This window comes from Eublepharis macularius, chromosome 15, assembly GCF_028583425.1.
Source record: "Eublepharis macularius isolate TG4126 chromosome 15, MPM_Emac_v1.0, whole genome shotgun sequence".
NCBI lineage: Eukaryota > Metazoa > Chordata > Lepidosauria > Squamata > Eublepharidae > Eublepharis > Eublepharis macularius.
The window spans coordinates 31,760,539-31,880,178 of NC_072804.1; the positions used below are offsets into that span (position 1 = coordinate 31,760,539).

Sequence of the window (119,640 nt, forward strand, 5' to 3'; positions counted from 1 at the left end):
GCAGATAGCTGCAACGGACGGACATGGCCACCCCTCAGCAATCCCTATTCCTACCCTCTGCTGGCTGCTGTACGCAGCTCTCACAGCGAATAAGGTGTGTGTGTGTGGGGGGGGGGGGTGAGCTGTCACAACTAAACTAGCTTCTGGTTCTCCCCCCTGACGACCTGTAGATATGCTACAGCTGCGATCGCCTTCATTGATGTATCTGAAAAGATGTGTAGGTCTCTGCAGGAGGCGGAGGCAGGCAAGACTGGTACACAGGTGTGAGACAGCCAAGCGAGTCTCTCCAGGCCTCCGTTCCTGTCTTTGGTCAGGAGGAAGACGCTCATCCTAGTCCTTGGTACATGAGAGTACGTAAGAGGTATTTCCCCTGGATGGTCACGGGTGCAGCAAACCCCAAGGGATCAAACAGGTCACTGCTGACAGGACTCTTCGTCACACAAACTGTTTCTCTTGGGCTGGTGCTCGGAAGGTGAAAGTTGCCCTCTTCAGGACCCAACTCAGTTCGAGGCTACGTTGGAGGAGGGGGGTGTCGCCACCCAAGTCTTTGGCGTGTTCTTCTGAAGCAAAGGCCTCCAACACCATCACGCTGTTGGATGTGATTTTGTGCCGCTTGAGATTAGCCACAGCCAGCACTGGTTGTATTCTCTTTAGCAGGTCCATGGCTTCTGCTGGAGTGGGCATGGACTTCAGCTCGCCCACACAGAAGTGCCATTCCACAAATCGCCTTGTGTCTAGACCAGGGCTTTTTTTTCTGGGAAAAGAGGTGGTGGATCGCAGTGGTGGAACTCAGGACCGCACAATGACGTCACTTTGGGTCAGCTGGAACAAGGGGGGGAGTTTTTTAAAGTTTAAATCGCCCTTGGCGAAAATGGTCACATGGCTGGTGGCCCTGCCCCCTGATCTCCAGACAGAGGGGAGTTTAGATTGCCCTCTGCGCCGCTGAGCTGAGGGCAATCTAAACTCTCCTCTGTCTGGAGATTGGGGTGGGGCCACCAGCCATGTGACCATTTTCAAGAGGTGCCGGAACTCCATTCCACCGCAATCCCGCTGAAAAAAAAAAGCCCTGGTCTAGACCATACTTCACTTCTCCTATGTGTGCATTTTGGTGCAACCAATAGTTGGCGATTGCTGGGGACAGTTAGTTGCTGAACACGTGGACTCTCATGCGATATTCTGTGATTTTCTGACTATGCTGTTCATTGCTGAACCACAGGAATCGCGGGTAGTTTCAGTGATCCTCTCTGACGAGAAAAGAGTAAAACATCTGCTGGATGTCTGCCGTAACAGCTACACCTTCCTTCCTAAAGCGGATGAATACGCCTAGTAGGCTGTTGGTCAGGACCAGTCCGGTTAGGCGGACCTTGTTCAGCAAGAAGCCACGGAATTGGGCGCTGGAATCAAAGACCACTCTGATCTGGCTGGCCTTTGGGGGATAGTACACCCCAAAGAATGGCAGGTACCAACATTCCTCTCCCTCCCATAGTGGAGGCATAAGTTCTGCATGATTATTCTGCAGCATTTTGTCCATGAATTCCACGAAGCAGGTCTTCATCTTGCGCCTTCTTGCCAGGTCCTGTGCAGGGTGTTGAGTCGAGACAAGGCCTGTTTGTGGTTGTTGGGTAGTCGCTGTCTAGGCATGAGGAAAGGGAGCGGGGCGACCCAACTGCTGGAGTTGTCTTGCCGAAGTTCCTTTCCCATTAATTGCAGGAATTACTTGTCTTCCATAGATGGATCATGTTGTCATCTTTGGTTATTTGGCATACTGTAGCTCCTAAGGCATAGTCCTTTTCGGTCAGCTTGAAGCATTCTGGACATAGCTGTGGTCTGAGTCCGAGTCCTGGAGAAGATCTTCTGGGATCTTAGCCCGAGCGAGCGACTCTGCTGTTTCCGCTTCCCTCCGGAGTGTCTCTATCTGAGCTTCCCGTTCTTCCTTTGCCAGCTGTAACTTAGCAACTTCCCTTATCAGGTCCTCTTCCTTCTTGGTGAATTCTGCCTCTTGGTTGCAGCAGCAGCATTTGCCTTGGCCTTGATTGCCTCCAAAGCTAGCACAGTGGCCGCAGACCGATGAGAAGAACGGCTGCTGCCCTTTGAGGCTGACTTGCTGTGCCTGGATGATGAAGCTATGTAAGGAGAACGGCTAGATATTTGGCAGCATGGGTCCATGCTGCGCGAACAACCAGTCAGTTGGAGTAGATCACTGGATGTGGCAGCACCCTCTTGCTGCTCGTTGCTGGTGGAGCTGAGGAGTTTCGAAGTCTCTTCCTTGATGCGCCCATCCAGGTCGCACATGGCGTCGTCAACGACCTTTTCCCATGCTCCATTCGCCTCCCGAAGTTGCAGCTGTTCATCCAATGCTTCATCCGTGCTCAGCTGATCCAAAATGCTGCAGACACGCTTCATATGAACCTTCTAATGTATGAAGTGGGTTGCCAAATACACCCGAAAATCATACAGATCATCCAGTTCAGTCACATTGTTCAGTCTGTCCAGAGATTTTTGCATCTTGATCCTGTGTTTCTTGGCTTTCTGAAGCCTTTCCGCTTTCTTGGTGGACAAACGTTCACGTATCTTGTGCGTCAATTTTTTGTTTCTTGGTCCAAGCACAGACTGAGCTTCTGAGTTGCCTGGTGCCATCTGATTAGGATCAGCGACATCGTTTGAGGATGCCGGCTTATCAGTGGAGTCTCCCATTATGGCTACAATTAAGAGCTGCAATGTCGATTTAATCCAGCTGGTGGCGCTGTTGTGGTAGCACAATTGCCTGACTTCTGAGAGGTTTGTATCTGCTGCAGTTACTCTAATGGAAATCTGCTGCAATTATTCTAAATGACCACTAGATGTCGTTGAACGCTCTTCCACCTTCTCTAATGGACGACCAATCTGACTCTCCTCCCAGGCTTTCCGCTGTCTTCTGGCTTGCACTAGGGGCTTTTCTCTAAAAGAATCTGTTATGTTGAGCAAACTTCACTTAACACAGGGCTGGTTGAAGAAGATGCTCATTAACGTGTGCCCTTCAGAGGCTTTGTTCCTAGCACGTTTCAAAGCAAAAAGAAAAAACTATGAAATCTTACTAAGCCCAAACCTTAACAATAAAAATACATTCAATCTATACAACATTAATGGCAAATTTAATGCAATGTACCAATTATTTTGTTAGCTAACAACGAAAGTAGAATTAATTATAGTAATTACAACTCATCTGAATTAGTGCTTAGTCTCTGTATTGACCAAGAACCACCTCTTTAAAGAGCTATATGCCAATAAACCATTCATATATATATATTGCACTATGTTTTATCTGTCCTTTGTATTACTCTACTATTTAAAAGGCAAGCCGTACTGGTGACGACTCACTTTTTATCCTTGAGTAGGTGCATTGCCAATGACTCTGGCTTTGAGGCTGCTGCAAAGCACCTGCTTGCCGCTGGGAGGGCGCCTGTCGAATCAACAGCCTACGTACTCCTCCCTGTGCCTCCCTCAAAGCCCTTCCACTCTGGGCTCCAGGCCGCTGCAAAGCGCCCACTTGCCGCTGGGAGGGGGCTCACAGAATCAGTTTTCTAGAGCCTGTTGTATTTTTTCACACAACGGGCATTGTTGCTAGTTTACAATAAAGTGCCAGTGCTCAAGCTTCAGTAAGAATGTCTACAACATATTGCACGAATCCAATGAGATAAAAAAGGTTACAGTGAGGTTGATTAACGTGCTAGCTTATCTATAATTCATTCAGAATAGAAAAGTAATTTCAATAGTCCATATTCACGTTTCAGGCAGCTTGAGGGGAAGGTGAGACAAACGGATGAAGGTTGCGGGCGGGAGGCAAACAGTGGAGCAGAGTCAAAAAGAGTCCAGTAGCACCTTTAAGACTAACCAAGTTTATTGTAGCATAAGCTTTCGAGAATCAAGTTCTGTTCGTCAGATGCCTGATACCGAGACTGGTCAAATACAGAAGAGAAGGAGAGAGAAGACCTCTCTCCTGCTCTTCTGTATTTGACCAGTCTCGGTATCAGGCATCTGACGAACAGAACTTGATTCTCGAAAGCTTATGCTACAATAAAATTGGTTAGTCTTAAAGGTGCTACTGGACTCTTTTTGATTTTGCTACCACAGCCTAACACGGCTAACTCCTCTGCAATAGTGGAGCAGAGTGTTTGTTAGAACAAAGAACCGAAGAGTTTTGAGTAATTTGCTGTACAAAGGGAGCCTAGAGAGGCGGGCATCGTTAGAGGCTTTCCTTCCAGACTTTCATTTGCAAGAGAGTTCTGAACTGTGAAAGGTAAGGGGAAATGGAGCTGAGATCTCCTCTTTCCTGGGGGAAGCTGCTTCTGCATTAGCATTCCATGCAGCCAAGTAAACAGACATGCACACATTTCTTAGCTTAAGAGAGTAAGACATGCTTGATCAGTCCTTAGGAGGGATGCTGTGCTTTATTTTCTTATGAGCCGTCACAGCAAAACTAGCTGATTATGAGAGTTTTAAAATCTTGCATAATCCCATACCCACTAAAGCCATTCGACGCACACAGAGCTATGCTTAATTGCCCTAGCGAGCAGCATAATCCACCCAACCAACTATATAGCTATATCTACCTGCGAGGGAACCAGAACGGAGTCCGGGTGAGTGTGTCGTGGTTGGAATTCTGCAGCAGGAACGAACTGGGAGTCCCGGGTTTGAACCCCACTCGGCCGTGGAAGCTCGCTGAATGACCCTGGGACAGGCACGCTCCCTGGGACTCGCTTCCTTCACAGCCTTGTAGTGAGGCTCAAGCGGAGAAAAGGGGCGGCGAAGGCAGCCCCACAGCAGGCAACGCGCCCCGCCGCCCGCCCTTTGCCTCCGGAGTCCCTGAAGCCCCTCCACAAAGAACTTCACTGGCTCTCCCGCCAAACCCGACCCGGAAGTTGCCGCTCTAGGCAGCACCTGCGCCCGCCGGACGTGACGTCATCACCGGGCGACCAGCCGTAGGGCGTCGTCGCTATGAAGCTCCTGGGGGAAGCCGTCGTCCGGGACCTGCCCCCGGCCCGGCTTCCTGGCGGCTTCTGGGCGGCCGTGGCCGTGTGGCTGGAGAAGCCGCAGGTGGCCAACAAGAGGCTCTGCGGCGCACGCCTGGAAGAGGCACGGAGGCTGCCCCGGCCCGGAGCGGGCCGGCCCCGGGGGACGGGCGCGTCGCCGACCGCTCTGGACGCCGCCTGGGAAGCCGTCTGCTGCTCCAGCTGCCGCCGGGAGCTCGGCCTGCTCCCGGCGTCGGGCCTGGGAGCACCTCCCCAGCAGGAGGTGGAAGTGCTGCTCCGCACCGTGGTGCCCAAAGGCAGCCTTCCCGCGCCCGCCCAGGAGGTGGTCGTCAAAGGTGAGCCGGATTGGAGCCCCTTTCCCGGCCTTTGGGGCGCGAAGCCTCGCTGGTGCCAGGCAGCCTTTCTTTACCGAAAAAAACCCCCTCTCCTTGGCATCGCCTCCGTGGGCGGGGGAGCCAGTGGCTTGAGATCTCTCGGAATTACAACAGATCTTCAGGTGAAAGAGGTCAATTCCCCAGGAGAAAACGGCTACTTTGCAAGGTGGACTCTGTAGCATTTTATCATGCCGAAGTTACTCTCCTTATTAACCCCCCCCCCCCAAGGTTCCAACCCCAAATCTCCAGATATTTTTCAGACGGGACTTGGCAGCCTAGGAACCATGTCTTTGTCATTGGACAACTGCCTTTCTAGTGTTATAAAGGAGGTTTGTGGAAATTGGGGAGGGGAGGTCTCATCGTGCTAGCCTTGCTTCTAAAATAACTTATGATGTTAAAATAGGAGTGAAAATGTTTACTATAAAATGAGTATGCACAAACGCAACCCATCATGGGGTTTTCAAGGCAAGAGATGTTCAGAGGTGGTTGTGTTGGTGTTTTGCTAATGCTTGCCTCTGTGTAGTGACCGAGGACCACCTTGGTGGTCTCCTATCCTAGGAGGATCAAGCGCTTATCTTGACATCCAGGTCAGGACAACGGTAAAACAGCAGAGAACATTAACCAGTATCAGTTTTAGCATTTGTTTAGAATAACTTTTTTTCTGCACAGCATTCTGACTGCAGCCCAGTGAGAAGGGTTAGGCTCAGAGAGTGTTTATCATAGAATCATAGAGTTGGAAGGGGCCATACAGACCATCTAGTCCAACCCCCTGCCCAGTGCAGGATCAGCCTAAAGCATCTCTGAGCATTCACCCAGCCTCTTCTTGAAAACTGTCAGTGAAGGGGAGCTCACCACCTCCCTAGGCAGCTGATTCCACTTTTGAACTACTCTGACCATGAGAAAGTTCTTCCTAATATCCAGCTGGTACCTTTGTGCATGTAATTTAAGCCCATTGTTTCGGGTCCAACCCTCTGCTGCCAACTGGAACAGTTCCCTGCTCTCCTCCAAATGTCAGCCTTTCAGATACTTAAAGAGAGCAATCATGTCCCCCCTCAATCGCCTTTTCTCCAAACTAAACATTCCCAAGGCCCTCAGCCTTTCCTCGTAGGGCTCATGCTCCCTGAACTTTATGACAAAAGGGGCCGGAACCCAAATTTTTCCAGTGCCAGCATAGAGTCACAAGTAGAGGCACATGCTGAATAGCAAGATTTAGATGGAGTTGCTAACAAACCTGAATAAAATTGTTCTGCCTCTTTAACAATGTGTAGAAATGAATAGTGTTTATTAAAAGGATGGGATCTTTTTTCTCCCGGCAGTTGGCAGCCCTGCTGTTACCCTGTGACTTGTTGCCTGAGACCTGCATGTGTCAGCTTGGCAGACCTGGACTAGCTCAGATTTGTTTGTAGGGTTTTTATTTGCTTATTTGCTTTCATTATTTAGATCTTTTTCTTTGTTTGTCATTTAAAGTTCCTCTAGTGAAAAAAGCAGCCTAATTTTTTAAACATGTTTTTTATTTATTTTATTTATTTGCAAGTGAATCAGGAAGTACTGGGTTTGCCTATGCCTTGGAATGATTAGATTGTCTTAGGTCAGCCCTCTCCTTTCTCACTTGCAATGTATCTGCAAGATGAAGATAACAATAAAATTGATCTCTCCCATGAATTACAACAGGATAAAGTAACTGAAGTTCTTAGAACATGGAATGCTGTATGGATGTTGTTATCAAATATGTTGTATTTATACTCTCCTTTTCAAGGTTACCAATTTGAGTAATTAAAGCTATTGTATATTTGTGCAGATGTTTTTAATGGGACTGTAACCTTTTTGCCATTGGAGCAAACCCATGAAGGAAAATACAAGATCAAGAATTGTAACATTTATCAAATTCAACTTCTGCACACAAAAGACAACGAATGGTGAGTTCTGGAAAGGTTCCGCACCCCACCTTCCCCAATTTTTCTCTCTTTTGTAACATGCAGTAAACCAGTTTTGTGAAATTTTGTATATTGTAGTGCTTTGTTACAAGGTCGTCTACTGAAGCAGTACTTTAGCTGTCTGGTTTTGAAGCAGACGATATATTTGGTTTTAAAAGCTTCTTGGGTATTCTATGAGAAGATGTTAGTGAGTCTTTTTAGCAGGATCAAAATGCAGTGCGGGAGCTTAAGTTGCACAAAGTGCCTTATCAGGCTGTATGCTGAAATGTATCTTTTTGCAAAAGGAACAAATAGGTGTTCTGAGAGTGGAAACGGTGCTGAACCTGGCTGTGTCTGGGGTCTGAGTCCCAGCCCCCAGACTTGCCAGGAGGGAGCAGTGGGAGGCAACCGGGAGGCAGTGGCCCTACCACCCCAGCCAGCAACCAGGTCCAGAACCTGCCCACTCCAGGGGGAAGGGGCAAAAGGCCAAAGCCTCAGAGGGCTGGAGGGAGCAGGGAGAGACCAGCCAGTCCCACCCTCTAGGGGGAAGAGAGGGGGCTAAGCAGGACAGAGGAAAAGGGCCAAGGCAGGGGGAATAGGAACCCAGCAGCAGCCCAAACGGAGCCCTTACCAGCCAAGGAGGAGAAGCAGCCACTACAGCCCAGAGCCACACCCTGGCTAGAGGACAGCAGCCTGGCTTGGGAGTTGCTAGGAGCCAAGCCCCTCCAGGTGGAGCTGCCACAGGCATTCTGGGGGAGGAGATGGGTAGCCAGCATCAATGAGCAGGCAGCTCAGAAGCTGGCCAGGGCAATTCCTCCCGAGCAAGGCCAGGCAAGCTCAGCAGCGCAGAAGCCGGCTGGGGCAGCTCCTCGCGAGCAAGGCCAGGCAAGCTCAGCAGTTCAAAGGCCTACTGGGGCAGCTCCTCGTGAGCAAGGACAAGGAGACCTCAGCTGGGGATGGCTCGCATTCAACCCCACCCTCCCAGCAAGGCAAGGAAGCCAAGAAGGGATTAGTGGTAGGAGGGAAGCACCTGAGGGAAGGCACAGCTGGGCCAAGTCAGGAGAGGGAACAAGCCTAGAAAGAGGGCGGGGCGGGGAAAGGAAACGCTATATAAGGTGGCTAGGAAGAGCTCTGAGGTGGTGGGTGTGAGTAAGGGGTGATGGCGTGGCGTGGGAGCAGAGTAGTGCAAGAATGGAGGTTTGGAGGAGAGTTCTGGGAGGAGGAGATGATGGAGGACGCAGGGGGTAAGAAGGCCAGGTTGAGCAGGCCAGCGAGTGGATTGAGAGGGAGTCAGGGTGATGTATACCATCCCTCCTTCCACAGAGCAGGGTCCTGCAGCATCCGTGGTGCCCCTCTGACGTCAGGGCCGGCCCAGCTGGCGCCCTGCCCAGTGGCGGCAGCAACAAGCCCTGACAGGCTTATTTTCTTTGTTGTCTCTCAATGGGAGTAAAACATAATTAAGCTTAAATTCAGTGACACACAAACCTTTTGGCCCTTCCTTCTCCTTGTGTTTTCCTCCCTCCAGAAACAAAAGGAGGTTAGTTAGTTGGCATGCTTAAAATCTTCACAGCCGTGCCTTCAATATGTTCCTTTTTTCTGGTTACTGTCTTTCAGTATAACATATAACTTAAGGTTTTTCTTGTCACATTGGTGACATATGGCACAACTGCATGCAATTGCTTTCGCTTGAGTGACTCTGATTTATATTTTTTTTAATGTTGTTTAAAGGTCTCTCTCAGTTTTATCACCGTCTCCAGAAAACTATATTTCAGATGGAATTCTGTACCCCAAGATAACATGGCTTGGAAATGAACTGCTGACTAAACTGGCTAAATGGTCCGTGGAAACAAAAAAGTGTGAATTTAAGAATACGCTCTCTCTTGTTTCTGTAGATAGATATAATAACACTTACCAAAATTTAAAGGAAAAATACAAAGAAATTGTTAAGGTAAGTAGAATTATTTATTGAAGAACTTTTATTTTGCCTTTCTTCTCGGAAGGAGAAATACTCATTTCATAGTTTTCTTATCAATTATTCGAAGTTTAAAGAAAGTTGCATTTAAACTGAATGCTGTTTTTATAATCTTGAATACATATTGAAGAGGCTTAATTGGAACTTTTCACTCACAGTGTATAACTGTTTGTCCAGTGTGGGAAGCAGGGCTTGTAGTATCTGTTTATACAGCTGAGAGCAAAACCTCTTTTTTGCAGGGGTTCTAAGGTTGCTCGCTTTTACGGTGATGGTGTAGTGGTATACAGGATTTAAACCTCACCAGAGGTACTTAAGGAAAGGCAAAAAGGCAGGAGAGTTCATCTGAAATGCTGTGTTTTGTGTTGTCAGTCTTGCAAATGGTTCTGAAGGGAGCCTGTAAAAATAGAGGGGCTGAGCCCACAGCTATAAAACGACTAGGAGAATATCCAAAAGCCTGTATTTCCATTTTCACTGAAAGGTGTCTATTAGTGATAAAAGCGTGAGATCCACAGGACCAAAAACAAACTTTTTGAATTTTTATTTGAAAAAAAGACAATCAACAATACATAAAGAAACATAACAGCATGTTTAAGTTGCAAAATATTACTCCTCTCCATCTCCTTACTTACTTAAACTCAAGATTTTATACTCAACATCTTATATTTAACATTATGATAAATTTTAGCTGGTAATTAATCCTTTTTATGAGAACAATTGGATGCCAGAGTATGTGAAGCAGTAGGAGAGGACGCAGCTGGGATGCTGGTATCATTACAGTTATAGACAGAGATCCCTTTCTGGGGCTGTTGGTAGTAGCATAATAATAATTTACACTCTGCCTTTTTCACTGAGACCCAAGGCAGATTACACAGTTCTTGTCCATATCTATTAGTTGCTTTTTTAAAAATCTCAGCCTTCTTCCAAAGCTCTCAGCATGGTGCCAGTTATTCTTCCCTCTTCTCATTTTATCTGCTCCACAGCCCTGTGTGGTAGGTTGGGACGAGAGGCAGATATTGGTACCCGTCACCTATTGACCTTCATAGCAGAGTTCAGATTTGAATCTGGCTGTACCCAGTCCTTGTCTCAAGTTACATGAATGTGCCAGAGATCTGAAAACATGTGCCAGGGTTCTTCCACAGATGTTGTCATATGGATTACGTAGTTAAATGCGCAAAACACATCCTCTTTTTCAGATAAGGAGTAGAGAGAGATGTGACTTGAGTTTGACTTGTCCCCATCCAGCATTTCCTGGCCTCAAACGGAAATTCTGCCAGCTTAGTGGACAGTTCTGTTAGCTTGCTACAACTTAACATCTGATTTAAACAAACCCATGAGAAGGTTAAAGGTACTGCGACGAGGCTTGATGGAGGTGTACTATGCGTGGTTTAGTTCCTCTCTGTAGATTAGAAAGAAGGAAGAAATTTAACTCGGGATAAGGCAGCTTCATATGCTCACGGGCAGGCCTTTTTTCCTGCTGGAATGCGCCAGAACGGCTTGTTCAGCTGGTCGGGGGAAGTCCCACTCACCAGCTGAAGAGTGAGGGTTAAAAGTGCTGCTTGTGCCCTTCTGTGCCGGAAAAGGAATTTTGGAAAATGAAGTTGTCACTCCATCCCTATCTAACTACAGTTTTGAGATCCAGTGGCTAAGAATCAAAAAGAGTCCAGTAGCACCTTTAAGACTAACCAATTTTATTGTAGCATAAGCTTTCGAGAATCACAGTTCTCTTCGTCAGATGCCTGATACAGAGACTGGTCAAATACAGAAGAGAAGGAGAGAGAAGACCTCTCTCCTGCTCTTCTGTATTTGACCTTTCTCTGTATCAGGCATCTGACGAACAGAACTTGATTCTCGAAAGCTTATGCTACAATAAAATTGGTTAGTCTTAAAGGTGCTACTGGACTCTTTTTGATTTTGCTACCACAGACTAACACGGCTAACTCCTCTGCATCAGTGGCTAAGAATAAATGTTTTCTTTGGAGGAAGGACTAATTGCATAATATGTATCAAGAAACTTGGTAAGTGAATAGCATGTAATACTGATAATTAATTTCAGGTCTCTGTGCCTTGTTTATCTGAAGGTGTGGCCTGAAGTAACAGACCCTCAGAAATTTGTATATGAAGATGTTGCTATAGCTGCGTATCTGTTGGTAGGTGGTTTTTTAAGCACCAGTTTTTGCACACTATTTCTAATCAAAATACATCACAAATGTAGATGTATTAAGAATGGCTCTTTTGCAAAGTGCTTAAAATGTTTGTATGTACTTGTAGACTAATTCATATACTGGTATGCTACGGCATTTGAAATAAATTACACTGTTAAAAATCCGTCATGTAGCAATGTGAGTGTACATTGCACTTCCTGTATACAGTGAATTGAACAAGAATACAAGAAATGCCATGCAGGATTAAATCAAAGATCAATCTGACCTCAGGAATGCTATGATAATTTTCAGCTAGTTTGGTGCAGTGGTTAAGAGCACAAGACTCTAATCTGGAGAACCAGGTTTGATTCCCCACTCCTCCACTTGAAGCCAGCTGGGTGACCTTGGGTCAGTCACAGCTCTCTCAGAGCTCTCTCAGCCCCACCCACCTCACAGGGTGTTTGTTATGGGGATAATTATAACATACTTTGTAAACACCCACTTTGTTAAGTGGGTGTTAGGTTGTCCTGAAGGGTGGTATATAAATCAAATGTTGTTATTAATACACATTTTTTCAGTTCTATGAGATTTTAATATGCACCTTCTTATTATCAGAAGAGTGAAGTGTGACTGCTTAACCTGATCATGCCAGTTTAATGAGAACTCATTCATTTCTATGTATTGCTAATGTGTGCTCATTTTCTTTACTGTCTTTAAAATTTGGGTTTTGTCTTTTCTTAGATCCTTTGGGAAGATGAGAGAGCTGCCAAAGGCCTGTCCAGAAAACAGTCTTTTGTGGACCTTGGTTGTGGAAATGGTCTTCTGGTCAACATACTAAGCAGCGAAGGGGTAACATTCTTTGAGAAACATTTCTTAACCTGTACTGGTTTCCCTCTGTCTCTGACTTTATGGGATTGCTAGCTGTGCAGGTCCTGTTTCCTCCTCCGTCCTAGCTGCATGCTGGAGAAATTTCCTGGTAGCTCCTGTAGTTCCAGGTTTTGTTCTCACATCTGTGTCAGGTCTTAACCGTGGAACCTCTTTTGGCTATCAGGGCTCAACACTGGAACATGTATTGTATTATATATAAAATGCCCTTTGTAACTTCCATCCCTTTGCCCTATTTTAGTTTGACCAGTGTAAGAAACCTGAACTTGGCTTTATTCTCTTGACTCAAATTGTGTTCTGTAGAACAAATTTCATTCTAGGCATCAGTTGGCAGGAATTTTGAGGGGCGGGGGGAGTTTGCTCTGTCCAAGAAATTGGGAGTTAGCAAGGGCCAAGTTTAGCCCTCATTCCATCAGAGATCCTGGATACACATTCTGCCATATAAGCAAGTGTCTGCCGTTCACTTGATGGGGGGAAATTAAGCAATGTGTTTGGGGTGCAAGACATCCTTATGTGCTCCTCATCCCCTCCAGTTAATGATACTGTCAAGTGTGTTGCCTTACTGTCAGTTAAAGAAAAGTAGCATGCACCCTGGAATGAGAGCTCGGGACTTGAAGGTAAAAATGAAAATGGAGGAGGAGGGTTGTATTTCAAGGTGGAGTTTTGGCCATTGTTTGTATTATTCTGGGGAAGAGGGGTGTGCCTGAATCATAAGGTATGATTAATATCATTTAACAAATAATTCTGAATGAAATCTTTCAGCATCCTGGTAAAGGGATTGATGTTAGAAGAAGAAAAGTATGGAACATGTATGGCCCACAAACGCACTTGGAGGTATTGTTTTAAAAAGTGTGCTCTGTACAGTATTACCCAACTTTGTATTGCTCACATGTGGGTGGGTGGTTTGTTTTCTTTTTTGTGAACACATTCTCTAAAATAATCTTAACTCTTATGACGACAAAACGTTAACTATTATATACAAAATAATTTGAAATACATTGTGGTATGTTATACAGGGCTTTATTTACATACAAGAGGAAGCTGAAAATATTTTCAGTAATGTCAGAAAATGCTAAGTAGAATCCAACCCAGCTCTTGAATGAGTGGAAGGCCCTTTTTGCTTGTGCAAAGGGGAGTGGGTGTCTGCTCCGTTGTAAGCAGCTTTCACTCTCTGAATCAACTTTTTTGTTAATACTGGGTGGGTACATACATTTTATTTATTTCTATGCAACCTCTTCAGTGTCCTGCTTGAGGAAGCTTACAATTAAAAACCTCAATATTAAAACATAAGCCATTGGATATAAGCAGTATAAAAACTATGCATAAAGCAGACCTTTAAAAAGTTGAAGATAAAACCTCTGATTAAAAGCCTGGGTTAAAAAAGATGTGTTTTGGCCTGGTGCCTAAAGGAAAGTAGATGCCAGGTGAGCCTCAAGGGGGAGGGCAGGGGCACAGAGAGCAAGGCTTAACTGGCAGACCTTAACTGGCAGGCTGGGCAGTATGAGAGGAGACATTTGGATCTTGTGTTATGATAGAGAGCCTCCAAAGTGGTTAAAAGAATCAGAATTCTTTTCAATATGTCTGTCTTGGCCACGCCTCATCCTCAGTCATGTCTTGATTCCTTTTAGGAATGTGCAGCTAGTCCGAACAACCTGTATCCAGATGCTGACTGGTTAATTGGAAATCATTCTGATGAGTTGACGCCATGGATACCGGTAATTGCAGCCAGGTAATCTTTGCCAGACCTGAAAACGGGAATTGCTGTGATGTGGATAAAGAGCTACTGCAGGATTGTTCATTTTCTCCTTAACAAATTATAAATTGCTGTTCTATTAGCATGCATAGAACAGTGCACAATGAAAGCAGAACAAATACGGAGGCTATAATGTACATTATTTAAAATCATAAAAGTTATTTAAAGGTACAGTAGAATGAAGTCCTAAGAAAATGTACTGAAAGTTTCATGGTCTGGACAATCACCAAATTTGGTATACTGCTAACTGAAGAGGTTGGAGCAAAATCTAAACACACAGGATTTTTTTCTGTTTGGCACGTCACGTACATTTTGCTTCAGCTATGGAGAGAGCTGCTATAGTATAGTGGTTAAGTGGTTGGGTTGCAAATTAGAACTCTGGTTCAAATCCCACTAGTGCTATGAACTCAGTAGGTGGCCTTGGGTAAGCCGTTCCTCTCAACCTCAGCTGCCCTGCTGTATTGTGGGACTAATAATAACACTGACTTTGTTCACTGCTCAGAATGGGGCACTAATCTGTCTAGAAGAGCACTATGAAAGTACAGTTATCGCTACACATGAAAAGCGCATCCTGTGGGAAGAGTCCCAGCTGCCACCGCTCACCTGGCTAGCAGAGGGAAAGGCCCCGGGAAATAGGAGAGGGAGGCCAGAGGCATGTGTGCAAAGGAAGTATGCTCACTTTGGCACTGGCAAGTGATGTCATTTCCAGTGTAACTTGGAAGTAATGGTTTGCTCTGGGTCTGCATCTGTAAAAAGGGGCCCCAAACACTATATTTTGGGCTGATTTTTAGAGAATTGGTCCCTGGTGTGACCTGTTGCTTCCAGGTTACACCGGAAATGATGCCTTTGCAAGTATGTGCACAGATAAGTTCCACCCCTTCTGCACCTGTCCCCCTTGGTTTGCCCTTTGTGGGGGGCTGGCAACTCTAACTCTTTAGTCACCATGGAAGGCATTGGTTGTGAGCTGGGTACCCCTGTGGTTCCCTGAGACTAAAGATTTGAGAAGAGCTCAATGCACCTCACAGCATCGGGCATCAGGCTCCAGTGGGGACAGCAGATGTGTTTGTGCTGAGGTGGGGAACTGCAGGCTCTCCTCAGTATGGCAGAGCCAAAAAAGATGTTTGGTGGATGGTCAATGTAACTTCAGCAAATTAGGTCTTTTTGTAAAATACGAAGGAAAACCCGGAAAAGTTCTGTAAAAGCGATATAATGTCACTTATTTGTCTTGAATTTGAAAGTAAATTATAATAGAAATGTCATTCTTGTTACTTGCTTATCCAGCTTAGCTCCTCTGAAATTTTGGACAGGAAGATAAGATTGTTGCAGGGTTCATTCTGAGAATCTAGTGAAATCTTTATCATTGGTGCCAAATTTGGCAGATTGAACAATTTTTAGGCGAATGGGAATATTTGTAAACCCCAACAGGGGAAATGTGTCTTTACTAACATTTCCTCTTGTTGCAGGTCTTCCTATTCTTGTTGCTATTTTGTCCTGCCTTGCTGCTTCTTTGACTTCCATGGCAAATTTAATCGGAGGCAAAGTAAGAAGACCCAGTACAGAGAATATCTTGATTTCGTTACAGAAGTGGGACTTGTATGTGGCTTTAATGTTGAAGAAGATTGTCTCCGAATTCCTTCAACCAAAAGGGTAACTTCCTTTAGCATTGTTTTATTTAATGCACTTTAATTAACCTCTGATGCTTTCGATGTTTGATCCTGGGCTGCAGCAGCAATAAATGTCTGAAGCCAGAACTGTGATTGTCACCTCACTTTTGATGAGTGAAGTCCAAGAGAGAGAAAGCACGTGGCAAATCAGGGTCTTGTCTGGGTTGGTAGAAAGTTTTTTTGCTTCTGTTCTTTTCCCATTAAAGGGCTACATTTCTGCTTAGTGTTTGTGGTTTTCCCTTGAACTAATGGGAAGAGAAGGGAAGGCGTAGTTAGGTTAATCGCTCAGTAACTACATCAGATGAGGAGTCTCTCTCTCTTCGCTCGCTCGCTCGCTCTCTCTTTTCTTTTTCTTTGCAGGGGGCTTTCATATGCTGGGACTTGTATGATTCATACTAATAATCAGGCCTGTCATCGGAGTCAGTATCCTTGAGCACCTGCCAAAGCCCATAGGCTAGCAGAGAGTCCCCTCCAAGCCATTGAGATTTGGTTGATCTACCACTTCCCAATTGGAAGCATGTCTGGAGGCAGCTTGACAGAGTAGCCCTCTTACTTGGCCAGGAGAACTTGCAGCATTGCAGTGACTCTCTTTCTCCTTTTAGAGACCTCAGCATCACTTGGGCAAAAGGAATGCGAGGAAGTCACACATGACTCCCTCTAGAGTAGTCACAAGTTGGAGAGAAGGGAGCTACAGTGGAGGATAAAATGGACACTCTGTCGAAGGCTACATTAAAACCTGCAGCTGCCCCATGAATAAAGTGGCGGTGTATCTATAGCAGGCTGGTGTGTATTGGAAATCCATAATCTAGGGCATTAGTGTAAGTGATTGGTCACTACAAACCTGTGAACAGATGACCTCAGAGTGGGAACCTGTTTTTGTTCTGGCCGATTTAATATTTTGTCTAGTGATCATCATTAACATTGGAGGAATTCTGTTGTTGCTTTTTTAGGTATGTTTAATTGGAAGGTCTAGAACATATCTCGCAGCGCAAGGTACTGCACTTGATGATCAGCGAGCACATTACATCAATAGTCGTAGAAGCTGCAGGATGACAATGCCAGATAAGACGGAGGGGTTGCATTCCAGTGAGAATCACCTGGCTGCTCACAATGTCAGAGGACTAGTTGCAGGCAGAGAAGGACCACAAAATACTGCTGGGGAAGGAGCCTTAATATGTAGCTTTCAGCCCAGAGGAAAGGAACCAATCCGAAACTGCACTACTCTCCCCCAAGACTTTGTAGACAGCGTGGTTTTGAAAGTAGCAAACCTGTTGTTAAGTGGAATCCAAGATTTATCTGGAACTTCAGATGCATGGAATCGAGGAGGTAAGGTTTTACTTAATGTACAAAACGAAAATGTGCCATGAGCACTATAGCCATTCTGAAAAGATTTGAGTTTCTTTGAATTTGTATTTAGTTAGTTATACTCTGAGTCTCTGAGATCCTAGTCCAACATTCTAACCATGACACCACATCAGCTCTCCAGTGAAGCATGAGATCTAAAAGCATTTTAATACGCGTGTTGTTCTTACAGTGTAGTGCTGTGAATTGTGCACATCCTGAAAGTTTTCTCAACTTTTAAATTCCGTATAGAAAGCAAGAGAAGTATGATCTAATGTTACCGTATGTAGTGAGGAGGAAAGGGGACAGAGGAGTTAGGGGACACAGAGTAGGCTGTTTTGTCAAGGGATGGGCTCTTGTCTCAGAAAATCCTGGGCTGAACTTTGGCACAATATTGCCCTCTCTGGGTGGGACCAGAGGAGATCTTGTTTCTTGGACGTTTAGAGAGTGGAGGGATGGAAGCATTTTGTGAGCTAAAAAGCAGAGGTGGGGATAGGGGGAACCAGGAATGGATCTCTGTAGAGGAGCACAGAATTATCTGTTCCATAGGTTGCCAGTGGAAAATGAGGAAAGTCTTCATTTACAGAAAGATGAGGAGTGCTGGAATTTAGGCCCATGTAACAACTGAACCAAATCCACAGTAAGCCTGAGTTTTTAATAGCAAATATATGGGAGTGACATGAGGAAATAAGTATAGCTGTTCAGTTTTGATGAAAATGCGTTGTCCACGTGCTCGTAATCTTCCTCACATACTTTATGACCTTGTTATGAAAACAAATCCCAGTATTTATCCCTGGTGAGCCCTATCACAAATAAAGCCCTAGGCAAGGTGCCATTTCCTTTGGGGTTTGGGGTGATGGTGGCTTCTTTTATTGAGAAGAAATACTGCTTCAGTTTGATGTAGTGGTTAAGAGCTCAGGGGAGCTGGGTTTGATTCCCCACTCCTCCACTTGAAGCCAGCTGAGGGACCTTGAGTCAGTCACAGCTTCTCGGAGCTCTCTCAGCCCCACCCACCTCACAGGGTGATTGTTGTGGGAATAATTATAACATACTTTGTAAACCGCTCTGAGTGGGTGTTAAGTTGTCCTGAAGGGCATTATATGAATAGAATGTTGTTGTTGTTCTTATTAATCTGAGAGGAATGTGTGAAGTCCACAGAGACATACACGTATGTTGATTCTGTAGAGACCTTTGTGTCAGTTTGTAATGCTGATTGGCCCAATGCTATCGACAGAGTTGCTGCTTAGCACCTTCTGGCATCTTGGTTTACCAGGGAGCTGGAAGCTCTGAAGAGGTAGGGGAGAAAACATGTAGCAAATAAGACAGAATATTCTCTAGAGTCCATTTAAGGGATGAAAACATGGCAACAGTGGCTGCAAAGATGACTTTTTTTTTGCTACCATTGTGTCTGCTGAATCTCGGTCAGTAAAACTATTTAGGATGGTTCAGAGCTTAATGTTTCCTAAGCAGCACACTTTGAGTGTGAACTCATTTTGGGTAACACACTTTGAGTGGGACATTAGGTGTAATGATTGTACCTGGTTTTTCACCAAGAAAATCTCTCTTATCCAGTGAGATACCAGTTTAAGAACAGATCCTATTCTGGAGGTATCAATAGCAGCCTCTTGTCAGAGTTCCATGAATAGCTTCAAGTTGGTTTCCCTGATTGATAGTGTTTGGGGGTTGTTCAGGCTACTTCCTACATCCTTGTCCATCCCGGTGGGAGAAGTTGCTAAAAACTATGAGGGAGTCCAGTAATAGGTCCCTCTTACAAGAGAGATTGCCTTGGCAGCTGGGAAGGAACTTGGGATTTGCCCACTTCTTAAGAAGTCATCTTTGGATAAGGGGTGGGGTGCAGTTATTGACCTGTGCCGTTCATATGAGTCTTTTATGCACTGTGGCTGCACAGATGAGGGCATGTTCAGCAAGACACAGAGAAGAATAATGGCTCTGCATTCTCAGGAGCCTAAATGTAAAAGTCTCATATTTGTTTTCTGTAGAGAGTCTCACCTTGAGTGAAATTGCAACTCATTTAAATGAGGATACTTTGAAAAGCCTGAAGAATGAATATGGAGGCCTGCAGACCTTGCTTAGAAACCATCATCAAGTGTTTGAAGGTAGGAACATGAAAACTTTTGCTTCCCCATCTGTACAACAGAAATAACTGTGGCGTACCTGTGTAAGTTACTGTGAAAACGAACAAAACATAATTGGTAGGTGTTCATAAATTATTGCAGGAATGTTTCTTATTTTGAAGGCCAGCTAGCAGTTTGAGACACACAGGCTTGGATCCTGACTAGAATTTCTGCAGGCATGGCAGCGAGTGATCTTTGCCAATTCCCCCCTCCTGTACTAGCCAAAAGTGCCTCTGTGTAATGTTGCTTGCAGGGAACAGAAGACCCCAGGAATAATTTGGAGGGAATCAGAGGTCTCTTGCGGAAGGGGAAAACTGGCAAAAATCACCTCCTCTTTTTAATAGAACCATATAAACCATCAAAATTTAGTTTTAATAAGTTCACAATGTATCTGGCTTACATTACACACTCTTAAATATTAGCAGCTCTGCTACTGATTTTTGTTAAGAAAAAAATGTTAAGGTGCTCCAGTGTTAGCCTTATACATAGGCGATTAATGGAAGGCCAGCAATGGAAAATGTACATTCTTTAGGCACAGATGATGCCGGAATGAACAGGTAATCCATTGCCAGTTTTCCAAACCTTGGCAACTCTTTAAATGGTTATAGCAAGATATAAGAGAGATTGTAAGAGAGCCAGTTTGGTGTAGTGGGTAAGAGCAGCAGGACTCTGATCTGGAGAACTGGATTTGATTTCCCACTCCTCCGCTTGAAGCCAGCTGGGTGACCTTGGGTCAGTCACAGCTTCTCGGAGCTCTCTCAGCCCCACCCCCCTCACAGGGTGATTGTTGTTGGGATAATAATAACACACTTCATAAACCGCTGTAAGTGGGTGTTAAGTTGTCCCGAAGGGTGCTCTATAAATCGAACGTTGTTGTTATCAGATGTGTTATAAGAGTAAACAAATCTTTTGTGGTCTTTAAATGTTTTCCATCCCTCCCCAAAAGTGAATCATGAGGCCAGCTGGAGGAACAGGCTGGGGCTAGGAGAAGAGCCCTGGGTGGTGTGATTGCAAAGGCAGGGCTGCTTCTGCAGAACGTGCCAGATGGCCATGAAATGCTGCTGGGACCTCCAAAATGCTGTTGGTTTAGGATCACTGAACATGAAAAATAAAAAATACCAACGTCCTTGGTGTTAACCAGTGTGCTGTTCATGTGTTTTGTGTTTGGGGGCAGGGGGTTACTTTGCAGATGGGTGCAAAGTGCATTCTGCTTCATATAGTTGGAGAGACACACACACTCCATCTCTGTATCTTCCTCTTCACTTCAGTGCTCAATGGAAGAGTTTATATTCGTGACTGGAGAGAAGAGAAGCTGCCAAGCAAAAAGAAGCCAGGCGTGCTAGCTAAGCAAAGAGTTTCCTCGAAAGCCACAAAAACCCGTTTGTGTTGGTTTGACATTCACCATCCTCATGGCTGTCCGTTGACTTCCGAATGCTGTTCTTATGCTCACGGCATTGAGGAACTGAGGCCTCCCCCAGGCTGTGCCAAGGAAAAGTTGTGCCAAGCAGTAAGGACTGGCTCTGGTGGACTCCAGGACCCATTAGGAGCGCTGCACTTCATCTGATGGCATACCCTAACAATGCTGATTTTCATTTCTATAGTAAAATGCCAATTGAATCGCCATTTTTCAAAATAATTTCAAGATGTTTTATTTTTGCTTTGTTTTCCTTTTGTTTTGCTGAACATGCAAAACAGGTTCATGGTGAGGAAAAATCTTTTAGTAAAATGTGGCAGGTAAGGGTCTTGCTGTTGTGTAACGTGTTGCGGTATTAACTGCCTTGCATACACACACTTTCTCTGGGCCATTTTTGTTAGTCTGTAGGACAGTCACGGAATTTCCCATTTCCCCCTTTATGAAAAGTGAGTTTTGTTTTGTCGCTTTAAAATTGTCTCAGTGATGGCATGGAGGAGCTGGTTTTTGCTCGCTTCCTGCTTTCCTGGCTTCACTGGTCTCTGCATTCAGCCAGGTGCTACTCGTTGGCATGTTCAGTTGGTAATGGTGTTTGTTCCATTCCGGCACATCAAGAACCATATTTTAGGGTTCTTTCATAGGTTCTTTAAAACATTAAGATACCTGAAATCAAAATCTCAGGGAAGGCTTCTGTTTCATTCTGTGCTACTCTGACTGGGGCCCTGCTACGTGGCTTGAAAGCCATATTGTGCGCCCGCATCAGAATCTTTCCAGCAATGTGCAATGGATTCTTGCGTGCCTGCAGATTTCGATCAGAGGGGACAGGAGCATGGATGAATCTGGCTGTTGCGCTTCAGTCCCCATTGAATAAGAAACTGCTGTGTGATCACATCTTTGTCTTGGACAGGCTTTATGGCAACAGATTCCAGCACTGAGATGGGGAGTCCTTCTTGCACCCAAATCTGCTACCATGTCCACTTTTAAACAGGACTTTTTTTAAAAAATGAGGGGGAACCTGGTAAGCATAGCCAGAGGCAGGCAGAGGGTGAAGACCATAAACCCATGTGGCTTCTCTGACTGGAAGGAGGAATGGGCGTTCAGCCACGTTGGCTGCCTTCCTAGATAGTTTTAAACATTTGCATTTCCCTCCTAGCCAAAAACCAGGTCTCAATTCATTGCTCTCTAACTTCCAAAAACTAAGAGAGTCCCGTAGCACCTTTAAAGAAGTGTAGTGTAGCATAAGCTTTCTTTGTCAGGCATGAGAGAACCAGAGTATATTGAAGTCATGTAGTTTGGATTTGCTGGTAAGCATCTTTTTTTTAAAAAAAAGCAAGTGAGAGAGTCAGCCAATCACAGGGAGTAGTGTTGGGCAGGTAACTTAGTTCAAGCTGCTCTGAATAAGGCTTCTTGCCCACAGGTGGCTGCATGTGCTCTTGCCTTTCAAGGGCAGGGAAGAGGAACATTTCAACGGCTAACAAATGTGTCAGCTCTGAATGGTTTCTACATTTCCATCTTGATAGGCCATGAGAAGAAAGTTTCCATTTTTGCAAACCTGTAAACAGGTTTCTGACAGGAGAAAGAGACTTTAGGGGCTTAGCTTACAAATTGAGGCTTTGACAGAAGTTGACCACACTGAGTGTGACCATTGTCACACTGAGAATGACAACTAAGAAAGCAAAAGAAATGGCTATAGCAAAAATGCACTTTGACAGGGAACAGTGTGAGTGTGCTGAGGGTGTCTGCATGTATGAGAGGGCACAGAAGTGTGGAGGTTACATGTTGTTAATCTGCTCTGAGCCCATGTGCGGGGAGAGCGGACTACAAATTAAATAAATAAAAAAGCAGAATCTGCTGCTGTGCATGAAGTGAGGGGCTGGCAAGGTGAGTGTGGGTTAAGGTTGTGTAGGAGCAAGCTACTGGTGTATGTTTTGGTTTGTGAATGTGATGTGGGGTTGAAGAGTATCTTAAAGCATCCTATGTTGTGATCTGGCAACAGCCTGCTCACTCATCTGCTTCTAACATACGTGCACCATGTGAGTGTGCACCTTGAACATATCTACAGTTTATTGTCGAAGGCTTTCACGGCTGGAGAACGATGGTTGTTGTGGATTTTCCGGGCTGTATAGCCATGGTCTTGGCATTGTAGTTCCTGACGTTTCGCCAGCAGCTGTGGCTGGCATCTTCAGAGGTGTAGCACCAAAAGACAGAGTTCTCTCAGTGTCACAGTGTGGAAAAGATGTTGGCAGGTCATTTATATCTACTCAGGAGGGGTGGGGTTGAGCTGAGTCATCCTGTAAGAGTTTCCCAGGGTGTGGAATGCTAATGGAGGGAGGCTTCACTGTATCCTGAGGAGGTTCTTTTGCATATGGATTGGTGCTTGATGTACTAATCTTCTCTGCAGGGCTATTGTCGGGCATAGAGTGTTTTGTTAGCCCGGTGTTTTTCAGGGCTGGAAACCATGTTCTATTCATTCTTAAAGTCTCTTCTTTCCTGTTGAAATTGTGCTTATGCTTATGAATTTCAATGGCTTCCCTGTGCAGTCTGACAAAGTAGTTGGAAATGTTGTCAAGTATTTTAGTGTCCTGGTATAAGATACTGTGTCCTGTTTGAGTTAGGCTATGTTCAGCCACTGCTGATTTTTCAGGATGGCCAAGTCTGCAGTGTCTTTCATGTTCTTTTATTCTTGTCCGGATGCTACGCTTTGTGGTCCCAATGTAAACTTGTCCACAGTTGCAGGGTATACGGTATACTCCTGCAGAGTTGAGGGGGTCTCTACTGTCTTTTGCTGAACGTAGCATCTGTTGTATTTTTCTGGTGGGTCTGAATACTGTTTGTAAGCTGTACTTTTTCATAAGCTTTCCCATCTGATCAGTGCTTCAGCTGGCAGGCAGGCAGACACTCTCACCTGCCAGCTGGAGCCTGCCGCAGGGTTTTTTTTTATAATTTTTTTTTATTTTTCATAACTACAAAACACTACACAGCACTACACAAGACTATCACAAGGAAAGGGGAGAGGGAAGGGACAAAGGGGGGTGGAAAAAGAAAAAGGGGGGGAATGAACTACAAACACTAAACACTACACTTCAATGTTTCCCTTCATACTGTCATAATACAAAAATAGCTCCAAAGGATAATGATGGAGTGGTTAATCATACAGAGAATAAACATTTCAAATTCTGATTAAACTTTCCTCCCCCTTCTAGGTCCCGGACGCAATTCTCTCTGTGCAACCGCTGTTGCGGTGCTCTCCTCCTCCTCCCCCCCTCCAGCTCCTCCTTTTCTTCGTTCTCGGTGCAGCAGAGTTCTGGGTTTTTATTCTCAAAATCCTTTAGTTGATCTTCTGATAATATCTTATAGGCCTGATCTTTATATCTAAACCATATTCCTTCCGGGAATAACCATTTGTACTTTATTCCATGGTCCCTCAGAAGAGCTGCAAACTTTTTATATTTAAAACGCCTTTTCCGGACTAGAAATGGAACGTCCTTCAAAATCTTGACTTTCAAACCCATAAAGTCCAAATCCGCATTGTATGAGTTATATAGGATGGTGTCCCGAATCTTTTTAAATGAAAAGTCAATAATGATCTCACGAGGCAACTGTCGCTTTGTTGCATATTTTGAAGAAGCCCGATGGACCTCCAAAATGGCGCTTTTAACCTCTTCTTTAGTCGTCCTCGCGGGTATCGCCAATAGTTCCGAGACCACCTCCCACAGATCCTCTTTTTCCTCCTCTTTCACGTTTTGGAGACGCAAAATTGTCTGCGTTCGTTCCATCTGTAGCCCGATCAGCTGGTTCTCAACCAACTTCAACTCCTTTTTTGTAGCCTTCACAAGTGACGCACTTTCCAGAGCAGACTTCTCTGCCCCCCCCCCGCTGCTGCCTTAATGGTTTTCACCAGCCGAGAGGAGCGTCCGGCATGGCTGAGAAAACGAAACCGAATCGAGCCTGCCGCAGGTTTGAAAGCGCCCTGAAGCTTCCCAAAGCAACCCACATCGCTTCAGGAAACTTTGATTTGGGATTTCTGAATCAGGGCCAGCATGCTGGACCTGATTTGGAAATCCGGATCTTTATGAATCGGGTCACCACCATGGGTGGTGGTGGTGGGGAAATAGAGAGCCTTTTTTACCAAGCAGGCTGAACCAGTCCTTTTAAACCATCCCTCCCTTGACTGCAGCCGTTCTCTTTTTCTGCCTTCAGTATTGACACCATCTTCCATCATCACCTTCTTCTCCAGAGATTCTTTTTGCCTCTGCCTAACAATCCTTAGGATTATCAGTGATGGCAATAAACAGTCTTGCATCTTAAGGATTCTGTTGGCTGTTCCTTACCAGACACTCAGTCTAATAGGACGGCTGAGCTGCTCCCCCTCTCCAGTGATTTGCAAACTAGCTTTGTTATCAGTCTTTATTAGAACCTTTTCCTTCATCATGTCAGGTAGGAAACTCTTCTATCACGACCTTGCAAGGGATTCTTCATTTCCCGAAGGTGTTTATTGTTTATAGTTATGTTATTGTTTATAGTTTAAATACAGAAAATTGGTATAGGCAGAACATTGAGTATCTGAGAAAAAAAGTCTCATGCAATTGCTGGCCTTTGAAGAAAGCATTGTGGAGAAAACAGCTATACACATCTTAAATGAAAAAGGGGGAGGGTGAGACTTGGTGGCAGCATTGTACTTTTGAAGTAGCCCATATTCTTTTTTTATTACAACTATTTCTCATAACATTAATTAAATTTCAAAAGTGCAAATTTTCATTGTCCACAATTGTAATTCTTGTGTATCTAGGGGGCTATATGAGTGCTAATTTGCAAAATTTTTAATGCTGTACTTCACTCCTACGTCTTCATCACAACAGTTTGCATCCCCTGTACCTTCAGCCCAGGTCAGACGCCCGTCCCTCTGGAGTGCTTTTTACATAAAAAACTTTCTCTGACCTCTTCTTTCAATTCATACTCTCCAACAGTTTCTCAGAATCTTTGACTGTGCTCTAGGTACACTATGAAAAATTCCATTGAATCACAATAGGACCTCTCTTTTTCTGCTGTCTTGAGCAAACTTCTCAAAATGAGTTTCTCTAAAGACTGGATGGCCACTATGTGAAGCAGTCTGCTGACGAGATGGACTACTGGTTTGATCCAGCAGGCCTCTCCTTATGCCTTTATGATCTATCATCGTTCCCTTGATAACAAGGGCAGATAAGCTTAGTAAAAACAAAATGGAAGGTATGCGTACACATGCTGAGGATCCATATTTTAGTGGAAGAGTGTGTTTTGTGTGCAGGAGATCCCCGAATCAACGTGAGTACTGATACACGTGTCGCTCTTCGGGTGGTGAGATATACATCTATGAGTACAGGTGGTCCGCCAGCCCCTGAGGAAGTCATGAGGACGAAATCTGCCGCTTAGCCAGTTGCAGTTAGGGCTGCTTTTTGGTTGGACACTACAAATAACATCTGGGAAGACACCTGTATGGAAAGAAAAGAGAAGACATCAAATATATTAAGGATCAGAAGTGACTCATACTTACCATCTCTTCTACCTACGGAGTACTTGCCTTGTTCCTAAGAGGATCAGAGCGGGGCATGGAGTTCCCTGCATGGTTTGGACTGTGAGATAAGGACATTCTTAGAGATAGAGTATATGAATGCACTGTTTGCACATTGGATGAATTTTTCACACAGTGATTGTCCTTTTGTTAAACAATAACAAATGAATATTTTTCTAAATACCCAGGTGATTTTTCATTGTGTAGTCTTTCTTCTGTACCGGGTATTGCCTTGTTATAGTGGCTGAGATGGGGGCTGGAGCTCTGGATAGGAACTTTGGAGTTCCGGTCTAGAAATAACAATGAATTCACTAACAGGACGTAGGGAAACCTCTCTTTACACAGACTCAGTCACTCCTGCTGCTCAGTACGGGGTTCTGTGAGTCTGCTTTTGCCTATGGTGATTTGCAACCTTGTGTCTTTCATACCCCATCCACTGGTTTTTTTTAATCTCTAGATAAGGCCCATAACACATGCCTGCCAAAAGGGTCAACTCATCAGACTCGGAGCATCCCTGTGGTGACTGCTGACTCGACCACAGGAGGAGAACCTCTCAGGCTCTCTAGAACATTTGCACCATGTCTGAGCTCGGCTTGGAGCCAGCCCACAGATGGCAACTTAGTGGTCCTACCAAACTCAGGAAATGCCAACTATTATGACTGTCTGGCACCACAAACCTCTGCCTTTTAAGGAACACTAACAAGGGATGAATGGCTGACATGTCATCCTTCTATCCATGGGTGGGGAATGATTGACAATCAAGTGATTGTATCTCTTCTGTGGGTAATTGTCCCTGAAACCACCAGGAAAATGTGGTCTAGTCTCTTGCACTCCCAAGCCTCTGTGACATCTTTTAGGTATCCAATGCCAGCCTAAGTTGTGAGCTGACCATTTCGTTACCCCCCGCCAGGACAGCCATTAGAACATGCGAATGTTTGATGGATGGTACTTAGCCAAGACTTGGGAGCAAAGAATGTATCCCCTCCTGCCAGTCTAGGAGAGAAAACAAACTGAATGTGGGGGCAACCCCAAAGAAAAAGCTTTCTCCACAGGCCTGCTTCATCTGCTCTTTCGGTTTGGCCTCATATTCATTAAGTATACTCTTATCCATCCCTTCCCTTAGCATAGATGGGCCTAAATAAAACAAGCAATAGAAAGAACTTTAAACACCCAAACACACATTACAACATAACGAGGAGGGCTGTGACAGAACAGCCCCTCAGACATGCTAGCACTGCTCCTTGCCCTCTGAGGTGTCTAGGGCTCACAATGGCAGTCCTGGTACTTGCCACTCATGTGAGGCTCCCCCAACCTTCCAAGAGGCTTTTGCTCTTTTTCATGTTCACAGCCACCACTTGTCCTTTGTGGGAATTGCCTATGGAGCGGGTGAAGGTTCCACATTCCCTTGTGCAGACTTGCCTCTCGGAGCCCTGCCTTGTGCCCAGTCTGCTGCTACCCAGTGCTTGTTTACTGCAAGCATGTACCACAGGGGGATCAGCCAATGGCCAACCCACCCACCCACCCCTTCCCGTGGCACCTGTTTTAGATAGCGTAATTAAGCAGTGGGAATCTGTGTGGTACAGAGAGCAACTACCAGCATTTAAGAATGTCAAAAGCATTTATTAAAAGAAAAAAATATTTGCACTCCTGTAAGCACAGCTTCAAAGCAAGCAAAGGAACTAAAAAAAATTCACCTTTGAAAGTTTCTTGCCATGAAAACCCCACCGGGGTCGCCATAAGTCAACTCTGACTTGAGGGTAACACACACACACCTACCTAACCTTGTGAGGCAGGTTGGGAATATATGATTGGCCCAAGGTCACCCAGCAAGTTGCATGGCAACGGGTTTGAATCTGGGTCTGCTCAGGCTGTGTCTGATACTCTTTAACTGCTATGCCATCCTGGCTGTCATACATATTGCTGTCCATTCAGTTTTGCCACCCTCTAGCCAAAGATCTACTACATTAAATGCTTCCAACCCTTCTCCCTTGCTGCCCCTTATGACTGAATCCAATGCTGCCTCTTTGATCAGATACAGTTCTGCTTTGTTCATAAGAACAGTGGTCAAATGGTTGAACTTAAGTTACTCAGATTCTGCAGTGGGGGAAAAAAAGGAACATTACAGGCTCTTGTAGCAGAGGGTTTAAGTGGTCAGGCTATAAGTCAGCACTCTGTGGGTTTGAATCCCCCTACTGACACAAACTCAGCAGGTAGCTTGAGGAAAGCCACTCCTCTCAGCTCCATCCCCTCCGCTGTATTGTGGGAATAATAATAACATGAGCTTTGGTCGCTGCTCTGAGTGGGGCACTCATCAGTCTAGAAGAATTTCTGGTCTGCATCCTTTTTGTTTCTTAAGGAACCCACTAAATTAAGGATGTAGTTTGAGACTTAAGTTTTGACTGTTGTTATGATTCTTTAGAATGTGAAAGTTTTATCATTTAAAAGGTACAAAAAATAAAGACAAGATCCTGGGCTAAAGTAAGCTTTTGAGTTCTCCAGAACTCTTCTTCATGCTGGGAACTACAACAAAAATTTAAAAAATGGAAAAGAAAGAAGCTATCCTATTTTTCTAAAAGTTTTGTTTCATCCAGCTTGAAGGATTCTGGATAAGTCAAAAACTTGCACACTGTTGTCTGTCTTTTGATTGGTCCTAATAAAAGATATTTTGTGGATTGTGTTCTGTTGCAGGGTGTGTGTGTGTGATGCCTTAATTCTCCTGTGGCACCATCTAGTGGATATTCATTGCCATGTGTCCATAACATACACTGACAAATTTTCATGGGGATAATTTGCATGAGATTCTCTCCCCCACCCACACAGACAATTACATCAGTGTGTGTGTGGGGGGGGGGGTAATTCAGGTATTATTCACATTCTAAATTACTTTCCTTCCAACCCGCTGCAAAATTTCCCATGTTTTATTTGTCCTTTTTGCATAAATTTCAAGATCCCATTTTGTGTCACCTTACTCATATAAAATGCAGCTGCACCCCATTCATCCATACGTGGACTCTCAGAGTTCAGTGAGGAAATTAGTGACAGAATGGTAAGTTGGCTGTTGTGGGTTTTCCAGGCTGTATTGCCGTGGTCTTGGCATTGTAGTTCCTGACGTTTCGCCAGCAGCTGTGGCTGGCATCTTCAGAGGTGTAGCACCAAAAGACAGAGATCTCTCAGTGTCACAAAGTGGAAAAGATGTAGGTCATTTGTATCTACTCAGGAGGGGTGGGGTTGAGCTGAGAATGGTAAGTTCATTGATCATTTCTTGTCTGCACTGACAACGTCTTCTGGAATCTTTCTTTTTATGAGAATTTTACTTTAAAGAAAATAATGTTTCCTTAAGGAGAAAAATGGCGATTGAAGTACCATTCTCCAAAGGGAAAGAACTCCACCTCTTTCTCTTTGGAGGTACCAGAATTCAGGGCAAAGCAGTTGGAAGGGCAGCAGGGCCAGTTTAAGGTATTTTGTTGTGCCAAAGAAGGTATAACCTCCCCTTCTAGGCTAGCACTGTCCCCTGTGTGGTGGGGTGCCACAAGGCCATGAAGGAGATGGCAGTCCCCACTGCATGCTGGTGATGGCTGGGAGATAGGGTTGCCAACTCCAGGTCTGGAGATTAAGGGGTAGAGTTTGGGGAGGGAACGCAGTGGGGTATGATGCCATAGAGTCCACCTTCCAAAGCAGCCATTTTCTCCCAGGACACTGTCGTCTGAAGACCAATTGTAATTCCTGGAGCTCTCCAGGACCCACTGGAGGTTGGCAGTCCTACAGGGAAAGAGCTAAACCCCCACTGTGGTACATTGGTGCCCTCCTCTCTATGGTACCACAGAAATTGCTTTGGTGGTTTGGCCAGAAAGCCAGCCCAGGAGAGGAGTTTGCTGGCAAGTGCTGTGCCCAGTGGAGGGCAATCAGGTGGCCCACTAACGGCAGTCATGGGGGGAGCAGGTTTCCTCTACCATTTGCTGCTGTAAGATGGTTTCTGGGTGACCTTGGAGGTGCTCAGGGTCCTTTCGTAGTTGAGTCCTGGCAGAGACAGCCATGGGGGAGACGTGCAGCAGCTGTGGGGCTCTGGCTGAGGGGGCTGCTCCCAGGAGGTGTGGGTGGTTGAGACGTCCTTCAGAAGGAAGTAGAGCATTATTTCCAGCTCTCACAAACTGTGGGGTGAAGAAGTCTGACCTGAATACATATGAAGTTCAAAAGACGGTCACCCCCCTCCTCCCCCCCGTCGCATTTTCCAAGTCACCGTCGCCAGTTTCCAGGAAATCGCCACTCTCCCAAGGGAGTAAATTGGATTGCCTGGAGGACCCAAAACCATAGAGTGTACACATTCAGACGATTAGAGAGACTCCGCGCTGCTCGGCAAACTCGTTCAAGAATCCAGAAAGAGAGCTGTGGGGAGTGGGGGCGGGGCCACACAGAGGAAAGCGGTTTCTCGGTTGGTCCGGAGAACGAAAGGGTCAAATTTCTATCCGCTATACAACCAATAGGAATGAAGAGAGGGCGGCCCTTTTAAGGCGAAGGCAAGCGGTGATTGGGCAGGGGCTGAACGGTGAGGAAACCTCCGATAGAGCGCGCGAAGACTCGAACTAAGTAGCGCAGGGATGGATTTGGCGCTGGCGCCTCGGAGCCCGTCAGTGTCTGAAGAAATGACGGCGGCGGAGGTGAGCGGAATGTTTAAAACAGTTGCAGATGGCTTTTTCTTAGGCACAAATGTAGCGCGGTAGAGGCTACCGTTGGTGAATTTCGGCGGTAGCGCCCGCCGAAACGCCTCAGGGAAGCGGAACTACTCTTCCCAGAATGCTTTGTGGCCTCGCTCTCGGCTAGGCTGCTCTTTCTACAAATGAGGGATAGGGCTGAACCACTTCAGAGTGCGCCTGCGCGGGGGTGGGGAGGGTATTACACGTTCAAGGCTTCTATGTAAAAATGCCCCACAAATATTTTTTTTAAAAAAATAGGAATTGGAGGAATAATGTTCTATCATAATCCCTTACGGGGGGGGGAACCTTATTTATTTGTTTATCTAGAGGATTTATGTGGTGACTCAACCATACAGTAGTGAACTTCGTGTAGTGGGATTTTACTCTTCCCCTCCCACCATATTGCAGTGCGTTGAAGTCCCTGACACTGGAGCGGGGGGTGGGGGTGGGGGGAGGGTGCAATGGGAGGGAGGATTTCGTCGAAATCACTACCCACTTTTCTTCAGATGAGGATGCTGGTTTGTTGGAGGCATTGTGTGGTTGGATATGCGTCAGATTAAAAAAAAAAAACAGCAACACAAACATTTTCAATATTAAAACAAGCCATTCAAAGACATTCCCTTGCTTGTCACCTGAGCTTAGTACAGTCTGTTTTGCCATTTCTGGATTTTGCTGCGTGGGTAGACAAGGTATTGAAACATGAAGCTTTGGGAGAGGGGAGAGTTTGTTTGCCTAATGTTGACTGCAACTAATTCTTCCTCTAAAGTGGACCATTAGAGCATAATGTTATGCCTAACCAATCACCCAAGTAGATTTGAATCCCAATTCAAATCCCACTGAAAGAGTTCTGTCCAATATTGTTAAATCTTGGATACTAGCGGACTATATGCTGCACCCATTGGTATAGGATGTACCCATTGGGCTCAGGATGGTGGCACTGATGTTCTTGTCAAGGAAGGTGCAGTTTGTTCCCCATATTGGGAAACTACATTAAATGCTGTGAGATGTACACACCAAGGAAACTTGGTTCACAAACAACAAAAAAGCACCTCAAACTGCCTACTGTGGTGTACTGGATAGAGGGTCAGACTGGGGTCTGGGAGACCCAGGTTTGAATCCCCACTCTGCCATCAAAGTTTACAGAGTGTCCTTGGAACAGGCAAACTCACTTAGCATAACCTACCTCACGGGGTTATTCTGAGGATAAAATGGAGGACAGGAAAATGATGCAGGACATTTTGGGGTCCCCATTGGGTAGAAAACGGGGTATAAATTATGTAGATATATAAATAAATTAGATAGCAGCGACTTGGCAACCAGTGCCTCCTCTGTCTTATCAGGATTAAGTTGGTCTGCGTCCTCACCGTCCTAACCATAGTATCCATACATTGGTTTAAAACTCAGGCAGGTGTTCCTTAGTCTGGTCTAAATGAAGTAGAGCCAGGCAAGAGGGGGAGACTCCTGGGAGAGGTGGAATTCCACTTTCCTTATGGCCCCACTCCCCGCCCCCATTTTTGTTTCCTCATCTTCTGCATCCCTGTTGCTGTTTTCTCCATTTTACCATTCCCTTCCCACTGTCAGTTTCCATTCCTCCTGCTTCCCTCCATGTCTGTCTTCTTGACCCAAGTGCTGCTTAGACCCCTTTCCCTATTCTCTATTCTTTACCTGATGTTGCTGCTCTTTTCGTGTTTCTGACCTTTCTGCAGTGCTGTTGTCTGGCACTGCTGCATTAGCATCAGGCACTATTTTGAACTGCTGCTGGCACTTTAAAAATTTTTGAACAATGCTTGCACATGCACACACAGAACTCTTTACCATCTTGGGTTATTTTAAACCCTGTTTTTAAAAAAGTTATACTTTGCTGATAACCTGGATTTCCCCCTGGCTCGTTGAAACCCTTCTTTAGTCCTAGATGACCTCCCACCACTGATATTTTGATCTGTGCAGGTGAGGAGACTCAGAATCTCTGGATGGTATTGTCCTGCAGATTAATGTAGGTGTTAAATATCACACAGTCAATTCCTGCAAAATTTTGGAAGACTTGCAATGCAATCCTAAACAGAGTTATTCCATTATAAGCCCAATGAAATCAAAGGCTTAGACTATCTGCTTAGGATTGCACTGATAAGTAGAATCTAGTAGTAATAAATAAAAGTGGAGATTTTTGCTGAATCCTTCTTTCCACTGCAGAATCGCCCCTCATGCTGTTCTTGGTGGGAGTCTCCTGTCCCCAAAGAAACTATTCATTTCAGAGAGCTCTTTGGGCTGCAGTGAGATGAGGAAGGCAAGAAAGTCCCGTTCTGTTGACGGAAATCCCTTTTGCTGGATCCAGCCCATTATCACCTTGAGGTCCAATATTATTGTCATTTTAACTTGGAAATGAATGGTGTCAGATTTTGCTGTGTTCTTTTCTTATAGCTTCACTTGGATGTCAAAGATCTGAAATCTCAGGAAACCTTTGACTGTGGAACTGACAGCGGACAGGGCAGCTGTGAAATAAACTCTCCAGTACAGATGAGTGAGAAAACTCCCTCTTCTGGTGATGATGGAGGTCTGCAGTTCATTGTTAAATTTTCTTGTCCCTTAAAAATAAAAGGGTATCCTATAGCTATATAATTTTGACAGACAGATATGAAAATATAGCATAAATTCACCAGCCTTTTTTCACAAGACTCTTCTACAGTGGTTTGACCTGCAAGCTGTGATGCAAAGGCAGAGTGTGACTCTCTCACAGGCAGCTTGTGATGCTCAGGATTTGTAGCACTGTAGTCCTGGGTCCCAAAATGGTAGCAATAACTTTTAAAGTGGCCCCTCTTCAAAAAGTTTGAGAACTTCTGCTCTCGTAGAAAGTTATTTTAATCAACTTTAACAATCTGCATGATTAAAAACCCTGTTTTTCCATGGAAGCCTTTCCTTGCATGTCTGAGCCCTTTCGAGAGAAGTTTCAGGTATTGCTTGCAGGCTGCTGCCATGTTGAAGCTGATTTAAAAAGAAAAGAGCTCTGTGCTAAGAATTAGCCTGTGCGGTGTTCTGACTGTAGGGGTTTGTGGACTGGAGCGAAGGAGAGGCGAGAATTGTGCCCACATGAGCTAAATTGCCTAATAAAGTTTAGCTAAATGCTAGTTGGCCAAAGCTAGCCTGATCTCGTCTTAGTTAACAGGATGGGAGACCTTCAAGAAAACCAGGATTGCTATTCAGAGGAAGGCAATGGCAAACCACCTCTCCCGGATACAGGGTCAGACTGGGTTCTGGGAGACCCAAGCAGGGTGGGGGCGGGGGAGGGGGTCAACAGAAGTTGACTGTGACTTGACAGCACTTCACATGCACAGAAATGCTATTGAGTTCAGTGCTTGTCATCTAGTAGATTAGAGGTACTCAGTATGCAGATTTCAAAGTGCCATATTTGTAATTACCATCAACCCAAAGAGCCACGTGACGATTTTATACCCTAGGCACTATCCCAGACACACACAAGCAATAATATATCATATAACCTTTTTAATTATCAGAGTACCTTTGAGCTTATAGTGGGAGTTTGTTTCATGAGCTAGCATTCAACACTCCACCGCCTTACTCAAACACAAAACACCTGCATCTGAACAACCTTAACATTAATCTTCTCGTAGGCAGTTGTGTTGTGTTATAAAGATAAAGCATTTTTATGTTACACTCATAGTAATGATCAGTGGTGAGTAGAGAAGAGAATAGAATTATTTCATTAATCACTATATAGTGTTTGCGTGTTTTAAAAAAATTAATGTATATCACAAGCACGTGCATTATTTTTGACAGATTCAGATGAAGAGATTTGTGTGAATAAGAGAATTCGATGTAAGAAGGTGCTCACTGACAGTGAGAGTGAAGGGGAAGATCTTTTGCACCCAGCATTGGAGGCTGCAGCTGGGGATGTGGAAAGTGCAGAGGAAAGTAATGAAGTTACTGCTAAGGAGAAGAAATTGCATTGCCTCTACCAGGCTCCACTAGACAGTGATGAAAGTGACACTGACAATCTGTTGCACAGTGAGAACCTTGCAACAAATCAAGAGCCTGGCTCACCCAGGCTTGTATTTGCGACATCAGCAACGTCAGGAGGAAAGTGCAAGAGCCACAAAGCTGCCTGCATGGAGCAAATTAATGGAAAAGAAAAGGGCAATCGAAGGAAGAGAAGAACAGAGAAAGAGAAGAAAATGAAGGCCATTAGACAAATGAGAAAGAAGGAAAGGAAACCAGAACAAAAGGTATTTAAAGGAGGAAAGAATACTTCTAAGGGTGTGTGTGTGTGTGCGTGTGTGTGTGCGTGTGCGCACATACGCCAATGTAAAGTCTAAGGTTATGTGTTTATGTTTGATACATCCATAATGTGAGGTATGACCTATGCACAGGTGTTCCACTAACTCTGCTGTTGAAATATCAGCTGTAGCCCTGTGGCAGCCTAGTTAGTTACCAGAGCAGGAGACAATGAGGCTTGGTCTAGAGCAGGGGTCCCCAGCCTTTTTAAGCTTGTGGGTACCTTTGGAATTCTGGCACAAGGTGGTGGGCACAACCACAAAATAGCTGCCATTGGAGGCTGAACCAACCACAGAAAGTCAGGGAATAAAGCTATGCATAATTCTAATAGTAACTCTTCAGCATTTCAGGCAGAAGTTCTGTTTAACAGGATGCCTTTTAAAATGAACATATTTAAAAATATTTTCTAGAATACACATAGCTTACATTCAGTTACTCACTAAAGATCCTCGTGCTGTAGTGGCAGCAGCTGCTGAAGCAATGTTTTTAAAAACCTGCACAGCTAATTAGATCTCCAGTGGCCAGTCAGAAGCCCTGCTGGACGAAATACCCATCCACTTCTGAAGAACCACTTGGTGGGTGCCAGAAAAGGTGTTGCTGTGCACCATGGCACCATGTTGTGGACCCATGTCTAGAGAAACAGCTCATCATATGATAGAGCGGTTCCTGAACTATATTACTACAGAGTAAAAATGGGAAATGTATGATTGAAAGCTACTGCAATCCCTGCACAGAGGGGGCAATTCTAGGACACTTATTCTTCCTATCTGATCTGCTGGCTTTTATGTTTTTTTTCTTGGTTAGGAAACATTCAGATATAGAATCTCCCATTTGTAGTCTGAAATGGTACAGTTTTACCATGCAGTGAGCTATTTATCTGAAGTAAGGCTTAAGTTTGAGCGCTGTGGCACATGTCACAGTGCAGGGCATCAACATTTTTCCTTTGCCTGATGATGCAGGATGTGAATTACTGCATGTGTTTGAAAAAGGTAATCTAGTCAGTTGTCAATGCAACCTTTCCTTCTGTCTTAAGTATCACTTTTCATATATCAGCGGGGAGAGGGAGAACGGCTCTTAACACAGGCTCTTCTATGTTTCTTGGTCCAGGAGGAGGAGGAGGAGCTTCCTTTTGAGGATAGTGGGTGTCTACTGGCTGACAAAGACCTCTTTGAGAATGGCTTGGAGGAGGATGAGGAGGAAGACCAAGAGTCCATAGAGTCAATCAAAGCAGCTATGAAGGAGAAAATGAAAAAACAAAGAGTAAGTTATACTACACCTTCCAAGGAATCTGACTTTGAATGTTAGAAAATGAGCAAGAATCTGGTAGCACCTTGAGCAGTGTCTCATAAGCTGCAGGAAATCGGTTAGTCTTTAAAATACCACAGGACTGTCATAAGGCTGGGTTTTTTTGCAGCAATCTAGCACAGCTACCTCTTAGTCCTTACAAGTCTAAAGCACAATAGTTTGTGCGTGTGGTTACTAGAGAGTGTAGGTGTCCTTTTGACTTTGATATACTTAATATTCTTCTGTTTTCCAAAGGTTTGGGACAAGTAACATCAATTTAAGGTAGTGGTGGGGCCCAAGGTAGACAAAATATCTGCTGAATTGTTTTATGTGATATACTACCGTTTTTGAACAATATGTTGCTTGTTTCATAGCATCAGTTTTCCTCTCAGAAGTACTGGGTGTCTTGCCATATACTAGACTTTTGGTCTAGTATGAATCAGAACTAGGCATCCCTCAGATCCCTCAAAAGGCACTTCATTCTTTTTTGAGTAGTAGAGATCATCAGTGTATTGGTAATGGGTACTGAGAAATCCTGGTGACCTTATAGTGCCTCCTTGATACTGTTGCCTTAGACATCCCTCATAGCAGAGCGCAGGTAATATTTGAGACTTGTTCATTTATGCTTAACTGGCTTTTCAGGTTTGTGTCTATATAAAGAGTCTTTATTAGTACCAGTGTAGCATAGTGGCTAAGAGAATGAGCTATGATCTAGCAGATTTGCTAATTCAAATTTAATTGCTGGTGCAAGCTCAGTAAATGGCTCTGGCCCATGTTTTCCTTTATCTCAGTCCCCCTGCAATGTTGTAGGGCTGTTGTAAGGATTACTTAGTAATATATTACTTTGAGCACTATCAGTTTGGTCCCAACAGGCTTAGAATGGTGAAGCCAATGGGCTTAGAATAATGTGCCATTCTAAGCCCATTTGGCTTCAATGAACTCAGAAGGGTGTAACTCAGTCTAGGATTATATTGTAAGGCAGCAGTCTTATGTACCCTTATTTGGGAGTAAGGTACATTGAATTCAGTAGGATGTACTTTAGGGTCAACATGCGTAGGATTGTGCTACAAATGCAGTGCAATAGGGCACCTTTAAAGCATAGCAGTCCAAGGTACTGGACTGTACTCTACAGTAAATACCACAGAAATCCTGGAAATTAACCTTATGAATAAAGGCCTTTGATCTTGCTTGTGCTGTTCAGTTAGAGGTCTTCTGGGAGATAGATGTAACAGAGCTTCCCTGCACTTCCTTTTTTGGTCTAAACAGCTGTTTTCAGGAAGTGAAGACTGTAAGCATCCGCTGGGTAATTATGAGGGGCCATTGTTAAAGGAGCCTAAGAAGGTGAGTAACTTTTCATACCTATTTTTTTGGGGTGGGGGTTTCATTCTGTGAAAGCTTGATATTAACATAGGCATCTGTGCACTATTTAGCAGAACCTCATATTCTCTGTCCATCATCCCATTCCAAGTGTGTTTTATTTCTTTTTTTCTTTAAACCAAATTATATTGGATTGTACTGTTTTTAATTTTAAAAACTGGCTTACAGTTCTTATGTCTGCCTTTCCTTTTTTTTAAGGAGCGGAAGGCAGCCAAATTAAGTAAAGAAGCCATCAGACAGCTTCACAGTGAGACTCAGCGGCTTGTTAGAGGTATGACAGCTCTTGGCAAAGAGTCCGGGTTCCTATTGGAGCTGGGAACTCCATGAGTTGAAAAACTTCTGGGTGACTGTAGTAGCTAGTGGTGCTGGTCCAGCTATTTGTCAGGAGTGGTACCATGACCTGCCTCTCCCCCATTCTTTTGGTCACTCTTTGCTCTAAGAAACCAAGCAATGTCAGAGGGCAGTGAAGCCAAGCGAGAATTTGCTGGGGCTGCTGTGCTGGGGAGTACAGCAATTTGGTTGTAGCTGCAAGAATCACTTGTGAATTGATTTCTATGTGAATTGGGTGCGATCTCTTTACAATTGTTAACTTTAAATGCTTTTCTTGGCTCTAGCTTAAAACTGCAACTCTCTTTTTTTAAAAAAATTTTTTTTATTGGATTAGAAAACTCTATAATATCTATTACAATCAATTTCCTTTAAATATTCCAGTTCTAACCCCCTCCCTTTCCCCCCCTTTTGTTGACTTCCAACAGTTTTCCAACCCCTTATCCATTTTTTCCCCCTACTCATTTCAAACTTATTTTATTCTATTAAACATATACTTTCACTCTCTTCTAAGCTTCTATTATAACACAGTGCTATCTCTATTCCCTTTCCCACTTAACTTATCAACTAAATGTTACGTTCCTGGCATATATTCTTTAATAATAACAGTCATTTGTCTAATTTTATACTCCATATTCTATCTTATTTCATTCTTGTCTCGTCAATATGGGGCAAACAATTTGTCCCTTATTCTGCATAACTTTAAGTACTTCTATAAGCATTGTATACATTCACTGTAAGTCAATCAATTTAACTTGTACTCTATATGTTACTCTTTACTTCCTTGTATCTTATATTCATTCTATTTTAGTTATATAATTTCTCCATTATACGATTATCTGCCAGAAATAAAATTAGTTAATTTCTATCCTTATAATTCTTATAATAACCCCTCTATTACTTAGTACTATATATAGTAGTCAAATAAAATATTTGCTTAGAATTTCTCATTTAACTCTCCTCCCCTCGGTAAAGTCACTTCCCTCTTCTTTTGTTGTATTTCAGTAATTTTCAAACTGCCACAGTTCAAACTGCAACTCTCCTAGCATGAATGTGGCTTTAAAAAAAAATTCTGTTCCACTGCTGAAAGATTATTGGCTTTGTAGGATTTTGCTGTAATGATCTTCTCTGGGGGAAGCTCTTATTGGCCAGGAGTGCCACGGAATCAAGACGTTAAATGCCATCAGTAGCTGGAGGTGCCAAAGATTCTTCCTTCCACTACCATAATGTCTGGTAACTTGGCAGCACTGGCTGCTGAATGTTGTGCCAGACCCGATCTGATGATTCAGTATTTAGTGAAATGTCTGCGGGTATACCTCTCTCTACAGTCTTTAGATTACTGGTCGTATAATTTAATCTCAGTTCTAAACTTTAAAAAAAAATCACACAAAGGAATAAAGCGGACTATGCAGAGGAGCACAAAATGCAAGAAACAAATGCAACTCTGACGGAAGAACTCTGAACAGGAAGCATTTCCCCCTCCTTACCCTGCCAGGCCCCTCACCCCCCTCCAAATATATCTCGAATGTCTTACATGTTTTTGACAGATTTTAATGTTAAAATCTGCTCTGGGAGCTAATTTTAGCATTACATTGGGGCATAAATAAGTATGCGCTTAAGGGGTTGGATCCAGACTAAATTTGCTGTCAGCGGAATGGAGCTTTTATGCCGCCTCCTTTGCCACTGCAACCCACTGATCTCCACAAAGTGCTGCTCCTAGGAGATAGGAGGTTTGCAGTGGGGTGGAGAATCAGTGGGAATTGCCAGTTTACCAAACTAGATTTGACCAACAGAGTTGCATGCAGTTTCTCAATGTTATAGTGCTGCCCATTTTTTCCCCTAATGGTGCAATGGAAAGAGATTTCTGACACCTATATATGAGTTTTAACTGCAATTGGAATATTGTATGGATTTTGGAGCCTCGGTCTAGCTTATTCTTAAGAGAAAAAAACTGCTTCTATACTTGGTTGTAGGCAAAATGTTGTGTAAGAAATTCTTGGCTGATCCGTAGTGTCTTGTGATTTTATGATTCTTCTGTTTTGTTACTGATGATAACCCTAGGCTGTCACAGTAAAATTATTCCTTCATTTCTTGTTTCTTGACTTGCAGAAGCCAGCCTATCTCTCCCATATCACCTACCAGAAGCCAAAAGCGTCCACGAATTCTTCAAGCGCAAACCTCGGCCTGCTTTCCACGGAAATGCTATCACTTTGCTCAAGTAAGCCAGGCCTGCTTTAACTTAGATCCTTCTAAATTAATGCTGCTTTTCACAGTAGAGATAGTGTGTTGAATCCAGACCAGATTGACAGTTCCTGCCAGTTCCTGCTTACGGTTGCAGATTCTCTCATGTCATCCCTCAGGTTTCCCTGTCCCTCAGCAGCATTTCATGGAGATCAGTGGGATGCAGTGGGGCGGGGGAGGAAAGTTCTGTTTATCTGATGGAAAATTTAGTCTGGATCCAGTCCATTGGTATGTACACCAGTTTTGCAGGAGCATTGAAAAAGTATACAATTTATTGTTAACAGAATTCAGCTTTCTGAAAAACTCAGCAAACTTTGTAGCCTTCTAGCTGTGAAGGCATGTTTGAAAGGGTATGGAAAATGATTGGGAGGCCCTATGGGGACAGAGTGGTTGCAGAGTTGGGTCAGGCTGCCCTGTTTTGTTTCTTTTACCCATAACCTGTCCTGAAAAGATAACATTTGAGTTACTTGCTGGTAGTAGAATTAGATTTCCATGGGTCAAGGAACAGCAGAGTTTCATTGTTTTACATACTACCTGGTTACTCCTAGCAAAATCCTAATAAATTAAGTATGCTTATTTTGCATACATCTCTTAATTTACATAATTCATAAGTATTTCAGGATTCTGCTTTTCTTGCTGCAAAATTCTAATTTTTCTAAACGTAACTGAAATGAGTTGATGTCTTGTAGAAAGAGGATATAGAACATCTGCTCCAGTTTGGATATTTTATGGCAGTCTCTTTCTGTTTGTGTGTGTGTGTAGCACTAGGCTGGAACGGTTAAACCAGCCTGTAGCTGAGAAAGATTTCAGCAGGGACATCCCACAAGCAATTAAAAGAACAATGCTATAAGGAAAAAGTTAGTTTATGGTTTATGGTTGGAACAAGGTAGTTGCAATCATGGTTAAGAATTGTACTGCTATAGGTCTTTACCCATAAAACCTGGAATGGGACCAGTTGCTGTACTTGATGGTGTGGACTGAAGACTTCATGGGCAGTGATAGGTCATGCTGTATTAGAAAAATAGGGAAGGTTCCATACCCAACCTCTATGGGTAATACTTTATTCTCTGTTTTCTTTAGCTTGATCAGGATTTTCTTACATTTTTTCTATGACTGTGTGTTTCTGATATAGTGATCTATTTTATTATAATCACAATATAGTACACAACATATCTAAATATAATACAACATTTCTTCCTTGTGTACACATGTATCAGGTTTAGTTTTGTTCCAACAGCAAGGACGGGAAAAAAGGGGGGTGAGGGGAAAATCCCCACAAACTCAACCCAAACAAGCAGGGGAACAAAATTGAAGGGTTAAGTAACAACCTATATATATATTAGATGTTTTAGTATATATATGTAGCCTGCCATTCAGGCCTTATGTTTTAAACTTGTTTTTAATCTATATTGGTGCACATCTATAATAAATATATATATATATATATTTAGGTTGTTACTTAACCCCTTGATTTTGTTCCCCTTAGTTTTGTTCCAATACACTAAAAATGGTTACCATTTCTTATCTTGTGCAAATTATTTACCATCCCAGGTTGGTCTGTATGCTGTCATTTTTTTCCAAGTCAATAATGTGCCATATATTACGAAGCCAATTCCTCCGCTGTAATTTCTCTTGCTTTCAATATTGCGCTACCAAATTTTTTGCTGCTGCTGTTTGCAGAATCCTTATTAGCCCCTTTCCTTTTATAACATTACCAACATAATAGTTTAGTTGCTATTTTCTTTAGCTTGATCAGGAGTTCCTTACGCTTTCCAGTGATTGTGTGTTTTCTAATCTTTGCATATATGCCCTGCTCTTATATAGATCCTTTCCGAGGGTCTCCCATCCATATTTGCTGATCAGATCCACTGCTCCTCTAGCTTCAGTTATGTTAGAACATCAGATGGTTTCAGACCATTCACTGGGCATTTGCAGTGATCCAGTTCAGAAAGGTGATGTGATGGTCTGACTCTGTTCTTGGCAGATCAGCAAAATATCAGCACGAAGCAGATGAAGAAAGAGCCGTTCCCAAGAGCACAGGTGCTGACTGCAGCAAGAGTGGAGGAGAAGAAACTGAGCATCCAGTGACACAGGAACTAGATGCAGGACTTGGTCTGCAAGTTTCAGCCCCCACAAACTCAAGCGTTGCTGCATCTGTTTCTGAGGAAGGGGGGAGTTTGATGGCAAGTTATCCTGAGCAACACAGACAGGACTGTGGTTCCAAAGTTGACAGCCTTACAGAGGAATCAAGTTCTGAGAAGCAAGGAAAATCTAACCTAATTAGCTTGGAATGCATTGAACTGGTGGAGAATAAAGTGGAGGAAAAACCACTTGGACCAAGAGAGGAGCAGTTGATTGAATCACATGTAGGGCTCAAAGAACCGGCACAACCCTCATCAACAGTATTGGTAGCTCCAAGTGAAAAATCGAAGAAGTCCAAGCTAGATCGTCTTCGGGAAATGGGGGTGGATCTGACGATCAAGCCTCGAATATTGTCTGGGGATGAATCATTTATTAATCTCGATGAACCTGAATCAAACAAAGGTATAATGCTGATTTTTAGGCTCTTGCCAAGCTTACTCCTATCCTTATTAGTTTGTTGCCACTTACAGGGTTTTAGTTGTGTAAATCTGGTTCATTTTGAGGACAAGGAAGTTTTGCTTCCTCATCTTTTTCTGCCAAATGAACTTACCAACGTAATTATTTCTTACAGATGGGAAGCCTGAACTGCTTTCTTTTTCAATAATGTAATGTCTAAGTAAATGTATATTTTTGATTTCGAATCTTGTTGTTTATAAGTCACAAAAATTTGTGGGTGGGAGTTGCCAATACCTTCTGTGAGTGAATGAATGAGAGTAATTTTGTTCTCTTTCTAAAAATACATATGCAGAATTGGAAGCTTTGAAGGAACGTTTTGTGAAGCATGCACGTCACACAACCAAACCGAAAACAGAACGGGTAGTGAACCTGAGTGTTATTCGCAAAGAAATGACCAACGAGGGCAAGGAGGAGCTAAAAGCAGGGGTGGTACCCGTGACTCTTGTTGCAGAGAGTGTAGAGGACACAGCCCATACGAAGCCAGGTATGTGGGTGGGCGGGGTGAGGGGACACCTGTCAGATTTAGTGTATGGGTTCAGTTCCCTCATCACTAGGACATTTGCTGCGCTCAGTGTAAAAGTCAAGGATTATGATGGGATGGGGCTCATTGTGGGGGAATGTGAAGTTATATTTTGTTACAGGCTATCTTTTTGGTTCATAGCTAACTATATCCCAAGATTGTCTATTGTTTTTTAAGGTGGGTAATATGAAGAGCCATCAAGGTATAGTGGTTAAAGGATCAGATTAGGATCTGGGAGAACCAGGTTCGAATCCACATTCTGCCATGAAAACACGCTTGGTGACCTTGGGCCACTCATGCACTCTCAGCCTAACCTAAAACGTAGGAGAGAAGAATTATGTAAGCCAGTTTGGATCCCACTGGAGAGAAAGGCAGGGTATAAATAAAGTAAATAATGCTGGAAAAGGGATATTTCCTGTCCCAAGGTGACTGTCAGATGGAGAACATTTAATTACTATTTAGATACAAAGGCAAAAGTAATAAGCATAGAGCCCTTTTAATGAGGCTTCCTCTGCAAGCTCTTTAGTTCTTTATTTAGAGAATTTTTATACAGCCTCTGCAGGGAGCCCTGCTCAGTAGCTCTTGATAGTCTCTCTCCCACCCCCTGCACATACATTATTATTACTTTTAAAACTTTATTCTCTCACTATATAGATAGCTTCATTGACCCATTTTGCCTGAAGCAATCACCCTTACTTTTTAAAAAAAATGCGTAAGTGCAACTAATGTATTCATGCTGCTACAAATGTCCAGGTGAAAAGCTGCAAGTGCTGAAGGCTAAACTCCAGGAGGCCATGAAGCTCCGTAGGATGGAGGAACGCCTGAAACGGCAAGCGTTGTTTAAATTGGATAATGAGGATATGTTGGAGGAGGAGGAGGAAGAGGAGGAAATGACAGACGAATCAGATGAAGAAGAGGAAGAAGGCAATCAAGAGGTTTGATCTCTCTCTCTCTCTCTCTCTCTCTCTCTCTGTCTGCCCATTTCAGCAAATTTTAATGTTTTGCTGATTCTTCACATATCAGTCAGGAACTAGGAGAATTGCTGGTGGTGGTGGGAGTGTTATACCATATTTAATACTGGCCTCTTGCTAAAGTTTTTTTAAGAAGTCCTAATTATGACACAGTGAAAGGTGTCCATTGCTTAGGGCTGGTTGCTGAAGTGCTGTCTTTATTTTCTCCTTTAGATTAGGAGGACTGAAGTCCAGGAGGCAAGAACCTCTGAATTGCCAAGCATTTCTTCTGTTTTGCCTTATTCCTCATCTTCCAACTACCATGTGGTGAGGAAGGAGGGAAAGCGCTGCCCAAGAGACCATAGGAGATGAAGCTTGGGCCAGTGTGGCTGTACCTTGGAAAATCGCAGCCAAACCAAGCAGCTACATCCTCCAAGGAGCTGGAGCTCCAGAGCAGTTTAGTTGTTAGTTTTGCCGGGCACTGACTGTATGCTACTTTGCCATGGCCTGACTTCCTGTGGCATCTTGGGCATTTTGTGCCACACTGTGTGGCTCTTGTAAGGTGCTGAGGAGGCCCTTGTGAATTCTGTGGCTTAGCACCTGCATCTGCTTATGTGAATAACTGTTGAGTGTCCCTGTATGTCCAAGGGAAGGACTTAGAGATTAGAGAGCAGTATTTCCAGATGTTAGCCTCAACACCTTTCCATAGAAATTGAACACCAGATCTGTTGTCTGAGTGAGGGGAAGGATCTTTTTGGATACTGGCAGTCAGTATCCCAACAGACAGGGGGAAAGTGTTGAAACATCCCTCTGTGGCCTTTGGCAACCCTTCCTGCAACTCCTGTGGTCTGAGCTTTTGACAGATAAGGCATTTAAAATGGCAAAGTAGACTTCATAGTTAAAAGGACTGGAAACATAATTGGTATATCCAGATAATATTAGAGGAGCTCTGCTGGTTAAGGCCAAAGGTCTACTTAGTCTAGTAAGCCTGTTTCCAGTAGTGCCCAACTTCAAGGAGACCCCCAAGGAGGCATTTGGGCTGTTGCCCTCTACTTTTTGTACCCCAGCAAACTGGCATTTAGAGGCATTGGGTGGACCGATGTAATAATCATGGCAGCTATTGATTAGACATATGCACTGTCGTGGTTTTGTCTGTTTCTCTTTTTAAAGCCATGTAAGGACCATTGCTGTATCTTGAGGCAGCAAAATTTTTCCTTGGCTTGTAGCAGAGTGTGTATTTTAAACAAATGGACATTTACATTTAAAAACTCGGTGTGTGTGTGTGTGTGTGTGTGTGTGTGTGTGTGTGTGTGTGTGTGTGTGTGTGACCCTATGAATGAAAGACCTCCAAAATGTCCTGTCCTTAACAGACTTGCTCAGGTCTTGCAAATTGGAGGACGTGTCTTCTTTTATTGAGTCAAGACATCTTGTTTTAAGTTTTTCTCTTTTCCTACTCCCTTCCACTTTCCCTAGCATTATTGACTTTCCCAGAGAATCTTGCCTTATAATGTGACCAAAGTATGATAGTTTTTGTCATTTTAGATTATAGGGATTTGATCTAGAATCCACTTATTTGTCTTTTTGGTCTTCCATGGTATCTGCAAAACTCTCCTCCAGCACTACATTTCAAACAAATACATTTTCTTCCTGTCAGCTTTCTTCACTGTCCAAATTTCTCATCTGTACATAGTAATGGGGAATATCATAGTTTGGATTATCTTGATCTTGGTCCCCAGAGAGCTCAGACAGTAATAACCTTAATTTCTTGCACTCAGTATATGGAATTTGTTGGTTTTGTTCTGTTAGACTGCAGAGTACCTTCTTAGAGAGGCAGAAGAGGACAATGAAGAGCTTGAAGAACAGGGACTTGATGACGACGACAAGGAAACAGACAAAGAATCGATAGATGAAGAGCAAGCAATCAAACCCGGGTTCTTCAGTGCTGTTCCTAAACTTCCCTCTACTGAGTCAACACTGCTCCTTTTCAAGGATAACTCTTCAAAAATGGGGTAAAGTCCTTGTCTATTGGTTTGTTTTTCCTTTCACAGACATAAATGAAATTTTGTTTTTTACATAAAAATATAAATTTGAGCAACTACATTTACTTTAAACTGTCTTGACGCTTCTTAAAATGCTGTTTTGATGCAAGATTTTAAGAGTTTGTTAATTTTTAATGATTTTTATGCTGTATTGGGTTTTTAATCATGTTTTACCTTGTAAGGCCACTTCTCTGGAGAAATGGTGCAGAAATTTTCAAAAATAATAATTACAAAATGACTAGGATCAATTTTGCTAACGTAGTTGGTTCCTCTGGCACAAAGAGCCTTCCTTGGGTTCAATGCACTCAGAAGAGTGTCTTGGGCCGGGAGGAGGGTGCTCCTTCATCCAGAGAAAAGCTCATCCACTAGCAAAACTAATCTGGAATTCGACCCAGAACATGAGATGTTGTCGCCAAGTAGGTAGTGTTTTTACAGTCACAGTGGTGTCTTTACATTGCTTTGTATGCTGTCATTATTCAGCTGTTCTTATCACTTTTTTCACACTGTTGTCTTACATTTGGATTGACTTTGTTTCTTGCAGATATTCTCTTCCAGTTGAGAAAGCTGATGCTGAAGACACCATGGGCAAAAGATCTGACAAGCCAGGTAAACAATAGCCTTTCTGTAGCAGGAGCGAGTATATTTTAAAAGGTTGGGACTACAGGGAAACTGATTCAGTCCTTCCTCTGCCATGAAGTTTCCTTAGTAGACCTCACTGAGTAACTCTTGGCCTTAACCTACTTCGTAGGATTATTGTGAGGCCCGTAGATGGGTCTGAATTTCTTGGGATACAAATGCAGTTTAGTAGTTGTCCTCCTGCGCACTGCAGCAGAATATTATTCTCTCCCAGCAAGTCCACCCGTTCCTTCTGTTTTTGCCTTCCTTTGGAGGCAGACTGAATGCACACCTGTTCCGGAAGTCTGTGGCTGTAGCTGAAATCTGCTGTTTGATGGTGGGTTTTGCATTGTGCATTATTTGAATTTTATTAATGTTGGTTTTTATGTCTGTGGATTGCTGCAGAACCTTTTCTTATAAATTAATGTGTGTCAGAGTGTGCTAATGAGCAAGTGAACCGGACTGAAGTTTATATACAGTTCAGTTATGGCTGGCCACTTTGGGACGTGTTTCTAGCATGTAGACTTTTAATATGCTGTTTCTATAGCAATTGCAAGATTTGAACCAGTTTATTTCCATAGTTTCTTTTGATTGGCTCTCTCCCCCTCCCCCCTTTAGAAGATGAAGATTCATTTTTACTGCCCACCTTGGCTAAGGAAAACAGTCATAACAGCAGCTTTGAGCTGATTGGCTCCATGATCCCCTCTTATCAGCCTTGTAATAAGCAAGTGGCTCGTGGGGGCAGCTTCCTGTCTGCCATCAGCAGTGTCCGTTCACCTTCTCCTGGTTTCTTCAAGACAGGCTTTATCAGTTCTGCATCCAAGGTAAGTGTCTTTTCTTCCCCTGATCACCATTCTTGGTTTTGATTTGCTTTGGGGAAATGCCTGTCTTTCAGTCGAGGGTTTCATTTATCTAAATTTTTTCTGCTTTGGATTTACTTAGAGTTCAGGGAAGGTGTCTGAGCCTTCTCTTCCCATAGAGGACTCTCAAGATCTCTACAATGCTACTCCTGAAGAGAAAAGCCCTGCTCCAGCTGCTGCCAGCTTCCAGTTCCAATTCTCCCTAGAGGATGACACTCAGAGTCAGTTGCTTGATGCAGATGGGTAAGTAGTGGATAAAGATAGCTGCCTTGTGCAAGTTATGGTTTAAGAGATACTTTCAGAGCCTGCTGGATGTATAATAGTTACAAAATACAGCCTGTAAATACTCCCATGACTTGACTGTTTCCTTAATATCAGAACTGGAGGCTGCTTGTTTATTCTTTCAAAGCAACAGAGTGCCTATGCATGGTTTTATCTTGGTTTTTAATTTGGAAATTTTAAGATTATTTTGAATTATATGGAAACATTTTAATAAAGTAAATGGTGTTCTTAGCATTCTGGATCAGCTTCTTTGGGCTGCAGAAACATTCAAGTGCTTGGATTTCTGTTGATGAGCTCTTCCTGGTGGCTATGCAAGGCTAATTCAGTGATACCGATATTTGTTATCACCTTTTGGATTAATCCTCCCCAAATTTAGCAGTTTGCATATGAGACCAAGTTACTGCCTCTGTGAAAGATCTTTCATCCATTAACCACATTTGAGGGTTTCAGGTCTTGTGTGTGTTCCTGCCTCACGCTGACCCTTTAAACCAGAGGCTGCCAATCGTTTTGAGACTGGATGTGGTCCATAAAATAGAAAAAAAAAGTTGTAAACAGCCATATTGACCCATGCAAAATCTAGGAAAAAAAGAAAAATAATTTGTCCTCAATAAAAGGCATTACATCATCTTCTTTCTCTTTGCGTGAACCCTGAGCCATCCATTTTTTATCTGGCTCCAATTTTAACCAAGATGCAGTTTTGAAACTGTGCCTACAGTTTTGAATGTCAATAAAATAAGAAGTTTTCAAATTCAATTTATCGGCTTTAATCCTAAATATCTATGATGAGAAATATCTTTTGTTTCTTGGACTGCTCTTTATAAAACAGAATGGCCTTTGAGAATATTGATGCTGACAGAAGTGAATTCAGGTGTGCATCCTTGCATTAGACAAAACACCTGTGGAAACGGGAATTGCTCAGGCATTTGAGCTGGTAGGAGGAGCTCAGTCATGAGAGAAGCCACCTTAAGCCACGTTGGAGTGCTTGTCTTTTCTGACTATCTACTTCTCAAACCATCTCTGAATCTTCTCTGTTACAGCAGACTTTAAAAAAAGAAATGGTAGTCATTTTTCCCCCTTCCTCTTTCAGTTTCTTGAATGTTGGTCATCACCGGAATAAGTACCAGTCTTCTAAGAGCCACCTTCCTTTGGCTAGCATGGATGAAAATGCAATGGATGCTAACATGGATGAACTGTTAAATCTCTGTTCTGGCCAGTTTGCCTCCCAGAACAAGCACCCTCCTAATGCTGATAGTGGCAAGAAACAGAACATGGAGGAACTGCTCAATCTTTCCTCTGGGAAGTTTGCCTCTCAGGGTGAGTGCTGAGCGTTAGCATTGATCGCAAAAGAGAACTTGGCCTTCGTGTTCAAGTTGGACTCGTGCACCCTGTTTTCAACTGCTTGGCAGAGAATCTTTGCACCCAGAATATGTTGTTCAGACCTACAGCACTTGTATGCAGAGCAAGGGAAGGAGGCACGTGGTCGTGTATTTCTTTCCAATGCATTTAGTTCTGAGGTCTGGAAATGTATGGCCCTTTCTCGTTCATTTCTGTTATACCCAGGTGGCCAGGGCCAGCTCATTTTTGGCATCCTAGGTGTTGGATGAATTTGCTTGCCACTCTTTGCTGTCCCTACCCGACCCCTACGCACTGTGGAAAGGTGGGAAACTGCTGCCTGTGCACTGCAGGGGAGGGAAGGAAGAAGAGGACCTGCCCCTGACAGAGGGAGGAAAGGAAGCAGCAGGCTTCCCATAGGCTGTCTCATGGGGTACCTTGTGGGGCAGACCCTGGTGCTGTGGGTGGGCAGAGTCGTGACAGTACTGGTTGGCACCCCTCAGCCTCTGCAATTGCCTAGGTGTGTCTAAAGTACAGGATAACCTTGGCTAGAACAGATGCAACAATTGAGCTTTCTGGAGGGGCCCGAAGGAAATTGCTGTGTTTCTAATGCCATAGCTGACATTTAAATGTTGATCTAAACTAATGATCACTGGATAAGGGGCCAACCCTGCACCCCAATTGCTCACACATTGTTACATTCTGAGATAGGAGGAGGAGGAATTACTGCTGTGCAGCTGCATTAAATACTAGGGACAGCTGACTGGGTCATGCTGGATTGATATTTTGAGCTGCAGCCTTGCCATCGCTATCCTGGCTGGCTTTTGCCAACTCATACCTGATGTAGTGAGTAGCTGAAAATAGCTGCATCATCCTTGCAAGAATTCAAATTCTATCTCTGTATTTTTGGTGTAATTGTGCACATGTGGAACTGTTGGATTTTTGCCTCTAAATAATTGCCGTGGTGACCCAAGGTCTCTGAATAAGCAAGTGAGAGATTACAAACAATTCTGGAGTTTTCCTAAAGAAGATCAGCCTCAAAACAGATTTAAGCTAGCTGTCATCGCTGCGTCATTGGCTGAATGCTATATTCAATATGTGCTTTATAATCTTGATGAACATTTTTATTTTTGTATAATCAGCTGAAGATATTGTTACATTTTTACTATACATTGTTTTTTTGTCCTGGTCCATTTCTGCAGTATGTGAGTGGTGATATATTTGAACTCAGGTGTTGAATACAATCCTTCTAATACTTTTTAATTGTTTTAGTATTTCTCATCGAGTACCTGCATACATCTCTTTTCTACTCTCATTATCATGTCTGCCTAAACTGCCAGAGGAGAGGAAAAGCAACCTGCCTGGGACCTTTTGGGTGGTCTTTGCAAACCCAAGACTGCCTGTGGGCTGCTGGTTGCTTGTCTGTATTCTGACGACTTTTCCACTCTTGTTTCTTAGATTCCCTGACTCGAACCTCATCAGCATCTTCTCAATTGAAAAAAGAGAGCAGCTCAGATCCCATGGCTGAAGCACTAGCTCTTTGTTCCGGCTCCTTCCCAACAGACAGGTGAAGTGTGGAAGTTTGAGATGTGCAAACATTTCAGTTCTGCAGAGGTTTCCCTGCTTGCTTTAATGGAGCAGGGTCAAATTCATCTGCCCAAAAGACTGTACGTGCGGAGCTTTACCTTTCACTGAGATGGGTGTCCATGCCCATGTGAGTGAGAGAAAGAACACCAATTTGCATAGCAGAGCATATGTGTTGGAGTACAGGCTGGATTATAGATTGCAGTGAATCTCTCTTTATTTAGACAGCCTTCATTGCCTCAGAACATAAAAGCTTTTCAGTCAAATGGGAAGTCTTCATCTGCCTAATCCTTGACAGGTGCTGGTACCCTTCCTGTTAAGTGTCTTTTGGCTTCCAGATTTGCCATGACTGTAGCAGCAAGAAAATGTAGAGCGCTGTGGTACCTGAGATACTGTCACTATAAACCAGGTGGCTTCTTAAGGCACTGTAACACGTCTTGACCTGTACGTAGTTTTGTGTCCTAGGGAATTAAATGCGGCAGCCTGAACAGCAATTCAGCTATGCACTAAACTCATTGCATTCCAGCTGCTAAGTAAGTATACTTTTTTTCTTTGTTAAAAACTTCTCTTTCTTATAGGGAAGGGGAAGAAGAAGAGGAGGAAGAGTTTGGAGACTTCCAGCTTTTAACAGATGACCATGCCTTTGATAGTGAAGACGTGAGTATTGTGCACTATACTGTGATTTATGGAAAAGCTGAGTATCGTAAGTGCCTGCTTCTATCTTGGAAACCATTTCTGTTCTGAAGCATGCAGTGGTCCTAGTTTGTTTTTTGCTGGCCAGGTCAAGTCTTCTGCTAGCTGGTTTTCAGAGAAGCCAGAAGTTCACAGGCAAGGCTGTGTGTATCTTGTATTTTAAAAAAAGAAACAGAAATTCTGTGCCCAGAGAAGCTTGGTTTCATGTTTGATATAAATTATGCAGCTGTGTTGAGCATGCATATCTTTCAGTAATTTATTCTGATTTTGCTAGTACAGGGGGGAGCTTGGCAAGGCAATGAAGCTCCATTCCTGGGGTAGAAGGGGCAACCCCTCCCCTCAAATGCTGGAAAAACAAATGAAGATTTGGACCATGTACTCAGAAACAATACAATTCTCTGAAAGTGAGCTGAATTAGCTTTTAGTGTCAGAACAAGATGGTTCAAGATTCTTGTCCTTAAAGGAGATGCTTTTAAAATATATGGAGCATGTCGTATGTTATAGTATCATTTTGTTTCTGAACAACCCCTCTCTCCTTGTTGTCGGTTTATGCATGTTTTCCCCATTCATACCTAGCTCTTTCTAAGCAGTTGCTGATCTCACACTTTTAAGCATCTCTCTGCAACCATAAGATCTAGAAACTTGCTTTTTAACGTAAGCCCTTGCAGCTTAATTCGTACTTTACTCTGTGAGCTTTCTGCGCTTTTTTTGGAATTGCAGCATATGTGCAGCCCTATAATTGGAACTGTTTTAAATGATAAGTGGACCTGAAGTAAAGTAAGTAAAATAAAAGTAAAGATTGCAAGGAGCGATGATGGAGCTGGAAAGATGCTATGAGTATTTTTGAACCTATGATTTTCTGGACTGGTAGGATGAGAAGAGCAAAAGAGATGAGGAAGAGGAGGAGAAAGAAAGTGGTCAGGAGGAAGAGAAAAGTGAAGTAGAAGTTTCTGAGGACGATGAAGAGGAGGTGTTGAGACGAAGAGAAGGAGTGAAGAAGAAATTGTAAGTTCATCCTAGTCTTGTTGGTAAAACAAAACGTTGTGGTTGTACTGTAAACTGGGTTTGATAAATTATCTGGATATCAATAAAGCAAAGCAAACCAAAAGGTTCTATCAGTTGGGTTTGAAAGATACTGGCCAAAAGGTTTCCCAGAGGCTTACCTGAGAAGATGAATAGTTTTGCTGTGCTGGGTACAGGGAATCTGCACTTCCATTAAAGCTTTGATGTGAACACTGTTGGATCTGTAGCACCATTAAAGATTCCTTGCCAGGCTAGGTTGATGCTGCTGATAAAGATGGATCATTAGTTCTTATCTATATACAGCAGCTTGTTAAATCTTTACATGTTTATATTGTAAATTTTTTGTGTTTTGTTCTTTTGGACCTTTCAGTAAATTGCAGGATTTCTTAGAGGACGAGGCTGAGCTGTCGGGAAGTGAAGTGGGAAGTGAGGATGAATACGACGGCGAGGAACTTGATGAGTACGAAGAAGAAATCATTGATGAGGAGCTCCCTACCCCTGTGGAACTTCAGGACCAAGTCAACAAAATACACATGTCAGTAGCTGCCGATACGCTGATGCCATTTCTTGCATTTAAATCAAGGGCTGTTCCTTTTTCTCTTTGGTGAATGGAAGCTTCACTCTTGAATCAAGACTGATCCAAGCTTTCCTTCTGTTCTGCGGGGACTTTTTTAGGAAGGTGATGCTGGATGAAGACAAGCGGCAACTCCGCTTCTATCAGGAGAGGTACCTTGCTGATGGTGACCTGCACAGCGACAGCCCTGGGCGAATGAGGAGGTTCCGGTGGAAGAACATAGGTACAGTCCCTCTCAGTCCCGCTCAGCCTGTGATTTCTCCAAGCTGACTGCAGTTTGCCAGCCATGTGTTATGATTTGCCAAATATTTTATAAGCCCTCTTCTTGCAAACCATAAAAAAGGCTTATTAAGCCCCTCATGAACATGGTTCTTTAATTTAATTTATGGTTTGATTTGCAGAACTTTAGTCGTTTTCCAAACATTGGCCAGAGTCCTCCTTGAGTCTGTGTATGTCAGAATATAGGACAGCTTTTCCATTGGCATGTTGTACTGCTTTGCCCATAAGCCAGCCTTGTGGGAATATTACAAGCAAATTCCTTCAAATGATTGATAGAGTCCACAGGGAGCTAAATTATAACCTACGTAATGGTGTTTTGTAGTTACTCTCAAGGAGTCAGAGATGAATTAATTTTTTCTGTTCCTTGCTTCCATAAAACTGATCCTAAACTTTTCACTATTTCTTTGTAGTATATAAGGAAATACGGATTGTCACCACCATAACAAAAAAGCTTACCCTAACCTGTCCTCTGCCCTATTTCTTATAATTTTATTATTGCTTTAAAAGATCTATTGAACTGAATGTGGGTGTCATAATAGAAAAAAACTGGTTAAGAAATGGATTCATCCACTGGCCTTGCACATATATAAACCAAAAAATGACAAGAACTTTCTGCATGTGCATTTTTATATCCTACAACAAAACATTTTTATGTGAAATGAGAAATAAACTTCATATTACTGAGGATCACTGAGACACACTACAATAAAATCAGTGTTTAAAATACTACGAGCCACCATGAAATTTCTTGGTGCCGTAGTGGCCTGGTGCTTGGGATTTGTTGAATTCTGGGTCAGTTTGAGTCAGTGGAACATTCTCTGCTTCCAGATCAAGTAATAACAATAAAATTAATAATAATTAAAACTTGTACTTTTTTCAAAAAAAGGAGAGTGGAGAGTGAGTGAGTCATGATAACAGTAATAGTTACTTTAGAAAAGATGCTACAGATGTTCCTCAACTTTTGTATGCTCCTGTAATGCTCCCATGGCCAGAGGCCCCATGCTCCCAGGGATGTGACATGGTATATCCATGACCCACTATAGAGAACTCAGGTCAGGCAGGCTACTTTCCTTTTCTGTTCCTAGCTGCTACCTGCTAGATACTCCTGCCACCCATAATCTCCTTTAGCTGGGCCTTTTTTATCCTCCTTTTACTGGACCTGCCCAGTTCCTGCTGCCCTGTTCCTGCTCCTGAGGTCTTCGCTCCCCAAAAGACCTTTGTCCTTGAGTAGGTCCTTTTTCCTGCCCGCTCCTGTCCTTTCCAACCCCAGAGTGCTTCCTTCTGTCCTGTTACTGGGTGGCTAGCATGCACAATGGCCATATCCCGCTGCTTCTCCCCAGGGTTCAGGTGTTCTGGGGAATGCCAGCCTTCTTCTCTCTCAAATTTATTGGGATCTGGTTAAGGAGGAAAGTGTGTCTGTATATGTGCATGTGTGAATGAACACAAGAGATGGCTGCTTGCAACCTAGTCTCATACTTTCCACAATATGGTTTGATGCTACTGCACGAAAAACCCTAGTTTTTATACTGATTTGCGTCTACAGAGAATGGATAGCAGCGGGGAACGTGAGCTTTTGGTCAACTGTGTTGGGCTGTTGTAAATGTGAAATTGGGGCATCTGCTTACAATCTGAGAGAGGATGGATGAGCCATCGCACTGTCAAGTGCCACTGATCTGGTTTCCTTGTGCAGGACTTCAAAGCAAGTGTTGCTATTCTAACATGAGGAGGGGCCATGGCCCAGAGCACCTAAATCACATGCAGAAGATCTGAAGAAGATCCCTAGCAGCTCTGCTTAAAGGATCTTGGGTGCTTACCAGGACAGCTGCCTCTGATCTTGCAGAGCCGTTTCCCAATCAAAGTAGACCATTCTGAGCTAAAAGGACAATACTACACTAGAAGGTCTTGGTTGGCGTAAGGCAGCTATTTATGTTTATCCAGAGGCTACAAGCACAGACTCCTGAAAGTCTCTCTCTTTCCCTTCCCACTATCTTAACTCCATTTTAGAGGCAAAATTTGAACTCCAGTCCTTAACTGTAGTTGTTCAAGGGAAGTCTTTTGTAATAAGCCAGGGAGAAATAATTTATTTTCTGCCGTTTTGTTTTAGACGATTCTTCTCTGGTGGATATGTTTCACCAAGATGCTGAAGAGGGAGAGGAAAATGAAGAGCACCTTGAGGAAACGGAAACAAAGTGGAGGAAGGAACGCTTTGAGCGGGAGCAGTGGCTTCGTGAACAGGTAGCAGGCTTAATCTTTTTGATGAACTGCTTCTAGAACTACTTTCATACTTCCTGCTTTTATCCAAACACAATTGTGAGAGGAGCTAAAATCTCCCTTGTTGTCCTTGGTTTCAAGATGGATGATTTTTTTTAACTACTTAGTGCTGCTGATTTGGAATAGACAAAGCCATCAAAGATAAGAAATAATGGTTAAAGAAAGATTAATGTAACATTTCTTCATGCCAACATTGGTGGTAGACTTCTCAAGCATACAGGACTTTTCAGCGTGTAATTATGAATGAAGAACTCTGTGGGATTTTCTCCAATCCTATGCAACCATGAATTGGACCAATGTATATTATCGCTCTGAAGAATAATTGTTGGTACAGAAGTCTTTAAATGCAATCAGTATTCGCTTGTAGAGAAATTTTGAAAAGAGGCTAATAAGCTTTGTAAGTACAATGTGAGAAAAACGTGCTTTTATTGTACAGCTCAGGCTGTTCTTAAAGACAATAAAACACCAGTGGTTTAGAGGCTGCTTTGCAAACTAGCTCTTTTTTAAAAAAGAAGTGTACACCTGAAATATAACATGTGAATGAGATGAAATTGCATCTTTTGTTTCATTGGACAGCTAAAATTATGTGGCAGCTACTGAACATTCAAGGGTGCTGCAGCCAATGTTGACGATCCTTTTTTTAAAAAAATCACTGCATTAGAACAGTGGGTTTCAGTCAAGTTGTTGCTTCTGCTTCTGTATTAATTTTTCTTGTGTGATGAAGGTCTTTCTGTTCGCAGTCAGAGAAAGGAGAAAAGGAAGAGGATGACGTTGATGAAGACAGCCAGTTCATGAAACTGGCAAAGAAACTGACTGTCAAATCCCTACAAAAGAAAGGTCAATTTACTTCTGATGAAAGTGTTTTTACAAGTACTTATAGAATGTTTGCTTAGGATGGGGGAATGGGTTTTAAAATCCCAGTGGTGAACTCAAAACTCCGTGATCAAGTTCTGTTTGAAATATGCTTTCTAGTCTTATGACAGTTCAATCTTAAGCAAGTATACTCAGAAGTCCCATTGAGTTCAATGGGAAGCTCCCGTAGTAAATGTGCTTAGGGTTGCAGCCTTATAAGTGTAACCACTGGACCAAATGTCTAGTGGACTGCACTTCCTGAAAGGAAGAAAATACATTACAGCTTTGGTTCTGGGGGATGTGTGGAAGAAGAGGAGAAGGGATATGGAGCTGTGTAGAGTGAAAATGAGGGGAGGGGGTCTTATGCTGGTGGTGTTTGTTTATTTAATTCTTCCTCTTGCTTATTTTCAAATGTAGGGATTTTCTTTGAGACAGGAAACCATACACATAAAAAAGAAATAGCATGTTGTTCTCTTGCCTTGAACCTCTGACTTCAACTCTGATGGGAAAATATTTCTTATCCTTTGACTTTTAGAAGCAGAGTCCAGTAAAATTTTTCTCAAATCTTTTAGGTTTTCTAGCTGTGGGCATTTTTTGAGCTTTTGCTTTTGGTTTGCTTATCTCTGTTTTTTTTTATGCAAACTGGTTCACTATAGAACCTATTTTAGGATCTCTATAGTTTATTCTTAATGACACTGACAGCAGAAGCTCATGGTCTCTGCTCTAACAACGGCGATATACATTTTTTAGATCTGTATCAGTTCATGCATTTGCTTCTCTTCCTATGTTGTGGTCTGTAAACCAGATTCCAGATTCCAGATTCTTGTTGACTCGCAAGACTGACTTACCAGTTCCTCTTTGGCTGGTACCACCATGACTCCTCTGAGTGGGTCGCCCAGTGAACTTTCTGCCTCTGCACAGCACCACTGCAACACCATCCCAAATTTATACAACTTTCTTGTTTTGTTCTCCACCCAGTACCCCCAGTAATAGCAGTACAGGAAACAAAATTGATACCCAGGAATCCATTTGAAACGTTACAGTCTGCCAGCAACCCACAGGTGAGTAGCTCTGAGGATGATTTTTGTCCTTCATATTACAACTAGCCCCCTGCCCACCCAGGACTGCGGGCCTCATTTTGAATCACAGGTGTTGGAGTGCACTGCAGTTTACTGCTCTTGTCTTTGAACGTGCGGGATCCAGAAGCTCAGCTTTAAAACCACATGCTTTGGAAGTAGAAGATCCGTCCCAAGCTTCTTAATTTACAGGATCTCAGTAGTGAGGGGGATATCATAGACATCAGCTGCTAATCAGGATTCACTATACTGGGATGGTCTAACTTGCAGTATGTATGTTTATAGCACATTTCTAATAAAGCTAGTTTCTACACATACGAAAGCATTACCTATGTACTTTACTGAGCTGCCTCATACTGAGTCAGACTATTGATCTTGCGGTGGCTCCAGGATTTAAGGGAAGGGCCTTTCACATTACTTACTGCCAGGTTCTGTTCAGCTACAGATGCTAGGCACTGAACCTGGGACCTTATGCATACAAAGAAATTTTTTTACCACAGAGTCATGGTCCCTCTCCAGACTAATGCATTGCATGCATATGAAGCTGTCGAGTCAGACCTCCAAGGCCTGTTTTGCCTACTCTGCCTGGCCAGTGGCTTTCCAGTGCCTCCGACTGAATCATTTAGCTTCACCTAGTACTTGATCCTTTGAACTGGAGAGGCTGAGAATTGAACCTGGGACCTTCCACATGCAAAGCAGATGCTCTGCCACCAAGCCACAGCACTGCCTTGATTGTGGAACGCTTCCTTGTGAGGGAAGGATAATTTGGCTCTTCCGAATTGTGTTCAGTTTACTCAACCATGGTGCTTGGTATGGTTTTAGTTATTAAATATATGTATATGTCATGCTTTCCAAACGTCTTTGCCTAAGGAGGCTTCCAGGAAAACAGAATATTGCAAAAAACATAAAATAACAAAACTAGGAAAAAATATAAAGGGGCATAAAAGGCATAAGTACTGTAAAGAGGCCTATAACTGCAAAAAAGCAAATAACACAAAGCCATAAAATAGTGTTAAAATGACAGTGCATAGATTGAAAAAGGCCTGCAGCAAGAAATCAAATGAGTGAATGAGGGCAGATCCTGAACAATTAACATTTTACAAATGCTGGAAAGAGCACCCATGCCTTTGGCTGAGCCGCATGTGTTATATAAATAAGAGGTGTCAGCAGAAAAGACCTGGTTCCTTGTGGCTACCCTCCTTCAGATGTCGGCAGTGTACAAAGCAGAGCCTCTGAACCAGATCTTAAAAAGTAGTCAAGCTCAGCTGGAAGCAGAAGGTGCTTTTATATACACTGGTTTTTGACTCGTACCTATGCGAAACCCCTCTCCCCTTTTAACAGCTAAAGAATGGCTCGCTGCTGAATCGGCCTAAAGCTGTCCTGCAGAAACTGTCAGCAATGTCAGACCTCAATCCTAACGCCCCCCGGAATTCACGCAATTTCATCTTCCATACGCTTTCCCCTGAGAAGAGTGAAGAGGCAAGGGAGAAGTCTCAGCCCCAGGTAGGTGACAGCTGAGGAATATTTGTGGGGGTGCTATTATGCTGCAGTGATGATATTTCATTCTGTGGGGCTAGTTGTACCTTGGTAAGGATGGTCTGGGGCATAATTTGCACTCAGAAGTCACAAGTGAATGGAGGCAGCTGTGATCTTGAAAAAGTGGCTTGGCTGCACGTGGAGAGAGTATGTTTTCCCCAAGGCTTTGAAGGGTCTGCTTGTGCATGTGCTTGTATATAAGTGTGAAGTTTTATCACTGCTTAAAGTTGTGATACAGTGACAGCACTGCACAAATTCCCATGTTTGATATCAAATACCCTGGGTAACAATGTCAGGAAAGGCTTCTATCTTAATCCTTGGAAGGAGCTTTACAGTATGTGGGCCATATGAGTGCTGCTTTATAGCTTTCACATGTTTTTGGCATGTCTGCAGTAATCTTGTTTTGGTAACTCCTCATCACTTATAGGTCCTTTCAGTCCTTCCTTGGGGGCTCCCTATTAGTTCATTGTCCCCAGTTCCTGCCATAATGTTTTGTGCCTTTTCATGTTTGTCAGCATCTCAAAGGAGGTCTCTCTAGTGCACCTTGGGGACAGGAAGTATGGTGGAGGGCCTAGTAATTGGAGTCAGGAATGCCAAGGGGTAAGGAGCACTTTCCCTATGGGAACAATGTCCCTATGGGACAATGTGCATTGCCTCTATGTGAACATGAGAGATGGTAGAAGCTTGTTATGCTTGCCGGGTGCTTGGGTGGAAGGGTGACTGCTGTTGCCCTTATGCTTTGTTTCTGAGCTTTTCAGTTGTATCTGGCTGACTACTGGCATCTTTTGATTGGATCCAGCAAGACAATTCTTATATTCTGCTGTCATCAGCAGCTTCCAAGCCTAGAGCTACTTTTTTGAGTTATGTTTCCATGCAACTAAGATACATCCGGTTGGCAAAAGGTGTGTGTGGGGGGGTAAACCACCAAGTTCTGTCCTGATAATGTTAGCATGGGCAGGAAATCCTATTCCTGATAGGAAAGAACAGTTGCCATCCTGAGGTCCCTGGTTTAGACTGTCCAATGTTGATGTATCTGTAGTCACATGCTTAGTTGCATATAGCAAATAAATCTGACTTCTTGGGCAAGGAAGATGTTGATGGTCCTTTTTTGCTCCTAACTTTTGTGCCTTTCCTTGTAATGCTCAAGTAATGGTTCTGTGACATTTTCCAGGGGAAGAAACGAGCTCCTATCACCACTGCAATCTCTTCTCCCAAGCGGCTTCGGCTCGACGGTGCTCCTGTCCCAGAAACCCGGAGTATATTCCAGTTCTTGGAGCAGTAGGGGTAGAGACAAATTGAACCGCTTGGTGTTGTGTTTTGCTATATTGCATGCTATGCAGACCTCTGTTGTCCGATGGTAAAGAACTGATGGCTCTTTGTGGCCCACTCTGGAACTACTTAGTACCACTTGGATAATGTCCGTCACAAAGGAGGGGGGCAGGTCTTGCTCTGCTTCTTACCATCTTCAAGAGAAAAGGGTTTCCCTATTGGATACAACTCCAGCTTGAGCATCAATGGAATTAGCACTTCTCTGTTTAACTCTTCTCCTCTTGGGGGTACTTGAATGGTGTTGCGCTCCTGACAAAGTTGTAAGGTGCTCAGTATTGTAGGTACTGAAAGCCCGCTTTTCCTATGGCTTTTTCTTACCACTACGGAGGCTGAAAATCGCTCTCCCAGCCATCATTGAAGTTGTCATTTTATATCGCTGAAAACTCCAGTTTGTTTTTTTAAAAAAGCCAATACTGAAGTTCTAGAACAAGATATATGCAGGGTTTTTCATCCTCTGTTTGCCAGGCATGCTTAGTTGTTGTCTGTGTGTATTTTAACAAAACTTGAATTCTTGTGGAGGAAAAGGGAGGGGTTTGCTGACAGATTGTTTCCTGGCCTTCTTTGGACGCTTGAACATTTTTAAAATATAAAACTGAGAACTACTGAATGGATCTTGCTTAAAGCTCAGTCAGATTTTGAGGCAGGGGGGGGCAGATTAATGGAATTAATGCAGCATTTGCAGTTTGGTCTGCAAATGTGCAGCATTTTACAGTGGCGTCCTGTTTGATTCTTGACAGCTCCAAAATTCATTCCTCAAGGGCTCAAGACCATAATCCCAGATTGTAAATTAGTCCTGTAAATGCAAATATGTATGTTGTATAAAACAGAAGTTGATGTGTGTGCTTGCAATAAAGTACATAATACTGTACAAGCAGTCGTTCATAATAACCTTGTGGTTTTTAATCTTCTCTAGAAAATGAGAATAGATAATGCCCAATGTAAACGTTTCATAGGAAAATCTTTGGACTGTGTTACTAATGCCTTGGGCATTGGGTGCTGACTGTCCTTTCTCTTTTAAATCTGTCTGTCTCGCTCTTTTTTTTTTTTGCTAGCTCTAGCACTTGTAAATGTATTATTTTTCAACCTTTTCTAGTAAAGATACACCATCTTGGTGGTGATGCTTTCTTCAATATTTTAATAAATTTAATACTCTAATAAATTAATAAAAAATAAGTGCTTGCGGTGCCTTGAAGTAACATGAGCAAAAAACCCGACAAGCTCCCCTAGGAGCTAACACTTTTTACATGTTAAAACATTAGGGACACCAGTAGTGGGAGATAATTGGCTGCAAGAACCAAAGAGGCTTGTGGAACAATCTTAGAAGGTCTACTCAAAAATAAGTCCCATTTTAGTTGTTGGGGCTTCCTTCCCGGAAAATGTTCTGAAAACTGCAACCTTAGTGTCCATCCACCTCTTTTGTGGTTGATTGCAGTTTATCTGGCAGAACCTTATATGATTTAAGTGAATTCCTTGCTTACTAACTTCATCATTGTTTCTCAGGTCTCTGTTGACAGAGCTACACTTCACCTTTTTGAATTAAAATTTGTAAGCATAGGTCACATTTGTGCTAAAAAAGTTGTATGTATAAATAACCAAAAGAGGAACTAATAATTCCCTGCTTTCCCTTTTCTCTTTTGACTTGTCTACTTTGGGTTGGGCCCTGGATCATTTTTTCAGCCTGTGGGAGACAGCAAGAAGAATCTTTTCAGAGAAGAGAAGCTGCCTTGAGCTAAGAGGAAAGGCAGGGTATTAATATTTCAATAAATTAATAAAAATATCTCAGATCCAAGGAAATGGGACTCATCATAGATCAGCCTGTATGGCTGTTAGCAAAAAACAGCAGCTGGAGTCCCCCGAGTTATGTGACACTCAGAAATTTCTTCCTCCTTGTTCATCTTTCTTCTAAGAACCCAGGGTAGTATACATGGTTCTTCCTTCCTCATTTTTGTCTTACAATAACCCTGTGAGTGACAGTGTATGGTCACCTAGTAAGTCTCATGGCAGAGTAACAGAGCCAGGATTGGTGGAAAGTTTCCCCTTTTCTAACCACTCCTCATCCGGCAAGCATCTGAACTTGTGGCATGATCAAGCTTTGCAGGCATGGAGCTGAACCAAGTTTTAGAACTGGATCAGGGTTTTTTCCCCTCAGTGAACTGGAACTCAGTCGAGATTTAAAATCACTCGGTCTCTTTTTGAGCTAGACTTGAAGCCTTACAAACACAGCAAAAGGCTAACTGGCTCAAAATAGGGATTCCGATCAGGAGATTCTTTTGTGGGGCAGTGAGATCGTCTTTCTACTCAGCTGTGTTTTTCAAAGTCAACTGGACTGAGAGATACTCTACAGAACATCTGAAGAAGATTCTTCTTGAAGTTAGGAGTAGCTAGAGAGTTTCTTTGGTGCACATTTGCAGCATTCCCACAAAAATGCTGTTTGTAGGGTCAAATCTGTGATTGCAGATTAAGAAGAAGACAGAGAGAGAAAAAGGAGGTCTTGTGTGGCTAAGAGGCCTCAGGAGATGTTACAAAAACATGTCCAACAGCTTCTGATGATTAAAAATACAGAATTTAACCTGGCAAACATTGGTAGTGTTACTCTGCCAGGTGTTTGCTGTTGTGCTCATATGTTGCAACTTGTTGTTGAAGATGATATGAAGAAATAGCCCCATCAGCAATACAGTAGGGAAAATATACTTGCTTTGCAAAAGAATCTAAGCAGTGTATTAATCATGAAAAAGCTTCAATTGAAAAAGGCAATAGTAGGATTATCCAGTGAGATACCATTCTGGGGATGAAAGAATCCTGAAAGTTGAGATTTGTTTGTTTATTTTTGAGGATGTGGCTACTTCCAATCAAGACCTTTCAATGACTGATTGAAAAATGGAATGCCAAATGGTAAGCTTTGCTAAATTTAAAGCTTTGCTAAATTAAAGACAAAAGCATTTCAATCCAAGCAACTTAATACAAAGTGATTTTTATTGAGTTGATTAAGTTGCCAACTTGACACATCGTTTGCTAAAACACCAGTAGGGTTGACAAAGATTGCTCCCCGCAAAAAAAGTTGAGTCATGATAAATTTCGTTCTTCATATATCAAGATTCAAGATACAGCTTGTTGCTTTCATCTGAGGATAAAGAAAAAGGTGACATCCCTTTTTTGAAGGCAAAAACTAACCTTGAAAGGTTAACTAAAATGTCAGAAAATTTTCGCCAGAAATGTTGACGTTCTCAGACCTTGGTTCCTCAAAGCATGGGAGACAGCCAAGAAGCAAAACATCTCTCAGTAAAAAAAATGAAGATATTCTGTAGTATTGGAAGAGATGCAAAGTAACAAAACGTGAACGATACCAGCCAGTGAGAAATCCCCACTTTACCTTATGTGCTGTCACTTGCTTGGAATGGGAGCACAAGGAGTGGCACAAAGTCTTTAAAATGGCCTAGGCACCCTTGATTGGCTTGGCTTTATATACTTCCGTTTATCTGTCTGCATAGAAAGCTCGTGAGAAGCTGCAAGAACCGAGTGCTGCTATAAAGCATATTACATTGGCTGGGTAATGGGAATTGCAGAAAGCCAGAACTGTTAACCTGCTGGCCTTGTTAGCACTGCTAGTTCATGGGAGAGGAAATTAAAAGGAGTTAAAGGCATGGGCCGCTGACAGGCCCTGTGTTAAAGGTTAACATTGCAGACACGTTCCTAACTGCCATACTCTCTACTGCTGCAACGAGTCCTGGGGGGCTGGAGGCACTTGCAGATTTATATTTCTTTTTTTTCCCGGAGAGAGTGAGAGGCGGGTAAGGGGGTGGAGAAGCAAGAAACCTATTTGTTTGTCTTGTCTAATTTAATTTACGTTATTTATCAAAGAGACAGGCTATTTGGGAAACCAGATGGACCCAGGCTAAAAATGATCTGTATTTCAAAATGTGAAAAATGGATTTTGAGTGGACAAGGCAAGAAGACGTTTGTGTGCATTGGTGTGAGTTTTTGAGCCCTCCTGCATTCCAAATCTTTCATCAACCTTGCTCCCCCTCCGTCGAGACCACAGGGTTAAAGCGCAAGAATCATGCCTTAGGGTGGGGGAGAGACAGCACGTCTCTTAATAAGAAAGAGTGTCCTGTTACAATTTTGTTTCAATTGTTAAAGAAGCTATCATTACTGGAAATATCTTCAGTGAGTGATGACAGGGATATGTTCTTGGAGCAACAAAACATTATTTAAGTGAGTTCTTCTGCAATTGCATGCAGTTGTGGAAACCAGCTGCCTTCTCCCTTTCCTTTGGGCGTGTGCTTTCTGGTTTTATTTTAAAAACAATTTTACAAAGCAGACCAGTATTATTATCCTTGTTTTGTAAATTTGGGGAATGAAAGGAATTGAGGCTGAGAGTGTGGCTTGCCTTCCCCCCCTTCCCCCTGTGTGCTTATGATAGACTCAAACAAGATTTGAACTAGGGACTTCTCCAGTCCTAGCATGGCCACCACCACCTTAGCTTTCCATAGTTAAATCCATGCAGACTGATGTTCAATGTACTTAGTGGTAAGAGGCATATGTTGTTGTAGGGGGGCATGGCAAATATACTCCTGCTCCTCTACTGTATATAACCTGTGTATGTGTAGAAGTTAGTCTGAGCTAGCTCCCACCCTCCTCTCCCTCAGTTTACTCTGCATATGGGTTTAGGGATAGTCTGAATAGAACTCAGGTCACTGTCTGTGAGTATCAGATTTCCTCCTATGTAATCCGATATGCTGAATGAGCAGTGTCAGAATGGAGAGATACACCCCCAAACATCTAAATGCGTTACTTACTGATATGGGATACGGGAATGGATGGACTGTAGATAGACCTTACACAGGGGAGGGGCTGTAGCTCAGTGGTAGAACATCTGCCTGGCATGCAGGTCTCAGGTTCACTCCCCAGCACTCCAAATAAAAAGACCATCCAGTAGGTGATGTGAAAGACCTCTGTCTTAGACCCTAGAGACTATTGCCAGTCTGCGTACTAACTTTAATGGGCTGATTCAGTATAAGGCAGCTTCATGTGTGTGATTCATGCGTATGTCTAATTCCAGGTGTTTAATGGAGCTTAGTCCAGGGGCCTACATAACATGTGGCCTAACAAAGAGAACCCCCATCCACTGGCCACACAGGGTCTGGCTATCCAGCCCCCCAGTTTTGGCAGCCCATGTGGTTTGTTAAGCCCTCATCTGTGTTCAGTGTGGTGGTTTGTGAGTTGTATGCACCCATGTCGTGCAAATATTGAAAAAGAAAATAGCTCCCTGTGTGTGACTTCATTAAAAATAGATATGGAAAAACCTCACAGGGGCAGAGAAGAGAATGGATGGTGCTTTTTTTTTTTTTTTGCTGAAGGAGAGCATCACAATCTAACTGGGCAGGTGGGGATGGGGGAGGCTGCTCTGTCTCTTCTCCCAATGACTACAAAATGCTTGGCCTCCTAGCCATGTGAGGGCCATTTAGCCCACTGCATTAATCTGCCTCTGACAGGCCAGAGGGATGCTCCATTTATCACTGCTCTGTACTGGAGTCCGGATAAAGTTAACACTGTGTCAAAAGGGGGGCCCTAAGTGAATCCTTGACTCTTGGTATATGTGTACATTTTAATAAACGGCCTGGAGTAGAATAAGAAAATTGAAATGTAACAGACTGGTGTCTCTGCCTGCCCTCCTCACCTGAAGCTTGCAACAGAGCTTGCATTAAGCTATTTCTACAGCCAACATTTGGAAAGGAGGTCAGTTAAAAGACACCTAGAAATGATAAACGAGGAGCGGAGGGAGTATTTGCTTTTTTTGTAGGAAGAGGGAAAAGGGTCAGAAGCAGGAGCCATGCAGGCACTCCAGTCTTGGGGAACAGGGCCAAAAATCTAAAATATATTTTAAAGTTTATAGTTATCAAGGTTGCAAAAGGAGTTTGAAAACAATAATCTCAAGGGCAGCTATTTTGAATCAGTCTTGATTGGTTTTAAGCCACTGGTGAATATTCATAGGGGACTCTTTGTATGGAGGTATGCATGCTAGAATCCTGCTAGGCCCCCCTCACATATAATAGTAAGTAAAATGCTCATCTGTGCTAAATTGTACATGTGATTCACACAGAGCAAGAAAGTACAGCACTTCTTGGGTTCACCTGCTCCCTGCCTTTCCTTCCTCGTGTTGCATACAGCTTGGAAATTAAGCATTTTGGCAAACCACTTTTTTGCAGCACCCAACCTGCAAATTATGGTTGAAGCCTGCTAAGGCATCCTACATTTCCTCCTTTTTCTTACTCCGATTCTATTCACATGATTGCAGTCCTTTGTCCTAAATTGATACACAACTACTGTGTATTCCATGGGGCTTAATCAAAAGTTTGCCTATCAGCTACTCCAGCTTGTGTCATGTACCACAAGTGGAACTCAAGAACTAGTGGTCTTGAATGGGGATGTGCATAGAGTCTGACTACTGGAATACAGATTCATGGGCAATTCTAGATGTATCACTGCATTGCCCGTACATATTGATGACTGCTTCAGTGCAGTGCACAGGATTTTTGTGCCTAACAGTGCAATCCTAAGAAAAGTTACATCTTTCTAAGTCCACTAAAGTCAATGAGCTTAGAAAGATGTAACTACTTTGAACTGTCCTTAAGTGTCTGTTTCTGTGTTTCTCCTACTAAAGAAACTGATTCTGTAAGTTGATGGGTTTCAAACATCTGGAGAATCTTGGGGTTCCTTGGAAACTTTTCAGAAGTTCCTCTGAGAAGATGAGTCACAGAAGAGCTTTCTTTCTCCTGTGCTCTTAACTAAAAAGTTCTTAAGACATCATAACAATTTAAAATAATTTTCTAAAAATTAAGCAGTAATAAGTGAATAAAATAAACATCAGTAATACCAATATAAATTGGTTTAGAAATTATACTGTTTGCCAAGCACAAAGGAGGAAGATAATACAGAACAAAATGCAGCAAACAGCGACAACCCATCAGTGCCTGATTCAAAGACTGGCTCCAAAGGTTAAGACATTTGGATCAAGGAAGCAGTTACTGAGAAGGTGTTCAAGAGGTGCCACAACAGAGAAGTCTCTGTCTCTGGCAGCCATCTGTTTCTCTTTTGAAGATGGGGGCACACAGAGCAGGTGGTACTCTGATGAAGATTTGAATTGTTGGGGTCATATTTATACGGCTGTAGGTGATACCCTGGTCCATCTAGAGAGCAATCCTAAAGAGGTCTACTTGGAATCCGACTCAGGTTTATTCAATTGGGCTTACTCCAAGGAAAGTACTCTTAGGTTTGCTCTGTGTTAGTTATTTAAAAGTAAAGCCTTGACCTTTAAATTGCACCTGCAAATGAACTGGGAATTAGTAGAGTTCTTACACCACTGGTGAGATATGTTCTCTGTGATCACTTCCTACTAACATCTTGCTGGTGCATCTTAAACCAATCAAAGTTTCCAAGCATTCTTTGAAGACCAGAACATGTGGCTGTAATTTCACCAGCATGTGACTGGAGTGTGAATAACAGGGCTCATTTATCTGAAAGATAGCTGCTGGTTATACTGGTTTTGCACTGTAGGGGAATGCATGGGCTAAAGATAACTTTTCTTGCAGGACAATGATGAGGTACAAGTGGCCTGGCCAGAATTCCCCTGAATTCCCCAGAATCTATCCCAGAATGTTTTGCAGGGGACTGTCCATATGGGACTCTGTTCTTTGGCCACCAGATAGCAGCATTGTATCACTACTAACCTTTTCAGTCTGTGCTTAAAGAGACCTCATTCTAGGTCCTCATTCTTGGATTTTTGTACCAACTTGTGGCTTCAAAGCAGGGCTTCCCCGAGACATAGAACAGTCTGCATAGCACCCTCTGTAACCCGCTGTCTCTTGATAGCATCATTGATAATAATGGGCTGTGACTCTGATCAAACTTCAATTCACCAACAGAGTTGGGTGAAGGCTTTGGGTAATTAAAAAAAACAAAAACCCAAGTCTTCCTTCTACTACGTGTGAGTCATCCTCTGACATAAAGTCTTTCTTGGAATGAGGAGGACTTCAGTCTTCATGGAAGGAAGTCTTTGGATCGAACCCTACATTTTTTTTTGTTTTAACATAAAAAGAAATTAAATATTATAATCCAGGTATTATGCGAACCAAACAGAAAATAATCTTCAGTACTGTGTCCCCAAGACTGATGATATCATCAAGGGCCATATGTCTTGCTTGATGTTGCCCTCTGGTTTAATAGTCCTCTTAAACAAAATCAATGGTTGCTCATCATTGTTTCAAAAGCGTGTCATTTGAGTTAATTGGCATTTGAGACAAATAAGTTCAAGTATCCTCTGTTCTTTGAGTAAGCTAAATATAGATACTTATATTGGAGAAGCATTTCAGACATGAAAAACTCCTGGATTTACTCAAATGCATGACGTGTTAGCTAAGTTAAGAATACATTCAGGTACTATTTCCAGGGGCTAATGCTTTCACTGCCTTGCATGTGGAGGTCTAATTTGTACTACAGTTTTAAACAGTTACATCTGCCTAAGCCCATCAACGTCAGTGGGCTTGGAAGGGTGTAACTGCTTAGGACTGGACTGTTGTACTTGCATTTATTTGTAGAATAATGCATAGACTTTATTGTAATTTGATAAAGGTCTTAAATAAGAGAAAAGCAATCTAGGCCTAGAGATCCTGTTCTCTCTGGTGTCTTTTGCAAGTAGACTTTAAAAGATTTGTTCACATGAGTAAAGCAATGTGAGATCCTTCTGATAGGATAAAACAGGATACCGTGCCTTCATTCTGTTTATGGACAAGGGTATATTCCCTTCATTGCCTCTTTTTAAAGTGGAGTATATTCCTGCTCCTTCCTCATTTCCCCCTGTATTAGAAGAACAAGGAATAAAGCACATTAAGGATAAGAACCTTGCTGGATCAGATGAAAAGCCCATCTAATCTAGTATTCTATCTCCCACAGTGGCCAAACAGATGTCCCCAGAAGGTAGGGTTGCCAGCTGTAGGTTAGGAAATTCCTGGAGATGGTAGAGCCTGGGGAGGGCAGGGTTTGAGGAGGGAAGGAACTTCAGCAGGGCATAATGCTATAGAAAACACCCTCCAAAGCAGCCATTTTTCAGGGTAGCTGATCTTTGTTGTCTGGGGATTAGTTGTAATTCTGGGAGAGCTTCAGCCCCTACATGCAGGTTGGCAATTTTACCAGAAAGTCTGTAAGTAGGACAAGAATATAAGCGGGAAGGTAAGACATGAAGATCTTACATTCTTCCTAGAACGTAAGAGCCCTGCTGGATCAGGCCAGTAGTCTGTATAGTTCAACATACTGATTCAGACTGTAGCCAACTAGTTGCCCTGGAGTGTCCGCAACCAGGGCATAAAGGCCAAGGCATGTCCCTGATGTTGCTTCATATCACTAGTATTCAGCAGCTTCTGGGTGTGGAGATTCCCTTTAGTCATCAGGGCTAGTGGTCATTGATGGACATGCCCTCCATGACTCCATCTAACCACCTTTTAAAGCTATCTATTCTAATGGTTATCACTAGAGATGGGCACGAACCGGAAAAATTCTGAACCGTGTGGTTCATAGTTCGTCATGTTTCACGAACCATGAACTTTCACAAATTTGCCCCGGTTCGTGAACCAGTTTGTTCGGTTCATGAAAGCGTCACTTCCAGGTCTGCAGAGAGCCCATTCCCACCCGCCCCCCAGTTGTCTAGGAAACTGAACGGTGCCAGGCTGTCCACAGTGACAAACCAAAATACGAACCAAACAAACTGGGCTGAAATTCGTGAGAAACTTTGGTTCGTATTTTAGTTTGTGCCTACCTCTAGTTATCACTCTGTCAGTTTGCCACAGTGTAGTAACTTGCTGAGTGATAGATGAGGTACTTTTGCCTTGCCTGAATCTATTGCCCATCAAATTCATTGGACGCCATCCTCCCGTTGCCCCAAAGTGGGATGTTCAAAGGTACATGTCCTTGATTAGGAAGGTTCTCTTTCACAGTCATGGCTAATAGTTGCTGATAGACCTTTCCTCTGTGAATTTCCCTTTTGAGAACTATTTTAGGTCCTACGGTTTCGCAAATCTTGTGGCAGTGAATTCCATACACCAGTTAAATACTGCGTGAAGAATTACTTCTTTTTCTCTGTCCCAGAGCAACAGCCCATCAAGTCTACTGGGTCACTCCAAGCATCATGAGAGACGGGAGAAATGCTGCCTTCTCTGCCTTCTCCACACCATATATAATGTTATGAACATCAGTTGATTAAAGTGGGGTAACTCTGTGTGTGAACGTGACCCAAGAGACTTTGGAATATTTTTAAATATTTGAAACATGCAGTCCTGCTTGGTTTGGCTCCAGCTATCATGCTTTCTTTACATATAGACTGAATCTGAAGGTTTTCTATAGTTTCTTGACAACATTGGAAATGAGGGTTCTGACTCTGGCGCAGAACATTTGCTTTGCATGCAGGAAATTCCAGGTTCAATACCTGATATCTCCATTTTTAAAAAATGATTAGGTAGTGGGTGATACGAAAAACCTCTGCCTGAAACCCTAGAAGAGCTGTTGCCAGTCAGAGAAGACAACAGCAATCTTTATCAACCTGTTATTGGGCTCAGTAGAAGGCAGATTCATGTGTTCCTATGAATATGCTGGCTTCCACAAATGTGTTGGAATACTCAGCTGCTTTTCCATGAGCCGAACTCCTCAAGGATTCTTTCGTTCCACATGTCTAACACTCCTTCTTGGTTGTGTGAATTGGATCAGAGGAAGCTTCTGTGCAGGGAAAAATATATTATTAGTCCACCCCAGCTAATTTTAAAGATTATTTTTCAAGCATAGGAGAATGAAGCTTATTTCAAGACAGCAACCTTAGATGCAGGCACTTGTGTAGCAAATGAGGGTCCAACTTTTCACTCACTTGGTACAATTGTAAGAAGACTTTGGTTGCCTAGTCTTACCATGGCAAAGCCTATTACCTGTTTTAGGGGAGGGTCTCCGTGCTTCTCCCCCCGCCCTTACGTGGCAGTAATAAAGCCCAGCACAGATGAGAACAGCTGCAATTAATTAAAAGGAATCACAAACCCTTATCGAGAACAACTGGTGCAACATCCCCAGGGTGGGAGCAGCGTGGAAAACATACTGCATTCCTCCAAACAAACCTGGTATTTTTCATGTAGCATCATAGTTGGGGGGTGAGGGTGGTATGGAAAGGATTTGCTATTCTTCATGAGCCCCAAAGAGGATGCCGAGAGCTTCCTGGCAAAAGACAGTTGCATCTGAAAGCAATAAGAGCAAGTATGAGGATGTCCTTGGCATCTTCCAGACAGCCTCATTGCTCCTTTCATTACCTTTCTCCCCTCTTCTTTCCTCATAGCTTTGTCGCATATCCCTTTCTGCCTTGGCTTTTCTCCATTTTTTTTCTCTGCACTTTATGAAACCCATTTTCCCCCAATCTTTTTTTTTTCTGAAGCAGCTTGATTTCATTTTTTTCATCAGTCTGTAATGCATGTGCCATTTCTCATTGCTCCACCTGCCTCACCACTTTGTTTTGGTGCACAATGTGTGGTGCATGTTTTTTTAAAAATTGCATGCCAGCAATACATCAAAGCAGTGATACTTAGTGCATGCGCTAAACAAACCAACAATGGCCAATCAGAATGTAAGGAACAAGCAGCCAATCCTTTCCTCACTGCCACATGAAACATTCCTTCTAAGAACACACCTGAACACCATGCCTGGGTGCCATTTTCAAAATCTGTGAGCACTGCATGCTAGGTTCCTTTTCAACTTACTATCTAAAGAGAAAGGCAAGCCTCCAAGAACACGTGAGGGTCTCCTGGAAAGAGAAACCATTGACTTGCTATTGATCTGGGTGAGGAGACGCTTCAGGGTGCTTTTCATCACCTGTGCCCCACATCTTGCCCAGCATGCCCTCTGCAGAAACCAATGAAAGGGACACCTGCCAGCAATGGCACAGGACAGGAGCTACAAAAGCATTTCTTGGCATTAATGACAATTTACTGGTGGTTAGGTGATGCTGAAGCAGAATTTGCCCCAGTGCGCATGCATGTGCACTCACACACACATTTTCTGAAATTTGTACATAGTGATAATTCGATATTAACACGAGTATAAACCCAGCAAAATTCTTTATTGATGTACAGAACGGGACAACAAAGCATTGTGAGGGTGCTTTGCAAAGAACCTCAACAACAACCTTCCAAAGCAGCATCCCTTTAGTCCTGCAATTGGTCCTGATCATAGCTTTGCTGAATTCTTTAGCTGCCTGAAAGTGATTGGCCCATGGTTACCCAGTTAGATTCATGGAGAGTTGGGATTTGAACCTGGGTCTTCCAGGACGTTGTCCAACACTGACCACAGCACCAGAATGTCTGAGGGTTGTGTGAACTATCCATTGGTGATTTGTGTCCACTTGATGGGGGTAGGAGTCAGATGGCCAATGTATTCCAAGTATTCCACCCAGTCTTCATGCACAATCTTCAAGACTTTTTTGGCCTTCTTTTGGCAGTATTTGAAATCTTTCTCCATATGTATCTGTATGTGTGTAACAGCAAAAGAAAGAGATTTCTCATAGCTTCTGAGCATTGAGCAGGGAGAAAGAAAAGGTTAAAGGTCACAAATGCCCCTCTAGGGAAAAGCTCCCATCCTTCTACTGAACATTTCACCTCAGTGAGTTGTGAAAAGCCCAGAAGGCAGCAACTAACACAGCCATCAATCAATCAACCCCACGTCCCTGAAATCAACTGGCCTGTCAGTCATCCTTACCAAAGGGACAGCTTTCTCAGACGTTGTGCTGAACATTCATCTGCCTGATTCCGGGTCATTTCCAGAACCAGTTGCTGCTCTTGTGTGTACTGCTGATTCTCCTCTGGTGTTGAAATAGGCAGGCCACTGTATTGAGCCTCTGAGATGCTGGAGAATATTTTTAGCTCCCTGAAGGAATATAGAGGTTTCGCCCACCATAGTATTTTAGCTCCCAGTCTCTGATACTGTCCTTGGAGGTCAGTCCCAAGTCCCCAATATACAATTTAATAAATCATTTAGAAATACAAACATTAGATTAAAAATATCCTCAATAAAGTTTCACTTCTGTTTCATCTTTGGTCGGTATAGAGCACTCCATGTTGAACTTTATATATTCTTCACCTGGCAATGTAAGATTTATAGGCAAAGATGTGTTGCCCTGACTTTATTTCATGCTGTTCTGGAGCAGAATTCTAATGAATCCAATCCATGTTGGATTCAAATTTCTCCTCAGTGTTTATTGTGTGCTAGGTCATATATGTTTTATGTAATATATTGATGGGGTACTGTTTGTGAAACCATGGGGGAAGGCTTTTGGGCATGAAAAGCATCTGTGGGTTTGGGGTTTTTTTTTAGTTCTGTGCATATGGTACTTTGGTCACATCATGAGAAGACAAGACTTTCTGGAAAAGTCAATAATGTTAGGAAAAGTGGAAGGCAGTAGGTAAAGAGGAAGACCCAAAATGAGATGGCTAGACTCCATAAAGGAAGCCATGGTCTCCAGTTTGCAAGATCTGAGCAAGTCTGTTAATGACAGGACATTTTGGAGGTCTTTCCTTCATAGGGTTGCCATAAGTAGGAGGTGACTTGAGGATACACACACACACAGTAATGAAATGTACTACTATACCTTTATATTAGTTATTTTATTATGTATATATACAAGGTTTTGATACTTAAATCATGTAAAACCATATTGAGTAACTTTTGTATTTCTAATTGATAAATTATATACTGGTGTTTCTAATTCATAATTTTAGTTATATTCAATTATTTTATTTTATTTTATTTTATTTTGTTCCAACCTTCTTGGTTACCTTTGGTTTGCGGGGCTGTTGTTGTTCTTCCCTTTGTTGTTGTCCCTATCAGTCCCAAGTCCCCTTCAGAGCGTCCGTTGGCTGCCTTCTCTCTGTTGAGAGAAATCTCCATGGGTGAAGATCAAAGTGGGGGGGGGTCATTCATCACTTCTGGCCTGACAAGAAAAATGAGCTGCACCCTTGGCCAGATCCATGCTGCTACAGATAACACAGAACTGAACTTGCTCACTGGTAGCACAGCTACCAAGCTTTGAGAATGTGACTTAGGTGGAGTTTATAAGCTAGGGTACAATCTAGACAAAGTTAAGAATTTTGTCCATTCCTCCAGATACACTGGCTTTGCTTAGAATACAAGCCTTTAAGTGCTTAATTTTGATAGCACTGTGCCTATAGTTATAAATAAACGTTGGGTGGGAAAAATAAGATACGACCATGGGATATGTAGCATTACAAGTTACAAAAGCAGTTAATCTATACAGCACAATGGCTTGTAGAGAAAATACCAATCACACTCCCAACATTTTAAGATTAAAATGTTAAAACAATGTGGTATAATAGCATTAATTTTCAAGAGCCAAATGTCCTGTGATTCTCAGCTACTGTTTTTTTTTTCCAGTTTGTGAAATAATGGATGGCTTTATGTGAGGTGGCAGAACCCTGTGCACAAGCTGTGATTTGCAACAGCTGCATTTATTTTCTATCGTATGAATGCGCGCACTGTGATATAACCACCAATGCTTTAAACGATCAGCAGTTGAAATCCTGCTTCATGTTCCATCATGCAGAATGGCCAGACTTGTGTTTACGCACAGCAGGATTTTTCAGTGGTGGCCCCAGAGCTATGGAACAAGAGCGTCTTCTAGGAGCTTCATCTTGCCTTCTCTTTCACCAAAAGAGCCTGAAAACATTATTGTTTACAATGGTGTTTTAAATATTTCCGGAGAAGTTACAAACCATAGAGGGATTAAGACAGATCTTCCTTAAGATAGCAAAATTGGAGTCCCGTAGCACTGTAAAGACCAGCAACATTTGAGAGTCAAAGGTCCCTTTGACTCCAGAGAGCTTATTCCCTGGAAAATCTTGTCGGTCTTTAAGGTGCTACAGGAATCAAATATCGTGGTTCTCCTGCAAACCCACACAGCTACCCACCTGAAACTATCTTCCTTAAGATGTTTCTTAGACTTGCTGTGGTTTTGAATTGCTATTATAAATCTCTCTTTTTAGCTTGTATTTTTCTGATTTTATGCTGTTTTGAACAGATTTTTTTTTCCTGGAAAAGCCTTGTAGAAAAAAAAAATCTAAAATTCTCCTGGTGGCGATATTTTCCTATAAAATCTGTTCTTATGACCTGTCTATTAGACTCATTCTTCTTTGATCCCTCCCACCACCTTCTTGCTGGCTAGTTCCCATCAATGGGCTGATGGGTTTGGTATTCTGGAAGGTGCAACGGTTTAGTGCTTTTTGGAGTGAGCAGTTTTAGTTGCTGAGCCAATAAATAAGCTCAGTAAACCGTTTTACAGTTTGAAAAGCTGTGAATTCCTTTCTTATTGCTTGAGAATCTCTTCCAAATTTCCTCCCCATAGTGCATGCTTCTCTAGTCCTGTTGCAGAAATAACACATAAGAAAATATTAGTACAAATAAAACCATGATTGCTCAGACCAAAGAGAACAGATTGAGCCAGGAAGCTACATGTGGTCAATCTCCCTGTTTAATTTCCTAGGCCACCATGTTCTCTAGTACAGATTGACCTAGGAAGTTCAATGAAGTAAGAGAGCCAATCACACCTGAGGTCACTTTCAACCAATCTGTTTACAGTCGGCCGCTGAACTTGAGTTTCCATGCAGTGCCCTTAGCTAGCTTATTTGGAGCAGTGACCATGTTCCGATCTTATTCCAGCAACATTTGTTCAAAAATCTGAGCGTGTACAATTCTCAGCTGGTTCCGAGTAGAGTTGGGTGGAGTTCCTCCTTCCATACTGGAAGAGTGGGTACATTTGTTTGTTTAATTAATTCAATTTATATTCCGCTCTCCCCACAAGCGGACTCAGAGCAGTAATCAATACAATAAAAACAAATTGCATAAATTAGATTTAAAAATATCAATTTTAAGTCTAAAACGGACAGTCACACCCATATTACACATCACCCAAGCATTAAAACACATATCCCTCCTTTTTGTGTGTAGCATTACAGGTGACACATTTCACATGGAGGCTGGTTGCACAATATGAGGAGGGGTGTGTGTGAACAGGGCCACAGAGCATAGAGGTCTCTGAAAGGGAGGGTGCTTGCCTGTTTCTCCAGTATGGAAGCACATTTTCAACCAATGATCATCTGAACAAATGCATAATCTCTAGACTACTATGTAATAGAGATGCTGTTAATTTTGCAACGAATGTGTTCAACGGTTTAATGTACCATGGCCAGCTGTGATGATCAGATGTGAGCTGATCACCAGGTCCGTTTAATCCAGCATTGAACAACTTGGATGCCTACTGAACAGGTTTATATCAGGTTTTTGCAAAACTGCATGCACAAAAATGCTGCCGGTCTAAACAGACTGGCAGCTATTCATGTCACTAATGGCCAAATAGTAGGATTTTTTTAAAAAAAAAATGAGTTTAGGCATGATTTATGTTTATTGGTGATTTGATTTATTTGATTTAATTGTCTATTAAACAATTGCCTGTCGGGCAGAGCAGCAATGTAGCAAAGATGGGGGGCAGAACTCAATCAGACTGTGAGAACGCGCATGCGCAAAAAGAGGCAGTTGCATTGCGTTGTACTTTTGGGAAGATATAATGGAGGCAACTGGCTGGATAGTCATAAATGACTTGACAAACAGGTACCCCATCCATTGAAAAATCGGCTGCTTGGCCGTGTCTAGCAAACAACATAAGCCACACTGGTGGGTGTTTACACATCCCTACAATGTAGACAGTGCTGCCGAGGAAAATGTTGAAGGTAGCCATGCTGGTCTGCAGTAGAAGAGCAAGATTAGAGTCCAATAGTTCCATAAAGGCCAACAAGATTTCCAGGATACAAGCTTTTGGGAATCAAAGCTCCCTTTGCCAGATCACTTCATTGGAAGGAAGAAGTGGACTTTTGGGACAGATACGAATGGAGACTAAATTAGCTGGCAATGCAGGAACAAAGGCAATTGTATGAAAATAACCATCAAACCAACTTTAATTAAAGCAAGAGGAGACTCGACTCAACATGTGTTCTCCATTGCGCTGAAAGCCAGGGGGCCTTGCAAGAGCCCTCCAAGCGAGCAGCTCTCCTGGGAAAAGGATATCAAAGTCTTTATCTGGCCTTGTTATGATAGCCTTGCTTCTCTCATCTCGCTCTCTCCCTGTGCATGTGTTCTTGGGAAGTGTATGACACAGACTAAAAAGGCTGATAATACATCTAGGAAGAAAGCTTCCTTTTCTGGCTTTTGGTGGGGGTGACGATGCTGGAGCTTTGAACAAGGTGGGGGGAAAGAGCTCTGTCACTTCTTCACATCATGTCTTAAAATCCATGTTAGACAGAGCAAAGTTCTCGGCTATAGATGGTGGGCTCAGTTGGAAAGGAAGCCATCACCATGTTACACCTAAGTTATTGCAGCAGAATATGCCCCCTCCCCACTTCATATGGTGGGAGCAGCCGGTAACATGTTTTCCTAATCTTTTTTTCCCCTGAGTGACTGAAAATGATCAGTGCTGATCTGTTGATACAGATCCACTTTGAATGCCAGTTGGGGAGATCTTGAAATGTTCTTTCCATTTTTTGAGCACTGTGCCTCCCCCATAGCTCAATGGGAACAGAGCAGCTCTGCATGCAGTCAGTCCCATGTTCAGTCTCTGGTACCTCCAGTTAAAGGAACTCAAAGAGCTAGGGAGGGAAATCCCTTCCTCTGCCTGAAACCTTGGAGAGGGACTGCCCTTCAAAGTAGACAACACTCAGCTTGTCTTGACTCTGCATGTGCCTCCTATGCCTGTGTTAAAAAACTCCTTGCATGAAGATATTTGTAGATATTTGTTTTTTGCTTTTTTTTTTGCTATGCAGGGAGCACTCGGTGTTGTAACCCTTATCCCTTCACTTTTGTCCCATCTGTCTTAGGAGGGCAATTCACAAATTGCAAAGCCCCTGTGTCCCATCGGCAGACAGCAGGTGAGGCCTGGGAGTTCTGTGCTTGGAACTTAGTGCATGCATGCCAAATTTGGTTTGGGACTGCCTTGTATAGGGAAAGTGGGCTTAAGTCTTTTCCATGCTGTTATCCTGAAAGGGTCCCAGAGAGCAGCTATCTGCTTCACTGGGGAAACTTATATGTAGGGGTGTGCATTCTGAAAAGATTTGGGTACCTGAAGTGGGGAAAAAATTCGGAAATATCAGAATTCCAAAGCGGCAAGCCCTTCGGAATTCTGGTATTTACTCGCTTCAGTATGCTCCATAAAGATTTGGAGCATACTGAAGTGAGGGAGAGCAACCCCCCACCTCCCACCCCCGGGGCAACCCCCCACACCTCTGAGGCAACTCCTCCACCCCCCACCCACTTACCTGGCTGGCAAGGAGAGGAGGAGGGTGATCAGCTGGGCAGCGGGCTGCCACTGTGGTGGCAGCGGCAGCAGTACACGAGGCCGGGACAGCCTGGAGCCATGTCCTCTGCTGCCACCGCTGCAGCCCATGCGAGGCCGGGACAGCCCAGAGCCTGCTCCTCTGCCGCCGCACCATCCCCTCTGGGCCTGCAGTGGCTCGCAGGGTGGCGGGGAAGGCTGGAGCCGCCTCCTCGGGCCCTTCCTGCCCCTCAAATGGCCGCCACAGCCGTTTGAGGGGCAGGAAGGGCTTTCTCCGCCTTCTCCGCCACCCCGTGACCCCGCAGGGCGGCAGGGAGGGCGGGAACCGCCGGTGCCGCTGACACCGCCTCTACCACCAGCAGCAGGGCCAAGGTAAGTGGAGGTGGAGGGCTGGGTGTTGGGAGGATGTTTAAAGGGCCCTGCTGTTTGCTAGTGGTAGGAAAGGGGCCCTTTAAACTTGGCCCTGAAGCTTTCTGAAGCATTACAAATGCTTCAGAAAGCTTTGATTCGGGATTTCCATGCTGGCCCCAGTTTGGAAATCTTGAATCTTTACAGATCGGTTCCGATTCAGGTATTTTACCCGAATCAGAAACATGAAGCACACACCCTTACTTATATGTAGCCATCCACACATGCAAGTTTCCGCAATGGGGCAAATAGGGACTCCTTGGGTCCATTCCAAATAGGGAAAACAGAACAGAGAGGGAAGCTTCAGTGCCTTCTCCGTGTGCCATGGTCCCAACCTCAATTGGGTCCATGTGTGCCTGCATATTAAGTTCTGAGCACAGAACTCTCAATAGACAAACATGTGGGGTCCAAAGACATCCTAACAGATGAATTGGCTCTTTAGGTCATGGGAGGCACAAGGACTTTGTAACATGAATTGGCCCTTAGTCTGTAAACTTGTTGGATAAACTTGCTGCATCACTTTTATGTCACACACAGTTCCTTGCATCTTGTTGCTCTTAAAAATAGGAAAAAATAATCATTATTCATCACTAACTTGGAAACAAACTAGCAATATTCCAAGTGCTGATTTCCATGTTGTGTTCCACACATTCAGCCAGAATTCCTCTTCTGATTTCCACATTTAGGAAGAATTAACATCCCCCACAGAATGAGATAAGAAGTAGCAATCGGCTGCTTTGTTCTCTGTCCTCGATGAGTTTGCTTGCTTCAAGTTCTGAAACTGATCACAAGCCTGGATGCATCTCTGTCTTCATGCCACCATTCTCTGGCTGGGCAGGATGGAAGTCCGATTGGAAAAAGAGTTGTTCCCTGCAGTATGTGTCCCCAAGTGAATCCGAGTCGACAGGATGCTACAGCATATCCTGGCTTTTTGTGTACTAGTTTGGTACATAAGAATATAAGGAGAGCCTTGCTCAATCAAATCAGCAGTCCAGCATTTTGTTCCACACAGTAACCAACCAGTCGCCCTGGAGGGATAAATAAACAGGCACAGGGGCCAAAGCTTTCCTGTGATGCTGCCTCCCAGCACTGGTATTCAGAGGCTTGCTGCTTCTGTACGTGGAGGCCCGTGGCTCAGAGTGGCTAAGAGCCCCGTGGTGCAGAGTGGTAAGCTGCAGTACTGCAGTCCAAGGTCTGCTCACAACCTGAGTTCGATCCTGGGCCGATTCCAGACGGCCCTCCCCATCCCGAAACGTCGTGCGGAAAATGCGAAATACCGTGTTTTCTCGCACGAGTTTTGCGCAACGTCGTGCAAAACTCGCGCAAGAAAATGCGGTATTTCGCATTTTCCATGCAATGACGCGCAACGTTTCGGGACGGGGAGGGCCATCTGGAATCGGCCCTGGCAGAAGCCAGGTTAAGGTAGCCGGTTCAAGGTTGACTCAGCCTTCCATCCTTCCGAGGTCAATAAAATGAGTACCCAGTTTCCTGGGGGTAAAGTGTAGATGACTGGGGAAGGCAATGGCAAACCACCCCGTAACAAAAAGTCTGCCAAGAAAACATCATGATGCGACGTCCCCCATGGGTCAGCAATGACTCGGTGCTTGCACAGGGAACTACCTTTACCTCTTTACCTTACATGGAGGCTCTCTTTAGTATGGCTAGTAGCCCTTGATGGACCTCTCCTTTGTTATTCTATCTTACCCTCTTTTAAAGCCATCCATGCTCATGCCCATCACTACATCTATTGGCACTGAATTCCACATATTTCCAAACATGTATTTGTCTCATTCATATATGTGAAGATGTCTGCAGGTCCATTACTCCTCAGTGAATTCTCATGGAGAGTACTAAGCAAACGCATGAACATATGGTGGTGGAAATGGCTATCAAGTCATAGCTGACTTATGGCAAACCCTACTGGGGTTTTCAAGGCAGGAGACTAACAGAGGTGGTTTGCCATTGCCTGCCTTTGGTCTTCTTTGGACAGCTCCCATCCAGTTACTAACCAAGGCCAACTTTGCTTAATTTTCGAGATCAGAAAAGATCAGGCTTGCCTGTAGACCATTGGTCCATCAAGGTCAGTGCTGTATACTCAGACTGACAACAGCCCTCCAGGGTCTCAGGTGAAGTATTTCTCATCACCTACTACCTGATCCTTTTTCAATGGAGATGCTGGAGATGGAAATGGGCGCCCTCTGCATGCCAAACAGATATTCTACCACTGAGTCATGGCCCTTCCCCTGGATATATAGTGTTTTAAGCTGCTCAGTTATCTCTTTTTATGCTCTGTCTCAAAACTGTTATTTTAAGCTGCTCTGTTACATATTTTTATGATCTAGCTGGGGGTTTTAATTAATAACTTTTACTGTTTTGTGTTTTTATTAGGTTTTGTTAGCCACCTTGTGCAGGTCCTCTAGAGAGGCAGCATTAAAAAATTATTAACAAATAATAGTAGTTAGACCTTCTGAGATTCTGCTCTAGTGCACACTTTCTGCCTTCAGGGAACACTTGTCCACTCTGGAGCATTCTTTGTTGCAGCTCCCACGTGATGACGTAGACCTCGTGGTGCATATTGTGCTTGGGTTTTTTTTGCGTTGCTCTCTAATTTTTTTAATCTAGTTTTATTAGTCTGTTTATGTAATATAAGATTTTAGTGCATTGTTCTCTGGTCTTGTAATTCCTGCTTTATCATCTGCATTATCAGGGGTGGGGGGGTTGTGCGATGTTCTCTCATTTTAATACTATGCTGTTCTTGCCAGATTATTTTTTAGTTGTAATCCATCGTGAGCATCAAGCAAAAAAAAAGAATCACTATACATTAAGTAAATAAATAAATGTGCAGGTTGGCTCAATTGCAAAGAAGTCCTCCAAGGGCCTGACCCCTTTGACTGCAAAGGATTCTGGGGCATACTTGCAGGCTCATACTCGATTTGGCTGGGCCTCTCAGATGCTCAGATTCATCCCTCTAGAGCTCATTCAACATCCTCCAGGTTAAATCATCTGTCAGGGATGGTCACTTGCATTACTGATCATCAGAAGCATCCAAGGAAGACTAGGTATATTCATCTGAAGCATCCAAGGAAGACCAGGTGTCTGGACTAGAGTGCGGATTAAAAACCACATTCCTATTTGTTTGCATTTTCTTCAGTTAACTTTTGAAGGGAATGCTTTGCATGGTCGACCTGTTGGATATTCGGACTTCCAGGAGTTGATGCCAGCAGAAAGTGACCGTTTGCAAAGATGCCGGACAGCCCCCAGGCTTCACGTTGGCTACTGCTGTATGGACTCGGAGAAGTCAAAATGTATATCCCATCCTCAATTCATCCCTTTGGCAGACTTCAAGAGCTGCATAAACTCAGCATGTTTAACACATTCTAAACCATATTGTTGCCCTCAGTAGGTCTCTATTAGGGCTCCTTGTTGTGAATCAATAGTAGGATCATATTGTCACTCAAGAGCCACAGGACAAATAGTTAAAAAGTAGGGGGGTGGGGGGAGAAGAAGAAAGGGACACTGATGGTGTTAAATCCGGGGCCTCCAAGGGATGCTTTGCTAGATCTTCCACCCTCCCTGAATTGGTATGAATAAATCATTGTGTCCTTAAAGAGAAGCAGCTGCTTTTTCGGATTTGGAACACCCCCCTCGGTATCCATACAACCTTTTAGCTGCACATGCTTCAACTCTGAATCCCCCATTGACATGCTGTGAGGCATGGAAATTTATATACACCCAGTTCCCTAAATCCTATTGAGCCTGGTTTTCTTGCACGAGCGGGCTTGAAAACAGCTAATTCACTGCTTTTTTGTCACTGGGGTTAAGTGGTTAAGTGTGTGTGTGTGTGTTTGTGTGTGTGCGCTGCCACTGCAGAAAGGGTCTTTAAGTCCATGAAAAGCTATATTTACATTGTAATCACCAAAGAACGATTTAAGGGGGTTCAATAGCTGGCGGAGAAAAGGCAATGATTGTCGTGGTGATTTTCCAGAAGGGCCCCCTCCTCTACAGACCTGGGTCTGAACAGAAGAAGTGATTATGTCCCACTGAGCCAGCTGCCAATTGGGAGGGGGAAGGAGGGGGCCGCCAGGCTGCCCCCCAGCCCGTCTGTGTTGGCAGCTTCGTTCCACAAGTTCAGGGCAAACGTTTGTTTCTTGATAGGGTAGGTCTGCTGATGGCGCCAGCCAATACAACGGACTTCACCGTGTCCGTGGAAGATTCCAAGAGGAAGAGGGAAAATGTGATGCCTTCGCAACGAAGCAAACACACTTGTATTTTAGTCTAGTGGTCTCCAAGCTGTGTTCTAGAGAATCCAGTTAGCTGTTTTCAGACGTTAACATTTGAGTGTATTTCTCTGTGCGTATTGGGAGTGTATGCTACCCACAATCTTCCCAATAAGTGCAGTCTCCATTTTATCTGAAATAAGCAGCAGCGAATGGCACTGTTCTGGGGGTATATGGATACTATTCTCTCCTACTTCCATGTTGTTTGCCGCCACTGCAAGATTATATTTTTGCACCCCTGTGCAGAATCAGCCGTAGTTTGTTTTGCAACTTTGGAGAAACCCAGAGTTCTGATTCATATTGTTATGATCTATGCTGCCCCATCATTCCAAACTTTTGTATCTTTGACATGGCTTGACTGCCTGGGGAGGGTGGAGTTTCAGGAGGATATGATGTCACTTCTCTGTGGTATTTATCTCTGTGGTATTTATCATACAGACTAGGAGAAATGCCTAGAGCATTATCGTTAACACCATCCCTCCCCAATTTTCCTCCCAGTCCTCCAAGACTGTCAAGAAGCTTGAGGGTGGGCAATTGTGCACTGCCAGCTGACAAATGGCAGGCCTCATGTAGAGCCCATCAACTTGCCGAATTGGCGGTTTAGACTATAGTCTGGGATAGGACAGTTGGAGAAGAGGTGAGGGGTTGCTAGTAGCTGATAAAAAGTTGCAGGGCTAACCAAGGCTTAGTGGTAGAGTAGCTGGTTTGCATGCAGGTCTCAGGTCCAATTCCCACCACCTCTGGTTGAAAAAGATCAGGTAGCAGGTTCTGTGTAAGACTCTCTCCTGAGATCCTGGAGAGCTGCTCCCAGCCAAAGTAGAGAATGCTGACCTTGATAAACCAATGGTCAGACTCTGGAGAGTATTTTCAGCCAGTCGCAGCAACTTCCAATGATCTTGGTTTGGAACAAAGGCTTACTGAGTGCCTGCTTGCTTGCCGTCTGTTCAGTCACTGTTTTTTATCAGTGGCTTCACAGTATCAAGTACTATCTCAGCACAAGGAAGTAGACTTTGTAAAGGACTTCTTAGACTATCCCGCTGTAGGTCTGAGCTATCTAGAAGCTCAGATTTAGTGAAGCGTCATAGGTTGATGAGGAGTGATATTCAATGTTTTGAGGAGCTGTCTAGCAAGTTCAGCTCTAGGAAAATGTATGTTAGTAGCATTCTTTAGGGCTGCATCTGCACATTGTTGGATGCTAAAGCAATAATTCACAACTGTATTTTCCTTGCGTGGAGAAGACAGTCCAGGAGGTGAATTATTGCTGTAGTGGAACAATAGGTAGCATCCAAGGACATGTGAACGCAGCCTAGAAAAACCCTCTGGTGGGTTTAGAGTGATCAGAACAAAAGGAGAAACTCAAACTACAAAGTGGGAGAAGCAGAGGCCTTTATGAATCAGGTGTCACCTGCTCCAAGTAGAAGAGCTGGCATGTTTCTTCCGCTTGAAATGTGTAGTCATTCCAAAACTATTTTGATTAAAAAAATATTGAGAAGGTTGACATTTTTCCCCATGAAAATCTGACATCTCTTTTGACATTTCTTGTTGTGTGCCCACATGTGCGCCAGCTGTATTCAAAATAAAATGTCAAGAAGCTTGACGTGAAATGTCACACAGTTCATAATTATGACACTTTTGACAAACGGAGGCCTGTCCCCTGTCCCCACTGCTTGCCCTGGCTTCCAGTTTTGCTTTCAGCTTGCTGTTCTGCTCCCATTCGTGCCTTGCCAATCCATGACCAAACTACTGGGTGAAACCTCAGAATAAATGATGCCAGTTCAATACGTTTGGGGCAAATACATGTCAAGCTCAAGAGTTTGGGTGCCGCATCAGCACACCCTAAATCACACCATATCGATCAATAATCATTATCAAGAATCTATTTCAATAGCAAGAAGTAGGGAAGCCTCCAAGGACTGGGAAGTGAAAATGTCTCTGGAGCCAGCCAAGCTGAGCAGCCCTGCTTTGCTACAAGCCAGTACTGCAGGGCCACTCAGATTTGTGGGGCCACCAATGGGCATTAACTTACCACCTGCATCATCCCCCCAAACTGGAAGGCAGTGCAGGAGGAGACAATTGGTTGAGCTGACACCAATCGCCTTTGCTGATGAGGCCCTGGAGCTCAGGCAAAATGGCTGCAGCTTAGCTTTGCTTCCTCCTGGCCAACAGAGCCCCTCTAGGGCAGCGGCCCTCCAGGAAATTTCCCTGTAAGTCAAATGGCCAGTCTGCCCCGAAGTCCTCCCCTCCCCGATATCAAGTATGCAGCAGGATTGGTCCGTAGGACGAATAGGCACTTTGTATATGCTCAAAGGCACTGTCTTACTCACATTTTATTTATTGAAAATGTTTATATCCCACCTTTCCTGAAGAACAAGTCAAAAGCAAGTTGCAAACTCATTGAAAAAACCAAAACAGCCTGTCAGCAGGATCAACACAATACACATGATAAAAGCACATCTAGATCTGCCAAAGCAGTTTATTTCCCACCAAATGACTTCTGAAATAAAATGTTCTGCATGCCTTCCAGAAAGTGAAGACCCTTTCTACAGCTGCTCTGTTAGGTCATTCCAAAGGACTGGATCTACCACAGGAAAAAAAAAAAGCCTGCGGCATTACTTGATATGTTCTGCGGCAGATCCCTAGAGTTGCAAACAGGTCGTGGAACTGACACCTTCATCCTGGTTAGGCTGTAATTATGTATATTGATAGATATAGAACTTTCAGAGTGCACCCTTATCTTGCTTGGCTTTATGGTAATCCTGTTTGGCAGAGAACAATCACTTTTGGGTTTTTTTTCCTTAGGTCTATGACAATAACTTTCTTAAGGACATTGAAGGTGTCTATGGCTGGAATCGAGGTCAAAGAATCTAAATTTTTGGCTGTGCCCATTTTCTAACTCTCCTATAATCAGTTCAAAGAGTGACAAATCTGAACCTTGCACATACCGGTGATTCTGGTCCAAGTCCTTATCTGCACACCTCACATGTAGGAAGAAGTGCGAGTCTAGAGTGGATCCTTCAGTTTGCAGAAGTTGTGCAGGGATAGCAATAAAAGTGAAATAAAAATGAACTATATCTTTCAAAATCACAGAGCTTTTTATTATGCACTATTTGTAATGCTAAATTAATGCATAGGGTTTTTTATCAAAAACAAAAATATATAAACTTCCTTTCACAGTAATTACACACACACATATATACACAACAAAATTACGTATAATTTAATATATAACTACTCCTTTCTCACTCAAAATTTGTAAACTCCTTGGGGCAGAATGTAATGTTAAAATGGGGTGGAGGTGAATGTCAAAGTAAACAAACAATGTATAATGATACCAATTTATATTAAATTTGTTTAAAATAATCTTATTCCAATTAAGTTGAGTTCCTAGATTTTTTCAGATGTCTCAGATTCAGCCTTTTCTCTCTCTCATTCTTCTGTGTTTAGTTAACTTGAGCTAAAATGCGTACTGCCTGTAGGACTGCAAAAAATAAAGCACCCCTATGCAGGACCTGTACAAGGGGAGACTAGCAGAATCTTTTGGGCCGGGGCTGGAACCTGAATGGAACCTGATGGGTTGTGGATCAGAAAGAGTCTTGAATTGGTTGGATTTCTAGACCTTTTGCAATGGAATGCAAGTTTTCTTGGAGAGGCTACTGAAATCCTAACTGGTTAACAATCTTGGCCAACAATTTTGCTGGCTTCCTGTGCTGCTGGTTAGGTGTGTGACAGGTTGCATTCGTGGGAGCGTTGTTATGCCCCAGGTCCTTGACCGCCACTGCTGCTTCCCGTTATCCAAGGAGAGGCCAAAAGCCACAGGGAAGACTGGCTTCTTGAACCCCCTTCAGAAGAACATCAGAAGAGGAGGAGGAGAGAGAAAACCTAGCGATCACTTGATGCTCCTGCTCTGCCCTTGAGAAGGCTGCCCTGTTGTTTTTCTTTGGTGCTCAGCACTCATCCACCAGAACCAGCTCACCCCCATCACTACCCTGCCGTGTCTGGGAGCACCACCAGAACACATGCCTCCCAAATGTAAGTGTGGGCCCTTTCATCCTGAATGATTCTTTGCAGAAAGGCAGGACTTGAAACTCACATCTTCCTGCAGAATTACTACTTGAGACAATCCAAGATTTTTTGGCACCCCAGACAAGCTATGACTTTGGTATCTCCATTTAATAGAAAGAATGGTCTAGAATGACCGTTTTACTTACCAGGCATTCAAAATGAACAATGTAAAAATAAAAATAAGCTCTTCAAAGGCCCTTCATGGCCCGTCATGGCTGCTATAGGAAACCAGGATCAACGGATATGGAGACTGTAGAAAGCTCCAAGCTTTGCTTCAGGCTCCTCGTACCTTTTTGGCACCCATCAAAATCTGGTGCCTTGGGAGACTGTCTAGGTTTGCCTGGTGGTTGGGCCAGCCCTGTTGGCAGAGAACCCCCACGCTACCCAATAGTCAATGATCTTGCATCCAGCCAGCCCAGCAGGTTGGCTGGTAGTCTCTCCACAGAAATTAAGTACCATGGACTCTTCTCCTGTCTTGCCAGTGAGCATGTGCAGAATGGTCAGGCAGACTATTCTGAACTCTTGCCAGTGTGGCATGCAATGGTGAGAAACAAGCTCTGTGTCAGGGCTAAGTTCACAGCAGGATTTGACCTTTAGTGAGAGGATGGATGTCCAAGAGGCTGTGTGTCTCCACCCAGTTCCGGCCAAAGGAAGGAACTATAGGAGGACAAGCCAAGGAAACCTCTCTGTACCAACAGGATGGAGCAGGTTAGGTGATGCTTTGGGAGCCCTCGAAATGCTTCTGCCTCTGCCCTTTGCTGCAGAGGAGTTGAGGATTGATTGGCGGTTCTATTCAGTCTGTATTTCTACCACCCAGAGAAAGGGCCACACATCTTCTTGCCAAGGTACTTCTTGATCCTTTCCACCATTATTAATGCTTTCCTCATCTAATCTATCTCATCTCTGGCAGCTTGCTAATCGTGTCAATCTTTGTGTGCAAAATGCTAAGTGATTCATTGAATGCAGTAATAAGATGGGAAACTGGTTCTTCGGAAGACTTTGGAAAAAGGATTGTTCCCTTTGTGGAAGGAGGCAGAGTTTCCCAAGTAGATGATGATCCAGCTGAGCTGATACATACTAGTGCTGGGGAAGGAGCTTCACATGGGTGGGACCTGTTATGAAAATGACAACCAGCTTACTCCATGAATCAAACCCACCTTGAAAAGGTCAACGTTCATACAAAAACTTGCTGTCAGTTTTACCAGCCAGGCTTCTGTGTGTGTTCTCATTGGTTCAAACAATCCTTTGATAGGATAAATTGCATTCTGCAGCTTGAATGGATTATGTATGTGTACATATATTTGCTTAATTTATTCTGTTCAGTCTATGGAGAACAGGACTCAACTGGAAACTGATGGGCAGTAACTATCAGGAATTTTGCTCAAAGAAAGGACACCTGCAGGCAGTTCTAGCTAGGATATTAATACTGCATCTTGCATAAATTTATGGGATGTCGATGGATTTTCTTGTATGTTGGGGTGCTGGAGACTGGGTGCTTCCACTCAGCTGTCAAAACTCGCTGGGTGACCTTGGGCTTGTCACTCTCAGCCCAACATACCTCATGGGGATGTTGTAAGGATAAAATTGAGGAAGGGAGAAGGATGTTGTAAGGTGTTTGGGGTCCCTAGTGGAGAAGAAAGCAGCATTTAAATATCTAAATAAAGAAAAATGGAGAGGGGTAACTCTCCTCAATTGATGACTTCTAGGCCAGTTTAAATGTCTCCAACTCTTTGGTAAGCCAAGTTTCTGAGTATATTCTGCAAGACTGAAGGGGGCCCTTAGGAGCAATTATGTGAACTGCCCAGCCAGGACAATTCCAGAAGTCCATCAGGATTTTGATTTTCGAGTGTTGGTAGTGCCGGGAATTCCCTGAGGGTTGTCAGGAGTCCATTTGGATCCATCAGCCTATTTTCTTTAATTCTTTCTTTAAAATATTTGTATACTGCCTTTCTACTAACATGGGCCTAAGGGTTCACAGTATAATAATACTGAATCACAAAAGAATCCCATAAATGAACAACAAAACCCACATCCGAACAGTACAATTCAACTAAAAGCCTGCGGACTGGCTCTTTTTAAATTATTAGAGGTTATTAGAAGTCATGAGTCTAAATCTCACCAGGTATTGGTCACTTTGCCTGAGGGGGATATAGAGATTTCCCCAATGGTCTACTGAACTCTGTTTCAGTAAAGAAAACCAGAATTTCAAATGCAAAAAAAAAAAGATACAAATGCATGCAATGAATACTGAACATACAGCTCCAGAATAGGGCAAATAATTCCCCCTGGGCTTTTTCAGCTTAGGGAAATGATGTGAAGGGAATGCAAAAACCCTTCTTCCCCTTGTGCTGTAATCCCAAGCTGAATTGGGCCCCTGCAGACCTTTAAAAATGGCATTCCCCACAGCTTCTATGGGGCTGCAGAGATAGCGAGTTGCATCCAGGAAATCCAAATCCAACTCATTACAAAATATAACCTGTAGTTTGGACCCATGTGTATAGTTACATTGGGCACCAAGATATGGTGGGACATCCCCATTGGAGTCATGATTACCGTGAGGCCCTGGGACATACCTACTGTGGGCCTTACCTGCATGTTGAAGTGCCCAAGGGCCTTGGATTTTAACACCAAGTATGAGAAGATTAAGGGATTGGAATACCTTTCCTATAAGGAAAGACTTTGAGTTTGAGACTTTTGTCTAGAAAAAAGACAATTCAGGAAAGCCATGAGAGAGGTTTATAAAATTATGCATGGGATAGAGAAAGTGGATAGAGTTTCTTCTCCGGGGTTGTCAGGGGGACAGGGAGGATTTACTGGTGGCTCGGGGTGCTCACCTGCAATGTAATGATGTTGCTGGTGACAGGCTAACATCACTCTCAGAAGCAATGTCATCCCATTGCCAGGGATGCTGGAACTGCTCTGGTGTTTCAACAAAAAACTATGGCTTTTGACCAAATAGTGGTGTTTCAGCTGCTGATGTGATGACATCATTTCTGGATGCATGGGAAGTGACATCAGTGCATCGCTGACAACATGACAATGTTGCCAGCAAGGGCCCATGCTGCCCAGAAGGTCCTCCCAGATTCCACCCCCCTGTCCAGCAGGCCAGCTGTCAGGTCTTGCCAGAAGTCCCCAAGCACTTCACTCCAGACACTCATGTGTAAAAGTTAAAGTTGCTTTATTAGAGAGATATCAGTATCAAGGTACTCAGACAGGGTCATTGGCAGAAGTGACGAAAGGTGGGAGAGCAGTGTTAATTATAGAGGAACGTTCCTGCCCCTAGGAATGGGAGACCATTAAGGTTTTTGGCACGAAGGGACCAGGCTTGGGAGAGAAGGGAACAGGGAGGAATGAGATCATCACAGCTCTTAGGGAGGACCGGCTCCAGACGGCACTCCAAGGCCACGTTCTCAAGCTGGCTGGGGAAATGAAAGCAAAACACCTGCAAGATAAGCCACTCACAGCCAAGTAACAATTAAGATCCCTTTACACATTCTCAGAGGATCAGAGCATCATACATAGAAACAATCATGGCACATATACAGGGATGTCTCTGACACTGGCTGAGCAGCAGCGGGAAGTATGGATTGAGGGTGGGGAATCTCCTGCCCCCAGCAGGAGCCTGGCAACTCTATTATTCTCCCTTTCCCATACTACTAGAACTTTGGGGGACCCAATTAAGTTGTTGAGAAATAGTTACCAGGCAGACAAAAGGAAATACTTCTTTACTCAAAATATAATGTGGAGAAAACGTAATATGGCCCTCAATCCTGCTCCTACCTGCATAGCATACCCCCTCCAGTCTAGTGATGAGAAAATGTTAAGAACTGGTCTCTATACAATTAATTGTGCCACCCCTTTCAGTGTATAAGCCATTTTATGTTCACCTTTTTTGTGTTTTGGAATTGATGGCCTTTTGGACATTTTGAGCTTCAGGGGTTTCCGAGTGGGAGGTTCCATACATAATGGAAAGGAAATATAGCCTGGGTGGCTATATGAATATGCCTTCTTAATTTTTTTGGATATGAGTGGCTTGTCTTGTCAATTGGCCAGGATAGAAATTAATTTATTCTTCTAACCGTTGATTATATGCCCTGCATTTTCTTGATACTTAATATGAGGATTATGACAGAACAAATTTAAAAACATTTTATTGCTGCTTCCAGCTGTATGAAAATTGTAATTTTAAGGCTCAACAGTGTGGCAAAGGAGAAAGGAAAAAGCTGGGGTTTTTTTTCTTGTCTGGATTAAACATATAAACAGCCTAGACTTGATTCACCAAATCTTAGGAAAGAAGCATTGAAGCTTAGACTCAGACTGCTTAAAAAGCGGAATCTGGTTGATCTGCCTGGATCATTTGCAACCTTGGCAGGTCACCACAGATCATGTAAAGCATTGTCGGTTGCTAATTTAATTATATAACATTTTCTTTCTCGTACAGAGCACGTCGTCAAAATCACAGATGAAAAGCTCACTTTTATCTTACTCAGAGGCTTAGTATATGTAGCGAGCTAGGCAAAACAGCATGGTTGCAGGTACTCTTTGCCCTTCTGCCCGCAGCCTAAGGAATATCCAGTGTTTTGAGTATCGCTGGTGAGGAAGAAAACAAACTGAATCTGTGACATTAGACACCTCAAACTTCTGAACAGGATTATTCTGAGCAGAGCAGTGGACTCCTCCTATAATTGCAGAAATAATTCCCACGGTGTTCAATACAGCTCATGTCCTCACTGCTCTTACAGCGCAATCCTAAACACAGTTACACACTTCAAAGTCCATCAAAGGCTTAGGGAGCAACCTTAACCATCCAGTTGGATTTATTTCCAGGAAAGTGGGAGCCTTAGAAGGGTATAACTCTGCTTACAGTTGGTCTGGTAGCTTTATGAGCTTTCTTTAGTTCAGCTATGCCAGCTGTTATAACAGGGATACGACTAGTGTAGAAGGCAGTAGGAAAAGAGGAAGACCTAAAACGAGATGGCTTGACTCAATAAAAGAAGTGATATCCTCCAGTTTGCAAGATCTGAGCAAGTCTGTTAATGACAGGACGTTTTGGAGGTCTTTCATTCATAGGGTCACCATAAGTCAGAGGCAACTTGACAGCACATAACGCACACGCCACAGTCAGGAGATCAGTTGTAACTGGGAGGTCTCCAGGCCCCACCTGGAGGCTGGCAACCCTACTTGCAGCTCAGCCTCCATCATAAGCTTCCTTAGTCTCAGGAGGTTTGAATGGCTGGGCCATAGCCAACAGCTTTCCCAAATGAATCCATCTGTGGTCCCCTTGTGCAGTTCCCAGCGTGTGACCAGTGTGTGCATTTTAGAAGGTGCATGAACTTCACTTACCAGCAAGTGCAAACCTTTGTTGCACTTCTGTGTTCAGAAACAGTGTGCCATTAAACCCCAGATAGGAGGATAAACAGAAAAAGGACATCACCGCTCTGCCCCACTTACATGAGCCAAGCTACAAGTGACGAATGACACTTGAATGGCAAGTGAACTACGTGAGCGCAAGTGAACAGGGAGGAATACACGTGAGTCTGTTAACTTGCCGTTCAAGTGTCATTCATCACTTGTAGCTTGGCCCCAAGAACCATCTGGATCTTGGAGGCTGGATCAAGACTAAATTTCCCAGTGGAGGAACAGAAATTTTCTTCCTCTTATCTCCCACAGCAGCCCACTGATCTCTATGAACTGCTATTCCTGGGGGATAGGAGACCCCGAGGAATGACAGGAGGGATATTGGCAGCAGGAAGGGGGAGTTGGTGGAAACCACCCATTTAGTCCAGATCTACCACCTCCATGACTGGAAGCAAAAAGCTATATAGATGTATAAATAAATGAATCTTTTTTCTGATTCAGGAAGGTGGTTCTTATTCAGAAGATTTCTATGAAGGCAGATTCAGCATGGGTGAACTGGGAGAAATAGTTTTTGTGAGGAGGGAGCAGGAACAGGAATCCGCTAAGCCTCCTCTAGCTTATTCATTGGAGTGCATTTTCAAAGGAACCTTATGCAGCCCAGACTTCTCTTCCCCCTCCCTGCCCAGCTTCCCCCCCACCAGAACACATTGTTCAAATTAGCATCTCAACGAAAAGGATATTGTTGGTTCCTGTGCAGAGATAATAACCTCTGGTAGCGCCGGGAATTTCACCCATGCAGAGAGAATTTACCAAACTATTTCGGCTGTTGCTCCGTAGCCCTCGCACAGGGATCCGTTTACTCTGTGGCCCAAACAACTTAATGGAAACAAACTCGCCACCAGGAAGTATGAATTTAGGGTGGAATGTTGCTATAATTGCTAAAAGCCCATGTTTCCGCAAATCGAAAACGGGCAGCCATTCTCATTCCAAGTCTACAGCTTCAAAGTAAACACTGCTGGGCCAGGCCAGAAGATCTCAGTTCCCACCCTGACCCCTTAAGAATAAAACAGGCACACGGGGAGGGGAGAAAATGAGGACAGAGAAGGCAGAAAACAAAACACAATGAAAGGAAATGTAAGGCACTGGAGATCTGCATTCATTTGGCAGGTTGAGTGGGAAAGAGGCCGTGCCGCCATCTTTTTTTCTCTAGTAGCGCTCCCATGCCTTTAATAGGTGTACAACAGGCAAATGTTTAACAGATGAAATTATCTGGCTTGTGTCCTACATCTCCATTCCGCAGTCTGCAGCCTTCATGCAGCTTAAAAACTCCAGCAGAGGAAGAACTGCTTACATGGGAGGAAGGCTTCAAACTTTGCTGGTACAGGAGGATACAAGCCACTTTCTGTGGGCCCATCCATACAACCTAGGCTCAAAATGCATAAAACACGTGTCACGATCAGATGCATGACAAGTCAGGTTGGGGACCTGTGACCGGACTCATGTCATATAGATTGTGTATTTTTGCCCTTAGTCCTGAGACAATTAAGTTGTCCAGCTGTTTCTTTTTTTTTCTTTTCTGCTTAGTTTTAGTATTTCTCAGGAATACAACTGTTACTTGTGGGGTTGCCAACCGTCAGGTGCAGCCTGGCGACCTCTCAGAATTTCAACTTATCTCCAGACTGCAGTTTCCCCTGGAGCAAATAGCTGCTTTGTAGGGTGGACTCTACTGCACTTTGGTCCTTCTCCTCCCCAAACCTTGCCCTCCCCAGGCTCCACCCCAAATGTTCAGAAATATCCTTACCCAGGGTTGGCAACTCTAGTCCCTTGCCTTTTTTATTTATTAGTTTTGAAAAATTAGACAACCTATTTCCCTGGAGTTTGAGTTTTCCTGCCAACTTTCCTTTTCCAGGTTCTTTAAGATTCACAGATGCAGGTCACGATGCCTTACTGAGGCAAAGCTACCTTAATAAACCTGCTAGATCTTCTTTCATGCCCTTGATCAAGCCATAAACTGCTTGTAAAAGTAAACCTCTAAAGAACTCATGTTGTCAAACTGGAAGGGTGACTTGGCAATTTTAGGCAGTGGGATGGCTTATAAACCAACCTCATGGTGCCTTAAAGGGCTTGGTTGACTGTTAAAACACCAGGTGTTTTTCCTGCTTTCTACAGATAAATGAACTTACTGATGGGGGTTAGAGGTGAAGAAATTAACCCACGAAATCCCACATTACAACTGGAAATGTTAGGCTGGACCAGAAGCTCTGTAGGACAAGCATTGACAAACTATGCTCAGGGGGTGTAGAATCATAAACAAGATGACCAGGACGTGTCAGATGTCTCAGCACTTTTGCAAAACTGCAATTCCCAGAAGGTTGCCAGGTGATCACCTGAGGATTCTTGCTGTAATTGTAGTGTATTTATTGTGTACATTACAATCGAACAGACTGCCCCCCCATATTTGTTTGTGTTGGTTTAGTCTCATGGGATGGAGTTGCCGACTCCAAAGCAACACTGAGATTGCATACTAACAGCAGCATGCTTGTAAAAGCCATTCCCATAAGCAGAAATGAGGACAAAACAGAGAGAGATTCCTGAAACATACTGTTCTTGGTAAATAGGGGCAGCTGGGATGTATGCTATAATCATAGGGCTTTCCTTTGGTATCTTTACACCAACCCTTCAGGAAAGGTCCAGAGAGCATTGTGGCTAAATACGACCATGCTAAGCACTCTAACCGGGATACTGCATAGCCAGGGTCCAGATTTCTCTCCCCACCCATGGGAAATAATTGTTTGCATGTGCACATGCACACGTGCTGGGGGGATCCTGGTGCTTATTTTCACTTCCTCCTGTTTGTTTTTACAGACAAGCCAAGCACTAGTTTCATCCAGCTGTTTAATATTCAAGGTGGGGGGACCATGCTATGCTATAGAAAGTATCCTGAGGCAAAATTGCATGGGATAAGGTACTCTTGAGTTCCCAGGCCACATTCCACAAAGATCAACTTGCTTGTGAAAGTTGTTATTCTATTTTATTCTTCTCGACAAACATTTAATAAGAAGGGATTTACAGAGATATTTTATATCATCCAGTTATTGAAAGGCCTTATTATGTGTGTTTTGGGTGTGTGAACACATTGGGGAGGATATTGGTGAAACAATAAACAAATGCATTACCATAACTTTGGACTTGGGGGACAGCCGTGATGTATCGTTCAGCCTTTTTGAAGCAACAATTTGATTACGGTTAGGGTCTTCTGCATATACATCAAGGTGGCCCAGAGCTGACCACAAATCAATTTCGACTGGCCCTTCTGACTCTAAACAGTTGTAACACTGTTTCAGTTAAAAGAAGACATGTACATTCACTTCTAAGGTAAATATTGTTTTCAAAAGCTGTAGGGGGATAGACTTCCCCTCATCTTTGCCTCTCTTGCTGTAGTTTTTTTTTAATGTAATGCCTCAGAAGAACGTTACGATATAAACAGACATTCTTTTTTTTTTAGAAAATTTATATTTATTTTATTTTATTAGACTTATATCCCGCCCTCCCCATGAACAGGCTCAGGGCAGCTATTATCAACAAAACATCAATAAATATAGTCTTAAAAACACATAAAACTATAAAAGTTATCACCAATCACAGTAATTCAACTCCAGGCATCGTTAAAATACATAGGCCACTATAAAAGGCATAAGCTCAAATTCTGCAGTGTCAGCTGTGGAATGGTACCAGAATGGGACGGAAAACGGGGCACAGCAGTCAGGGAAAAGGATGGAAAGGGACGGACGCCAGTCCTCAACCAAAGGCCCAGTGGAACATCACCGTCTTACAGGCCCTGTGGAACTGCAACAGATTTTGCAGGGCCCAAATCTCCACCAGGCCAGAGCTGAGAATGCCCTGGTCCTGTTCGAAGACAGGCGAATGTCCCTCTGGCCAGGGACCACCTGTAATTGTTTATCTGCAGAGCACAAGGACATATGGCATCTAGGTGGGGCTTGGAGATCTGCAGTTACTACTGAATTCCAGGCTACAGAGATCAGTTCCTTTGGAGGAAATGGATGCTTTCAAGGGTACAATTTATGGCATTAAACTCCAGTGAGATCCCTCTCCTTCCCAAACCCCACACTCTCTATTCTCCACCCCCAAATTCCTAGGGATTTCCCAACCCAGTGTTAGCAACCCTAATGCCCCTTCTCCAGAGATCAGCTTGAGCCAGTTCACAGCTAAAATGGGTAAAACAAAACCAAGATAGCCATTCAAAACTAGCCAGGACATAAAAATATTGCTAAACAAACACTGAGGAGCCTCAAACAATATTGATATGACAGCCCTCAGGCAAAGACAGACAATGAACCAGATAAAACATGCATTTCATTGGAAAAAATGAAATGCATTAACATTGAATAGGAAACCTTTGGGGTCAACATGCATCCCCCAAATCCTGCTGCCAGTCAGTGGCTCCCAACGGCCCAAGTTTGTATTAGACATGGGCACAAATCGAAATACGAATCAAATTTCATGATGAATTGGGCCAATTCGTGTTTCATGAAATGTGTTTCGTGGGGTTGCGGTTTTCACGAAATTCATGACTTTTGGGCCTGATTCGTTCGATTTGTGAATGATTTGTGATGCCAGACAGGCTGACGCCGATCCATTGATTTCCTAGGCAACATAGGCCCAGAATGTCTGCAGACCTTTTGTTGCCATTGAAAACCCCAATCTTAGCCCACATAACTTTGATAGGCAGCTCTCCCTGCCAACTGGAGAGCTTCCATTCTGCTCTATACAGCAAGGAACAGGGGGGTTAATCCCCCTAGGCAACTGAGAAGATGGGCCTTCTGTAGCCATGGGAACACCAATCTCATCCCTCCAAACTCTGTTAAGCAGATCTGTCTGCCAACCACAGATCTCTGTTCTGCTCTATGTGAGCATTTCTTATATAAGGCACAGTTCTCTGCCTTGTGCTTTTCAGTTCCAGTAGACAGAGGGAGAGGGAGGATCTGTTGTTGGTATTTGGAGTGAGTGGAATTGGGAGCTATTGGCTGGATTTCCTGCTGTTTTAAAAGGGACTGAAAAGCCTCTTTCTTATTTTCAGCTCTTGGCCTTGCTGGGAAGGTTGTTGGGTAAGGGTGCCTTCTTTCCTCCACCTCACCCAACCCCAGTCTCAGGGCCTGGCTCTGGGGCCTAGCTTGACTGAGGCCTACCTTTTCCCCCCCTTTAATTTTCTTTGCTTATATTCTTATTTAGAGCATTTATTCTTGCTGGCTTATTGGTAGAGGGTGGGTGGAGAGCCTGCTGAAGTCTCCCTGTGAGTTTGGCATCTCTGAGTACGAAGGGGGCCATTGAAGTGCCCTGGGTTCTGATGAATCACGAAACTAACGAATCATTTTGTGAAACGGGACAATTTCATTAAAGTTCATGATTCGTGATGCATGGAATGCGACAAAACACAAAATGCTCATTTCATTTTCCCCCGTTTCATGCCCATCTCTAGTTTGTATGCTTCTGAACGGACAACACTTTTCCTCTATGTGGCACTGACTTAATTGTAGCAGTAGACTACCAATAAGGAGAAGTCTTCCAGCCTCTGAACCCTTGTCTATAAAAAAGGAGCATCTTGCAAGAATATATCAAGTGGACCCCTTCAGGTGTTGCATTGGAATACATTTTCCTGGATCTCAGCTGGTGACAGCCAGTGTGTTATGCCATGGAACCTTGCTGGGTGACCTTGAGCCAGTAACAGACTTTGAACCTAACCTACCTTCCAGGGTTCTTCTGAAGATAAAAAGGAGACAATTACAATCCTTTGGGGTGAATGGTGGATAGAAATGAAGTAAAAATATATATTTTTAAATTTCATGATTTCCCCCGTTCACCTCCACTATGCTCAGCCACACAAAAACCTCCAGTTCCCTTAAACTGCTTGGCTAGGGTTAACAACCTCCAGATAGGGACTGGAGTTCTCCCAGAATGATGACTGAACTCGAGACGGCAGTCCTCAGTTCCCCCAGATAAAATCGCTGCTTCGGAGGGTGGCATTGCCCACCAAATATTCAAGAATTTCCCAACCCAGAGTTAGTAACCCAATGCTTGGCCTTTTCTCCTAAACTCCCCTTATGCCTGGAACCACTTCCCAGAACGCTTATGTGATAGGTCTGCCTCCAATCCCATCACTTAAAGCATAACTTTCACCCTGAAATAATTTTCTGTGTGACTGTATTTCTATACTTCTCCCTTTTATCACTCTTGCCTGCTGATATTTCCTTTCCTGGGCTATATCACTGTTCAGATTGTCTCACGGTAAAAAAACAACCACAAACTGAGACCCAGTTTGGTGTAGTGGTTAAGAGCGCGGGACTCCAATCTGGAGAAATGGGTTTGATTCCTCACTCCTCCACTTGAAGCCAGCTGGGTGACCTTGGGTTAGTCACAGCTCTTAGCCCCACTCACCTCACAGGGTGTTTTGTTGTGGGGATAATAACATACTTTGTAAACTGCTCTGAGTGGTTGTTAAGTTATCCTGAAAGGCAGTATATAAATCAAATGTTGTTATTATTATTATATTGAGTTCAAACCCTTGAGGGACAGTACTTAACTATGGATGCGAACTTTGGCTTGGGAAATTCCTGGAGACTTGGGGGTTGTGCCTGTGGAGTGTGCAGTTTGGAAAAGGATTTCACCTATAATATATGTTATATCATAGAATCTGCTCTCTGGATGCCACTTTCTCCAAAAGAATTGACCGTTGTAGTCTAGAGATTAGTTGTATTTTAGGGAAAACTCCAGGCTCTACCTGGAGGATGGTAACCTTACTCCCAATTAAACCTCATAGTCTAATTTTCAAGCATGAAGACAGGATTTGGGAAGGGAATGGTAGCTGGCAATCGAGAGACATTGCTATCTGAGACCCATCCAGGAGAACTGATATTTGTGTTCTGGAGATGAGTTGTAATTCCAGGAAAACTCCAGGCCCCATCTGGAAGGTGGCAACCCTGGTCCTTACACCTCAAAACAACTGCAAGAGAACTTTTGCTTTCTTCTGAATGTTTTCCCTTCCTGCTTTGCTCTCTGAAAGAACAAAATCTTGTCTATCCACAGGACCAAACTTCCTATCTCTCTTCGCATTCCTCAAGCAGACAACATTAGGTATTTATTTTTCTCAAAAAGGAATAATAAGTTGAAAGGATTGCATAGGACAATCTTGCTCATTTCCCCTTCTTCAGCCATTAAAAACTCAAAAGAGAGGTCCAACAGCTGAAGAACTCTTTTTTTAAAAAAATAACTGTGACCTATATCTATTATCCCTGAGGGGGAAAGAGTTGCGATTTAGCCGTTTCATGAAAGAGACATTCTTCCTTCTCATGGGGAGAGGCCACACGATATGTCCAGAGATGTTTTATAACTTCATCATACAGCCTGAAGAATTCCAATCTCAGTTTCCTTCAGTTTCACCCATCACCTCAAGTTTTCACAGGGTGGGGGAACAACGGTGCAGATTCTGGCTTTTGCACCCTGGGAGACCATATTATGGTCAGCAATGAGCCCACTTGATATGACTCAGCAGTATGAAATGGTTCCTGGAAGTTGCTTGTGGCGAGCGGCCTTGTGAACAGCCCCTTCACACACACAGGAGCTCTCCTGTTACCACATGCCTGGCAAGGTGGACTTGTGGGCCAATTTGCCTCAGGCAGTGCCTTGCAGAAGGCCCCAAACTTCTATAGTAGGTCAAACAATGTTGTTATTTCAGAGGCGGAATCTGTAACCGAGTGCCCCTTGGCCAAATCTGGCCCCTGACATGAGCTGCCAGAATTTCCAGTTTGTAACCTAAACTACTTTCATTTGAAGACAATTCTCTGTATAGTTCTTGTGGCTGCTGTGAGTCCATACAGCAGTTTCCTCTGCACATTCCTTGCCTTATTCCCCTCTAGACACCACTGGATCACTTATTAAAAGACAACAACAATGGAATTATAAGGGGAGAAGGTGTAGGCTGCACCCACCCCCTTATATCACTGGAACAAAAGGAGCTAGACTATTTTTTAAAATAGCTGGAACTAGTACCTTGTAAGCAATAGATTGTTATTATGTTAAAATAATGCTATAGCGATCTATCAGGAATAAGCACAGTGGATGATTACCATAGCACTTGGCAAGGCTGGGGTTTGGGTAGACAGTTCTTATATTGCCCTCACAGCTTTCTTGTAGGTCTAATTATAGGGACATCTGGTTGGCCACTGTAGGAAAAAGAATGCTGGATTGAATGGACAACTGGTCTGATCCCACAAGGTTCTCATATATTCGCATAACCCACCTTCAAAATGTCTTTGATTTTAATGGATGTGTATTGCGTTGTTTCTCTCTTTCTCTTACAGACAGGGCCAAATGACACATAAGGAACATGTATTGTACAGAGTTTCCTAACTTGGTAAAAAAAACCTCAACTACAGCCTTAGAGGCTTACAAATTTTATCAGAGCGTGGTGTAGGGAGTGAGGGATGCTTGACTCTTTCCCTAAGAAAATTTTCCAACCAAAGCTACACACCTCAATCTTAGGGCTCTTATTTAACTATCCAGGGTGCAATTTCCTGTCTCCAAGGATTTGAGGAATGGGAGAAAAAAGGCCTCCACATCATGACACTCTAAGAATGTCCCCAGTCTCTATGATAAAAACTATAGAAACCAGGGGAAGCAGCCTAGAGTATCACTCGTAAGTGATCACATCCTCCCCATACTCCACCCTCCCCAAGCACTCCCCTACTTCAAATCTCCCAACATTTGCCAAAATAGTGTTGGGAACCCTACTCCAGCTGCTTTTTCTCTACGGAGCGGGAAAGATATCAAGTCTACTTATCTTTTCCTTCAAGAAGGAGAAAAGTAATTTAAGGGTGGTGTGATTTCAGTTTTGTATGAGATATATAGTAGCATCTATACTATCACTCTGCACATCAAAGGCTGAAGCCTTCCTCCAGCCTAAAGAGCCTTCCTCCCATTTCAGTGGCCCTTTGCCCAAGGAACAGCTGCTTAAGTGGGAGGAAGGCTTGCAACTTTGATGAACACTGTGGTAAGATACAGGCCACCATAACTTCAGCCCATGTTGGTCTACAGCTGGCGTCACAAATGCCAAGCTTCCCACAGCAAGGACTGGTGAAAATTTCCCACCATGAGCATGGGGCCTTTTTCAAAGCCTTTCCTACACTTTGAGGCATTCATTACAGAATCCAAATGGGATCATGGTCTCGGGAATCATCCACGGAATAGGGCTTTGGGGAAGCTAAATTTAGGAGATTTTTTTTTTTAAGTAAAGGCGATTTTGGACACGGAGATCTCTTGTCTTCAAGTTTTATCCCCTTTGGAATGGACAGATGTGTCTACTTCCTGCTTTAAAGATTTAAGGAGCTGAGGAATCCACTTTTCCTTTTTGTTCTTCTATAGCAATCAGACAGTCACCAGGAAGCTTTGGAGCCAAGGATCTTTCTCCCAGCTGTTTTGTCTGCTCCCTAATAGCGTCTCTGCTTTTGCAAGTGGGCATATCACCATTTTTATGACGTCTTTAAAAGCCAGATATTCTGACTTAATTGGCAGAAGTGGCCTGTTGCAGGCACGGGGCTGCCCATCGGTCATGTTCTTACTGGATGCTGATTGGCAGCTGTCCCAGCAGCTCTGAGGATGTGTTAATCTTGGTTGGGCTAAATTATATAGAATGGGGTGTATGATTATCACCTTGCTTTGGAGAACCAGTGGGCTCAGAGCAGAGGAATTCCATTAAACCTACAGGAGGCTCCAACATCCAGCTGTGCATCAATGGATTGGTTTCAGGCCATGTAAACATGGTCATCATTTGGAAAAGTTAGAGAACTTCAGATAAAGGCCTGAAACAGACTGATCCATCAGTCAGATTATGGCTTGGACCCTATGGGGGATTTCTATGAATGGAAGGGGGTTGATGGTCACTGATTCCCCCCTCCTGCTGTAGAGGGGGAAATCTCCGAGTTACTCTTGGGGGTTCCCATCTATGAACAGTAATCCCTTCCATCAGCAGAAATCCTCTGTGGGCTCCAATTCTATGTATTGTGATTGACTATGGTTTCCTGATGCCTCTGTTTAAAGATGCATTCCTTCGTGTTGCAGTGAATTGCAGAGAAGATGTCTCTCGAGTATCCTGAGGGAAGGGCTTCTGGCGAGAGATGTCCCCATAGAGAGAACTGCTGTGACTGAGGCCCCATTCACTTCAATTGTTTACCATAGAGAAAGAGGGCAGGGCTTATTCTGTGAAAACCACTTTTCTCACCTCTGCATGACAAATTGCACCTGAGAAGTATATTAATGACAAATTTCCCCAAAGTGAGGGTCAAAACAGTATCTTTAAGAAATGTCTCACCTACTGCTTATTTATTCTCTGGCTCTCCTGTTTTTCCTCTTCTCTGCTACATACAGTGCTAACCAGACATGATAGTGGCAAATCTGTATGAGAGAACACGAGTCTCTGCTGAATTTGCAAAAAGCAGGAAAGCGGACTGAGGGCTTAATTCCACATTATGTTGTCCTAACCCCCACCTCATGTCTTCCTCAGGCTCTCCATCCGTACCCTGTGTTACTCCCTGGTCATGTCAAGTAGATGTGCTGTATTCATTTTCTATATCAAAACTGGCATACTCCCGTATCATCCCCGCCACTGTGGTTTAAAAATGGATCAAGACCATGGTGGTGCAATGCTCAAGAGCAGCATCCTTATTTGTGTCTGGCCATCTTCCTTTCACCCAAGAGTTTGTAAACATTTTTTAAAGTAATGTTAGTTTTAGGGATGAGCTTGTTTTGTTGACATATAGGTGACCAGTTGTCTCATACTGATAAAATCAATCAACAGATGTACCTGAATACATGTATAGGGAATCATGTAGGAATCAATTGCTCCTCAACATGAGCTGAATAGCTCCTGAACATGACTTCAATTGCTTCTCAACATGACATCAATTGCTTCTCAACATGACTGCTTTATGGGACACATAGTAATGTTGCAATCTTGCAATTCCTTGTCAAGACATGGTACCTGGCTCCTAATGAAGCGCTTTACTTTTTTGATTTGCTCACTGCCATAATCTGCATCTGGTGTAGTACATGTAGTGAGAGCCCCAGTTTGAATCTTACCTCTGTCTTTTATGTATGTATTTTATTATTACACATCCCTCATTACTTAACACAGAGCATGTTTCCTATAGCTCACTTGGAAGACCCCTGTCAGGTGCTCAGGGCCAAATCAGTCAGATAGCACAGAAGAAATAAGTTGTAGCCCATCTCAATGACAAATTACCCAGAAAAAGGGACAGCAGTGACTCAAGAGGTTTTATATCTGCCAGTACCTCCATTCTGGCCCTCTAGTATCACTTCCCGGTCCCAGAGGATCATGGGTTAGGGCGCTAATGAACCAAATGGCTCTATAAGACCCTCTTCTGTGGTGCAGGGAGCTAGATGGACTCATCCAGTAGGCTCTCAATTTGGAACTGGAGGCACTAGATTACCTGGGTTGATTAATATTATTATTAGTACTAGTAACAATAATAGTAATAGTGGTAGTAGTAATCAGATCAAAACATCAAGAAAAGTCCAGCAACATCCTCCTGGAGAGGCTTGCACCAGAGATGGTCTTTGAAAAGTGGAAATCTTTTCTCTCTCTCTGCCCCTGTGCTTTTAGTAAGCGACCACTGTTGTGCGTCATCTCCTAGGCTTTTAATGGTTGAGAAATGGAAAGAATGTGATTAAGGAAAATGTAAAAAGGGGAAATGACTATCATTTATCCTGCTGATTCGGCTCCCTGAACCCAGAGGTTGCCTGCGGGTGAGCTCCTTTTCTCTCTCTCTCTGCGGGGCACTGGAACTGTTGTTCCTGAGCAGAGTGCTGGCAGAAGCTAAGGACCACAAACTGCCCAGCACTTCCCCCCAAACTACAGTTCCCAGGATTCTTTGTGAAGAGAGAGCTAAGCCAGTTACACTGGTGGGAAGATGGCTATAAGGTTGTAGTGTAGCACAGAGCTAGTCTGTGCATGCAGGAAGATGAGGCAGTAGAATGGGTGGGAAAATTTGGGAAGTTAGGACAATCTCTTCCATGTCATGCCAATGCACAATGTCACACTTGGTGCAAACCCAGAAGTAACATCATCACATCGTGGTGACATTGTAGGATTCACCCAAAACTTTATGGTTAAACCATACAGCATCAAGCCAACAAGCCAATGCTGCTTCTGGCACTGGAAGTAATTACATGCATCAGCACAATGCTGAAGATCCTCCTGCATTTTCCCACCTAGCAAGTGGTGGTGGGGAACGAGAAGCCCATGCTGGGCGGTCTCTCACTACAGCCAAAGTCCTGGTCTCCCCTAGACTGGGCTGGACCACTGCAGATTGCAGGTGGGGAAATCACAGGTTGGAATGTTCCTCCTTATATATAAAAACACCCTGCAAAAAAACCCACAACCCTCCCCCCGCCAACCCAGCAATAGACAGTGGGCAAGGCTATTATCTTTCTCTGTGGTGTACTATTTTTCTAGTTACAGGGAGTTTTTTTTTTAAAGGGGGGCCATTCAAAAGTGGTTTCCCCAGTATATATTCTAATGTGACTAAGTCCATTCTACCACTTCAGTGTTCCATCACCTCATTCTGTTGCAGGTACAAATTCATCTGTAGATTCAGTGTCATCTCGACCATCAACTAAATGGTCACTACCTCCGCTCTCAATCTGGGGATAAAAACATTAACCTACTTTACAGGGGCATTGTAATCTTCAGCAGGAGAGACATGAGCACAGATATACCCACATTTGCTTGCTTTTATTTTATCCCAGGTGGGCCCTCTCTTCCTAGGTGCCCAGTTAGCAAGGAACACTTTAATGGCACATCAACTTAGCCATTAAGATTCACTTGGGAAAGGTGCTTGCCTAGAGGGAGTAAAAGACCACTGCAGTGTTTATTCTGACCATGCAAAGAGATAAAGAAAAATGTGCAGACAATATTCTATCCAATTGCTCAGTAAGAAGTAAACCTGGTCCTGACTTCTGGCCAATGAGTACAAGAGTAAGGGGTCGACTGATAAGCGCTTGGGTATCTCCCTCTAGGGTTGAGAACCTCCAGGTGGTAGCTGGAGATCTCCTGGAATTAAAACTGATCCCCAGGCCACAGAGATCAGTTCCTCTGGAGAAAATGGTGCCTTAGGAGGGTGGACTGGATGGCATTATACACTGTGGAGATCCCTCCCCTCCCCAAATCTTGTCATCTCCAGGCTCCACCCTAAACATCTCCAGGGATTTCCCAACAAGGATCTGGTGACCTTATATCACCCCCTTACTTCTTGCAGTCTATTAAAATGTTTCCATGAAACTGCTTAAAACATTATTAAACAACTTTAATTTAGGCTAGTGGCGTTCTGCACTGACCTGCACTGTGTCCCCACCCTCACCTCCAGCAACATATATCCTTTGCCTCCTCCCTGCCAAACTCCCTGCTCTGGACTTGAAGCTGCTTGGTAGTAGTTAATGAGAAAAAGAACTCCTGCTCCCTGCTCTATCTTTTTGGACAAGAACCAGGAGAAGGAAAGCCAACCAGGCAGTTGATTGCTTAGGAAAACTTTCTAGCTGGCTGCTGACATCACTTGGCAAGGGAAGAAGAAGCTTCTAAGGGGTTTGGTGATTATATGAAAGGCAAGAGGGTCAGAGGGAAATGCGTATTTGGCCGTCTGCTTTTAATTTGAGTGGCTGCATCACCGGCACGGCTCCTGGTGTCTTAAGTGGCAGGCGGAGGCCCCAGCGGCTATGGAATCCCAAACAGGGGCCCTCCTTGGTCCCTGTCTGCAGTGGTCCAAAACATCTGCTCCCGGTAGAGTAAGCAGGCAGAAAGCATAAGAGGCTGATGGGGTGGTTGTGGCTACTTCCTCAGCTGAGCGTAGGGGTATCCTGTGGGAAAACATCCTTCCCCCGACTGCACATTTTCAGTGGTGTAGCACCCAGCTAGCAGCACAGGCAGCTGCCAATTCACCAGTTTTGATCCGTGCCCCAATAGCTTGTTGCTGATCTGATGGGGAGACTTGGGAGATTGCACCCCAGTGTTCCAGCGGTTTTACTCATTTCATTGCTGGAAATGTTTTTTCTCCTTACTTTTTTATATCCCACTTTCCTTTCTAATGGGGACCCAAAGCAGCTTACAATGCAGTTCTCTCCCCATTCACCTTATCCTCACAACAATCACTCTGTGAGTTAGATTAGGTTGAACGAAAGCGACATGTTTAAGGTTACCTAGGAAGCTTCAGTGGCCGAGTGTGGCTTTGGACCTGCCTCTAGTCTGACGTCATGCTGCGTAAAGACATTTTCTTCCTTTGAAACTAGTGTATTCCGTTACATAGAGATGTAAAATCTCTACAGATTTTGAAGCCCTGGTTGGGAGGGAACTTTAAAAAAACAGACATTTGGAGAGAAATTGAAATATATCTAATACTTTCTGCTCAAGCCTAAACTTATTTAACTGCTTTAACCATATAAAAATGCATCATTTATAACTTGGCATATAAAATTGTACTACTTAGCATGTTTATGGAACTTAAAAGCATACATTCCTTTGTTTTCTACAAGCAAAATGGCAAATTTAGCTCTGAGAATGCTACAAATGGCGATACCCTATGATACTTTAACACATGTACCTTAGTTTTGGCCAGTTGAGGAAAAGATAAAAGATTGAAAACAGAAAACACAGATGTTGTAGTAAACAAAAAAATGGGTTGTTTGGCCAGAAACGGTCTCATACAGTCACAATAGGATTCGCATATGGTTGCCAACCTCCAGGTGGGACATGGAGATCTCCTAGAATTACAACAGATCTCCAGTTCCCCTGGAGACTGTTGCTGCTTTGGAGGGTAAACTCTATGGCATTATATCCCATTGAGAGCCCTTCCCTCTCTAAATCCCGCCCTACCAGGGCTCTACCCCCAAATCTCCAGGAATTGTTCAACCCAGAGCAGGCAATGCTAATTAGCAGCATATTTGAATATCAACTTAAACTTTATTACATTGAAAACACTGAACTCTCATTGTGCACTGTACTGTCATCATACACATTATAGCATAGTGTAAACAAAATCAAACAATAAATATATCCTTGAAACTATTATATATGTCTATGTATATACATGAATTATCATTATCTAATACTGTAGACTGTCTTACATAAAAAGATTCACACCATATATTCAGAGTAAGTCAAACCTTGTCTTAAAAAGCATTCTACTAATTCTCAAAGAGAAAACATTTTGGTGGTTTTTTTTCTCAGAACTGCCCCAAATTTCCAATTTTCCAGAAAAACTGGAAGTAAAAAACCCTCAGGGATAAAAGTGGGTCTTCCCCCCCCCCCACTCTCAACATTTCCAGTTTTGTTTTTTGGGTCTTCAGATTTCTACTCCACTATAAAAAATCACTTCTCCATGACCATCATGGTCTCTGGTTAAATAATGTCAGGATTTGAATCCACAATGTTTTGAGCTGTTGACTATGGAGATATCAGATAGGAATTCAGCCTCTCTGTTGGCATCACCAGGACTTTTTTTCTGGGAAAAGAGGTGGTGGAACTCAGTGGGTTGCCCACGAAGAAAATGGTAACATGGCTGGTGGCCCCACCCCCTGATCTCCAGACAGAGGGGAGTTTGCTGCTCGTGGCGCGGAGGGCAATCTAAACTCCCCTCTGTCTGGAGATCAGGGGGCGGGGCCACCAGCCATGTGACCATTTACAAGAGGTTCCGGACCTCCATTCCACTGCGTTCCTGCTGAAAAAAAGCTCTGGGCATCACACAGTTCAGACTGCCAAGAAGGCCTCCTTAGACCAAGAGGCGAAAGTAGATGACATGATATGCCTTGGCCCCAATTAATTTTTCCAGGGCTATCTAAGTCTAAGCAACCTGGAGAACTAGTATTCCTTGCTACATATCACTTTGGAGATGTTCTGCATCTTTGCAGGACCTGGGTCTAGCTAGTGATTTCCCTGGGTTGAGGGGGAGGTGGTTGTAGCATTTTAGGCTTTATTTATATTTATTTAGTAAATATATATATATATATATATTGCTTTTCTGTGCCTTTAAAAAAACACACCATAAAATCACCCTAAAATAGTAACAGTTCATCAAGCCCACATTTATATTCCTCTCTTTTATGAGTCCACCAATAATTTTTCCAGGGACCAAACCATTTTGAAACATCTGGTGCTTCCAGACTGAGTTCAGAATCTAAAGAGAAAATGGGGGTGAGAACTATTTTAAAAGGATGACTTTCAAGCCTTGAACAATGAAGGAGGGGATGGAATGAAGGTCAGGATGAAAGGAACTGAGAAACATTCTGTCCAAATGGTTTGTTGTTATACAAGCGCTAAAGAACACTGTGGTCAGGTTAAGGTACAAACTTTAGTGCTGATGAAGCAGATGGGAGTGCGACTGGGGTATGATGTGGTATAAACTGGTTCATGCCAGCTTTTCACAATATCTGTGGGGAGGGAGGGGTCTGTAGACATAACCATGTTTTTCATTCTGTTCAAGCATTGCATGTTGGTGTGGATGATGTCAGGTTTTGTGCCAATTCAAAAGTTTTACCATGGCAGAAGACCAAGGTGTCAGGCCTGCTATCCACAGTACTGCCATGTTGTTTTCTGAGTGTCTTTAACTGCTGTATTCTCCAGTGTTGTTTGTCTGCAGGTTCACAGAGAGCTACAGAAACATCTGTGTTCCCAGGACGGTCTTATCTAACGCAGCTAGCCACAGACCTTGGAGGAGTTACTTTCGCATTCCCAAACCTCTACTTTAGCTAGACATAGGGGGGGAACAGAAAGGAGGGTTTGATATATTGCAACATGTAACTAACACGTCATTCTCAACAAAGCTTTGTGTTCAGCCAGAAGCTTTCTTGCCTTTGGATTATCTATGAACACCTCTACTTTGAATATAATCTTTCAATAAAGACTCTTTGACTCAAGAGACCTTGGATTTCTTGCAGCAAGGGGTTAAGAGATGAAATCAGAGTAACTTGAATTCCATAGACTGACACAAGGATGGGCTGTCCTTATGTCACTGTCAACCAGGAAGGGCTTGAATAGACTAATAAGGTATTCAACTCCCATAAATTTCATAACATTTTGGTGGTGGAGAGTGCCCTCAAGTCATAGCTGACTTATGGCAACTCCTGGTGGGGGTTTCATGGGAAGAGACTAACAGAGGGGGTTTGCCATTGCCTGGTGTAATTAAACTTAAAACATTTTTTTTAAGAATGGCTTTGTTCTCAAGCTGTCCAACTCATTATCCAGAATGCTGAAGGGTGGGAGTTGGGTGATTTCTTACTGAGAGACCAGGTATGATATTGCCTGCACAGTTTTCCTTATATTTTCCCAAGGAAAGGGTTATAATTAGTCATTTAAAAAATGCTGAAAATTCAAGGAAGGTATCAAGTGGCCCTTGATCATGTATCAGGTTTTAGCTTCCCAAACTGGTCATGTCCTTGGTATGATCCACCAAGAGTAGTAGGAAAGTGGAAGCCAGCCCAGTGGATGTCAGAAGTCAAGATCAGAGGCAGGTTGCCTCTTTAACTTCCCGGGAAAGTTCCCAGGAGCCTCAAGAGCCACTGAGATTCCTGTGCTAAGTGGCCTCTGCAGTGGTGGAGCGCTGCAAGGGTCTGTTATCTAAGGCCCAGGCTGCGGCAGCAACAGCACCGGATGCAAGCTTGCCTGTGGCTGCTTGGCTCCATTCGCTCTAGGGCTGTTTTACTGCCCCGCTCACACCGAGCATACTTTGTACATCACTGAACCAAGCAAACTTGCTTTCGCTCCTTTTCTCAGAAACGACATTGGCTCAGCTGAAGCGTGGAGCTCGCCCTCCCCCCTTCCCTTTCAATTTCCTAAACAATTTCCTAATCAGACCTTTCTGTCTGGAGTTTATTAGCAATTCACAGAGCAAGAGGAAATGGTGAGGTTTTTTTTTTTCTTTTTTGGACCCTGTGCTAATGGAAGGGAAGGAGCTGGCCTCCAAGTCCTTCTTTTGTAGCTGAGCGGCAGATAAAACCACAGCGGAAACCTCTAAAGGACACCAGGCCTTCTTCCTGGCAGGCAGCATCTGCTGGTGTCCAGATAAATCTTTCACTTTTTTTTTTTTTGGAAGACAGGGAGTTAAGAAAGCAAAGAGCAAGACAACGGAATCATTTCCTGATAAGATCACTTGTTGCAAAAAGGTTTTCTTAATCTGATTTTACCAAGAGATCCAGAGGAGTTAGCCATGTTAGTCTGTAATTGCAAAATAGTAAAGAGTCCAGTAGCACCTTTAAGACTAACCAACTTTATCATAGCATAAGCTTTCGAGAACTACAACTCTTTTTGTCAGATACATCTGGCGAAGAGAGCTGTAGTTCTCGAAAGCTTATGCTACGATAAAGTTGGTTAGTCTTAAAGGTGCTACTGGACTTTACTATTTTACCAAGAGAATTGGCTTCTTTCAGGATTGTGGGATACCATACAAAACAAGCATCGGATTGAGCACAATTCTCAGCTCCCTGAGAATCTCAAAGCATATTTTTTTTAGAACCAAGCTTCTAGCTCTTAGTTTGTGACCAACATCAGGCCTGGAATCTCAGAAGCCAGTAGGGAAGCAGAACAAGATTTCTAGTGCCGGTGGGTATACCTTCTGAGCCCATAGCCCCACCCTTCTTTCGACTAGAAGCCGAATTGTTGTAGATATATACAGATAAATGCAGAATAAGCTTTAGGAGAGAGTTTGTCTCTGGATTTTTGTTTCAATGTACTATAACATGCATGGTGATTTTTTAAAATTGTTGGTCTTTTTAAAATTGTTGGTCTTTGTCAGTAAAGATTATAAAGAAAATAAAAAGTGCAAAGTGAAGGAAAGCAAATATGAGATATTCAAGGAGTGAGAGCAGGAGAGGTCTTAAGAAGTTCCCGATCAGCAGTGAGCACCTGAGCCGCAGGCAAAGCTAGCAATGTGGGGAGATATATTTTTAAATGATAGTACATAATAGCCCGAGTAGCCCAGATTAGCCTGAGCTTCTTAGAGCTTGAATGCTAAGCAGCATCAGCAAAAGTTGGTACTTGGATGGGGGACCACCACAGAAGTCTAGGGTTGATATGCAGAGACAGACAATGGCAAAACCTCTTCTGCTCATCTCTTGCCTTGAAAACCTCTCGAGGGGGTCGCCATAAACCAGATGTGACTTGATGGCACTTAATTATTAATTATCAGTATATTTGCATCTATGGATTGAAATTAGTGTATCAAATGGTGCCCTATTTTTCACCTGTTTTTGTTCCTCTGTTTTGCTTATCTGTAGATAAGATGAAAGATGTGATCTCTTTCATAACCCACATTCCCACCTTGATCCTAAAACAACCACAAATGCATTCAACATATCAAAGGAAGAAGAATGCCATGAGATGCCAGAGAAGGGAGTGATGGGAGTAATGGCCGCAAGCACATTTTCAACTCCACTGGCTTCAAAAGAGAGTCATCTGTGGTTACATAACAATGGACAGAGATTGCTTTGTGTGCTTCGTTACATGAATAACCTAGTTGTTTGATTCTGTGGGTGTGGCACTCTGTTCTTTGGGGCACAACTTTTGCTTACCATGGGTACAGACATCTGCTTTATGCAACAGGATTTCTGTGGGTGAAGCCCATATTCCTATCTTGCCACAAAGCTTATGGATAATAATGCCACAATCTGTCTGTGAGATTCTTGAAGCTTTCTGACCCACTGTTTGGAAATTATTATCTTGACCGGAACTTGGATTATAGGGGAGGTGATATTGGGGCATCCATAATGAAATTCACAAGCCCTTCCCCTACCCTCACCCTTGAACAGATTGAAACCTTAGGAACCCCCCACTACCACCACCAGAATAGGTGTCACAAAAGGTAGTGAAGGGGGATAGCCTTCATTCCCAGGGCAACTGGACTTCTCCAGTTACCATGCTAAATTAAAGTGGTCCTCACTTGGCATGTAGCTAGATTTATGCATTCTTATGGTGCTCTGCTTCATTCATTCATTCATTCAGATAGATATTAATGCCCCACTTTTCTTCCCAATGAGGACCCCAAGAGGTTTTCAACATCATTCTCCACTCCTCCATTTTATCCTCACAAATGATGATGATGATAATTGTGCTTATATTCTGCTCTTCTAAACAGATTTGTGCCCCACTCAAAGCGGTGAACAAAGTTGGGTATCCCCACAATACAGCTGAGTAGCTGGAGCTGAGAGGAGTGGTTTACTCAAGACCACTTAACCACTGTGCTACAGCAGCAGCAACCCCGTAAGTTAAACAGTCCTCTAAGCTCACCCAACGAGCTTCCCAGCAGAGTTGGGATTTCAACCCACAGCTCTGAGACCCTAGTCTGGCATTCTAGCCACTACACCGTACTGGCTGTCTTTTTAATCACATGGTCATTTCTGTTGATTTGCTCTGTTGTGATTCATTCTGGAAACTTGATATGATTTGCTGGGTTTTGTAGGGGTTATTTGAATTTAATTCAGTTAACTGCCTCATGAACTGGTGGGAAGTCAGGATGTAAATAAATTAATAATTGTACATGAAAGGTAGGTTTACCAACACTCTCCTGTGGTTCTCTGTAATTTGAGCACTAGCATATGGACACTAAACATGACGTGTTCCTCACAGACTAATGAATCTGAGAGGTGAAGGACCACTGTTATGTCAAAAGTAGAATCCAACATGGCCACCATCCTTGTAGGAGAATCCCTGTTGGAGCTGAATCCAACATGGGGCCTCTCAGGTGGCCCCTCTGTTGGTCAGTTGCTGGAGCTCTTAGCTATGTACCCACACCCCACTTCCTCTCTCTGTTCACATGAGAGATTGCCCCTCCTAACCTGGGAGACATTTCCCCTCCTGTTTTCACCCGTTGATAGACCCCTTTTGAGCTACCACCAAATCCTGGCTTATTTACCAAATGTGTTTACAATTAAACAAAAACACCAAACCGTCTGTGACCATAACAACAAACTCAAGTCAGCAGCAGGGCAACTGGGGGTCTGGAGGTCAAAGCATTGTTTACTTTAATTTCTATGAAAGCTTTTTGGGAGATTTCTCCAACTCCCCTCTTGCTTTATTAAATTCAGATGAGGCATTCGGGGAGAGTTAAGTTACAGATGTTTCGGGGAAGGGTTTTTTTGTTATTTTGAATTGAAGCTTTAACCCATTGGTGAGGAGGATGAGTCTATATAGACTACATTTTGATTTTTAGCCATTTCCCAATTACTATACCTATCTACCTGACTGGCAGATCCTTTCGATGATGATTGAGAGATGCCAACAACACCTGAGCATATCTGAGACAGAATCTGAGTGAGAGAGCAAGATTCAAATCCAGAAGCACCTTAAAGACCAACCTGATTTCCAGGGTATGAGCTTTTGAAAGTCAGAGCTGTCTCTTTAAGGTGCTGCTGGAGCTGAATCTTGCTTTTCTACTACAGACCAACATAGCTACCCACCTGAGACTCTGATCGGGAACTCTGTAAAGTCAGAGGAGGAAGTGTGTTTCATCAGGGAGGGGCTGTGGCTCAGTAGTAGGACGTTGGCTTTACATCCGAAAGGTCCCAGGTTCAGTCCCTACCTATCATTGCCAGACCTTGACATCTCCAGTTAAAAGAAGCAGATGTAAAAGACTTCGATCTGAGAACCTGGAGAGCTGCTGCCAGTCAGAATAGAAAGCACCAACCTTGACAGGTCAATAGTCTGACTCAGTAAAGGGCAGCTTCATGGGTTCATATGTGTGCTCCACCAGCCAACAATCAACTAGGATTGCCCATTCTCCTAGAAGTCTCCAGTGGAGGATGCAGTAGGCACAAACCAAAGCTATCCAGTGATGCCAACGTGTGGCAACAAGGTAGAATCCTGGACCTTTATACCTCTCATTTTCATCTTGGATGGTGGGACTCTGTCAGTGATCAGTCATTTGAGACCTAGCTTTTCTTGATACAACACCTCTACAGCAATTATAGCCTTTCACATGCATTGAGGGTGGTACCTGCCTCCCCCACTGGCTTCTTAGATAACAAAATAAGATGTATTTTGTTCTTAATAAAATCTTGATGTGTCAACCCACCTAACCCTGATCTTTGGCTTCTGCCTGCTGCCTCTTCTGCTGTGCTTGTCCAGTTCTGGCCCATCCCAGTGCCTGTGGTCTCTTGTGCCAGCTGGTATATCAGCCCATCAAACCTGACAACTGTGGCTTTATGAGGGGCCCAGGAATTCTTTCAGAGGTCTCTTACCGAGGACTTCTTTTCAGCTGGAACGCGGTGAAACGGAGTTCCGGAACCTCTTGAAAATGGTCACATGGCTGGTGGCCCCACCCCCTGATTCCAGACGGCGAGGAGGGCAATCTCAACTCCCCTTTGTCTGGAGATCAGGGGGCGGGGCCACCAGCCATGTGACCATTTTCTTCAAGGGCAACCCACTGAGTTCCACCACCTCTTTTCCCAGAAAAAAAGCCCTGCTCTTACCACTTCACATTTGCTAAATTCCATAGATGGGGAGCCATTGGAGTTGAACAATTTTAAACAGCAGCCTGTTTATATTATGTGGGTTCCTTGTTTTCTCTGATTGGCTACTGGACATCTTTCTTGAGCAACAAAATTTGGGTACACAGCCCAGCTAATAGATTTACAGTTAAAGCCCTGTGGAACTTCTGATTCATTTCAGGGGACATCAAATTATCCCATGCCTTATTTTTGGTATCCTGATGGTAACCGAATATGGGGCTGCTTCCTCACCTTGCCTCGTGGAAAGGCAGACTTTTTAGAGTGATCAAGCACTCTAAAAAGAGTGATCAGATTTTAAGAACTGTTGAACTACAGCAGCTTAAAATCTGGGCGGGGGGGGGATGTTGAGCCTTATGTTGAGCCTTATCTTAGAGATGAAATCATTCCAAATTGGTTTGGGTGTGATTACTGCAGGGGGCTACTGGACAATGCCCATATCAGTAATATCTCCACCTATGCCTGCAGCACTTACAGAACTCTTTGTAACATTTTTAAATTATTAAATATTTTTAAAGTAAGTAGAATAACTGGTATGCATCATGAACACACACATGAAGCAGCAGACCAGTGGAGTCTACCAACGTTAGTCTTGCTTGCCTACAATTCTCCAAAGTCTCAGGCTGAATGCTTTCATATCACCTGCTATCTAATCCTCTTAACTGGAAACACCAGGCATTGAACCTGGGATCTTCTACATGCAAGCCAGATGCTCTACCATTGAGCCATGCCCCCTCCCCATCAGCATATCCCCAGGAGTATCCACATCGCCCTGGTTTTTTAAAAAAATATTGTAACACCCTCTCAGTAGGGTGGTTGCTATTCAAGAACATTAAAAAACACTCAAAAAATGAAATTGACTAAACAAGAAGCTGCATGCCATCTGGCCAAGTTAATTTAACCATGCCATCCACTGGGAGGAGCATAGGGTTGCCAGCTCCAAGTTGGGAAATTCCTGGAGATCTGGGGGGTGAAACCTGGAGAAACCTGGAGAAAGTGGGGTTTGGGGAGGGAAAGGACCTTGGCATGGCATAATTGCATAGAGTCCACCCCCAAAAGTAGCCATTTTCTCCAGGTGAACTGATCTCTGTGGCTTGGAGACCAGTTGTAATTCCGGGAGATCTCCAGCCACTACCTGGAGGCTGGCAACCCTAGAGGAGCAACTGAAAAAATGAAGGGAGAGGAAAACTCAACCAGAGTACTATTGGGACTTCAGTATCCAGACTTCTGATGCGGAATCCTATTTACAGTTACTCCAGTCTAAGTCCATGTAAATCAGTGGTCTTAAACTGGAGTAATGATGCATAGGCCTGCACTGTAAGTACTCTAATGATAACCCAGGTGCAGGATCATCTGATCAGAATAGATTGTCTCTGATACGTCCAACCTATGCTGTATTTCTTTACTTGAAGTAACTATTACTCCAAGGGGAAAGATGGGTCCGCATAGCTCACCTTTCCAGTTCCGTTGTATTCAGATGTTGGTGGATGGTGTGTAGAATTAACAAGTGGAAGATCTGCAAGGGCTTGCAGGGGGCATCTCATTTTCCCCTTCCCTACCATGTCCTCTTTCTCTTCCCTGCCTCCTTTTCCTGCTTCCTTCTCTCCTTCCCACTCATCTTTGTCTGCCCCCCCCCGTCTTCAGCTTCACCTCCCCCATGACAGGCTCTCCTCTATGGCCCAATTGCATGGTGCTGGCTGAGCCAAGCCCAGTTGCATGATGGTGAACCGGCAAGGTACTTCACTTTCCCCTGTATCCCCTGCCCCACACTATTTTCTCTTTCCCTCCTCCTGGCAAGCCCTGTATCCTCACCTCTCCCCATTTCCTTCTCTCCTTTCCACCCACCAAGCTATCCACTTTTATCTGCCACACCCCATCTTCAGCTATATTTATTATTTATTTACTTCATTTACATCCTGCCTTTCTTCACAATTGGACCCGAAAGCAGCTTACATCATTCTTTATTCTATCCTCACAGCAACCTTGTGAAGTAGGTTAGGCTGAGAATATGTGGCTGGCCCAAAGTCATCCAGTGAGCTTCCATGGCAGTGTGGATTCAAACCTGGGTCTCCCAAATCAAGTCTGAAACCCTAACCACTACATCACTCTAGGTCTCATGGGGTAGATGTTGTTGAACAGTAGCAAGCAGCAGGGCCTGGGTGAGTCATGTAAGTCATGTGGTATCAAGTCGCCTGGTGCTTGCTTCTGGGCCTGGCTCCAGTGAGTCCTCCCTCAAAGACCAAAACTGCCCAGGAAAGGGCCCTTCCCTGCCTTTTACTGACAGAAACCAAGCCTGGAATATTGGCTGTACTGTTATGGTTGCCTGGGAACAGCCATTGAGGACATCTGGTTAAAGTTAAAGGTGCTCCTTTTAACATTTTGGGTTTCTTTTTGACCCCCTCTCCCCAATGTATTTTTTTAGATTTTAGATTTTTCTGCAATCCTGAGGCATTTTTCAGGTGTGTCAGAAGATCTATCTTGTCCATTCCTGGCTTCGGTCTCCGGATTTAAGTATCCACATATCAGGGCCACTTGGCTGTTAGTATGTAAGATGATACCCCATTCCAAACCTTTCTGGTCAGACACCTGAACAGCTATATATGCTACCAAGGCAAGTCTCCTTCTTAGGGGATTCCCATTGGAGAAGGAAGAGAATACAGTGTGAAGCACTACAATGCCTCCAAGCTAAATCATCATTCCTTTAAATTCTGTGTAACTTCACTTGTAGGTGAAATTCTTACAGTCATAGGCCATGGCTGGGTATACAAGGGCTCCCTTTTGAGCTTTGAACTTTGATAGATCAACATCTGCCTTCTGTTAGAGCTCTCCATGGTCCTGGAGAGCCAAGGCCTGTCCCTAACTACCTGTTCTTTGTAATGGGGAATGAAACCTGCTGTTTGCACTGCAGGCTAGCTGTCATAGAAAGTTAACTCCCTCTAGATCTGTGTTGCTATCCAGTACTCTCACAGTTGGCTGCAACAAGACGCAGACAGGCTTTGCAGAACCTTGCCTTTGAGGTTTGCCTTCCTGTTATGCTTGTCCCTTTTTCAGTTTGTCAATGCTATATCAGAGCCTGGGCCATAGTTTTGGAAATGCCAAAGTAACTTTGTAATGTAGAACAACCAGCGCTACATTACTTGTTGCCTGAGAAGCAAAGTATATATTATGTATCTTCCTACTGCTTCATTTATAATGTCATCTTCCTTTTTCCTGCTGAAAACTCCTCTGACTCCCCACCCATTGGTTTTTGTCCATTTCCCCTTATTAAAATTGACAGTTGTCATTGACATTTGCCCCAAGAGCAAAACTTAGCTAGCACTTTTTACTGTCTACCCTTGTGGACTTGATCCAAAGAGGGAAGATGGTGGTATGTAGACTGAAATTTGTAATGAACCCCATTAAAGCCACCCAATATGCCTTATTCTAAAGCTAAATTGCCCCTTCACCTTGAAAATTAAGCCAGTTGCCCTTTGTCATCTTCTAGGGGTTAGGGTCAACAAATCAACTACACTTTCCCATTTTGGGCAGAGATCTTTTGAACATGTGCAACTGCTTCCCTGTATATATTGCTAATGACTTGTTTTATAAGATAGCCATGTTAGTCTGTTGTAGCAAAACCAGAATCCAGTGGTCCCTTAAAGGCTGACAACACATCCAGGATGATCTCCCCTTCGCACATCTGAAGAAGAAAGCCATGGCTCATGAAAGATATTGAAATAGATGTCAGTCTTTAAGGGGCCACTGGACTTGTTTTATTTATCTCATAAGAGCATAATTATTGCCTTGAT

At 43.5% G+C, this 119,640-nt stretch overlaps 2 protein-coding genes across 2 annotated transcripts; both read left to right on the forward strand.

Annotated features, from left to right (window-relative positions):
• Nucleotides 1–4,974: 4,974 nt before the first annotated feature.
• Nucleotides 4,975–23,550, forward strand: TRMT44 (tRNA methyltransferase 44 homolog). The gene is made up of 11 exons (XM_054999893.1): nucleotides 4,975–5,344; nucleotides 7,182–7,299; nucleotides 9,025–9,244; nucleotides 11,347–11,415; nucleotides 12,151–12,258; nucleotides 13,057–13,128; nucleotides 13,923–14,023; nucleotides 15,511–15,694; nucleotides 16,662–17,037; nucleotides 19,053–19,169; nucleotides 20,456–23,550. The coding sequence occupies exons 1-11, from the start codon at nucleotides 4,975–4,977 to the stop codon at nucleotides 20,749–20,751; spliced, it is 2,031 nt and encodes a 676-aa protein (XP_054855868.1). The 3' UTR covers nucleotides 20,752–23,550.
• Nucleotides 23,551–30,750: 7,200 nt separating this feature from the next.
• On the forward strand, nucleotides 30,751–61,631 carry CLSPN (claspin). The gene is made up of 25 exons (XM_054999413.1): nucleotides 30,751–30,801; nucleotides 33,256–33,388; nucleotides 34,630–35,075; nucleotides 36,232–36,384; nucleotides 37,675–37,749; nucleotides 37,984–38,056; nucleotides 40,222–40,330; nucleotides 42,338–42,897; nucleotides 43,244–43,435; nucleotides 44,225–44,406; nucleotides 46,228–46,430; nucleotides 47,002–47,066; nucleotides 47,694–47,899; nucleotides 48,018–48,178; nucleotides 49,305–49,531; nucleotides 51,008–51,116; nucleotides 51,712–51,790; nucleotides 52,698–52,831; nucleotides 53,220–53,384; nucleotides 53,525–53,646; nucleotides 55,807–55,937; nucleotides 56,714–56,810; nucleotides 57,804–57,886; nucleotides 59,243–59,404; nucleotides 60,609–61,631. Exons 1-25 carry the CDS (start codon nucleotides 30,787–30,789, stop codon nucleotides 60,717–60,719), a joined length of 3,993 nt encoding a protein of 1,330 aa, XP_054855388.1. The 5' UTR covers nucleotides 30,751–30,786; the 3' UTR covers nucleotides 60,720–61,631.
• The last annotated feature ends 58,009 nt before the right edge of the window (nucleotides 61,632–119,640 follow it).

Coding starts and splice junctions, on each gene's coding strand:
- CLSPN (XM_054999413.1), top strand. Junction 47,900..48,017: donor TTATCAGTTCTGCATCCAAG/GTAAGTGTCTTT, acceptor GGATTTACTTAG/AGTTCAGGGAAGGTGTCTGA. Junction 52,832..53,219: donor GAAGGAGTGAAGAAGAAATT/GTAAGTTCATCC, acceptor TGGACCTTTCAG/TAAATTGCAGGATTTCTTAG.
- TRMT44 (XM_054999893.1), top strand. CDS start 4,975: ATGAAGCTCCTGGGGGAAGCCGTCGTCCGGGACCTGCCCCCGGCCCGG. Junction 9,245..11,346: donor AATACAAAGAAATTGTTAAG/GTAAGTAGAATT, acceptor GTTTATCTGAAG/GTGTGGCCTGAAGTAACAGA. Junction 11,416..12,150: donor CTATAGCTGCGTATCTGTTG/GTAGGTGGTTTT, acceptor GTCTTTTCTTAG/ATCCTTTGGGAAGATGAGAG.